The sequence below is a fragment of the Leucopleurus acutus genome, assembly GCF_964270905.1.
Source record: "Leucopleurus acutus genome assembly, chromosome: 12".
Taxonomy (NCBI): domain Eukaryota; kingdom Metazoa; phylum Chordata; class Mammalia; order Artiodactyla; family Delphinidae; genus Leucopleurus; species Leucopleurus acutus.
In genome coordinates this window covers 34800786-34917173 of record NC_139154.1, presented here as the reverse complement: position 1 = coordinate 34917173, position 116388 = coordinate 34800786, and the positions used below count along the sequence as shown (strand labels likewise).

The following is a 116388-nucleotide window of genomic DNA, read 5'->3' as shown; positions in this document are numbered from 1 at the left end:
TTGGGCACCTTCTGGACTATTTCTCTCCCTTCCACGCTGCATCTCCAGGGATGTAGGATTGGGGGGTTAAAGGGGTGGTGAGGCAGGAACCAGACAAGGAGGCGCTTCCACAATGGGCAGGCTGGGCAAACCCAGATCTTAACTGACCAACCTTGAGATTGGAGCTAGCTTCACAACGACTTCAGAAGAACCCCTTTCTTTATAAAATAAGGAGGGGAGAGGGAAGGTAAGGGGGCTATTAGAGTCGTTTTTCCACAGGACTAGGTGTCTACTCTGCAGAGGTGGGTAACGCGCTGGGTCCGGCTGGGAGTTTCTGTCCAGCGTCTAAAGTCGATTAGCTCTGCTCATTCAAACGTGTACACACTCACACCTTTCTCCCCTCGGCCTGTTTCTCCCTTCCATCGCCTCCCAAAACGTCTCCGGGTGGCTACGAACAAACCAGGATAATAGCCAGAGACCCATCGTGCAAGCTCTTCTTGTTGGCCCCCGTCTCACCCCCTCCAAGACGATCTTAGCCCCTCCCAACACTGCGCACGCCGAACGCAGCTCCTTTCGCACTTGACCGCTGATGGCCTGGGGACAAACTGGCCCTGCGCAGAACCTGGGGAGATGCCACCTGCCCGGCCCCTAGGAGGGCGCAGCAGAGACGCCGGTTCCCCGGTTCCCACGGACAAGGCTCGGCCCTGGACGGCGCCCCTGGGCCGAGGCAAAGCGGGGACCAAAGCGACGCGGGCGGCTCGAGCTGGGCCCCCGGTTGCGACGCGCGACCTCTCCCCACGCCGCCTCGGGCCCCCGACCCGCCGCGCGTCCTTACCGGGAGCCCGCGGGCCTCGCGGGCTAGGAGCGGACTGGCGCCGGGCCGGAGCGCACGGCCGGCTCCGGAGAAGCAGCGGCTTCTGCGCGACGCCCCGCCCCGAGCTTTTATCCGAGCCGGAGGCGGCCGCCCCGCTGGACATTTGCATACCGGGCCGCCCGCCTCCAGCCGCCGCCGGGCAGGGGGCGCCCGCCGGGCCCCTGCGGCCGCAGTGCCACGCGAGAGGCAGGGGGATCCAGCCCTTCGCGACTTGGCCAAGATCCCCGAGCCCCGAGCGGCTGGGCTGGGTCCCGGCGGGATTCTGGGGAGCATCGGACGGGGTCCCCAACCCCATGACGGAGCAGAGCGGACGACCGAGAGAAGCAGGGTAGGCGAAGCACTCGGCACCCGGACACCGCCGCCTCGAGTCTCTCCACCTCCACCCCATCCCCGGACAGTGACAGGGAACAGGGTCTCAAGGGGAACCACCGAGAGACAGAACTGACCTGTGGAAAGTGACGCAACAGGTTCACATAGGTTTTGGAACACACACCTGGGCAGAGGAATAATCTTCCTGTTGACGTGGGCGTGAGCTTGCCCTTGGTTGCCAAGGAAACTCTCCACTGCAGGATACGCCCACCTCACCTTACCTCCTTCCTAATCGCCTTGACTTACTATATAGCACCACGGCGTGAGTTTATGATCCGTGCTGTTTGGAAGAGAGGGAAACCCCAGAAATTAACATGTGAGTGTTTTAAAAACAAAAACAAAAAACAAACCTCTAAGAATTCATTTTCTCTGGAGTCAAGGAGGAAACTTTAGTGCATCCTTCTCCGTGGATGGTATTTTCAGTGATTTATGGGAAAGATTAAAATCTCAGAATTATTCTTCAGGGGGCAGGGGGTGTTGAAGAAGTTTTGGTTGCTACCCTGAGAATGGGGTCCCCCTTACTGTATGAAAGTAGCCAGATGGGCAACCTATTATCAGGAATGCTTTTAGATCTTTGGAAAGAGGTGTAAGGTGCCCTGTGCTGGGATGGGAGGCCCCAGATGCAGGACAGAAAGGTGACTTTTAAGGTCACAGCAGGATCGCACTGCAGTCCTACTGTGGATTTGGGATTGGCAGATTGGAACTCCCTGCACCTGCATTCTGCCTCATCACGCTTGGGCCACTCAAGTGCATTAGTCAGTCCTTGCAATATCTTCCTGAGGGAGGACACCTGAAACCGAGGGATGAGGAAATCCTGTGTGTACAGGAAGGTTAAGTGGCAATTCCAGGGAAGGAGCGGCCCAGTCAGACATTGACGTGGGGTCTCCAATTTTGGACTTTATCTGGGAATGCCATTCTTTCCAGCCAGGGAAAACAGAATCCTAGAGCCGGGAGCAGACCTCTTTTGTGAACAAGTGTAGCGATGCCCACAGATGTTGCTTGAATTGTCAGGTGTCACGCAACTATAAATGGCAGAGCTATGAGTGGAACTCAGGCCTCTGATCCAAATCCTGTGTCCTTCCCACTGCTCCCAGCAAGCCTGCAGGCCTGGGTCCTAACTCTAAGAACCAGTGCTTTCCATTTCAGTGCACGTTTTTCTAGCCTTCCTTGTTCAGATACCTGGCTTCCCAGAGACTGGGCAACACATTTAGAAGTGTCCCCAACTTTGCTTATGAAACCTCTTCTTTCTGTAAATATGGTTTCCTCCAACAAGCTTTTTTCATGAAATAAGAGTCCAACACAAAATAACTCCTGGCCATCTGATTAAGAAAAGAATAAGAACTATAGTGTTCCTTGTCTTGCTTAAAAATCTACAGTCTTTCTATTCTTTTCACATCTTAAGTTTCTTCTTAAGTATTGGAATTTACAGTAGTTGATATCTACCGCTTTAGGGGTAGATATCAGCTATTCTACCCTTAAGTCTGCTTGACTTTTTTTCAAATAACTTCTTTTTTTCCCACTTATAAGTAATTCTACACATCTTATAAAAATTTGCAGAACATAGAAAAGCATAAAGAAGAAAGTAAAAATCACCTGTACTTCCACGATCTGAAAATAACCACTGTTAACATTCAAATTCCCTTTGTTATTTTTTAATGTATATTCATATGTACAAATACGGACTTCTGGCATGACTGTACGTGGTATACATAGAGTTTGGCATCCTGCTATGGATTGTTTTTTGGGTTTTTTTTTTTGTTTTTTTTTGGCTGCATTGAGTCTGTTGCTGCACGCGGGCTTTTGCTAGTTGCGGCGAGCGGGGGCTACTCTTCATTGCGTGGGCTTCTCATTAAGGTGGATTCTCTTGTTACGGGGCACGGGCTCTAGGCACATGGGCTTCAGTGGTTGTGGCATGCGGGCTCAGTAGTTGTGGCTCGCGGGCTCTAGAGCTCAGGCTCAGTAGTTGTGGTGCACGGGCTTAGCTGCTCTGTGGCCTGTGGGATCTTCCTGGACCAGGGCTCGAACCCGTGTCTCCTGCATTGGCAGGCGGATTCTTAACCACTGTACCACCAGGGAAGCCCCTGGATTGCTTTTTAAAGATCAAAAAAAATTATCATTCTATATTATCAGTAAAGGATAACCCAATGTCATCAGCAATTTGCCACAGCTCAGAACTTGAGTCAGAAACATTTGATTTCAAAGGCAAATAAAGAGATCTTGTTGGACAACTTACACCTTGAAGAAAAAAAGAGAGAGAGGGAGAGACAAAAACAACACTGTCTTGCCCCAGGGCTTTTTGACTTGCAGTTTTCAAAGAGAGTATATGTACTTACCAGTTTTGAACTGATGTGTTATTCTCTTTATTTCCCTTTAAAGTGAGACCAATTTTTAAAACAAAGAAAGAAGGAGACATCAACCAAAAGTTGTGGAGCTCGATCCTTTAGGCTATTAGGAGAAAATAAAGCAGCATTCCCACCCCAAATAGAACAAAAACGGTCTGAAGCAGCCTTTAAGGCCCATATTCAGTGTCTCCACCCCACCCAGAGTCTCTGCAAGCTGCAGCTAAGTTTAAGTGCCTTGACCACCACTTATAAAATACCCCCAGGTTATGAAAAACACGTTCAAGGACACAATCCTGAAAGAACCCAGGTCAGAAAGAATGCTATTTCTTCCTGGAAATAGAGGCTGAGGAGGAAATGCCATCAGCCCTGAATCATCTCTAGCTTATTATGAATTTGGCTTCAGCTAGATATTCCAGAAATATTTCTGCAGCCGGCACTGGTTGTGCACTGAGCCAGCTGAAGTCTGTGCGAGGTGGTACCGTCCCATCAGGTTTGGGAACCAGAAGGACGAGGCTGGCCTAGTTGGTCTGTTGTCCACCGGCCTCTCCCGGGTGGTACCCTTTTAGACCTCTTCATTACTTCATGGAGACAGCCCTTTCCAAAGATGCTGTCCCCAGATTAGCGCAGACACATAATTCCACCTACGATCAGCTCAGGTGGATTTTTCTAGGCTTTGCTGAGAAGGACCCAAGGAAGTTTTTCTGGAGGGACAGGTCTCTAGTAGAGAAAAGCGGAAGCCGAATTGCCCCTGGAGTGTCCACCTGGTGTTGTAGAAACAGATTAGGCTTTAGAATCAGATAATCGGACTAGCTGCTTAACTTTGCTGAGCTGCAGGGTTCCCATCTGAAGAAAGGAGGGCAATTCTGCTCAACTTTCAGGCCTGTTCTGAGGATAAGAGAAAAGAGCATCCGAGGCACCAAAGTCAGAGCCTGGGAACCAGTTGTGCTCAGTAAATGTTCCTTTCCCCTCTCACGCCCTCTCCTTTCTTAGAAGGTCTTTATGGTTTTACGCTTTACGTTTGGTACATTATTATAATCCCTTGTTATTGCCCGGCATCTTTCTCCAAGGGCCCAAAGTCCTCTGATCTACATTTTGTCATCTGGCCAATACCCTTTTGATTTAAGGAGTGTTCTGATGGTGTTCATTTTTTTCTTGGAGAAAATAAGACGGAGGAGGAATTCTCATGATTCATTTGCTCAAGTGCATCGAGATAAGGAGAAGGCTTCTCTGTTCATTTCATTTAACAAGTTTTTTTGTTTGTTTTCTTTTTTTTTTTTTCCAGTATCTTCCAGCCTCTGGAGTTTGCAAAAATAGATCAGAGTTTTCAGACTCGTGGTACAGCAAAGCAAATATGGTAAACAGAATTATGAGCAGTCCCAACTCACGAAGGTTTGAACATAAAACACTGAGTGGGATGTGACACACGCATAAAAATTAGACATAAATATTCAAGAGATGCCATGATCCTCATTTCACAGATGAGGAAACAAGCCCATTAAGTGAGCTGATTTAGAGCACAGTTAATGGTAGGCCTCAGATTTGAAATTCATTCTTCTGAATATTGCACAACAATATCTAAACTACTGCTCTACTACCTGGTCCAAAGAACCAGCTACTGGGACACTACGTGGAGTTAAATTCCTGGCTTTCCCACCATCAGCCAAGTGAACTTGCACAGCTACTTGGGTTCAGAGGGCTGTAAAATGGGGATAGTAATAGTTCCTGTATAATAAGGTTCCTGTTTAATAAGGGCTTCCCTGGTGGCGCAGTGGTTAAGAATCCACCTGCCAATGCATGAGACACGGGTTCGATCCCTGGTCTGGGAAGATCCCACATGCCGCGGAGCAGCTAAGCCCGTGAGCCACAACTACTGAGCCCGCGCGCCTAGAGCCCGTGCTCCACAACAGGAGAAGCCACCGCGATGAGAAGCCCACGCACCGCAACAAAGAGCAGCTCCCGCCTGCATCAGCTGGAGAAAGTCTGCGCGCAGCCATGAAGACCCAATGCAGCCAAAAATAAAAAAATAAAGTAAGGTTTTTCTGGGGATTAAATGATCTGGCACAATGGCCGGTCCCTATTAAGTCATCAGAGTAGGCTCTGAGTATCAGCCACCTTAAAAAGCTTCACGCCTCTCTGCTTCTTTTTCTCCTTTTGTTCCTCATTTCTAAGTTCCTTTTTCCCCTCCCAGGGTTCTTTTGGAAGATACTGATCCTGCCCAGTTATAAACACGTGACCCGTCTGTCACTCATGCATTCAATTCTTCAAACATGTCTTTGATGTAGTTAAGCTGGAAAGAAGGCGAGGGCAGCAAGTGCTTGGGGAGGAGTCTCCAGCTAAGAGAACCCGCAGGCGCTTTGAGCTCTGCTTTGGAGTTGAGAGGATCTGACCCCCAGGCTCAAGTTCTGTCGTGTATCAGCTGCGCCCTTTCCAAATACAAGCTCCCCATAGCCCAGTTTCCTCACCTATAAAATGGGGAAGTCAAGGTCTTGTTAGAGAATTACAGTAAAAGTGGCATGAGATAGGGCATGCAAAATGTCCAAACGTGCCTGATGCTCGCGTATGCTCGTCTTTTCACCCTAGATTACAGCCTTCGGGAAGGCAGGGACCACACCTGCTTCGTTCACTGTCAAGTTCTTAGCGCTGAATACTTTTTGGATCACCTGAAGCAAGGAACCTAAAAGCTGGAGACTGCCTGGCAGATCCTGGGAAGCTGAGTGAGAATTCTTTCGCTCTTCTAGATCTATTCTGTTTTAGAAGTTTTAAGCAGTTTCAAAGGTTCATGGAGATATAAGACTGTATGTAAGGATTGGCTATATATGTTAAACGTGTGTGACCCCCATGGTCATTCAATTTTGTTTATAAGGCTGAAGATTGGAGACAATATCTATGCCAGACAAAAGGGATTGGACAAGTTACTAATGGTATAATCATGCTGTTGTTAAAAATGTTTTAGAGGAATATTAAATGACGTATGAAATAATCATAAAATTTTCAGTGGAAAATCCAAAATTAAGGTGCCAGTGTTGTAAGAAATCATGTATAAATAGAATAAGTACATAGTATACATCTATTTTAAAAGGGAACACAAATACATCAAGATGTTGCTGGAAAGTGGGATTACAGATGTTCTCTTTTCCTTTGACCTTTACAGTTTCAACTTTTTCGTAATACAAGGGACTCTTAAAGTAAAAACAGGGGCTTCCCTGGTGGCACAGTGGTTAAGAATCCACCTGCCAATGCAGGGGACAGGGGTTCGAGCCCTGGTTTGGGAAGATCCTACCCCATTTACCAGGTGAATTATTTTTGCCCCAACACGACCACTCCCATTTTTCCTCCTCATTTCCCTAGTACCCACTGGGACCAAAATCCATCGACCCTGCCATTGTCTATCTGTCTGTCACACCGTCATGCCCTCACTTCCCTCCTTAAACTTCATGGCCCATCATTTTGTCCACCTCCTTGCCCCTCCCTTCAGCCCGCTTGTCCTTCACTTGCTTGGTTTTACTTGATGGGCAAAAATCCAACCCTCCACCTGCCTCACCTGGGTCATGCACCCACCGGCTGGAGGAAAACATAAGACTATACTGATTGGTCTATACTGATTGAAGGAAACTAGAATATTTCATCCCCAAATAGGCCACTTTGGCATATTGATTATTTTGAGTTAAAGGCGCTCAAGAAACACATGGGCAAGGAGGACATTGACCCTGTTTTTCTTCCTAAAAGCAGGAGATAAAGCTCCCAGGTATCTGCTCTGTCCTGGGAAGAAGGAAGACATTCTTATCACCAGAGACGGGAGATTGGAAGCTGAGAAATCTGTACCAACAAGCTTATTAAACTAACCTTTATCTTCCTAGTTACTTCTTCACCACTTACCACCCCACGTCCAAACCCCTTTGTCTTGTCAATTTGTCACAAATTCATTGTGTCTTTGTCTGAAAGATACAAAAGCTTCCTGCTCTGGTCAAAAAAATTATACGCTCTTCTGTTAATTTGTTCCGTGTCAGTTTAATTCCTAGGCCTGGCCAGAGACCCAGATAGGGTGGAGGAGAGTTTTTCCTCCCCTGCAATTCTGCTTTAAATTTATGACCAGGAACCTAAGTTGAGCCCTTGGTAGAGTCCAGTACTTTATGTTATTTCCCCAATTCATTCTCTCTCCCACTCTCCCAGACAAGTATTTTAAACTCTCTTCTCTCCTGTATGTCTATTTCGTCTTATTCCATCTCTACCCTCAGCAGAGGACTTTGCTAATTCTCTAAGAAAACTAAAACAATCCAAAGAAAACCCCCACAAGCCCCCATCATCATATACAAAAAATAACTCGACATGGGTCACAGACTTAAATGAAAGAGCTGAAACTATAACATTCTTAGAAGAAAACAAAGGAGTAAAGCTTTGTGATTGAGTTGGGAAAAAATCCATTTCTCAGATATGATACCAAAATCGCAAACAACAAAAGAAAAATAAATTGAACTTCATCAAAACAAAAACTTTTGCATTTCAAAGGACATCATCAAGAAGGTGAAAAGACAGCTCACAGACTGGGAGAAAAATATTTGCAAATCGTATATCTGCTAAGGGACCTGTATCCAGCATTTATAAAGAACACTTACTACTCAGTGATAAAAAGAGAGATAACCTAATGAAAGAATGAGCAGTGGATCTGAACAGACATTCTCCAAAGAAGATATACAGATGGCCAATAAGTATATGAAAAGGTGCTCAATATCATTAGTCATTAGAGAAATGCACATAAAAACCACAATGAGTTGCCACTTCACACTCACCAACATAGCTATCATTTTAAAAAGGACAAGTGTTGATGAGGATGTAGGCAAGTTGGAACCCTCATACATTGTCGGTGGGAATAGAAAATGGTGCAGCCTCTTTGGAAAACAGTTCGGCAATTTCTTTCTTTCTTTCTTTTCTTCATTTATTTATTTATTCATTCATTCATTCATTCATTTATGGCTGCGTTGGGTCTTCGTTGCTGCACACGGGCTTTCTTTAGTTGCGGCGAGCAGGGGCTACTCTTCATTGCGGTGCGCGGGCTTCTCATTGCGGTGGCTTCTCTTGTTGCGGAGCACAGGCTCTAGGTGCGTGGGCTTCAGTAGTTGTGGTGCCTGGGCTTCAATAGTTGTGGCACATGGGCTTAGTTGCTCCACGGCATGTGGGATATTCCTGGACCAGGGCTCAAACCTGTGTCCCCTGCATTGGCAGGTGGATTCTTAACGATTGTGCCACCAGGGAAGCCCCGGCAATTTCTTAAATGTTAAACAGAGTTCCCAGGTGACACAGCAATTCCACTTCCGGGTATATACTGAAGAAATTAAAACTATATACACACAAAAACTTGGACGCAAATGTGAATAGCAGCATTATTCATAATAGCCAAAATGTGGAAACCACCCAAATGTCCTTCAGCTGATGAGTAGATAAATAAAATGAGGCATATTATTTGCAATGAAAAGGAGTGGGGGGAGTTCCCTGGTGGCCTAGTGCGTAGGATTCTGGGCTTTCACTGCCACGGCCTGGGTTCAATCTCGGGTCAGGGAACTGAGATCCCGCAAGCTACCCAGCATGGCCAAAAAAAAAAAATAGAAAACTAAACAAACAAACAAAAAGAAGTGGGGCAGTGACGCAGGCTTCAATATGCATGAACCTTGCAAACATCGAAGCCAGTCACTGAAGACCATACATTATATGATTCACTTTATGTGAAATACCCAGAACAGGCCAGTCCAAGGCAGAAAGCAGATTAGGAGTTTCCTAGGGTTTGGGAGAGAGCAGGGAATGGGGAAGAATCGGAGGAGAATAGAAAGTGGTTACTAGCGGGTATGGAGTTTCTCTGAGGGATGATGAAAGTGTAAGATTGACCGTGGGGATGGCCGTACAACTCTATGAATATACCACACAACAGGGAATTGTACTTTAATGAGTGAATTGTATGGTATGTGAACTATTTCTCAATAAAGTTGTTAAAAAATAGAAATCAACCACAAATACCTTTTACCAAAAAGGTGACCGAGAACAAACAAGGCTGCTCAAGCGTGACCTGCTGCTGAAACCTTTCCAGATCCTTGTTTGGTTTCCCACACGGCCTGGCGACTCCCATCCCTCTCTCACGGCTTTCAGTGTGGGAGCCTGCAGTCCATCTGTCCTCATCGCTGGGCTGGGGCTACTGGAGGCCAAGGGTCATACTTCACTCTTCTCTGCATCACCACGTGCCCGGCACAAGGAAGGTTGCCGGTACATGTTTGTTTCATGAGTGAATTCTCATAATCATCTTGATAAATATTGTGACATTTAATAACTATGTCAATTAGATATTTAATTGTTTGATAAATATTCATAGGCATGAACCTTTGATGCATCAACATCTGATAAACATTGTTGAATCTGTGGTTCTGAGAACCGGGCTGTACTTAATAACTTCAGAGGTCAAGTATGTCAGATTCTCCGAATACTTGAACTCTATTTTGATCTCAGCGCTGGGCAGCCAGCATTTTAGGGAGCAAGCCACTGGGTAGGTGGCTGGAGTGGCCGGGCATTTCCCTGAGCCCACCAGCCCAGCTGCCCATCCCCTCTCTCATCCTCAGCCTGCAGCCGGCTCTGGAGATGATACAGGCCCTCTAGACCCTGACTCTGAATCATCTCTGGGCCCCTGTTGCAGACATAGTGCCCCACACGGACGGGGTCCTCAGGAAGCCTTGCTCTGCGGGCTATCCTACCTGAACTGGTCCTAGAGATCTGCGCTTAGCCAACAGGCCAGCGGGAAGAAGTTTGCAGGCAGAGACAGGAGAGCACAGGTGACAGTGGTGGAGGAAGTGGCCCATCCTGTCCTCCTTGTCCTTTCATTCCACTGAGAGCCTGAGGCCAGCCAGGGGAAAGTCCACGCCCCTTGGAGGACAGCGTAGGTGGTTCCCTGGCTGCAAATGAGGCTCCTGCCCAGCATTTTCTTAAAGAGCCTTTAAAATTCCCTTTTAGAACTGCTGGTAGCCCCTGTGAAAATGTACACTGATCTGTACTACATCCTTCTCTCTCCGGATATATTTGGCGAGAGTGACGGAATGATGGTACCCATTTGGAAAATGAGTGCTGCAATCCTAGGGAATTTTGACTAAGAATGTTTAAAGGAACAATGGTTCTCAACACACATAACTGCCACGAGGAGCAGCACGAATTTTCAGCAAGTCTCTGCTTTCCGGAAGCCTGCTGACGTACTAAGCAGGGCTTTCCAGGTGTTAGTGAACTCGGGGCCGAAATCTCTCGGGAGAGGGCTGTGGGTCCAGGTTGGGTGTGAGCCTGAGCCGTGCGTCTGTGAGTTTGGGAGGCCCTTGGGGACCATCATTTCTTTGACCAGCTCATCCGTCACACCTGAGCACTTCCTGCTTTCCTCACTCCTGTTCTTCCCAGGGTGCTCTGAGGCCTTGCCCGATCTCCTCGGGGCTCCCTGGAGACACCATCCAGGGCAAACACCCTTGTTGTATGTCAACCTGCCTCCTTCCTGCTGAGCCCTTCCCTGAGGACATCCATGGGGAAACCGATGCTGCCAGGCCAGATGCCTCCGTGTCCGCGAAGAAACCCCTCCTGCCAAGGGTCCAGCAGACTGACTTTGGTGCAGTATTTCTCTCCAGCTCAAATGGAATGGCTTGAGTGTTCCTATGGACAACGTCCATCCCGGCCTCTAAGCTCCTCCACTCCAAGGCCCTTCCCTTTGGTCCTCTCAGCTGCCCACTCCTGTGGACGCACCCTGCACCTTGTCATCACGTGAAACTGCCCCACCTCTGAAAGCTTAGATAGCAATATCCCACTCTCATGCCCAACTCCCACTGCGCTGCCCTCAGCGTGCCCACACACGTACACACACACACACACACACACACACACATGCACACACGCATGCCTCTGCCTTCCCCTGCTCTGTCACCTCCTCCCAATCTGGCTTCTTTTCCTGCCAGGCCTGACTGTCTGAACTTCCCTCTCATCAGCACCTTTGATTCTCTCGTGCCCTACTCCTCCCGTGAATCACCCTCAGCTCATTTCAGCAAAACCCTTGATGCTGAGTCTTCCCCACCTACATCTGGGCAGCTCAGCAGTGCCAGAGAGGCCCCACAGTGCTGCCCAGCACCGCTCTTGTCCTGCTTTCCCAGCTGTCCCTTCCCTTTGGTCACTCACCCCTTCATGCTTCCAGTGAATACGCTTTGATCTCCAACACGGGCCAGGGCTGTTCAAGGTTCCTGGGGCTCAGCGGTCAAAGCCAGATCAGGTGCCTGCCCTCAGAGACTTCCCCTGCTGCTGGGGGGACACAGTAAATAGATAAATGACCATCACGGTGATCCAGCGGGGTCAGCCTCACCGTTCTACTGCAGTTACTACCTAGGGCTTTGCAGCCTTCATTCTGAAGATCACCTTGCCCCCTACTTCAAGAAAAGTGATACCCTCGGATGTCATATCATTTCTAATTCTGCCAAGCTATGAATTTACCACCCTACGTATCTCTAACCCCACAGCTGCTTTGTTCTTCTTGTTTAGAGAATGCGACAGGTCCTCCTCTTCAAGGCCAGTGTCCCCCACCCCCGTGCTCATCACCGAGGACCCCCTCTACTTCCCCTATCGGTTATCTCCTGGCTATCCTTCATCGTCGCACCGTCATTCCGCGATCCTTCCCCTCGGCATGCAAACATCAATTGTCTTGTTTTTTTTTTTTTTTTTTTTTTAATTTTGTCCCCGCCATGCGGCTTGCAGGATCTTAGTTCCCTGACTAGGAATTAAACCGGGCCACCACAGTGAACGCGCTCAGTCCTAACCACTGGACCGCCAAGGAACTCCCTCCATCATCTTCTGTCTTTAAACTACCCTCCTTAGGCCCTGAGCCTCACTCTACACACCCCCCTCCCCAATCTCCCTCCTTCCTTCTAAACGTCCAGCACTGTGTTCGCATCCTGACTGCCAGGCACGGCCGAGTTCCCCTGCTGTTGAAGGACCTACTGTGACCTTGAACCCATGCTCTTTGCTGGGGTGACCATGGGAGCCATGACAGGCAAGGCCCTGGCCTCAGGCAGCTTACATTCTGGTGTGGAAGGCAGGTCACATGCAAGTAAACAGGTAAATGAGAAATTGACATTTTTTTTTAAAGTTCTATGAGGAAGATTAAAAGGGGTAGTGAGGTTGAGAGTAACGCGGAAAAGCCACCTCAGATAGGGTTCTCCCTGGAGAAATGACAGGGCCTGAGAGTTTAGAATCACCCAGATTCGTGAGGGGTGGGGACAGGAAGAGCCTTGCCTGGTGGGAGGAGACTCCCGGCTCTGCTGGGGACAGTGTGTGGAGGTGGGAACCATTCCCACCTCAAGCCGCTACCATCTGTCCTCGCCGCTTCCTCGAAAACAATCCTCCCTCCATTTTTAAGCCCCGCTTAACGCTCTCCTCTGGAATCGCCCCTTGCTGGGACTTGCGCGACTCCATCCTCTCCTGTGGCCACTCATTTCCTGACTCTCTCCTGCGTGTCCTTTCTCTGACCTCCCTTTACTTTTGTTGTCCCCAAAACTCCATTCTTTGCCCGCCCCTTTCTCTCCCTGCACCGGAGGTTTGTGACTTTGGGGGATCACAGATCCCTTTGATTCTCTGTTGACCTCTCCTCCCAGAAAAAATAACTGCACATTACACAATACATAGGATTCTTTTCATATGATATTATCAAGGAGTTTGTGGGCCCCTCTAGACTCTCGGACTCCAGATCTAGAAGCCTCATCTATACACTTTCCCAGAGAGATTTCAAACATTCCCGCAGGACCATCTATTCTTTACAACTTTTAAACATTGAAGCATAGTGGAAAGTGAGGGGCGAATAGGCAGAACACAGAAGGTTTTTAGGATAGAGAAACTACTTTGTATAATATTATTATGATGATGGATACATGTCATTATACATTTTGTCCAGACCCACAGAATACCAAGAATGAGCACCAAGGCTGAAACCTAATGTAAACTACAAGCTAGGTGGTAATGATGTGTCAGTGTAGGTTCACGGATTATAACAAATATAACACTCCGGTGGGGGACTTGATAATGGGGGCGGCTGTGCACGTGGGAATTCTGTACTTTCCATTCAATTTGGTCACGAACCTAAAACTGCTCTAAAAATTAATGTCCATTATTTTAAAAGAGGAACTATAATGTATACAGGAAAGAGAACAAATTACAGGGGTACAGCTCACTGAATCACAGGTAGGAACACCCATGGAACCAAATCAAGAAGTAGAGCATTAGTTGAAAAAAAAAAGAAAGAAAAGAAAAAAGAGTATTAGTAATGCACCAGAAGCCCCCTTGGCCCTCTGCCGTTTGGTATTTCCTCGCACCCTCCAAAGGAAACTACCAGCCTGACCTCTAAAGCCATTGAGTAGCTTTGCCTGTTATAAATAGAATCGTACACGATCTACTCTTCGGTGCCTGGCTTCTTGATTCCTACGTTATGCTTTTGAGGTTCGATGTTCTTGGGTGTTCATTTTAACAGGTGTGCAGTATTCACTGCCGGGTGTCCCATGGTGTATCTTGGTGGACTTCTGTTTCAAGTTTGGGGCTTTTAGCAATCATGCCGCTGTGAACATTCTTGTACATGTCTTTCGGTGAACACGTTGTATGTACTCCTGTTGAATATATATCTGGGAGTGAAATTGTTGGGTCCTGGAGTTTACCTATATTTAACTGATGTAGATAATTCTAGTTTTCCAAAGTGATCGCACTAAGCCAAACACCCCACCAGCAATGTGTGAAAGTTCCTGTCGTTCCAAATCTTCATCAATACTTGGTGTTTTCAGAATTTAAAATTTTAGCCATCCAGATGCGTGTGTAATGACAGCTCATTGTGGTTTTAACTCGCATTTCCCTGATGACTAATTATGTAGAGGACACTTTCATGTGTTTGTTGGTCATTAATATACTCATATATTTTGTATTGGGTTGTTGTTTTTTCACTGTTGAGTTGTAGGAGTTCTTCATACATCCTGGATACCAGGCCACCATCTCATATACGTTTTGCGAATATTTTCTACCAGCCTGTATCTTGCTTATTCATCTTCTTAACTGTCTTTTTTTTTAATTAATTAATTTATTTATTTTTGGCTGCATTGGGTCTTCGTTGCTGCGCACGGGCTTTCTCTAGCTGCGGTGAGCAGGGGCTACTCTTCGTTGTGTGTGTGGGCTTCTCATTGCGGTGGCTTCTCTTGTTGCGGAGCACGGGCTCTAGGTGTGCAGGCCTCAGTAGCTGTGACGTGTGGGCTCAGTAGTTGTGGCGCATCGGCTTAGTTGCTCCACGGCATGTGGCAATCTTCCCGGACCAGGGCTCTACCCATGTCCCCTGTATTGGCAGGCAGATTCCTAATCACTGTGCCACCAGGGAAGTCCCTTAACTGTGTCTTCTGATGATCAGAAATTTCTAATTTTGATTCTAACTTATCAATTTTCTTTTATAATTATGGATTTTTGTGACCTAAGAAACCTTTGCTTATCCCCCAAGTCACAAGATATTCTCCTATGTTTCCTTTTTAAATCTTTATTGTTTTAACTTTGGTGTTTAGGTCTATGATCTATTTTGAATTCATATTTTTTGTATGGTATGAGGTTGAATTCAGGGTCTATTTTTCCCTATATGGATATCCAGTTATTCCAGCACCATTTGTTTTATATTTTATTTATTTATTTAACATCTTTATTGGAGTATAATTGCTTTACAATGGTGTGTTAGTTTCTGCTGTATAACAAAGGAATCAGCTATACTTATACATATATCCAGCACCATTTGTTGAACAGAATTTCCTCTCCTCATTGGATTGCTTTGGTGCCTTTGTTGAAAATCAAATGATTACATAAATTAGAGTCTATTTCTGGGCTCTCTATTCTTTTCCATGATGTGTTTGTTGATTCTTCCTCCAGAAGCATATTCTCTTAATTACTGTAACTTTACAGTAGGCTTTGAAATCACGTAGTGTACATCATCTAACTCTGGGGGTTTTTTCAAATGTTTTGAAGAAACCTTTTGTATTGCTGCACATTTTAGAATCAGCTTGTCAATTTCTACCAAAAAATAAAGAAAAGCCTGTTGAAATTTTGATTGGGATTGCGTTGAATCTATAGATTAATGTGGTGAGAATGGACATCTTTTTTTTTTAATGTGATTTTTCAGTTTTTATTTATTTATTTATTTATTTATTATTTTGGGGGGACTATGTTGGGTCTTCATTACTGCACGCAGGCTTTCTCTAGTTGCAGCAAGTGGGGGTCTGCCCTTCGTTGCGGTGCGAGGGCTTCTCATTGTGGTGGCTTCTCTTGCCGCGGAGCATGGGCTCTAGGCACGTGGGCTCAGTAGTTGTGGCTCGTGGGCTTAGTGGCTCTGTGGCATGTGGGATCTTCCCGGACCAGGGCTCGAACCCATGTCCCCTGCATTGGCAGGTGGATTCTTAACCACTGTGCCACAAGGGAAGCCCGAGAATGGACTTTTTTGTGTGTGTGTGTGTGTGGTACGCGGGTCTCTCACCGTTGTGGCCTCTCCCGTTGCGGAGCACAGGCTCCGGACACACGGGCTCAGCGGCCATGGCTCACGGGCCCAGCCGCTCCGCGGCATGTGGGATCTTCCCGGACCGGGGCACGAACCCATGTCCCCTGCATCGGCTGGCGGACTCTCAACCACTGCGCCACCAGGGAAGCCAAGAGAATGGACATCTTAATGACAAGTCTCATCTTGAATTATTTATGTATCTCCCCATCCTCCCACTCCCCCCCACCACACCAAGATCTGCTCTTGTGTTATCTACTGTCATACCTGACCCTGAAGCTGGGAGGCACCCGTAACTTTGCCCTCTCCTTTAGCCCTGACAGCAATCATGAAGGCCTGCTGATTTTTCTCCTTTGTCCCTAGTGCTACCGTGCTAGTGCAGGCCTTCCTCATTACTCACCCGGATAATTGCAATCTCTGATTAATTACCTGGCCCCTGCAAATGTAGCTCATGCACCAGCCTGAGAGGGACTGTTTTTGCACATCTGACCCCACTACTCTGGCTTGAAACCCATTAGTTCCAGGATCAGTCCCAGTTGCCTTAACTTGAAATGTACCAGTTCATGACCTGGCTCTTTCTCACCTTTTCAGCTACATTTCCTGACATTCGCTGTCCCTTCCTTTTTCTGAAAGCCTCCCCCGCCAACATGAGTTGGGACCCCTCCTTGATGTATCAGTCATGCCCTGTACACAGGACTGGGCACATAACGCAGGGTCCCTTGCTCAAAAATTATTAAGAATTTCAAGATGACAACAGCAGAGTTTTAAACCAGGTGTGAGTGAGGGTCTCATGAGCATGGGGCCCTGTGTGACTGCACAGGGCCTTTGCACTTCCCACTCTTGTCATTGCCTCTGTTTGTGTGGAGCAGGAAGCCCTAGAACTCTGAAGGACCCAGGCAAGTCATCCATGAAGTGAGCTGCCTTCTTCCAAAATCAATGGCTTTTGTCTTTTGTTATAACCTGATCACTTTGAATGCCCTTAGAAGGTAGAACCTTGACTACTATTATAGTCCAGCTGCTCAGTTCTGAAAACTGAGTCAACAAATGATTATGTTCCGTGAGGCCCGCTGTGATCAAGGCACTGAGAGCCTGATGGAATGAATTCGCTTGTGGTTGTGATGTCAGCCAGTAGTCCCACCACAAAGGTGGAGCTTGTGATAAACTTTCAAGCACAGACGTCACCAGTTTCCGTGTAGTATAATTAGCCTGTGTTCATTCTCAGTAAATATCTGTTCTTATTCAAAGGATTCTATACATTAAACTCTCCAAAATAGCTCCTTCAAATAGACTGGAAATGCACGCCCATGTGTATTTGGTATCATTTATGCAAAGTATTAGTGTGTGATTGAAGGAGAAAACGTGCAGTGAGGTAGCATCCCACTGCCTGGGGTGAGGTGTGGGGTGTTTATTGCAATCTGGTTTGGGGCCCAGGTCCTAGTGAGGGTCTTCATGGTCAAGTATAAGAGGTCTTCCAGTCTATCTTACTGCCAACTTCCCTGGCTTGATTTCTCCCACTCTAGAACTCCTTGGCAATGTGGACTACATCCTATGCAGACTTTTATTCCTAATATGCACAAGGTCTGGCGATAGGTCCAGTAAATGTTTGGCTACTAAATGGAAGATAAAGGGAGAAAAAAAGAGGGAAGGAAACAGAAGGGGGATTTCAGCGTTGGATTATATTATCTTGTGGAAGTAAGTTAACTTATATTATCCCTACCACCACCACCCAGAGCAGACAAGCAAAGAAAACACAGCTTTACTTAATCTAAAGTTCAGCTTAACTTTGTCCATAATGTAGATAATAACTCATTCTGGTGCATTTAAGACAGTTAAGTGTCCCTATTAATAATACTAATGAAAACAATAATACATTTATATTAATAACATTTATGAAAGTTATTTTCTTAATAACATGCATATAGCTTTAACCATTTTTTAATTTAGCTATTCATTTATTTATTTATTCAACAGGCATTGAGTGCCTATCATGTGTTATAACTAGGGAGTAGATTTTCACGATCAAACATTCTATAGTTTATTTCACCATTGGCCATTTGTGGACTTAACATAATAAAAAAGTAAATCTTTTTTTAAATCAATTTTTTTATTTTATTTATTTTTGGCTGAGTCGGATCTTCTTTTTTCTGTGCAGGCTTTCTCTAGTGTGGCAAGCAGGGGCTACTCTTCGTTGCGGTGCGTGGGCTTCTCATCGCGGTGGCTTCTCTTGTTGCCGAGCACGGGCTCTAGGCGCACGGGCTCAGTAGCTGTGGCGCATGAACTTAGTTGCTCCACAGCATGTGGGATCTTCCCGGACCACAGCTCGAACCCGTGTCCCCTGCATTGGCAGGCGGTTTCGTAACCACTGCGCCACCAGGGAAGCCCAAAAGTAAATCTTTTTAACAGTAAAACTATTAACTGTCTATTCCTTTCTCTTTTTTGCTCAAGTCACATAAAATGGACAAAAGGCATAACACAAGGCTGTGTAAAAATACAGGGCAGCACTGTATTTCAGGTATGCAAACTGCATCTGCATGTTAACATTATCTCATACATTCTGGAATCTGTGTGTCAATTCAGCCCACAGAGAAAGATTTACATGGTATTGTCTTACTTTTATATAATAATGTCATCTACAAAGCATTTTCACGTGTGTAAGTTCACTTGAAATCTGCCTTCTAAAAACTTACAGCCTAAGGCAGACATATTGACAAATGTCTGAACACATAGTAGTAACTCAATAGATATTCTCTGAATGAGTGTATGAATGAATAGTGTTACAGGACACATGATTAAGAGTTAATTATTAAAATAACACAAAAACTTTATAGTAAGTCCTAAAGGCATTTCAATTCAATTCAAACATGGCATTTACACATGGTAGTAGCTGAATACATGTGTGCTTAACTAAATTTAATTTCTCACATCTTTGCTATACTCCAGGAGTCTATCACATGGAGGGAGGAGTGGTTCTCTTTTTCCCTCGGTGGGAAAGACAACCTGTACATGATGATGGTGATGATGATGATGATGTTGATGGTGACGACGATGCAAGTCACATGTAGTTAGGCAGAATTCTAAGATGACCCAACGTCCTTCACCTTTGCATAGCTCCCTCCTCTGTAACTATGATAGGCTATTATGTTACATCACATGGCAAAAAAGATTTGGCAGATATAATTAAGGTTACTAATCAGTTGATCTTAAGATAGGGCCACCTACTCACATGAGCCCTTTAGAAGAGTCTTCTCTGCTGGATGCAGAGGGGAAGTCCCTGAGACCCACTGTGGCCACCTTGAAAGACCACAAGCATGTATACTGTGAGCTGCCCATGGGGGTCACGGAGGAAGGACCTGAGAACGGCTTCTGGGAGCTGGGAATGGCCCCCGGCTGACAGCCAGCAAGGAAACAAGGGATTTCAGCCCTACAACTGAAGAAAACTGAATTCTGCCAACAACAAGAATGATCTGGGGAGCTGATTTCTCCCCAGAGCCTCCAGACCAGCCAGCCTGGCCGACACCTTAGTTTCTGCCAGAGAACCAGCCATGCCAATGCCATAATTCTGACCTACGGAACTGTGGGTCAATATTTACGCTCTTTTAAGCCACCAAGTTTGTGGTAATTTGCTATTAGCAATAGAAAACGAATCCAGTTGTTAATGGTATTTTTAAGGTGTGGAAAATTCCTCTGCAGGTTATGCGGAACCTGAAGCAATGATTCAGAGTAACAGGGAAATGGGTGAGCTAGGCATCCTGGGCTGGGAAGGGCGTGGCTAGCTATCAGGCATTTCAGTATTCTGAAATGGGGTCTGACAGGCGAGAAGAAGACCACGCGACCAGCAAGCGTCTGGAAGAGAGAAACGTTATCTTTGGGGATCACTTATAGTAACATCTTCCTCTTTCCTTCATTCAACAAATACTTAACATTTGCTCTCTTCTCAGTGTTGCATATAATTACATACATGTATAGCAGTCAGATGGATAAGGTCCCTGTTCTCACGGGGCTTACATGCTAGTGAGCATGGAGGAACCAGAGTATAAAACACTTCGAGTGTTAAAGAGTAAAGTCATTTCAGGTAATAAATGCAAGAAAGACAATAAAGCACATGGATGTGATGGGCGCAGCTGGGCGGGGGCAGGGCTGCTATGGGTCGGAGAAGGCATTTGGGGGTGGGGGTGACATTTGAAATGAGATCCGGATGCTGCAAAGTGGCAGCCGTGGAAATGCTGAGGACAGAGCGTTCTGGACAGAGAGAACAGCAAGTGCAAAGACCCTGAGGCCAGAAAAGCAAGAAAACAGTGTGGCCAAGTCACTGGGGAGAGAGAGGTAGGCTGAGCACAGGTGGTGGAGGATCTTGTTAGGCATCAGGAAGGAGTTTGGATTTAAATGTGAGTGATTCTAAGCAAGGGAGCGAAACCATCTGATGCACTATTTTAAAAAGGTTGCCCTGAGGGCTGAGGGTCAGGGGACGAATGAAAACAGGGAGACCAGCTGGCAGCTTGGGGAGCCAGGCAGTGGGTGGCAGTGGCAGTGTAGAAATCCAGAAAATCTTCTTTGGAGATAAAGCAGATAGACTTCCCGGTGGATTTGACTTGGAGAGTGAACCACTTGGTGAATATAATCCTGTTTATCGGGAGGGGGAAGGCCAGGGGTGACGGGTATCAAGAGTTCTGGTTCTGGTGGATGGTTGGGAAATCTATCCACAGCCTATTGTAGTGCCTCATGGAGAGAAAACGAAGAAGGAGTTTCCAGAAGAAACAGAGACGCTCCATGGGCTTAGCAGGAGGACTCTCAACACTGGCTTCATCGTAACAAAACAAAACAAAACAAAACAACTTTATTTTGAAATAATTTTAGATGTACAGAAAAGTTGTAAATATACTACAGAGAGTTCCCATATACACTTCACTCAGCTCCCCCATTCTACCCATCTTACATAACTATGGCGTATTTATCAATACTAAGAAATTAACATTGGTGCAACGCTATTAACTAAACTACAGATTTTATTCAGATTTTACCAACGTTTTTGCTAATATCATCTTTCTGTTCCAGGATCCAATCCAGGACACCACCATGTTGTATTTAGGACTTAATTCTTTTTAGTGTTTTATTTAAAGATGCACAAATGTAAACCTAGTATAAGTTTATTATGCTTTTAGCTCTCGTATTACTGTACACCAAAACAAATTGATACATTATTTTCACGTAAAACTTCAAACCAATAGAATTCAAATTAATTTACTATGATAATTCATATATAGATATTTTTGATGAAAACCAGTTGCTGCTTTGCTAGATGAATATATAGCACTGCTATGACATGAGATCTGTTGCATTCTCTATCCCCACCTGATTTAATTCTTCCCACCACCGTCCTCTACATGATCAATTGCAAAACCTTCTTTCACATAATAGGCCATGACATCATTGGGCTTTCACTTGGCTCAGACGTGTCCCTATCATATTATTTCATGCCATCCTCTCTCCTTCTAATCACTGAACCGAGACAATAAAAGTAGTGGCACGTGGAGCCAGTGAACTGTAAACTTAAATACAAACTTGACGCTGATATGAGCCGTAGTACTTTTCAGAAGACGCCAACCAGATAATCAGATATGCTTATATCAGTTGGTTAAAAACTTATTTTTGAAATAGAAAAAAAACACAACGAAATGTTATTTTGCAAATACAACTGTAAGTCCCAGTTTAAGAGACACTGCAGTGAGATTAAATACAATGTATGATGAGAATCTAGGTATTTACGGCCCCCTGGAGGTGAAGGAGGATGAACTGGAGTTACTGAGGTACAGAGGGTGGGATTAATAGTAGTCCGAAGAGCAGGTGCAAAGACTCGAAGGAGGTGTGAGAGAGGGTCTTGTATTTTTCACGCTGTGAGTAATTCAGCTTGGAGAGTCTAGGGAGTGAGCGGGGGTGAGAGACGAGCTGGGGAGGGGGCAGCATCAGGTACAGTGGCTGGGAAAGTTGGAAGGGGCCAGCAAAGGTGTTCTTCTAGGCTTGGGGAGAACTAAAGAGTTTCGAGTTAGACTGTTGATGTGATCAGGTTTGCCCATTAGAGACATGACTTTGTCTCCTGTGAGAGACAGATTTGGGGCAGGAAGACCAGAATAAAAGGATTGTGATGGCCAGGTGGGAGAGGATGAAATTTGAATTCCTCTGGCAGTGGGAACAGAGAAGAATGAATTTGACATCTGAAAGGGAGACTCTAAAGGATTTGGAGTTGGATTGGCTGTGGACGTAAAGAATTGGGAGAGGAATCTTGAATGTTTACTTGAAGGTCTCTGGAATGGCAACTAATAACACAGCAGTTAAGGTTATTTGGAGTCTACAACTTTATTTTTTTTCTTAGACAGTTTTTAATGTTTTTGTTCCCAGGAGTAAATAATAATAACTAATAAATAGTGCTTACTATGTTAGGAACAGTTCTAAGAGTTTCATATGTGCTGTATTTTATTGAATCTAAAAGCCCATTAACTATAAGATGCACCATTATCCCATGTACCATTAGAAGAAAAATACTGTCAATTAAATATGCATGACATACAAGACACACCTGATTTCAGGGATGATAAAAATAGGTATCCTGGACTCAGTGAATTATAACACACACTCATTTTATCTCTATAACAGCCCTCTGAGGTAGGTTCTATTATTATCCTCATTGTTCAAATGAGGAAACAGAAGCAGAGAGATTACATGAACTTGTTCTATCCAGCCTCTATCCAGGTAGCCAGGATTTGGCCCCGTGCAGTCTGGCTTTGAAGACTGTACTCTTAGCTCCAAGAACGGGCATTGGATAAAGCACCACATTCAAGTTCATCACAGTCTAGGGACTGAATATTCGTGTTAGAGATGAAACTAGAAACACCCAAGAAGCAGCACCTGCTTTGTAGTTCCACCCTCAGTGGAAAACAACCCTAGAACGCAGAGGATTGAACCCTCAGGGCAGTGACTGCGGGAGGGGCACCATCCTGGCACCGAGGACCAAGTACACCTTGTTCTACCTGGCAGAAAACACCATGTTCCTTGCAGTGTGGTTCCTGACTCTCTGACATTTCTTGTTGGAGAAGGAAGATGTATAAATGGGCATGTTTGAAACAATCATTTGGCAGAGAGCTGTGCTGTTTCCAATATTCCAAAGGCCAAAATGTACGGGACAAAGAATTAGGACTTTGGGTCAGGATGTGGAGTGAGTAATTGATTCATTTTTATCAAGAAATATTTACTGAGAGTGTGCTATTCACCAGGCAGTGGGTTAGGCCCAGGGAACCCAGAGATGAAGTAAGGCCCAGACTGTCATCAAGTCTAGGTGCAAAGGGTGGTCAGACAAGTACCTTACAAACCACAAAGGTAATTGCCATGGATTTACTTCAAATCTTTCAGAATAAACCAAGGATGAGGAAGTGGTGCGGGTATAGCTGAAACATAAATGGTTCATGTGTGAATTGTTGAAGCTGGGTTTTATGTACATGAGTTCAATACACTATTATACTTCTAAATATGTTAAAAAATTTCCTAGAGTAATGAAAATGAGGGAGAAAGAAAATAACAGGGTGAAGAACATGTTCAAAAGGAGTCCATCCCCCATGGAAACAACTAAGTGTCCATTAACAGATGAATGGATAAAGAAACTGTGGTATATGTATAGGATGGAATATTACTCAGCCATAAAAAAGAATGAAATTTTGCCATTTGTGGCAACATGGATGGATTTGGAGGTCATAATGCTAAGTGAAACAAGTCAGACAGAGAAAGATACTGTATGATATCACTTATATGTATTATTTGTGTTCTAAAAAAGACAACAAACTTCTGAAGGTAAAAAAAGAAGCAGATTCACCGATATAGAGAACAAACTAGTGGTTATCAGTTGTGGGGGGCAATACAGGGGTGGAGGAGTGGGAGGTACAAACTGTTGGGTGTAAGATAGGCACAAGGATGTACTGTACAACCCGGGGGAATACAGCCAATATTTTGTAATAACTGTAAATGGAAAGTAACCTTTAAAAATTGTATAGAAATCAAAAACTTTTTAAATTTTAAAAAAGGAGCCCATCCCAAATTTAACAAAAAAGGAAGCTTTATGGGCTCTATTTTAAAAATGATATTTTAATTAGGCTTGAGAGGTTGTGACTTAAGGAAACCAGAGTGCCTGCAGGAAACCGCCAAGAACAGGCATCTAGTATCGCATGGCATCCGTGTTCCTTATTATTGCCTGTAGGATGTGTTAAATTACTGTGCATTTTAATAATAAAAATCTGCAAAAAAATAAAGGTATTTATTCAGTACAGTGAAAGCATGGGAGAATGAGAAAAATATTCAGAAGGTGAGTTTTGAGGAGATGGTGGCCTCTGGATATAAGGACAAGGGGAGGGCTTCAAATGACCATCAGCCAAGATTCAAAAGCAGAGAAATGAAATTGACGTTCATGGGGTAGATGGCAAATCCAGGGGTCAGTCAGTGGGAAATTGGATTGAATAAGGTCAAGTGAAATGGTCTAGGACTCTTTATCATCAAAGTTAGGAGTAGGCTATATCTAGATATATTATACCTAACACATGTCACTTAATAAGTGACAGACATGCTTGTGGTTTACACTCAATGGGTCTTTACAATACGTTCTTGAAAATAATAAAGGTAGGGACTTCCCTGGTGGCGCAGTGGTTAAGAATCCGCCTGCCAGTGCATGGGACACAGGTTCGAGCCCTGGTCCGGGAAGATCCCACATGTGGCGGAGCAACTAAGCCCATGCGCCACAACTACTGAGCCTGTGCTCTAGAGCCGGCAAGCCACAACTGCTGAGCCCGAGTGCCACAACTACAGAAGTCCACGCGCCTAGAGCCCGTGCTCTGCAACAAGAGAAGCCACCCAATGAGAAGCCCGGGAACCACAACGAAGAGTAGCCCCCGCTCACTGCAACGAGAGAAAAGCCTGCGCACAGCAACAAAGACCCAAGGCAGACAAAAATAAAAATAAATAAATAAAAATTTATTTTAAAAAATAATAAAGGTAGTATTTTTTTGTGTATGAAAGTATTCAAAGTGTCTTGGAAATCATCCTGCATATTTTGGAAAATAAGCATTTTCCATTTTTTTTTAAATTGAGGTATAGCTGAGTACAATATTAGTTTCAGGTGTACAACATAGTGATTCAATATTTTTATAATTATACTCCATTTAAAGTTATTATAAAATATTGGCTATATTCACTGTGCTGTACAATGTATCCTTGTAGCTTGTTTATTTTATACACAATAGTTTGTACCTCTGAATCCCCTACCCCTATCGTGTCCCTTCCCCCTTCCATCTCCCCACCGGTAACCACTAGTTTGTTCTCTAGATCTGTCAGTCTGTTTCTGTTAACGTTTTCTATTTTTACAACTTGCTTAAAAGGCCTATTTTATTACCACTCTGAAGCCCATGATCTTTCTCTCCCTTGGGACACCGCCTCCCCAAGGAGGATGGCAGTCCTATGTATTTTCTCAAAAAAAGTCTCAGGCAGAAGGTAGAATTTGGACTGGAACTTTAAGGTAGAATAAGGACAGTTACAATAGGAACAAAATTGTTGAGCTCAGAAGTCCTTACTCTGCCATGAACAATATAGCTTGTGCTCAAAGTGACCCACCTCAGTTATATGAAAGTGGAGTGAGTACTACTCTCCAGTTTCAAAAGGACCCTTTTGCACAGTTAACCGACACTTTCTGCTGAAGTTTCATCTAACCACACCAAGAATTCTTAAGTCCTCAGATCTAGGCAACAGTCTCTAAGTAACTGGACGATCAACAGAGAAAGTTTGTGAACTTTTCTGAAAACGATACTTAAGTGAGGGTCTGTCTGTCAATATTGTCACACACCCATCTCAAAAAACATCAGGTTCAAATCCATTTCTTCCCTGATCACCTCTTCTTTTACCTTTTTTCCCCCCTTCTTACTATGCTTTTTCTTTTCTTTCCTTATTTAGTGAGATTGCCAGGAAGAAAATTTTCTCTACCTTTCTAGGTTCTTTTGGCTGGTCTAAGAATTAAATTGACATCAGATTAATATGTGAAAATCAAACAAAAGTGTAATAACATGTATACATGGGAGGGACCCAGGAAAACTGAGTAATGCACCAAAATGCTGGAAACCCTCATCTTATATACCATCTTCAGCTAAAGACAAAAAAGATTGTTTCTGGCACTGGTTTGAGACTTCAAAGGCGAAGAAGGCAACTGACATGGAGATTAAAAAGCAAGTGTTTGGTAAACAAATGCTTGCTGGGTATCACAGACACAATGGGACAGAGGGGAATTTTAACAGACTTTGCTAGGTTCCTCCCTGTCTACCACACCCAGTTCACACTCTAGTTATCCATGGCGACAGCGCCCTTGCTAGAACAGGTCCTCTATCTACATTCTTCTAGACAGTGAAGGGGAAGGTCAAAGTTTTTTCCTGTGTCTTTTGGGCCTTGATTGGTTTCAGCTAGAAATAATACGCACGCCAAAGAGACATTTTGGGATGGCAAATTTTGCTCCCCTGCAGGATGAATGTCAATTCCAGATGAAAATTTTTTCTAAATATAATTTTAAAAAAGCTTTTATTTCTAATGGAATACTGCAGGAACACTGGTGAGAAAAAAACTCACTTCCACTTTGAATTCGCTCCCAGGTCGCATTCTCTCCCTGGATTCCCTGACCGGGCCCCCCAAAGCCTCAGTCAGCCCAGACAGCCTCGCCCTCCCGGGTACCTAGACCCTTCGGCCTGAGCAGAGACCCTAAGAGCTTCCTGCTCCTCCCTGCTGAGAAAAGGGAAAGCAGTTCTTCGCCCTCCCTATATTAAGGTCGCTCCCAGCCCCGCCGCCTCCAGGACCCCACTAATTAGCATTCCCTAACTCCGCCACTTTCCCACTTCCGGGACCGGCGCTTTTTCCGGCGCCCGGAAGTGCGTCATCACCCAGCGCCCGCGCCCCGGGCCCCACGCCGCCCAGGCGCTCCAGGAGGCCCTGAGATTACGGTGCTTGCGTGCACTGCAGCGTCCTGGACGGGAACGGGGGTGGCTGCTCCTCGGCGCCGCGATGCAGGTCTCCAGCCTCAATGAAGTGAAGATTTACAGTCTCAGCTGCGGCAAGTCCCTTCCCGAGGTGAGTCACGTCGGGTCCTCCTCTTCGCGGGGCAGCCGCCCCTCTCCTCCCTGTTCCTGGTAGTTTCATCTGGGCCCGGGCCGGCCCCAGACTAGGGGAGGCCCAGAGTCCGGGGACGGTGCCTGGGGGAGCTGGTCGGTGCTGGGAGACGAGGACAGTGCTGTTACCGCGCCAGAGCCTGGGCCGAGGGGTGATCGGGATTGATGAGTTGGCTTGAACTTTTTGCGGGTAAAGTTCTCTAGAACAGAGGAGCTGTCCCTTTGGGCTTGTATAATGTTCACAGCCGCTGCCACACCGAGGAGGAAAACGCGGACAGATTGGTTGACAGGTATTTCTCCCCCACTTTAATGCCCGCTCATCAGCTCTTCGTTGAATTCCTGTTATATGCCAAGTTCTAGAAATACAGCAGTGAAGAGAAATGCAGACTTTGCGTCAGCAGCATTTATGATGTGGACGGCAGTATTTTTGAACCTTGCTGAACTTAACTTGATTTCGTTGAGTCTTAGGACATCAGAATTGGAAGGCGTTTGGAAAGTCAGCCATTCTCTTCCAATCTTTTCATGTTGAAAATATGCAAGAGATCCAGCGAGGGGAAGGGTGACTTGTCCAGAGTCATCCACCTAGGCTCTGTAGCTTGTATGTTATTTCTCGTAAGTGCTGGTCAGGCTGCTGTCGAAGCACTGCCAGTGAGAAGAAACTTTTGGCAGAAGCTCTTCCATTTTGAGACTGCTTGTTAGACAGTTGTTTTAAAACACGCCCCCTTTCTACATGCCGCAGTTGCTCTGAGTCCTGCCCTTGGAAATCAGAATAAGTGTAACTCTTCCTTGTGTCTGACCCTAAAAGATTTGGAGCCAGTGATTAGACTCTTCTCAGAATTCAGGTTAAATAACTCCTTGTTCTCCAGCTGTTTGTCACACAGCATGATCCTTCTCATTTTGTTCTTTGGTTCTGCACATTTGCTGAGACGTGAGTACCCGCAGGCAGCCCTGTTCTAAGTGTTGGGATACGTGATGAACCGGTCAGATAAGGTTCCCTGTTGGGGAAAAGGATAATAAGTAAGCAAATAGGACAACTTCAGATACTGAAAAGTGCTTTGAGGGTCTATAAGAGAGCACTTGTGGATGAATTGTTTAGAGAAAGTGGTTTGGACTCAAGCCCTCAGGGAAGGCCCCTCTACAAGGGGGTAACATTTGAACAGAAACTTGGTTGATGAAAAGGGTTGAGTCTTTTGAAGATGGGAGAAAGGAAGAGTTTTCCGTACTGAGGGAACAGAAAGTGTCAGTGACCCACAATGGAAGGCACTTGGCACGTTGGAGAAACAGGAGAAGCACGGTTGTGGCTGTGGAATGCTCAGTGGGGCAAGAGGGTGGGGACAGCTGAGGCTGGAGAGGTGGGCCTTGTAGACCAAGGCAGGAAATTAGGGTTTTATTCTTAGTGCTGTTGGAAGCTGTTGCTGGGTTTCAGACTGGCTGCTCTCTGGTAAATTACTGCAGCTGGGGAGGGTGTGAGTGGGGATGAGTTAGGTGGTCCAACTGAGAGACGGGTAGCTCGGGCTAGGATGGTAGCAGAGGAGATGCTAAGACTGGGTGGGGTAAAGGAGGTGTTTTGGAGGTAGGCTAATGGGACTTGCTAATGAGTTGGATAGTCGTAGGAAGTTGAGGTGAAGGAAGGAATCAAGAGAGAACTCTTAGGGTGTGGATCTGAATAACTGGGTACACGGTGTTGCTGATAACTGAAATGGAGAATTGAGCACATTGGGGGTCGGGGGAAGGTAGTGAGCAAAAGGCATGAAAAGTTTTATTTTTGATACTGAAGGTTTGATGTTCTAATAAACATCAGGTGGAAATGTTGAGTAAACAGGTATGTGTATCCTGTTAGGGAATCTCTCTAAATCTTCTTTTAAAGTAATTCTGACTTATCAACAAATTGCCTATTTTGCTTTACCTACTTCAAATGTAAGATCAAGCAGGGTTTTGGTTTTTTTTCTTCTTTTCTTTTCTTTTGTTTTTTTTCAACAATGGCGGGATGCCTGTCCAGTGAGAGAATGAGGTCATCAGCATTTCCAGAGCTCTTTTGCTGGGTTTCTGGTTAAATTCTTTGGCGTTGGTAAAGTGACGTTCTCTATCAGCTGTGATTTTGTAGAACACAAAGAGGATGCCTGATATCAGCGACAACTTTCAGTTCTTTGTTGAACTTTTAAAACTTAGACTGGTTCATTCCTGCCCCGTGCTGACTCTGTCTGGTGTGCTCTCCTGTAGTGCTGTCAGTGTGTACAGAAACTCCAGAGTGAACTGTTTTTTCATCATTTTTCAACTCTTTTCCATCGTCACCGTTGTAAGGAATTTCTGGCTCTTTTAGGTCCCAGGCTCCCATTTAGAAGGCAATTTCAGTCCCCTCTCCTTTGCCCCAAGCTCCTGATGTGTGAGACCAGCTATTGAATGAACTGCCCCCTTCTTTAGCATAACTCCCTGAGAAGAGGAAATCGAATCCCCTATGAAAGGACAAGCCCTTTGTTTTGCTTCTGTTAAGTTGATGTAGAAGAATGTATCGAGTGTCCAGAAATATAGTTTAACGTCACCTTTAATTGAAACATTTCTGCCTAAAATGAAATCAGAGCAGTGTAATCACAAAGACTAACACAGACCTGTAAACCAATGCCCTAAACACAAGGCAGGAGGAGAGCTCTGGCTCAGACTGCGGCCCTTCAAAGAGTGACACCTGTTCCAGCGTCCACACTGCCTCAGGCGTCACACTTAGGGTCTTCAGGAGTGGGACTACATGACCAGAGAGCCCTAAAGATTATAATGTCCTGTGTCTGACATGGGCTGTACATTGGGTTTGTGCTTTTAGAAATGACATCTGTTAATTTTTCTCTTGCTTTTCTTTGATTTCCTGAGGGTATGTTTTCTTAGCCTCGTCATTATTGACATTTGGGGCTGGACGGTGCTTGTTGTACAGGCTGTCCTGTGCATTGTAGGAGGCTTGGCAGCGTCCCTGACCTCTACCCACTAGTTGCCAGGAGTGCCCACCCCTTCCCATTGTGGCAACCAAGTACACTTTAAGAATTGCCAGATGCCCTTCGGAGGCAAAGTTGCCCCTGGTTGTGAACCACTGCTTTAAGGTAATCGTAACTGATTAGTGCTTCATCATTGGCACCTGTTCATGCAATGGACTTATGCTGCAAGCTAAAATAAGGTACAGGAATTACAGAACAAAATCTGGTGTCAGCGAATGTGACTTTTAAAAGTATCATTTCTTTATTATCAAGTGTCAGCTGTTTGGTCAGGTTTATTTATCTAGGTTTATGTTTTGTAAAAAATATATTTCTTTAAGAAACTTTCTCCATTTAATGTTTGCTTTTTAAAATTTCACTTAAATAAAGTTCCATATATTAGGTATAACCCATAATATTTGAGGCTTACTCCTTTCCCTTAGGTTGATTAGATGAACTAGTTTTCTCTTGTATAAAATATGGTAGTTCTAAAAATTTATTGTCTAGTATATGTAAATGTATACCAGAAAAAAATCCATGTAACAGGATGTTAACAGTAGGGTTAGGATTACAGAGTATTTTCATTTTCTATGTTATATATTCCTATAAAGTTTCAATTTTTTAATATGAGCATGTATTATTTTTGTAAGCAGAGAAACAATTCAAGTAAATATGTTTTAAAATAAAGTCTCTTTGTTTTCTTTAAGTGGCTTTCTGACAGAAAAAAGAGAGCACTTCAGAAGAAAGATATTGGTGAGTATTATTTTTTTCATTTCAGCTACATTTGTGATCCACGTTATAATGCTTTTCTCATTTATTGTTATCATATTTAAGTGAAGGTTTACAAAAACACAGTGGAATTCAGGCAGTGGAAAATAAACTTTCTGCCTTTTTCCTTCCTTTTTCTTAAAAATTTTAATTAATTTATTTATTGATTTATGGCTCTGTTGGGTTTTTTTGTTGCTGTGCACGGGCTTTCTCTAGTTGCAGCGAGCGGGGGCTACTCTTCCTTGCCCTGCACGGGTTTCTCATTGCAGTGGCTTCTCTTGTTGCGGAGCACGGGCTCTAGGCGTGTGGGCTTCAGTAGTTGTGGCACACGGGCTCAGTAGTTGTGGCGCACGGGCTTAGTTGCTCCACGGCAGGTGGGATCTTCCCGGACCAGGGCTTGAACCCGTGTCCCCTGCCTTGGCAGGTGGATTCTTAACCACTGTGCCACCAGGGAAGCCCCCTTTTCCTTCTTAAGAAAACCTTTGTTGTGCTTGATACAGTCCCGTGGGTATGGGGTTTGATTGTACCTTCTTAAGCACTAGTAAGTTAGCTTGTTACTGTTTCATGGATGATAGCAGAAGACGTAAGACTCCTGGGTCAGAGACAAGGGCTGCATTACTCAGGCGGCACAGCAGATAGCATGATCACCAGCATGCTCTGTCACCCCCCTGCCCAAGTTCCACAGGGGCACTCAGTGTGGCCCAGATGGGCGCACTGCGTGCAGTGGCTTTGTGTTGCAGCTGAGGAACACTGAACTTGAGAAGTCCACTGCCTTTACAGCAAGCAGTAAACAAACCTGCTCTCTGTCTAGAGGAGACTTACCTGTGGAGGTTCCCAGCTGCATAAATAATGCTGAGAAATGGCTCAGGTAAAGGAGTGGCCAGGGCCTTACAGTCTTGCCGTACCCAGCAAGACCAATAGGAATGCAAGCAGTCCTAGAAGGACTGGCTCTCCTAACAGTTCCATAATCACTTTGTTTTCCAGTGTATCATATCTTTTTCCATTTGTTAAATCCATTTGTCAGTTTTTGAGCGATAGAGACAATGAACATTTTCTTTCTGAACAAAGTAATTTTACGTACAGGACATATGAACATGAACATATGGTCATTGTAGAAGATTTTGATTCTTTAAGTTATGACAGCAGGGAAGATAGGTTTGTAAGATCAGTTTTTAACTTAAATCATTTTGGACAAATTTTCATTAAATTTTCTCTGTTACAACTTGTCATAGTTGAAAGATGATTAAGTTCCCACATATTTTGTTCAAGTTATTTTCTGAAAATCAGAGACCTAAGATATTGAAACGGTTTCTGGATGTGAGATAAATACATCAAAGCAAGCATCTTGGAGAAGAAGTAGGCTTTATAGAAAATTAGAAAATTACAACTTTAAATCAAAGGAAAAGAATAATTGCTGCTTTCACAGTGCTTACTGATTTTGATTTCTTCTGATTCTCTCATTCCACTCCAGTGTTCTAGTGTGTAAGAAAACAGGTTCAGATTACTTAGAGGAAAATCTTGTTCATTGACTCCTTTCCAGCCCATCTCAAGAGTATCGTGTGTCTTCCGAATTTAGTGGGCCATTCCTGCTCAGTTGGTTGGTTTAGTGAACAGGGCAATAATGTGCCAGAGAGTCATACACAGTCCTTACAGTGGGCGCATTGTTACAGTAGCAGCCAGCAAGAATCCACACTTTCTTGTTGCAGGGAACCAGTTTTTGTGAGAGTACGTTTAAGTGTTTAGACCCAGAGATTGCTCTAAGGCTTCCTCTAGCCTGGATCTTCTTGGCCGCAGTTCAGTGCTGCCACAAAGAGGCAAAAGTCGGCTTGGTAGCAGCTTCTTATATAAAGTTAAGATTTTAAAGGTTTAGACTTGTTATTATTTAGGAGAAAAAATGGTAAAGATTTTTGTCTTAGCCATGATCCATGATTGAATAACAATAGTGGTTTAATGTTTATTCTGTTGCCTCTTTATCCCGGGCTTGAAACTGGATGTTTGATGCACTATTATGGACATTTTTTTTTCCCGAATTAACGATGACACTTTTTCCTTTTTGAAAAATAAAAATAAAATACTTAGTTTAGAAAAATAAGGTATGAGCTAAGAGAAAAGCTTGCTGTGTCATGGGCGGGGCTGTGTCCGTGCGCCTTCCCGATGCTGGGAGGCACTGGGACATTGCCGTTGGTAGTGACCCCGCTCTGAATACTGTCTTCCTGGACACAAGAGTAAGCACGTGGCGGTTAAACCAGTTATTTATCTTCTTTCTTTGTAGATGTCCGCAGGAGAATTGAACTTATTCAGGATTTTGAAATGCCTACTGTTTGTACCACTATTAAGGTGTCAAAAGATGGACAGTATATTTTAGCAACCGGTAAGCATCTTTTTGGTTATGATTTACATATACTTCGTAGCAGGAAATGTTATGATGGGAAAGGTCACTTTTTAAAAATTACCCTGACATTTTATTATTAAAAAATTTCAAACATATAGAAATATTGAAAAAACTGTACAGTGAACAGCCTGTCACCTAGATTCTTCAGTAGTTTACTGTATTTGCTTTATCACATATCTGTCTACCCATCTTTCTGCCATCCATCAATCCATCCTGTTTTTTGATACATTTCAGAGTAAGTTGCAGGTATTAGTATACTTCACCCCTAAATACCTCAGTGTGTACATCATTAACTAGAGTTCAGTATTCGTTTATTGCTTTTTTTTAAAAGATAAATTTGTATAAGTACATTGATGAGCTTGGACAAATGCCTGTGTAGCCCAAACCCCTACCAAGATACAAAACATTCTTTCATCCAGAGCATTCCGTCATGCCCCCCGCAGTCGGTCCCTGCTCCCACTCGTGTAGCCAGCCGCTGCTGTGATTGATTTTTCCGCCACAGACAAGTGTAGCCTGTTTTAAATGGACTTCATGTAAATGCAGTCATACACTGTGTATTTTTTTTGTGTAAGACTTATTTCATCTAGGACTTCATATTTCAGATTCATTCATGTCATTATATGTGTTCTTTCTTTATTAGCAAATGGTATTTCCTTGTAGGAATATGCCACACTTTGTTAATTTATTCTTCATTTGGTGGACACCTGGGCTATTTTCATTCTTCGACTGTTATTGGTAAAGCATTATGAACCGTCTTGTCCAAGTCTGTTTTGAGGACATTGCTGGGTCAGAGGGTAGGTATATATTTGGTTTGATGAGAAACTGCCAGATGGTTTTCCAGAGCAGTCACATCATTTTGCGCTCCTACCAGCAGTGAATGATGGTTCCAGGAAAGGTCATTTTTATCGTAATGATTTTCTCTATCATGTACTAGTATTTTTTATGTCACTAAGATTTTATGTTAGCAGTATTCATCAGTATCAAAAAGTCAACAAATATAGGGAACTTTTAATATATTGTAAGTTAGAACAGCATTACCCAGCCTTTTTATGGTTGTGATTTGCTACATCTATCCTGGGTATTGTCCACTTAAATTGTTTTGTTGGCTAACATTATCCATCTATATCTCTTTTCCAACCACTTTCTTATTTGACAACTTTTCTACATCCACGTGCTAGTCTCTTTTGTTCTGTGTCAATGGTTGTCTCATTACTAACACTATCCACATTTTTTAGCGTCCAGTTTTATGGTCAGAATCTAAATTATATGTATATATATATATATATGTAACATATATATTGTATATAGAGTATGTGTGTGTATATATACTATACTATATACTGTTTTTAAATGAGATCTTGGGCTTTGATCCATGCCAGAAAACATAGGACTACTTCATTCCTTTCTTTTAAAAATATCCTTAGTGGTTTTAAAAGTCAGTCTTTTTCTTTTCATGATAAACTTATAAAAAATGCAAACATTATAGAAATACATAAGATAAAATGTGAAAGGCCCTAAGGTTGCACTAAAATACACAAGATATCACTGTGCTTATTCCTCCATCTTCTTTCTGTACAGAGTACTGACACTGTCATTGTTGAGTTTTACAAAAGCCAGATCACAGTATAAGCGCCACTCTGCAGCCCTCACTGCACCCGCTGTACTCACTCTCCCTTTCACTTTGTAGTATGTTTTGGCAGCTTTCCATGTCAGGAGTTACAGGTCTGCGTCATCCTCTTTATAACCTCTATAATGATTTACCATCATTTATTGAATCGTTTCCCTATCTGTGGACATTTAATTTGCTTTCAATTTTTGGCCATCAGTAAATAATGCTGCGATGAACATTCTTCATGTCTTTGGTACACTTATGGGTGTGTTTCTGTAGAATAAATTTGTATAAGTTGAAATACAGATATAAGGTGTATGAGCATCACATGTTTTACAGATATTGCCAGATTGTCCTCCAAAGAATTTCTAATAATTTATACTTATCACCAAAGCATGAGAGAACTTTTTTTGAACATCAACCTCAATGCAGATACTAACCAGTTTTTCATCTTTGCCATCTGATACACAAAAACTAATTTTTTTGAATTTTTGAATTTTATTTTTTATACAGCAGGTTCTTATTATTTATCTATTTTATAAATATTGACAAAAACTAATTTTTAAAAAATCTACTTTGTTAGATTATTTGTGAAGTTGATTAGTTAGTTGTATTTCATACACAGGTGTATACATTTTCCATGACTTGCTTGTTTATATCCTTTGTTCATTTTTCCCTTGGGATGTGGGAGAGGGCTTTTTTTTTTTTTTGAATATCTTTATTGGCGTATAATTGCTTTACAGTGTTGTGTTAGTTTCTGCTGTACAACAAAGTGAATCAGCTATATGTATTCATATATCCCCACATCCCCTCCCTCTTGAGCCTCCCTCCCACCCTCTCTATCCCAGGCCTCTAGATCGTCACAAAGCATCGAGCTGATCTCCCTGTGCTATGCAGCAGCTTCCCACTAGCCGTCCATTTTAGGAGAGGGCTGCTTTTAAATTGTTTTTGTTTGATATGCTTATAATGAATCTTGCTTACCTCTAAACAAAAAGTATACTCAACATATCTGCAGGATATTGATAATGAAAAGTATGTCCTTTAGGTTTTACATCACGTTAAATTTTTTTATAGGAACATACAAACCTCGAGTTCGGTGTTATGACACCTATCAATTATCCTTGAAGTTTGAAAGGTGTTTAGATTCAGAAGGTAAGTAAGAGGTTATACTTGAAATCACTAAAATAGTTGTTATTTTTGGCTGCTCTTCTGCTTTTTAAGATGGGCATGGGTTGGGTATCAGTTTTCTGTGCTGTGTAACAAATTGCAATAAACGCGGCAGCTTAAAAAAGATTCATTTATTAGCTCATAGCTCTGTAGGTAAAGTCCGTCCAGGCTTTTCTGTGTTCTGTGCTCAGGGCTGACCTCTAGGTGTCAGCCAGGTGGGACTCTTCCAGAGGCCCTGGGCAAGACCCCTTTTCAAACTTACAGGATGTTGGCAGAATGCAGTTTGTTTTGGTTGTAGGGCTAGGGACCCCTCTGCTGCTGGCTGTCAGCCTGGGGGCATGCTCAGCTTCTAGAGACCCCTGCATTCCTCCTCACTTGGTCCCCTCCTCCTTCAAGCCAGCAGCAGCTCATTGGATCCTTCTCGTGCTCTGAATCTCTCTGACTACCCCTTCTGCCGCCAGCTGGAGAAAACTCTGCTTTGAAAGGGCTCGTGTGATTATAAATCTTTCCTTTGCCATAGAACGTGATGTAATCACAAGAGCGGTGTCTCCTCACATTGATAGCGTCCACCCACACTCTCCAGAGGAGGGGACTGCCCTGGGGGGAAGGTCAGCGGGGTCATTCTTAGAATTCTGCCTGGCACAGGGCGCAGGTTGAAATGGGAGAGTTCAGGTATTTTTGTCAGGTGGCCTCATGTTTGAGATTGAGGGAAAAGAAGTTAATGGGATATGTATTCTCTTAACTTGTTTCACTGTCTTCTTTTTAAAACACAGTACAAACTCCATGTGCTGCTAATAATAACTGTTTTCATTCTTTATTTTCATTTAGCAGGTATACTATGAATGAGTAAAAAGTTACTGTTACCTTTTTTAAAGCAAAAAGTTTTGAGTTTTTAATGTTTGTTGTTTTACTTTGAATATCTCAGAAAAACTGTGACAAAATTTAGAAGTCATTATGTTTTGTAAATTTATTATTTAATTTGCTTCAGTTCTGTAGAAAATCTAGCTGATCTGTATAAAGAAACTATAAAGCTTTTAATTTTCCATTTGGTGTTTTGGGGGGGCAATATAGCATGGAAACTTTGTTCTTGTGTTATGTAGGTGCAAAAAGGGAAGAAAAACCCAGCACTTGTATATAGTATTTGTGTTGAGTTAGAATCTTTGCATCAAATTTGTATTTTTATTAAAAAAGTGGACTGATAATTGTATTTTTCCTATTATTTTTCAGTTGTCACCTTTGAAACTTTGTCTGATGACTATTCAAAGGTATGCTTTGTAGCATTGGTTTATCCTGCCTGTCCTCAGGAAATGAATGAGTGGGATTTGTTTTTATGATAAGTGTTTTTATGATGTTTCCATTGTTAAATTTAAAATGGCTGTATAGTAAAATAAAACCTATTGTTTTCTATTAATATATACTTAGTTTGTCACATGTATGTGACAACTGGGATAGAGATAGCCTTTGGCCAGTCTAATATCGAAATAAGTTTGCCATAGCATGTATGAATGAAACCTTATCTATATTTTTAAGAATTGGTAGCAGTCATCTTTTTAGACCATCCTGTGTTCTAGATGTGTGATTTTCATTATTGCATTTATTATTTTCGTTTCCTTATTCATATGTGAAAAGTACAGCAGCAGTGTTGTATGCTTAATTTTCTTAACCCTGCAAATAAGTGGTTGTGCATATACTGAAACGGCTCGAGACACAGCTAATATATTTATGTTTCCTTTTCTTTCTTTTTTGGTGCCATTAGTGCATCTTTCAACTCTTGTGGTAATTTTCAACAGTTACAAGATTGTCAGTAAAAGTGCCTTATTCAGTTTAAAATGAAAAACTTTTAGAGATGTCATCATGAAGGAAAATTGAATTTTCAGAGCTGACATGCTTTCTGTGTTGTCTTCAGTTCTGGAAACTATGGGGTACAGTTTATCCTTCTGCCTGTGGTAGCCGTTTATCGTACATTTTGGGACTTGTAATTTTATAGTATATTTTCTCTAGATCTTGATAAATTTGCTTTTCAATACCATCTGCAGATTTTTAAGGTACCTTTGTAATACGTTAAAGTTAAATTTATACAAGGAGCCTATCAAACTCCGTGTGATAATAGTGAGATTACTAAAACGTGTTCTTAAGTGAAATAGGAAATGACTCACTGAGGTTACTGAGCAGTGCTCTACATTACAGAGTGCTGGTGCCAGATAGATGAAGGGCATTCGTATTAAGTCTTTCAGTTAGAAGGTAAAGTTTGCCAAAAACCTATCTAAGATGCAGGAACGCATTAAGTAACTAATGGAGAGGTTTGTTTCTCAAACACATTTCTTAACCATCCTGGCGAGTTGTGTTTATACACATGCGTTTACAGAGAGCAAGGAGGAGGATGAGAGATCAGAGATTTTCTTGCTTTGCCGGTTTCAGTGATGATGATGAAATAAATACTTTAACCTAAGCAAACTAATTTTCTTGTTTCATTTTCAGATTGTCTTCCTGCACAATGATAGATACATTGAATTTCATTCACAATCAGGTTTCTACTACAAAACCAGAATACCAAAGTTCGGGAGAGATTTTTCTTACCATTATCCATCCTGTGACTTGTACTTTGTTGGCGCAAGGTATTGGGGTCTAATCACCCTTTGTTTTCTCCTTTCCACCTCCCCAAGCAACTTCTGTTCTTAAAATTGAGGAGAGGGATTAAAAGAAGGATAAGACATTATCCCTGCCTTATGGTTGCTCCAAGAGTGTAGTTCCAAAGTGACTGGCTCATTTAGGAATTACATCCTTGACTTCTATTAGCGTGGTGCTCTAAATCTAGAGAGACATGGTGACCCAGTAGTGTAGCAGTGGTGTGGAGTCAGTATCTTAGCCCCATTGCATGCATTTTAAAACTTTTATTCTTAAATGCTACCTTCTTTATGATTATAAAAATAAGTCATATCCATTTTAGAAAATTGGGGAAATATAAAAAAGAATAAAGAAGAAAAAAAATCACCCATAATTATGCCACTCAGAGGAAACCCTTATTAGTATTTTATTGTTATTTCATTGTAGTCTTATATACATACACTTATAGATACATTTTGGATCTTGTATTCTCCGTGTTATTTGTAAATAATATCCTACTTAATGACTTCATAATATTTCCTTGGCACATGGGTCGTTTAAATCACTTTTATGCATGAACAAACTTACAGGTAAGGTGGTTATCTTTTAGGGTTAGAATGCATTTTTGTGTCAGTTTTACAAAGGGAAGTGATGCTTTGTGACAGATCCATGTTTCTAAAAATTATATTTACTTGAAGAAACGTTCATTGTAGTTTCCTGGATTTTTCACTTTATTCATTGTTTGGCAGCTCTGAAGTTTACAGATTGAACTTGGAACAAGGACGGTTCCTGAATCCTCTACAGACTGATGCTGCGTGAGTGTTTTGTTATAAGAATCCTGCTGTATTTATTTTGGCCAGGAGATGAAGCCAGACGCCCAGTTTGTTGTCAAATGACAGGTGTTGCCTGTAAGCAGAGCTCTGGGCAGCTTAGGTAAAAGAGTAACATTAAATTTTTTCCCACACAAAAAATTCACTAGAAGACCTGGGGATGTTGTAAAATTAAAAAAAAAATTTTTTTAAATATATGTGAAGAGTTTTTAACTCACTCCAGAAATTCAGTTGCTGTTTTTTTCTGTGTTCTTTAAATTTTCATTCGTGATTTAGTTTTGTGGTATTTTCTTTTATAGAGAAATTTTGAAGTAACTTGGAGTACTGTTTTTTTATTTTATTTTGTTATGCTTTTGCTGGCAGACATTTAAGAGTTTTTCACGTTTTCTTTTCATCATGTTATGGTCTGTACTTTTGTTTTATTCATAGAGAGATGCTTTAGGAATGCATGTGTCATAATAGTATTAATACTGAGTAATAGTAACAGCAGCAGTGAAAGCACTTACTGTGCGCCAGGCATTACTCAGGATTTTATATATACTCACTCATTTGAAACTTCTAACATATTTTTACAGTCTAGGTACTATTGTTATCTCCATTTTACAGCTAGGGCAGCTGAGACTCAGAGAGGGTAAGTAGCTTGTTTAAGTCCACACAGCTAGCATAGAGTGGAAGCTGGATTACTTCTCACCTATGTATATAATGAGCTTGTTGGATTTTCCTTATTGCTTTGAAGGGGATTTTTAAAGGTTGGAAGAACAGGTAGCGATAAAAACCAGGTAAACTCTGGGTTTCTTTTCCACATTGATTTGAAATACTCTTATTTTCTTTACAAAGAAATTATAGTAATGTCATGATGCATCCTTGAATAATAAAAAGTTATATGCTCTTTAGTTGCAGAATTTCCTGTTTATAATAACAACTTTTATTTATTGTCTTGTAAACGCTAGACGTTGTGCTGAACATGTAGTTAGTTTTTTCTTTTAATCCTCACAACAACCATCTGAGATTGGTGAATACCATTTTTCAGAAAAAGAGAACGAGCCTAGATCAGTGTACTCAACAAGCTGGTCAAGTCTCAGGATTGGCGTAGTGATAGCCTGCGTTCTTTTTGCTTTGGGAGAAAATATATGGGGAAATGTGTTCTCGCGATGGTGGAATAGTGTTTTTGAAGAAAGCCCTTCCTTGTCTCGTCCCCCGGCAGATAGAGTGTCACCCTGGGGTCTGACACTGTGGGGACTGTGTACGATGCACCGGCCCCTTCGATGCCTCGGTGCCTCGCCTACGCAGATGAGCGCGAGAATCTGCTGCCACCTTACGCACAGCATTGCGTTTACTGTTTGTTTAGAAAGTTTATTGAGTGTCTGTCGTCCCCGCCCCCTGCAAAAGTAGATGCTAAAACTCCCTTATCGCTTTACTATTTTAGGGAGAATAATGTTTGTGACGTAAATTCAGTGCATGGCTTATTTGCCGCAGGAACAATAGAGGTAAGCGTACGTTGACTTTATTTTTTAGAACATTTGCTCTATATTTGATAACGAATGGAGTTTTATTTAAAGACAGCGTTGCTTGGTTCCTAAGAGCAGGGTGCTGATGAAGCCACAGGCCACTGGTTTGCTTTTCGTATGGACCGTGGGTCACGTTCCACAGAGATACAGCTGTGCCGTTGCTGCAGACTGTGCCCCTTGTGCATTGATTTGGTCTGCGAGGGCCATCATCGTCGGGGGTGAGACCTGAAGTCGCTGCTGGATTGCCAGCTCCAGTATGATTGCCACCCTTGTTCTTAACAGGAGGCAGTCCCAGCTGTCTGCTGCTTGATAGTTTTATGACTGACTTTCCCTGAGGCTTGTTTTTCTCATCAGTGAAATGGAGGTGATAATACTTACCTTGGCAACTGTATAGAGGTGCTGTGCTGGTGAGAATCACATGAAAGAACTATTCGAAAACATTATAAACTGGAAAGGTATATGGGGTTGTGATTTGGACATCCTCTATAGTAGCATTCGATAAATGCACAACATTTTCATTTTAAACTACAGCACCTTTCAATCAGTGTCCTTCATGCTTACCAGTAGTTTTTCTAGATTTGCATTTTTTAATTACAATATTGTTAAATACTCATAATAAAAAAAGGTAAAAATGTCAAAAACGTATTATTAAAAAAGTACCCTTCTGTGCTTTCCAGTTACCAAATCCTCGTACACCCGAGGTAACTCTAATGGCTTGCAGTATTCTCCTTTCTTTTCTGTTTCTCTGTGTGTGTGCAGGTATGCATATGTGTTAGTAATATGGTTTTAAAAGTTTTTCACAAAATTGAAATTATACCATGGTTCTTCATTTGCTTTTTTTTAATGTAATGGTATATAATGTACGTCTTTATACATTGGTACTTGTAATTACTTATAAAGCTAAAGTAATTTTAAAAAAGTTTATTTATTTATTTTTGTCTGCATTGGGTCTTTGTTGCTGCGCGCGGGCTTTCTCTAGTTGCGGCGAGCGGGAGCTACTCTTCATTGCGGTGCACGGGCTTCTCATTTCAGTGGCTTCTTTTGTTGTGAAGCACGGGCTCTAGGCGCATGGGCTTCAGTAGTTGTGGCGCACGGGCTCTAGAGCGCAGGCTCAGTAGTTGTGGCACACGGGCTCTAGAGCGCAGGCTCAGTAGTTGTGGCTCACGGGCTCTAGAGCGCAGGCTCAGTAGTTGTGGCTCACGGGCTCTAGAGCGCAGGCTCAGTAGTTGTGGCTCACGGGCTCTAGAGCGCAGGCTCAGTAGTTGTGGCTCACGGGCTCTAGAGCGCAGGCTCAGTAGTTGTGGCTCACGGGCTCTAGAGCGCAGGCTCAGTAGTTGTGGCTCACGGGCTCTAGAGCGCAGGCTCAGTAGTTGTGGCTCACGGGCTCTAGAGCGCAGGCTCAGTAGTTGTGGCTCACGGGCTCTAGAGCGCAGGCTCAGTAGTTGTGGCTCACGGGCTCTAGAGCGCAGGCTCAGTAGTTGTGGCTCACGGGCTCTAGAGTGCAGGCTCAGTAGTTGTGGCTCACGGGCTCCAGAGCGCAGGCTCAGTAGTTGTGGCGCACGGGCTTGGTTGCTCCGTGGCATGTGGGATCTTCCTCGACCAGGGCTCGAACCCGAGTCTCCTGCATTGGCAGGTGGATTCTTAACCACTGCGTGACCAGGGAAGCCCCTAAAGTAATTTTTTTAAACTGATGGATAGGATTCCATTGTTTGAATGTACTGTAGTTTTTTAAACCAATCCATCTGGATGAAATTTAGGTTTCTTTACTCAAATTATTTTTATGTTGAAAGATTAAACTTTGAAATGGAACACATGAGGTTGATTTAATGGAAACATATAAAACTATGTTGACAGTGTTATAACACTGTTAAGCCTAAGTCAGGCCAGTGAAGCATTATCTTGCTAATTACTTTTCTTGAGATTACCAAGGGGAAGTTTTCAAATAATTTTCTTGAAAAAATTGTTTATTTGAATAGAGTCCTTACAGAGCAAGTTAGGCTAGAAATCAGGAAGCGTGCTCTGTAAGAGAAGTTATGTATTAGAGCAGGTTGCTCTTTCACCAGCTGTTTTTTTGTTTGTTTGTTTGTTTTTGTTTTTTTGCGGTACGCGGGCCTCTCACTGTTGTGGCCTCTCCCATTGCGGAGCACAGGCTCCGGATGCACAGGCTCAGCGGCCATGGTTCACGGGCCCAGCCGCTCCGCGGCATGTGGGATCTTCCCGGACCAGGGCACGAACCCGTGTCCCCTGCATCAGCAGGTGGACTCTCAACCACTGTGCCACCGGGGAAGCCCTCACCAGCTGTTTTAAGACCAGCCCTGAGACTTGTTGAAGGGAGAGCAGAACCCCCCAGACCAAAGGCTGGGTTCCTGAAATTCCTTTGGTACCTTGATTACTGGGGGCTTGAAATTTGATATGCATAGTCAGACCAGACTTTAAAATTCATTTTACATTAATTTTTTTTAAAATAAATTTATTTCTGTATGTAGTTTTGGCTGCATTGAGTCTTTGTTGCTGTATGCGGGCTTTCTCTAGCTGCAAGAGTAGCGGGGGCTACTCTTCATTGCGGTGAGCAGGCTTCTTATCACAGTGGCTTCTCTTTGTTGCGGAGCACAGGCTCTAGGCGCTTGGGCTTCAGTAGTTGTGGCGTGGGTTCAGTAGTTGTGGCTCGCGGGCTCTAGAGTGCAGGCTCAGGAGTTGTGGCCCACAGGCTTAGTTGCTCCGCGGCACGTGTGATCTTTCCGGACCAGGGCTCGAACTCGTGTGCCCTGCATTGGCAGGCGGATTCTTAATCACTGCGCCACCAGGGAAGTCCTAATTTTTACATTATATGTTGGATTTTGATTTCTTCTGTGATAGTTATTGTAGTACCTATATTAAACTTTTATCATTGATACAATCATATTTACAAATTTATATTTTCCCAGTTATACCAAAATATCTTTCATAACTCCTCTCCCCGCTACCACACCAACCAAATCAAGGTCCATTCAAGGGTCATGCATCACATTTTGCACTTGTTTTTCTTAACCATCCTTCTTCTCTTCTTTTAAGTTATAAAAGAAACGCAGCTAATGATAAAACATTTAACAGTACTAAAAATGATATAGGTAAAAAGTTTGAAAAAGTTAAATTCTTTTTTTTTTAACATCTTTATTGGAGTATAATTGCTTTACAAGGGTGTGTTAGTTTCTGCTTTATAACAAAGTGAATCAGTTATACATATACATATGTTCCCATATCTCTTCCTTCTTGCATCTACCTCCCTCCCACCCTCCCTATCCCACCCTTCTAGCTGGTCACAAAGCACCAAACTGATCTCCCTGTGCTATGCGGCTGCTTCCCACTAGCTATCTATTTTACGTTTGGTAGTGTATATATGTCCATGCCACTCTCTCACTTTGTCACAGCTTACCCTTCCCCCTCCCCATATCCTCAAATCCATTCTCTAGTAGGTCTGTGTCTTTATTCCTATCTTACCCCTAGGTTCTTCATGACATTTTTTTTTCTTAAATTCCATGTATATGTGTTAGCATATGGTATTTGTCTTTCTCTTTCTGACTTACTTCACTCTGTATGACAGATTCTAGGTCCATCCACCTCATTCCAAATAGCTCAATTTCGTTTCTTTTTATGGCTGAGTAATATTCCATTGTATATATGTGCCACATCTTCCTTATCCATTCATCTGTTGATGGGCACTTAGGTTGCTTCCATGTCCTGGCTATTGTAAATAGAGCTGCAATGAACATTGTGGTACATGACTCTTTTTGAATTATGGTTTTCTCAGGGTATATGCCCAGTAGTGGGATTGCTGGGTCATATGGTAGTTCTATTTGTAGTTTTTTAAGGAACCTCCATACTGTTCTCCATAGTGGCTGTACCAATTCACATTCCCACCAGGAGTGCAAGAGTGTTCCCTTTTCTCCACACCCTCTCCAGCATTTATTGTTTCTAGATTTTTTGATGATTGCCCTTCTGACTGGTGTGAGATGATATCTCATTGTAGTTTTGATTTGTATTTCCCTAATGATTAATGATGTTGAGCATTCTTTCATGTGTTTGTTGGCAGTCTGTATATCTTCTTTGGAGAAATGTCTATTTAGATCTTCTGCCCATTTTTGGATTGGGTTTTTTGTTTTTTTGTTATTGAGCTGCATGACCTGCTTATAAATTTTGGAGATTAATCCTTTGTCAGTTGCTTCATTTGCAAATATTTTCTCCCATTCTGAGGGTTGTCTTTTGGTCTTGTTTATGGTTTCCTTGGCTGTGCAAAAGCTTTGCAGTTTCATTAGGTCCCATTTGTTTCTTTTTGTTTTTATTTCCATTTCTCTAGGAGGTGGGTCAAAAAGGATCTTGCTGTGATTTATGTCAGAGTGTTCTGCCTATGTTTTCCTCGAAGAGTTTGATAGTTTCTGGCCTTACATTTAGGTCTTTAATCCATTTTGAGCTTATTTTTATGTATGGTGTTAGGGAGTGATCTCATACATTTACATACTCATACTTTTACATGTACCTGTCCAGTTTTCCCAGCACCACTTATTGAAGAGGCTGTCCTTTCTCCACTGTACATTCCTGCCTCCTTTATCAAAGATAAGGTGACCATATGTGCGTGGCTTTATCTCTGGGCTTTCTATCCTGTTCCATTGATCTGTATTTCTGTTTTTGTGCCAGTACCATACTGTCTTGATTACTGTAGCTTTGTAGTATAGTCTGAAGTCAGGGAGCCTGATTCCTCCAGCTCCGTTTTTCATTCTCAAGATTGCTTTGGCTATTCGGGGTCTTTGGTGTTTCCATATAAATTGTGAAATTTTTCGTTCTAGTTCTGTGAAAAATGCCAGTGGTAGTTTGATAGGGATTGCATTGAATCTGTAGATTGCTTTGGGTAGTAGAGTCATTTTCACAATGTTGATTCTTCCAATCTAAGAACATGGTATATCTCTCCATCTATTTGTATCATCTTTAATTTCTTTTATCAGTGTCTTATAATTTTCTGCATACAGAAAAAGGTAAATTCTTATTCCCCACGAGGTAATCAGTGTTAATGAGGCTTTTTTTTTTGGTATTTGTCTAAAAATTATCTAGTATTTAAAATGACTGTGTTTTATTTGTTTAGGGCCGAGTGGAGTGCTGGGACCCAAGGACGCGTGGCAGAGTTGGCCTGTTAGATTGCGCCTTAAGTAGTGTCACAGCTGATTCAGAGTAAGTGAGAGTGAAGTCGCAGTTTAAATTCTCATCAGCTTCTGATTTAAACAAACGTATCAACACTAAATTAAAATCAGTTGCTAAAGGATGACACTCTTAAAACACGTTTATCTGAGGTTGTGGTTTTGTGATTGTTTTATGTAGAAACCCTTTCCTGTGAAAGGTCACTAAGTGGGGAAGCCAGATGGAATTCTTTGTTTATATAGTTGCTGTGGAATTTTGTTAAAACAAATACACTGCAGGAATTTGTATTTCCCATTCTGTAGGATATGGTGATGGAACCAGGAGTCTACCACTCCATTTAACAAACAAAAATATGTGCTTTGAATTCTAATGTAGAGGGAAGCAATGTTTTTGATATTTTCTTGTTCCTATTTGGCCATTCCTACACTTAAAATAATTGGAAAAGTAGATCACAGTTGGGGGATGAAAACCTCTAAAGCTTGAATTAAGTAATACCTATAAGCCCCCTGTCCTTTTCCCACTCACAAGAGTACTTACTGTTATACTGCTTGGTACATATGTTTTCAGACATTTTTTTTTTTTGGCCTTGACGCATGGCTTGCGGGATCTTACTGCACCCACCAGGGATCGAACCCGGGCCCCCGGCAGTGAACGTTCCGAGTCCTAACCACTGGACCGCCAGGGAATTCCCTTCAGACATTTTTCTGTGCTCATATTAACACATGCAGATTATCACTCTCTTTGTCAGATCCTTGATATGGGATTAGTTGCTATAATCAGCTTGGGAATGCCCTTTCTCTGGGGTCTTGTTATTCATGGAAATGTCATTTTACTTTGTCTTTCAGTTGATGAGACATTTATCTACAGTCATGTCACATAGGAGGTGGAGTGTTAGATGGGTGGGCTGAGAGAGACTAACTCTAAATTTATTGTAGAATTTTGTGTGATTTGCATTTTTCTGGGGGAGAGAAGAAATATAGTTCTTTCTTTTGAAAAAATCAGCTTTGTAAAAAAGCATTCTTGACCTAGAAAAAAAAGCTAAGAATCACTGAATGGAAAGATGTCTGTTTCTAATGTATACATTTTTCCCTCTGTCATAAGTAAAGAAAAAATTTTTTCCATCTTTTAATTATGACATTGAAAGTGAGTATAGGAAATTTTTTTCCTGAGTATTGTTACTGAGTTTTATTAAAGTAATGAATAACTTCATTAGTCATGGTATGGAGTATAGTGTATTAAACAATCTAAAAATGGAAAACGCATTCTACATTTGATTTTTCATTTTGTTTTGGAATTACTTAGACATTTTTATTGTGAAATGTACACATACAGAAAAACTCATAAAACATTAATGTGCATATTACTGAATTATGAGTCTCTACATTTGTTAATAGAATAAAGCAACAGAAAATGCTTATTAGTATTCATCAAATAGGTATGAAAGAAAATGAATCAGAAACTTGTTTATTTTTAGAAAGTAGAAAATCAGGTTTAAGTGAAAGATATTTACTCACTCTATAGGAAGCAAAGAGGTTAATTTTCTCTTACCCTTAAGCATTAACTTGTGTTTGAATTAGAATAAAGAGACTTGTGTACAAACTCTGTCATTAATTGTTTAATCTTGAAAAGTCATTTAAGAAAACAGGCCAGCAGGAGTTATTTGCAGTATGTCTTAAGGTTATTTCTACTTCAATGACTACAATAGAAGTACCATTATATAAAATTTAAGGAAGGGATGTTAAAAAATAATCTTAACTGTGGTCTCTAGAAACATGGGAGTAGTTTTTCTTTTTTTGTTAGAATATTGATTCACAAATATTTTTGGTGGCCTCTTTTGTCCTTAGGGGTGAGGCATTTTTCAGCTGTCATGATGGAGGTTATTTTATTTATTAAATTTTTTTTTTTATTTTGTAAAGATGATTTGTACTTAATGTAAAAAGATACTAAGCAGTTTCAAAAATGCACAGAAGAAAGTAAAAATGACTTCTGCATATATACAGTACAGGTAGGTCTAATTTAAGTAACAGACCACTCTTGGTTCGTGAAGGATGCTTATAGTTTTTCACTAGTACACATCTATTTACAGTTTGATTATTTCCTGGGAAAATATCAAGAGCTTGAACAGCATACATATTCTTAAGGCTTTTGGTACCCATTGCTAAATTGCCTGACAGGAAAAGGTAACATCAATTTAAAGGTCTACCTACGTGTACAGAGTGCACATTCTCCCACCTTCCATAGCCCAAGGTGTTAATCCCATTATAATAATACTAAGATGTCAGAAAGAGCCCGGGATATCGAATCAAAATACAGCTTGGTAGAAATAATAGCTAACAGTACTTTCTATTTGCCAGGTAGTGTTCTAAGTTCTCTACATATATTAACTTATTTAATAAAACAACAACAGTCTTTGATGCAGGTACTGTTTTGTATTTATTTTACAGATGAGGAAGTATTGACCAATAGCCTACGTAAGGCTTTAAGAATTATGTGGCAGAAGCATATTTATTTCTAGGGAAAGATGTTCCAAATATGCTGTTAAGTGGAAAAGCAAATCATACAGTTTCCTATAGAGTTTTATCACATTTTCATAAGGAAAACAATGAACTTATGTGTCCAGTCATAGGGACGAAATCTGCATATGTTACAAAGTGTTAAAAGTAGCTCTGCCTGCTGATTCAGCTTCAGGTGATTTTTTTTTTTTTTTTTTTTTTTTTTGCGGAACGCGGGCCTCTCACTGCTGTGGCCTCTCCTGTTGTGGAGCGCAGGCTCAGCGGCCATGGCTCACGGGCTCAGACACTCCACGGCATGTGGGATCTTCCCAGACCGGGGCACGAACCCGCGTCCCCTGCATCGGCAGGCGGACTCTCAACAACTGCGCCACCAGGGAAGCCCCAGGTGATTTTATTTATTAATTTTTTTATGCTTAGCTTTATTTTTTTCCTACACAAACATTATAAGCCGTCACCTCTGTATTTGACATAGGTAGAGTTCTGGAAGGTGGAGCCAATACAGTCAGAGAAAGAAATACGTGTTAAATTTTGGCTAGCGGAGGACAGGCTTTTGTTCTTTACAGATGATGTGATTGTCTGCCTAAGAAACCCAGTAGAACTAACTGAAAAACTATAAACACTAATATGAGAGTTAAGTAAATTGGTTACAAAATAAATGTACAAAATCAGTGGCGTTGATGTTTATCAGCAATATCCAGTTAGAAAGGTACAATGAAAAGCAGTTCTCATAACAAAATAATTTACAACAAAACAATTGTAAAATACTGAGGGATAAGCTTAATAAGTGACTATCTGAAGAAAGGGACAAAATTTTATTAAGAAACAAAAAAGTTTGACTAGGGCTTCCCTGGTGGCACAGTGGTTAAGAATCCGCCTGTCAATGCAGGGGACACAGGTTCAAGCCCTGTTCCAGGAAGATCCCACATGCAGCGGAGCAACTCAGCCTGTGCACCACAAATACTGAAGCCCGCGCGCCTAGAACCCGTACTCCACAACAAGAGAAGCCACTGCAGTGAGAAGCCTGTGCACTGCAATGAAGAGTAGCCCCCGCTAGCCACAACTAGAGAAAGCCCGCGTGCAACAATGAAGACCCAACACAGCCAAAAATAAATAAATAAAATAAATTTATAAAAAACAACAAACAAAGAGTTTGAATAAATGAGGAAAAATAATGTCACCACACTGAGGAATGATTCCAGAGTTTATTTTGAAGAGTAGATGACTGAAAGTGATGCAGACGAGAGACCTCCAGGTTCCCGTGGATGCTTCAGTGTAGTTGCAGACTGAGGCTTTAGGTGGCATAAGAGACCTGAGGATGCCACGAGTCAGCAGCCTGGACTGAAGATCTTGGTCCAAGGTCATGGAGACAATAGGTATTGAAGTCAGGACTGTGGCCCGCTTCTGGCTCATCTTCTAGGACCCTTTCCCCCTCAGAGCGTTATTCTTGCTTACTGAGTGAGAAGCATACTCCAGATTCAGAGCCATAAACATCCATCATTTTGTTACCTTTACAGGTTCTGGGTCCCCGTTTGGGGACTAGTCTTTATTTTAGCTTGACATCACTAACGTTAAAAATGAAAATGGAGGGCTTTCCTGGTGGCGCAGTGGTTGAGAGTCTGCCTGCCGATGCAGGGGACACGGGTTCGTGCCCCGGTCTGGGAAGATCCCACATGCCGCGGAGCGGCTGGGCCCGTGAGCTATGGCCGCGGAGCCTGCGCGTCCAGAGCCTGTGCTCCGCAACGGGAGAGACCACAACAGTGAGAGGCCCGCGTACTGCAAAAAAAAAAAAGAAAGAAAGAAAATGGGTATACCCATGCCCGAATATAAAACTGTTTTCTCTTAAGCAAAAAAGGGCATGTTTCTGTAAATACCTTATCCTGGCTTAATCAAAATGAAAGATATTGTCATACTGATCTTTTTCAATTGGTTTTATATTTTCAGAAACTTTTTTTGCTTGTAGCTACTTTGAAAATATTTCTTACAGTTTTTAAAGAACATAATCTACAGATTTTTAAAGGTAGATTACATTTATAAGTAAAGGTTATTTTTCATTTTGATTAAGAAAGTTTGGCTACAATTACCTTTTAAACAGAAGGCTAAGAAACGTGATTGTCCCCATTAGAATTGAAGTGAAGATTAATAATGAATTTGTTAATTTGGAAGGAGATTTGGCCATATATACACGAAATACAAATGTTTTGCCTTTCAGGATAAACAGTTTACCAACGATCTCTGCTTTGAAATTTAATGGTGCCTTGACCATGGCAGTTGGAACATCCACGGGGCAGGTAAATATGTTTAAGTTGGAAACTTCACACTTCAGTTACTACTTCAGGGGCGTGTATGTGTCACAGGAAACATCCACATGTCTGTTCACTGTGGGAACAGAAAATGAAGCATTATTGTTTTGGCCAGAGTGGAGAGGGTACTCAGAATGCTGTGTTCCTTTAGTACCTTGAGAAATTCTGGTCCTGGCTTGAATGGTTGGTGTGAGAGGCTCTCGAGCTGAAGCTGCAGCGGGGTATGCCCCAGGTGTCCTGACTGTGGTTTAGAGCAGCCTTTTCTAGAGAGTGTGGAGCGGAGTTCCGTGGTCATACAGGTTTGGAATTCTCCACATTTCTACTCTGTGAGGTTTATAGTGCATTTAAATATCTATTGAAAGCTCGGAGAATTCCTGCAGACAAAAAATGTGTTGAGTCAGTATTTCCGAAACGTATTTGCCCAAGGAACCTTTTTGTTCAGCCAGCACTATCACCCACATCCGGTGCAGTGCGTGGTCAGTGGGACATACCTCAGCAAACGCTAGTCTGAGGAGTACAAATGAAATAGCTTCAGGGATTTAATTTCATCTTTTCTCTCTTTCCTTCAAGGCAGAGCCCACACACTTGTAAGTCTGTTCTGACCTCAGCACAGGTGTGAGCCCTGCTTCCAGTAGAGTTACTGCCTCTGTCATCTGTCACCTGGGACTGAGATCCAGCTTCACCAGGCCCCTTGCCTATCAAGACAGGGCTCAGAAGAGACCCCCCTCCCCCCGAAAGTCATAACCCTGCAACCGCCATATGTCTTGGTAGAAGACATCTACCAGGACTGTCTTCATTATGCTTCTTGTTCTTGTTTCTGTCAGCCGCTGTGACAGTGCCTGGTACACAGTAGGCCCTCAGTGTATATATTTGTTGAATTCATAAATGACACAGATTCTTGTGGACTTCCCTTCTGGTTCCTTCCTTAATATAGCTAAATAGTTCTCAATCTTCGTGTGCCTAAAAACTACTCTCAGGGTTGCATTCATAAAACCATATACTGGAAGGGTAATTTAAGAGATTTTTCTGGAGTATTTTTTGCTGGCTGACTTTAGAATCTTTGTACCCTGAGTGAAGGGTGTTCATTGTGTTGATAAAAAGTAATGAAGCAAATGGCAGCCGTTTTTCTAAGTTTTAAAAGTTTCAAGATAAAATATTTAGTTCGTTTAAACAGAAATAACTTTTTTTCTTTCTAGGTTCTGTTGTATGATCTTCGGTCTGATAAGCCGTTGCTAGTTAAGGATCACCAGTACGGGCTGCCCGTTAAATCAGTTCATTTCCAGGATGCATTAGATTTGATTTTGTCTGCTGACTCTCGAATTATCAAAATGTGGAATAAGAACTCAGTACGTATTTTTTGTTGTTAACATTACTTACTATTACTAACTATTACTAACTATAACTAACTATAACTAACTATTACTAACTATTACTATTACTAACTATTACTTACTGTTACTTACTATTACTTACTATTTTATTTTCCGTGTAATGTTTCTTTCCTTTCTGCTGCCTTTTTTGAGCAATGTGCGTTCTTGAGAAAGAAATATCAATGCTAAGCGTCCGTTTGGGCTTAGTGTTGGAAGTCAGTTACTTCGGGATAGATAATATTCATATTCAAAGTAGTCAAGATTGTTTTCTTCCTGTTAAGAAGTTTTCCTCATTTGCTAGAACGGACATGCATTTTTACATGTCCAGTTAGGTAGAGAGTAAATCATTGTTTAAAAAAAAGATTGATCCGTGAGAAACTCCCTAGATTTTGAGGCTGTCTTACAACCCTTGGAAGGTTTTTATGAGCTACTACTAATCTTTCCATATCAGTATTATTATACATCTTAATTTCATACCCTCTCCCCATGTCAAACAATTGGATTTTAGATATGATACCTTCACTATCATTTCCTATAGTGTTTTTCTTAAAAACAATATTTTCGTCAGAATATTTGATGTTCCCTGCCCTTCTGAGTGTCATTTAAAAGGTAACAAAACCCTGTGTTGCTGGTTTTATTCTGCTTTCTGTTTTTGCTTTTTCATTTTAAAACCTAAGTATTTTGAGAGAGTAGTAAAAGGTTAGTTCACCAGCTGGGAAAAAATTCATTCAGTGTAGCAGTTGCTTTTAAGAGTCTTTGCGTTTATTGATTTCAAACATAGCATCTTTAGTCAAAAAGTGTTATTTTAAAAAAAAAAAATTCATTTTTGAGATGGATGTGGGTGGAGGGCCCAGCAGCCCCAGCATTAGTTACCGGAGGGCAAGCGCCAGTCTCTCCTGTGAGGGCTGCCCGCGTTTAGGGCAGAGATGCCACCAGCAGCTCCGTCATGGTTCAGCTACTGAGCAGAATCCCTGCCTGCTTGGACCATTACTTCTGTTTTTCATTTTCATTTTGTCAACTCTCAAAGTATTGACCTTACTTAGCTCCCTTTCTTTTTTTCTCTGGATGTGCTGTGGAGGTTCAGAGTTATCCTTGGGGTGTGTCCCGTCTCTCAAGCCCCGTTACCTTTGCAGCTCCTGAGACTCTGTTAGGGAGAAGAGGAAGGGCTTCCGGCTTTTCTCAGTTCCTGGAAGAATTACCCTGACGATTGCCCGGGAACCGACTATGCTGCTTTGAGTTGGAGGGTTTTGAGGGCTTTCTTAGGAAGATACGTGGTGTCTTAGGCTGGAATTTTCTCTGCTCTTTTCTGATAATCCAAACTAGTTTACTTTGAAACAGTATTTCTTTTTAATACTACAAATGCAGACATTTTATTTTTGAAAGGTCATAGCATACTGGGAAAGTAGAAGTTTCCCTTGACCTGGCTTCCATCCTACCTAGTGGTAAACTTACCAATTTGGATGCATCCTCCCAGGCCCTCTAACTGCTGCATAGTTTTCCCCAACATGGATTTCTATGAACTGTGGCCCCTTTTCTTTTTTGTTCCATGCTATTATTCCCATTTCACCTGCCTTGTTCCTTCCGTCTTTCCGTTTTTTGTTTCGGGGGCGCTTGAGACGAAGGGGAGGGAGGTAGCCGTGCGAGTCCCATCGTCTGTCTCCAGTTAGAACCTGGCTGCTGTTTTTCTCTGGATGCAAAATTAGTTTTTTAACTGCTGCCCCCCCTTTGCCGCGGAGCCTCTAATAATGGGTTAATAAATGTAAGAGCTGGCAGACATTTTCAACAGCAGTTCTTGAAATCACGTTGTAGTTGCTACAGTAAGTTTTATTTTGGTGTTGTTGCAGTGACTAAATACGTCCTCTTGACCAACACCCAGATTACTTGGTTCTGCTTGCTTGCTTTCCTTGTTTATCTTTCTCATCACCTTTTCCCACTCCCATCTACTTACTTTCTGTCTTTTTTCTTTTACTTCTTTTAATTTTTAAAACTATATTTCCCCCCGCATTAAAAAAAATTTACCCTTTGCTATGTAATAACTAACACTTTCTGTATTTATAGGATTTTTTTTTTGTAAGTTATTTTATATTCATCATCTTACTCAATCCCCCTCAAGTCCTCGTGACGCAGGTGTGGCAGATACCATCCTTATTCTGCCTTGTTGACCGTCTCTTCATCTTTGGTTTCTTTGAGGACAAGTTTACCGAGGGTGTGTTTTCCAGGTTATGAGAATTTTTTAAAGTTGATGTACAACTTTATTTTAGACTTTACCCTTTCCTGTTTAGACATTATCTTTAAAAGTTTATACTCATTTTCCTAAGAAAGTCACCTCTCCCCCCGAGCCTCAGTTTCTTCCTCTCTAAAATGAGAGGATTTGATAAATTGATAAAACAAATTCTCTAAGATTTTTTGAACTTAAATTCTGTGATTTCAATCAGGTGATTTTGTTTTTTCACATCAGCAGAGTGTAGTGGAGTTATGTCTCCCGGTTATTTTCTGTGTATCACATTGCCAAAAGTTGTCTTCCTTTATTTTAATAATTGCTTTTTGCTTCTTTTAGGGAAAAATATTTACTTCCTTGGAGCCAGAACATGACATTAACGATGTTTGCCTCTATCCCAACTCAGGTATGCAGTATGTAGCAACGGGCCATTCTGCGAGATGAATCTAGGTTATGCTTTATAGGGTTTTAAACTCATTTTATTTCTTAAGACAGGGTTTGGCTTGGTTGGGACAGTTCTTGGATATTGTATTTACTTGAAAAATTAAGAGCAGGAAGTGGCGTGGACGATGGAGAAGGTGACCCTATCAGTGACTTAGGCCTCAGCCAGCCTAGCTACTAGTAGAAACTGGTAGCAGTCCATAGGTCGGTGGCAGGGGAGGTGCTGTGTAGTGTGCGCTTTAGCTGTTTTATGTGACTGGTAATCGTGTGTAGGGATTTGGAGGAGGCTGGAGCTCCCTGATGATGATACACAGGCTCATAAAGCCGTGGGTTTCGTATATTCTGTGTTGCAGGCTGTTCAGTAAATTACCTGGCAGATTTTAAGGTTTAACAATCCCTTCAAGGCAAATCTGTGAAGAATTCTGGAAAATGAGAACACCACTCTCAAGCAGGGTCGTATTCTGAGGACGGACGTACACAGATAATTTTGACGGAGGGATACAAGGCAAAGCAGGAAGAGTTCTGTTATGTATGTACAGATGTCAGGAGAGAGACAGAGAGACAGAGACAGAGAGAGAGAGAGAGAGATGCAGCTGAAGCAGTGAGAGGAGAACGTAGAGGAGATCTTTGTCTGCATTGAGCCTGGGGTGCTGGGTGGAGTTGGGAGGTGAGGTGATCCCCATGAGGGGACAGTGTAAGAAGGGCAGGAAGGATGGGCGGGGGCACAGCACGGTGCACGGAGGAGCTCTGGGAGGAATGGAGTGGGAAGCAGGTGGTGCCCGTGTGGTGCGGACCCAGGAGTGAGCTGCTGAGTGGCTGGGTGCTGTTTGTGGTCAGGACCTACTCAGACCCTGCTTCCAGAGGTGGTTCTGTCCACCAGGTAAAAGGTAGATCAGTTTTGAACTAAGATGAGTAGGAAGTGATACTCAGAGCCGAGATTGGGAGCACAGGAGAGAGAGCAAATTTGGAGAGAAAGATTATGTTTTCTTCTTTGAGCCTTTGAATATGAGGAGGTAGGGGGCGGTGGCAGCATCTGGCAGAGGGTCTCCAGCCTGGCCACCCCTAGGATCGCCTGGGAGCGTCTTAGAAGTACGGCTTGCTTGGCCCTACACACATCAGGGGTACTGACTTGGCGTCTGGGGTAGAGCCCCGAAATGAGTTACTTTTCACATGCTTCCCAAGTGGCTGTGAAGCCCTGCCCTGATCCACAGCCTCACCCTGGGAGCCACGTCCCATGCACAGTGAATAGTGTGGTCTCGAGAAAAGCAGGTCTGCAGATGCTAAATTCTTTATTTTTTTAATTGATTAATTAATTTATTTTTGGCTGCGTTGGGTCTTTGTTGCTGCACACGGGCTTTCTCTAGTTGCAGCGAGCGGAGGCTACTCTTCGTTACGGTGCACGGGTTTGTCATTGCGGTGGTTTCTCTTGTTGCGGAGCACGGTCTCTAGGCACACGGGCTTCAGTAGTTGCAGCACGTGGGCTTAGTAGTTGGGGCACGGGGGCACTAGAGCGCGCAGGCTTCAGTAGTTGCGGCGCTTGGGCTCAGTAGTTGCAATGCGCAAGCTCTAGGGTGCGTGGGCTTAGTTGCTCTGCGCATGTGGGATCTTCCCGGACCAGGGCTTGAACCCGTGTCCCCTGCATTGGCAGGCGGATTCTTAACCACTGCGCCACCAGGGAAGTCCCAGGCTGTTGGATTCTGTATGGGTCTTTTCTAGTGTAGCTACACATAGCATTCCCTGTAAGCCATTTTGTTTTCTGTTAAGGTGTAAAGTTTAATTCAAACATTAGGAACTACTTTGCTGTGCCATTTGGTGGGAAATACTTTACCTTGGTTCTTTGATTCCTGATTAACAGAGGGAAACCTTTCTTCTTGACTTCCTTATTATATTATAATAAATAGTGCATCAAAACTACATTTTATCTATGTGTCTGAAGCTTAAAACTTTCCCCCTTAAAAATGATGGCGAACTTTGTATAGACCTGAGCATTTCATGGTGGGAACTGCTCAGTCACTTAGCTAGTACAGACAGCCTAAGTATTTTGCAGATGGGGAGGCTGGTCTTTCTGATACTTAAGGTGCCCCGTCTGGGAGGGTCAGGGACCACAGGCCACAAGCTGACTCCGAGGGTGCCTGGCTGCTGGTCTGGCTCTTCTGCCGTTCTCCGTGTTCTGAGCACCTCACCCGTTTCAAAACGTAAAACAAGTAGAAAAGGGAGCTTTTCTTTTCCCCATGTGTTTACCTCTTTCTTTGTGTTTATTTTTAGGAATGCTTCTTACTGCCAATGAAACCCCCAAGATGGGCATCTATTACATTCCGGTAAGTGATACAGAAAGGAGTTATGATAAAAATAGGACAAGAAAAGATACTGTATTTTTTAAGCTGGCTGTGTCGAGGGACTTTGGGTCTGCATGTGGCTGTGTAAATTAGACACAGTGGCTCACTTGTCAATTCCCTGTGCTTCCTGGAACCGGTAAAATAATGCTTAACCATTGTTCATGGGAAACTACTTAATATCCCATTAAAATAGTAGAAATTCTTCTTTATTCTTCAGATCTACATTTGTTTTTTGTTTCAAAGCGTTCCAGAATCTTAAACTTTCAGCTATTAGTGATCAGGAGATCTAATCCTCTAAAATAAAAGTCTAGTTCTCTTCCAGTCATCTCTTTGTAGTTTGTGTCTTTTAAAAATGAGTTTATATAAAAGAAACTATCTTAGATTGTCATGATCAGTGATGACATGCAGTTTGCAATCTTGTGCCGTTTTTTCTTTCTTAAAGAATTCTTCTGTTACGTTTGCCAGAAGCTTCTCTACCTTTACCTAAACAGAAAAGCATATATTACAAAGTTGGCATTAGATTACGGTTAGCAGACATCTCCTTTTCTGAGATTTGGGGAGGAGCGTGAGGGGTGTTGAAGATCACATCTTTAGGGCAGTGAACTCTCTATAGTCGCTGTTAGCCTCCAGTTATGAAGGTTCTTTATATTGATGATGGTTTTTTGAAATATCTCAACCATGTGTGTATTTCAAAAAAACAAAGTATTCTGTTGATGTTGACTTTCTGTGGTTTCAGGAACCTGATGTGTTGTTGAAAGCACTTTGAGATGTTTCTTTTGATTGATAGTGAAATGAAGACTATTCAAACAGCAGCTTTTCCGTTTTCCTAAATTGTCATTTGTTCCTTTTCTCCCCGGAGTCTCACAGATACTGCTTCCATATTCCTGTTAGTTTATATGTCTTTATCTTCATCTGATCAGTAAGTGATTGTATCAACTGTGTGGCAGACGCAGTGCTATAGGTTGGCAGTGTAACAGTGTATCGGGTCCTGCCCCTTTCTTCAAGGAGTTCATTATTAGGGAATAAAACAAGAAAGTAGACAGTTTCCAGTCAGTGTGATGAATGCTGTAACAGAAGTAAGGAACCCATCATGGGGCTGGAAACTGGTGGGAAATGTGGAGGATACTCGGAGAAACCTTCCCAGAGGAATTGATTTCCAGGGAGAGACCAGAAGGCTGGTTCTGTCTCCTGGATGAAGAGGGTGGGGTGCAGAATGGGAGAAGGGTCTTGGAAGTAAAGGGAACGTTGTGTGCTAAGATCAGGGAGAAGATCACACACGTAGCCGAGCATTAGCACTTGAGGATTGGCGGTAGCTCAGGCTGAAAAGGTTCTCTGCAGCCAGGCTCTGATGGTCGTGTAGGCCAGGTGTGACGGTGCAGGGCAGGCACTCCTGGAAAAGCTGTAAGCGGGAGAGTGCTGTGGTCAGATCTGCAGTTTTTTTGAAGCATTATTTGGGCTGCCATCAGGAGAATGGATTAGGTAGGGTCCAATCCGGAAGCAGCAAGAACAGGCTGTAGCAATCTACAGGAGAGGTGGTGGTCCCTGTGTTACCTTGGCCAGGCCTCCCTCTTTAGTATTTGGAGCTTTGGGGGTCCTGGGGTAATTTGAAAGAAGTCTGATCTGGTGGGCAGTGATTTCAGAGGCTTGTTATCCACGAATAGCCAGGTGGTGTGTCCGGAGGTGTCCACTGATGAAGACTTGCGTTGATCACGAGAAGAGCCTTCCCTCGGTCCAGTGTTAATAGTCTTCTCGCAGCGTCGGCCCCTCTGGGAACGTCAGGAGAGGCAGAATAAATCAGCTTGCCCCTCCCTTTACTTCTCCTGGCGGAGGTCTCTTTCCGTCTTCCTCTCAGGAGCGCTTACTGTGTTTCGATTGTCAGCAGCTGCCTATAAGGCGTCGATGTCTTGAATGGAAGAGCCCTTCCTCCCGTCAGAAGTGTGTAGAATCTGCCAGAATCTGAGATGGAGCGTGGAGGCCGCGTGGGGGGTCTGCTCAGCTGGTCAGCAGTCATGGGCTGAGAGCCCCTTGGTGTGGAGCCCTGGAGGGCAGTTCTGAGTACTTCTTCGGGAAGGCTGTGTTACCAGCTTGTGCTAAGATGGTGGCAGTGGGGGCACAATTGGAAAGATTGTCAAGGTTGTAAGACAGGCTTGGTCATTGATTGGATGTGAGGAGGAAAGGAGAGGAAAGAACCAAAGATGACAGCTGCTTTCTGCTTGGTAAACATGCAGACGAGGAGGTCCCTCGCTGAATCCAGGAGGAGAAACGGATGATAGACTCTTAGAACTGGAGGAGACCCTTATTCCCTTCTGCTTCTCTGGGTCTATTTCTCAGAGTGGGCTTTTTTGTTCCAAGTTCTGGGAACTTTAATTTGCACATGTGAGAGGGTCTAGATGCTGGCCAGGTGGTCAGAAACTGCTTTCTTGACAAACGTTAGCTTATCTTATAAGGTCTTTTTAGTTTCAACTCTGTAGCTCAGATTTAACTTGAGCGCTGAAAAGGAATCCAGAGGCTGCTCCCAGGTGACTGTGCATGTGCGGACAGTGAGAGCAGAGTTGTTCTCGTGCAGTTAAGCCTTGTGCTGCAGCTGGTACGTAAGTGGTCCTTCCTGACCTGCTTCCTGCCCTGCTGCCTTGCGCGGAGTGAGGTTTCCGAGTGCCGCTTGTCTTTACTTGGAACCTATTCTTTGTGACACTCCTTCAAAGCAGAGAGAGCCCAGGGGTCTGAAAGCCTGCCATCTTTCATAAGATTTTATCAAACTCACCAAGCTGATTTGGCACAAAGGTTTATTTGAGGCCTATAGAAACAGAGAAGTGTGTGTTTAATATATAATTCATGCCCAATATGGGAGGTTGGGACTGTGATTTGTATCAACATCTTATAAACCAGGTCTGAAAACTCTTTTTCCCTGCTTTGGGGCTGTGCTAAAAATGAAGACAGCTTAATGTTCTTTTAGCTTATTAAGTTTTGCCTTTCTACGTGATACCATCTTTCTTGAATACTTGAAGTCTTTTTAGATTAAATGCAAATACTGATTTATATACTCTGTGCTACTTACATATCCCAATAACTAACTAGTCTTTTATGACCAAATGGATTTTCTCCAGCCCTTTCCCCATTTTCTCAATACTCTCTTTTTTTTCCCTCTCGGCGACCAGGATCTGTTATTTTGTTTGTTTGTTTTTTAAATTCCAGGGCCTAATTCAACGGCAGCTTTCAGGACTAATGCCAGAAGTAGTTTTTCAAGTTTGGATTCCTCTGAAATGTAATTTAATCGTAGGTTAGTTCTTCATAATTAACACCTTTGGCAACTGTATAGACTCCAGAGGGAATCCAGGTCCTGTGGCACCCAGCCCCAAACCTGCCAGTGTGCTGCGTACTGTTTCTGTTGGAAATGCTCCTTGGGCTCCAAGGCCCCGTGGGTCAGTGAGCTCCAGAGACCACTCGTGACGGGATAGTTGATGGCTTGCGTGTTTGATAATGTGTATGGATGCGTAAACTTGGGAAAAAGAGAATTATTATTTGTTTAGGAAGCTATTTGAATGAGAAGAATAAAGGTCAGCTGATTAAGGATCTATGGTTTGTTTTTGTTTTTTTTTCCGAACATGTAAATTTAAGCCACTATAATGATTATATGCAATGTCACTGAACCCATCTTTCAGTATTGGCAGTTGGGTGTTTTATTTTAAAACATTTTCTTAGGGGAAAAAAACACTTGTTTTTACTTACTTATTTATTTATTTATTTATTTTTGGCTGTGTTGGGTCTTTGTTTCTGTGCGAGGGCTTTCTCTAGTTGTGGCGAGCGGGGGCCACTCTTCATTGCGGTGCATGGGTCTCTCACTATCGCGGCCTCTCTTGTTGTGGAGCACAGGCTCCAGACGCGCAGGCTCAGTAGTTGTGGCTCACGGGCCTAGTTGCTCCGCGGCATGTGGGATCTTCCCATACCAGGGTTTGAACCTATGTCCCCTGCATTGGCAGGCAGATTCTCAACCACTGTGCCACCAGGGAAGCCCAAAATACTTGTTTTTATTGAGATGTTTTTATTCTTTATAATGAATCAAAAAACTGTATTAAATATTTTAACATTTACTATTTAATTTAAAATTATATTTTAAATTTGGAAAGTACTTTTGGAGCCAGAGTACCTGCAAATAGGGCAGAGTTAAAAGCATAAAGGGTTATATTTAACTTGCACCAGTGCTTCTGTTTCTTTTAAGAAAATAGCACTTGAACTTATCCAGCATAATGCATGAAACCTCCGGAACTCTGTCTTTGCAAAGAGAGATGACTACGTATTAGGAAGCATAAAATCTCAAGAGCGCTTGCTTCACTTAGTTGTGACACACACGCACATATCCTCCCAAAGGCACGTAAAGCCAGAGGAAGTGCAAAACAAATTAGTGAAGTTTAGTCAAATTTTGTGAAATGTAATAAAAGATTCAGTCTGGTGAATGTCTTTAAGTCTCTTCACTTCAGTGAGTTATCACTCACCAACCCAAAAGGTCTTCAGAAGAGCCATGGCCTCCAGATACCATCGCTGGGTTCACTTGCTCCTGTTCAGAGGGGTTTAGTCTGATTTAGATCAAACACCTGTGCTTCAGCCCTGCAGGAGACAAGAGGTCAGCGAGTGCCGCCTGGTTTGGGGGTGGTCAGAGAGGTGCTTTTGAAATACCTTTGTAGTGTTTGGAAGTCAGTTTTAGAGAAGTGCGATGAAAAATTTTGTAGTAGATATATGGATATTTGCATTTGGGCACATTTTGTTTTTGTTGCTCAGTAAAGAGTTAAAAATGCGTATCATAACCTTTTCACTGGTGTTTTTTTCTCTAAGGGCTTTTGTGACTGAAACAAAGAAATTTAGATATGAACAATTTTGACTGTTCTGTCTGTGGTGAATTGAACTTGTCAGCCTACTTCTAAACTCAGCCACTATATTAGATTGTCCATTATCGAGGTATTTCTGTGGCCTCCCTCAGAGATGGCCTCTTTTTTTCAAGGCCAGTATTTCAAATATTACTGCTTGGGTATGTTTTGGCATAATTTTCCAGAAGGCTTAAGAACATAGTTATATAGTGCTTTCTAACAATTATTCCTTACCTTCACCATAGATAACATATTTTTATCAGCTGTCCAAATTGTAAATATGTTATTTTAGCTTAATGTTAGATTTGACAGTGTCTTACAGATATTTTATGTCTCCTTTTTATATAGCTATTATCTTCTCCATTTTAGTTTTAAAGTTTAGGGGTAGAGACTTGGTGTGTTTTTTTTGTTTTTTTGTTTTTTTTGTTTTTTTTTTGGTGGTACGCGGGCCTCTCACTGTTGCGGCCTCTCCCGTTGCGGAGCACAGGCTCCGGACACGCAGGCTCAGCGGCCATGGCTCACGGGCCCAGCCACTCGGCGTCACGTGGGATCTTCCCGGACCGGGGCACGAACCCACGTCCCCCGCATCGGCAGGCAGACTCTTAACCACTGTGCCACCAGGGAAGCCCTTCTTCTTCTTTTTTTTTTTTTTTTTTAAAATGTTTATTTATTTATTTATTTTGGTGGCCCAGGGTCTTAGTTGCGGCACATGAGATCTTTAATTGTGGCATGTTGCCTTCTTAGTTGCAGCATGCGAACTCTTGGTTGTGGCACGCGTGCGGGATCTAATTCCTCGACCAGGGATTCAACCCCGACCCCCTGCATTGGGAGTGTGGAGCCTTACCCACTGGACCACCAGGGAAGTCCCTTGGTCTTCTTTTTGTCTGATGATCACATCACACACCTGGGGGCAAAATGGTGAATGACAAGTTTGTCCCACAATCTCTAGAAACAACGCAAACAGCAGAGAGAATTTTGGCCAACAGAGAAGGTTCTGCTTTTCCTGGAGAGTTGGACGCGCTTTCTCCTTTAAAGTACATCTCGTATGCAGATCACTTAACTTTATCTCCAGTTAACGTTGGACACAGTTGACCAGGCTGTGCCTAGCTTCTAGAACACCACATTCTCTTGGTTCTCCTCCCGTCGCCCAGTTGGCCTTTCCAGTTGGTCTTCTTTGGTGGCTTCTGCTTGGGCCTCAGCTCTCTCCCCTTGACCCAAATGTTAGTGAGCCCTGGGGCTTAGTGCTTGTCTCTTTGTGTATTCTCCCCCAGGGAGCTCATCTGTCCCTAGGCTCTGTAAGGCACCTGCGTGCTGCTGACTTGCAAACTTCTGTCTCCAGCCTTTCCTTCCTCTCGGAGCTGCAGAGGTACATATCCACTGGGCTACTGGGCTTCTCCACCTGGACGTCTACTTGGTGCCCTGTATTAAGGTGCCTGCAGCAGAAGTCTTGATCCCAGCTCTCCACCCACCCCACCCCTGCCTGTCTCCCGTTCCCGCAGAGGCACCGTTGTCTCCTCAGTTTCTAGGCCCAGAGCGCAGGCACCACCATGTTTCCTCCCCCTCTCTTCACGCCTCCTCGTCCAGTCCATCCGAATGTCACATCAACTCTTTTTCCAATATTGGTTCAAATCCAACCATTTTTCAGTACTTCCGCTCCTACCACTCATCTGGATTACCTTAGTGGCCTCTTAACTGATCTTTCTTCTTTCACTTTTGCATTCTATTTTCCGTACAACAGCCAGGTTGATTTAAAATATAAAAATAAAAACAAAAATCAGAGTCTGTCATTCTTCCTAAACCTTCCAAAGGCTTATCATTTTGCATAGCGTAACATCTTAACTCCTATCGTAACTTAAAATGTCCCACAAACAGGAAGAGGCTAAAACACCAGAGTCTCCATTTTCTCTCACCCATTAGAGACTAGATCTCTGTAAACCATTTATCCATTTACAGGGATCACCAGATGGTTAGAGCATAAGACCAAATCCCCAGTCATTGCTGCCAGCAAGGGGGAATAACTTATAGGCCATAAATTAACCAAAACCCAAGCACAGAATTAGTAGAGAGGAAAATTAAAGTTAGAGAAACAGAGTTACCGAAGTCCTGCCGCCCCTTTGGATTCATATGGAGCCAAGCAGAAAAGCTGCGCTTGGCTGTGCTGCTCTGGTGATGGAGTTTCCCTGACACTGTCAGGTGAATCCACTGTGCATCTTGGTGAGATCTCTAAAACTGTTAAAGGATGATTTTCAGAAAAATGTGAAGTCATGACTTTCACATAGATATCAAATGAATACGTGTTGAAAATTTCATTTAACTTATTAAATAAGGGAATCAGGTACATGTCATCAAAGGTGAAGTCTAAAATAGCACAGATTTACGTGGAATAAAGTGATATTAGATTGGGAATGTGCAAATAAATAGATAGGCCTTTCCGAAGTTATGGAGGGTTATCTGTCCAGGACAGAATGCATTTACGTGACTGTAGACAATTATCTTGCATTGCTGTCAGTTACTTGCAATTTACAGAGTTGTAAAATATATCCCATGGAATCAGAATCAGATAATCTCTAGACCAGGAGTTTGGCAAACTAAACACGTAAGCACCAGCTGCCTGTTTTTGTAAATAAAGTTTTACTGGAACACAGTGCACGCATTCATTTATCACGTATTGTCTATGGCAGCTTTCTGACTAAAAAGGCATAGTTGTGTAGTTACGACAGAAAGACCCTGTGGTCTGCAAGCCCTAAAATCTCTACCTGGTCGTTTAAGGAAAAGTTTGTGGCCCCCACTCTAGAGTATGCATAGCTTTCCATTGAACACAAAATCTTCCTATATTTATTTACTTATTTGTAAATTTATATAAATAATAAATATATGAATACATTTATAAATAATAAATGACTATCTTTCCTCATTATAATGTAAAACATGGACACAGGGATATTGTTGTGCTCTTTTCCCTGTTATATTCCCAGCACCTAAAGCAGTGTCTACTATACTGTAGACATTGAATTAATATGTGCTGAAGATTAATAAAACAAATACATATGAGAGTAATATGATGACCGTAATTTGAAGAATCTTGGATAATGTTTGCATGTTTTGACAATGGCTGGTTTGCAATGATTTTTAGCTGTTATACCAAATTCAAATTTACCATCTGCCCTTTTCTCCTACCATTAGTGAAATTAAAAAGTGGAGAACATGACTCATAAGTGTTAGACATAATTTTTATACAGTAGGGTAAGGATCAGTTCCTTCGCTCTGACAGTTTGTTCTAATCAGCAGAATCAGAGAATCTTGGGACGATGCAATCATTGTGTTTGGGAATGCTGTCAGATTTCTAAAAGAAATGCCTTGTCCAAAGGATTTAATGGTGCTGTTAAGATGAACTCTTTCTTAGAAAAATACGAAAGGAGAATGTGAAAGTAAGGGCATTTAGCTTTTGTTGTACCTTTTTTGAAATCGGTGGAAAAGTTGGCTTTAGGATGGACTTACGTGTTTTAAAGATTGGAAGCAATGCCGTTGTTTTTCTTCCTGTGCTTTAGCTGGAGCTGGTGGAAGTCCTGTGCGTGCTGCTCCCTAAGATTTGGCTTTGAATCCGGGCCGTTGATCCATTTCGATTTGAAGCCAAGGCTGAAGGCACTTATGTTTACTAATTTGATACCAGAGATTCCCCAGATGTGAGATCTCTTCAGACCACTAGTGTATGTTGAAGTGGCCCTGAATATATTAGTGTCCGTGTAGAGTCCTAAAAGTGATGGATCACGTTTTCCTCTAAGATGCTTATTTAAGCAGAGAGCTGTTAGATGTAGTGACAGAAGTAATTTTGTTAGAAATTCCTTTTTTGTTGTTGTTTTGGTTTTTTTAGTTTTTTTAGATTTAGAAATTTCTATTTTCTAGTGCCAGTTGCAACATATTCTCTTGGTTTAGGGAGGTAGTACCAGATGCAAAGAAAACTGTGCTCGGGGGAGTTTGCCAACATACAATGAAATGTATGTACATGGGATGTACAAAACAGAACATAGGGCTTCCCTGGTGGCGCAGTGGTTGAGAGTCTGCCTGCCGATGCAGGGGACACAGGTTCATGCCCCGGTCTGGGAAGATCCCACATGCCGCGGAGCGGCTGGGCCCGTGAGCCATGGCTGCTGAGCCTGTGCGTCCAGAGCCTGTGCTCCGCAACGGGAGAGGCCACAACAGTGAGAGGCCCGCGTACCGAAAAAACAAAACAAAACAAAACAGAACATAAACTGGACAAATGGTTGCTGAAATGGCTTTCCACAATAAAGGGTTTTCCAATGTGCTGCGAAGGAACAGGGGAAGCTTTTGAAGTACAGAACACTAGAACAGGAAGGGAACTTTGAGGTCATCTAGTCTAGCCCCTTAATATATAGGCGGAATCAAGTCATTTGTTCAAGGTCAAATGACAAGTTGGTCACAGAGCTGGATCTAGAAGGCATTTCTTTTTTTTTTTTTTTAAACATCTTTATTGGAGTATAATTGCTTTACAATGGTGTGTTAGTTTCTGCTTTATAACAAAGTGAATCATAGAAGGCATTTCTTCATTCCATATTACTTATGGAAGGAATTTCAAAATTAGTCTGACCTGAGCTTGAATAGCAGCTTTGCTACTTGTAAATATGGTGGCTTTGAATAAGTTACTTACCTTGTCTCAGCCTTGGTTACTTGAGCTACAAAGGAAGAATGATGTTGTAAGGCAGCTGTGTACGGTAGATACTTAGTCATTTATCATGGTGCTTGGTGCCTGGTAGATAGATGTTCAGCTGATTGTTACTGTTATACTTTTTTTGCAATGAGTAAAATTTGATGTATCCAGTGTCAAAGAGTATTTATATTTAGCATTATATGGACATGGGCTTTTATGTAGCTTTTAGGAGGAATGTGATACTGAGCACAATAAAGATACACTGAAAAGGTCCTGACAGAATCATAGGTGTGAGTGAGGAAAATGACTTCAGAAATATGATTTGAGATTGTTCGGTCTGTTACAGATCATGTAAAATAGAGGTTGAGAAAGAACTATTGAATGCCATTGGTTTTGCCGTTAGCTATTGAAACAGAAAGCAGTGATGAAATCTGGTTGCTCACATTAAAAATCTGATTTTTAAAAGTGAAGTCCGGGCTTCCCTGGTGGCGCAGTGGTTGAGAGTCCGCCTGCCGATGCAGGGGACACGGGTTCGTGCCCCGGTCTGGGAGGATCCCACATGCCGCGGAGCGGCTGGGCCCGTGAGCCATGGCCACTGAGCCTGCGCGTCCGGAGCCTGTGCTCTGCAACGGGAGAGGCCACAGCAGTGGGAGGCCCGCACACCACAAAAAAAAAAAAAAAAAAAAAAAAAAGTGAAGTCCATTTCCCCACATTATATAAACAGAGCACACTCTTTATAGAAAACATCAAATAAAGACAAGTAGAAACGTCACTCTTCCACCATCCAAAGGCAAACACACTTGGCTCTATTTTTTCCATTGTTTTCATCTGAAACGTTGATATGGTTTAATATCTTGCCTTTTTCCCACTTAATTAATGTTTCCCCAAATTATCATAAGCTCTTGGAGATCATTAAAAAGTGGGTTTTGTGTGTGAATATAAAAATAATATATAGTTTTAAAAAAATGTTCAAACAGATGAAAAAACCAACTGTAGTCTCGCCAAGTCAGAGGCACTCTTGCTGATGCTTCTGTTACAGTTTCCTTGCGTTTGGGAACATCTTGGTGGCTATTGGTTACATTCTCACCTAAATCCTATAATTACGCTCACTTAGCTTACGTAGATTTAAATAGAAGTCCTTCAAGGTGTGGGTGCTGGGGGGCAATGTGGCTCCATCCATCTCACGCTGCAGGCCGGTGTGTAGGACTGAATTTAAGGTGGAAGATCGTTTCTCAACTAACAGAAATCAGCCCTAATTCTCTAAAGCATCCACCAAGTGTAGTCGGTCACCTTCTCATCTATGCATTTAGGAAGGTGCTAGTTACGTATCATTCTTGGGAGACTTGAGAAAAGAGTCGTTTCCTGTGTTATGTGGTTGAGATGAGGAACGCCATTCAAAAAAAGGCTGCTTGAATGTTTTCTTCAAAAGATTTTTGTTCCCACTACCTCTCATAGCATTGCCACACTGAGTGTGGTTCGGGTAATTTAAGGTAAGGGGTTTTTGGTATGACAAGGCTCCTGGCTGTAAGGTCACTGTATCTGGTCCTGGTCCAACACCTGAGGCATAGGTGCTCTTTTAGACATACTGAAGGACATCCCAAAGGGATTTTTCAAGTTTGATTACACTTTATTTAGTCTTAGCTGCTTGACTTTAGAACCTGGTCTCTATGTAAGAGGTTAAACCAATGAAATTCAGAAATTTTAATTGCAGTGAACAGAGTAGGAGAAAGGGAAAGATTTAAAAAACAGGGCTTCCCTGGTGGCTCAGTGGTTGAGAGTCCGCCTGCCGATGCAGGGGACACGGGTTCGTGCCCCGGTCCGGGAGGATCCCACATGCCGCGGAGCGGCTGGGCCCGTGAGCCATGGCCGCTGAGCCTGCGCGTCCGGAGCCTGTGCTCCGCAACGGGAGAGGCCACAACAGTGAGAGGCCCGCGTACCGCAAATTAAATAAATAAATAAATAAATAAAAAGTATAGTTAGCAAGTTCAGAATGAGTGAGATAGGGCTTAGCAGCAGCATTTGTGAAAAAGGGATCCAGGGGTTTTGTTCACCTCTAAATCAAAGGAATAAATTAAGCAGAATGTTGGCAGTGATTCCACATGTGAATGGGGGTGGGGAAGGACGGGGGGTACAATTGAAAGGGCCATCTTGGGGCTGTTAAGGTGAATGTTCACTGAGAAATATTTCACAGATTGAGGATTAGAGAAAGATCAGAAAAGAGTTCAGGAATTGTGTTATCAGGCAGCATCTAGAGAAGGCATGTTTTTAGGGTTTAGGAAAAGAATAAGTTCATAAAAGAAAGTCACCCTTTGTGAGGTAAAAGAAAACAAACAACTGATGGGGCATTAGACTAAGGAAGAAAATTTTCATTATTGAGCACCTAAAGTCAGAGCAGCAAGTGAGTGGAAAAGTTAGATCCCAAACTCCTTGTATTTTCATTACCTTCTTCTAATTAACGAAAAAGGGGAGGGACGAAAAGCAGGTGCATTTCTTTTTAGTGAGCTTCCTTTCTAACCCAATTCACAGCAGATCTACTGTAACTGAATTTTATCTTATGCATGAAATCGCTTTATAAGGTGTTGTGTTCTGTTTGTAATTTTTCAGTTATATATTCATAATTGTAAAATGGGAGGTAGGACATAAATGTCAGGTGGCTAATAAAGTATTCTGATCTAATACAAACAAGTTGTTTGTGTCTTTACAAAGGGGAAATGTGGACTTCCTATTTTAATCTAAACACTTTCAGGCAGTAACATAGTATCTGTGGCATTTTTCTCAACAAAGGAAATCCTCCATTTCCCATCACATTTTATTGGGTCACAAGAATAGCAGACATACAGAAAGCATTAATGTGTGACACTCAGGAAGTAATTTTCTGAGCATCCTGTCACATTTTCAAAAGTTAATTTCAGTTCCAGCGAGGTAAAAATGAATGTAATTTCCATATGGAAATATTTGACGCACATATGACATTTATTTTATTATGTTAATATGTTAGGTGATATTGATTTTTTACACAAATGTTTACACATCTGGCATGCCCGTTTTCTTGAAAGTAAATAACAACTTCCTATTCAGATGCTAGGTTTTCAGTTCTGAATCAAATATTGACCAAAGATCTTATCTCCCAGCCCTGGTGATTGCGTGCTTACCAGGCTGATCTCTTTCCCATTCTTGTTTTGGACAAGGTAGAGTTGGAAGTAAATCTCGTATTCTTTCGTCCTGTTGGTGTGGTCGCCTCGCTGGCGGCGGTAGGATGTAGCGCTCACAACCGGGGATTGATTTTAGTCTCTGCGTTTACCTGACCGCTTGAACCCTCTGGCACTTTCTTTGATTAATATGCCCATTACCTATTGTGGGGTTTTTTTGTTGTGTTTTGGTTTTTTTTTCCTTAAAAATAGAAGGCAAGTTATACAAATAGGCAAGAAATTTGGGCTACATTCTTTTAAAAGGCCCAGCTAATACAGAAAATAAGAAGAAAGTTCTAAGACTTAGACTTTTCTTTACTTTGATTTAGTGTTCTCTCAAATCCCAGGCAAGTTTGTCTTCTAATGCACATGTGCTCAAGATGTAAGCACCCTGAGGGCAGGACTTTTGTGTATTTTACTTTTTGCTGTGTCCCTGGTGCCCAGAACAGTGTCTGGTACTTCATGGGCTCTTGCTGAATACGTGCCAATTTGAAGGAATGAATATTACTGACATTTCATTTAAAAAATTTTATTCTGGGGCTTCCCTGGTGGTGCAGTGGTTGAAAGTCCGCCTGCCGATGCAGGGGACACAGGTTCGTGCCCCGGTCCGGGAGGATCCCACATGCCGCGGAGCGGCTGGGCCCGTGAGCCATGGCCGCTGGGCCTGCGCGTCCAGAGCCTGTGCTCCGCAGCGGGAGAGGCCACAACAGTGAGAGGCCCGCGTACTGCAAAAAAAAAAAAAAAAATTATTCTGGAAATATTTCAAATATATGTAAAGAGCCCCCATCTATCCATCTCCTTGCTTCAGTATCATGTGCTTTCCCACCATGCTTTTTTGGGGGGCGGTGGTGGGATTGACTCGTATTATTAGCAGTTTAAATTGCTGTAGAAAGAAGTTGTTGAAAATTGTTAAATGGAAACGAATAATTGATCTGCACATTGGCACAAATCTTTAGTTAGGCTGTGTTTACCTTCTTGAGGAACAGAACGTTATTCTTGGTTGGAAAGAAATAATGTGTAAATGATAATAGTGAGACATATTGAAAGGAAGTTTAGGTCTGTTTATGTTTCTCTCATATTTGCACATGGTTGTGTCATTCATTCATTCAGTCATTTATTTGTATGACTTTATTTTTTTTAGAGCAGTTTTCAAAATGTTCACAGCAAAATCATGTGGAAAGTACAGAGTTTCCACATACCCCCTCTCTCTCACACACTCACATACCCCCCACACACACACAGTGTACAACACCTTCTCCACTGTCAGCATCCTGCACCCGAGGGTACATTTGTTGTAGTTGATGAACTGACATTGACACATCATTATCACCCAGAGTCATTAGGGCTCACCCTTGGTGTCCATTCTGTGGGTTTTGACAAATGTATAATGACGTGTATCCACCATTATATATCATACAGAATGGTTTCACTGCCCGAAAAATCCTGTGTTCTCCACCCATTCATCCCTCCCTCTTCCCCCAAGCCCCTGCCAACCACTCATCTTTTTACTATCTATGTGGTTTTGCCTTTTCCAGATGTCACATAGTTGGAATCATACAGTATTTAGCCTTTTTCGATTGGCTTCTTTCACTTAGTAATATGCCTTTAAGATCCCTCCATGTCTTTTTGTGGCTTGATAGCTCATTTCTTTTTATTGCTGAATGCTCTTCCATTGCATGGATGTACCACAGTCTGTTTATTCATTCACCTGTTGAACTCGTTGCTTCAAGTTTTGGCAGTTATAAGTAAAGCTGCTCTAAGCATTCATGTGCATGTTTTTGTGTGGACATAAGTTTTCAACTCTGCTGGGTAAATAGCAAGGAGTGTGATTGCTGCATTGTCTGCTAAAAGTATGTTTAGTTTTGTAAGAAACGCCAGACTATTCCAAAGTGTCTGTACCATTTTGCATTCCCACCAGCAATGAAAGAGAATTGCTGTTGCTGCATATCCTTGTCAGCTTTTGGTGCTATCAGTGTTTTGGATTTTAGCTATTCTAATGATGTGTAATGGTATCTCATTGTTTTAATTTGTAAGTACATTTATTTTTATATTGGTCACTGAAGGAAATCCAGCCCTTTGTTTTTTGTCCTTGTGGGCTTGACTAGATAGTCTATGTTGACTAGTTTCTACTTTGAGTTTTGGGGGGAGTAAGGGTCATTGGACTAATCCTTAGTAGGCACCTTTCATGCACCTGCACTAAGGCCTGGGATATCAAAGACATTTTATTTGTTGCCTTGGAGCTTATAGTTTTGTAAAGGAACAAACATTACAGTCGTAGGAGCACGCTAGGAAGCCATCTTTCCATTGGTGGGATAGTCAGGGGGAGTACAGACATTTGAATTGAATCTTGAAGGACACGTAGGAGTTAACCAACAAAGAGGTAGAAAGAAAGGTGGTGGAATCAGGGAGATCTTTCTACACACAGGGAGTTGAAACTAGATGCTAGAGCCTCAGATCTGTTCTGTGTGCTCCTTAGGTTTTCCAGGGGCAGGGAGGGGCAAGAAATAAATAAAACTGGAGAGATGTAAGGGCCTTAAATCTAAACCTTTGTACTATGTTAGCATTTTTGCTTTTGATTTAAAGTGGAGCGGCATGCCTTTGAAGGGTTTTATTCAGGGGAGTGCGATCAGATATGGGTGTAGGATTATTCTGCCTATAGGGATTGGGTGGCTTTGGAAGCAGGGGCTAGGACAGATCATAATTGACCAGGAAAGGTCCTGAGAGCACCCTCTGAGGTAGTGGCAGTGGCTGGTGAAGGAGGAGACAGATAGAAGAGGCGGTCAGGAGGTAATGCCTCCTTAGGGCTTGGTGATCGTTGGGAGTGGGGACTAAGAGGCAGATGGGGCTGAATGAGTGATGATGCCGTTGACAAAGGTAAAAGCTACAGGTGGTGGAGCAGGTGCTCAGTTGAGTTTTGGAAGTGTTGAGATGACTTGAAGTTTTCTCTCCCAGGTATATGATTTAAAACTCAGAAGCTTCAGATAATGGCAAGCTACTTCCTGGGAGGGCGTTTTGATCTTTTGGTTTATCTCTATGGAAAGGATCAAAAGTTGTGAGTGAGTTAAGTTCTTGAATTTTCTGGAGAGAAAAAGGATCTTTTGTCTTTCTTAAAGGTCTCTTCTCAGTCAATATCACAAATACCAATCCAGATGTTCACTAAGGGTCTCAATCCTGAATTACAGGCTCTGAAACAATTGATGTTTCAGTTTGATATTGTAGGGGGCTTGTTAATCATTTGGTAACTCTGTCTGTTTCTGTGCCTCTGTCCCTTTGGAGATGTTGTTTATTACTTTAGGAAAAATGCTCTATTTTTTTTTTAATCAAACATTGTAAAAATATATAACCAAGGAAGAAAAAGTCCTTCATAACCGCCCCTCCCACTACCATTCTTAACAGGTCGGTGCATACTCTTTGCAGAGTCAAGTCAGTTCTGTCTCCCTCCATGCCCCCCCAAACCCCCCAAACACTAGCATGTGCATTTTAGCAGAATTGGGGTCTCATGATGCATACAATTTCGAAAGGGGTTTTTGTCACTTAACGATATGTTGTTCTGATCAGGTCAGATAAATATAAAGCAAACCCATTCTTTTTAATAGTTGCACAATATTTCATTTTATAGATATGTCATAATTTATTTGTCTAGTTTCCTGTTAATGGATATTCACCACTCATTTCTTTCAGTTCTCTAGACCAGTGCTGTTTAGTAGAACTTCTCTGATGGAAATATTCTAAGATCTTCTCTGTCCAACATGGCAGCCACTAGCCATGTGTGATTATTAAACACTTGAAATGTGCTTGGTGTGCCGAAAGAACCGAATTTTAAATTTTACTCCATCTTAGTTAATCTAAGTAGCCACATGTGGCCAGTGGCTGCTGTATTGGACAGCGCAGCTCTCAACTATGTCAGAGTCAAGTTAGGTCATCAAGGTGCTTGCTTGGATCACGTTACTTGGGCCTTCATCAATTACAGTTTAATGGTGTTTCTTTGATGTTTAACAGTCATATAAAGTTTCTCTTGTAAACCTCTTTTAAAGAAGTATTGTTCAGTGTTAGAGTTCCTTAGGGGGAGATCTATGAAATGCTTCTCGAGTTTAGTTCCAAAAGAGAGTTTCTCTTTCCAAACATATCAGTATGCTTCCTTTATCAAGTAAATGATCTCTGTCTACCTCATTATGCATCTCTTTTGCCATGGTTGCCATGGAGTCCAAAGTTCAATTTTTGGTTCTGCTACAGCAGGTGATCTTTTCCCTTTCATCACTCCTCCCACCAAACTATATAGCTTTCCTTTCAGTCTGAGTTTAAATATTTCATTATGTGTATGGTTTTCCTTGTAAAGCACTTCTCTTTTTGAAAATCATTAGATTTACGTGAAGTTTTTGGAATTTATCCTAAGACTTCACTAAAAAAAGATAAATACAATATACGCACTACTTCCCTCCCACAACCCTGCACACACATACATCATGTATCTTAATAGGGCCATTAATATTGTCATGTGTATGAATCCTGTTTACCATCACAGTGGGAAATATATGTATTTAAAATCTGAAATAGACATTCTACCTGGGTTGTAGAAAATTACTTACGTGCTTTATGGTTGGTTACATTTTATTCAATTATGAGTCAGAATTGGGTTCTTTCACCCTCTTGTTTTGCCGGTATAATGCTCTACTTTGGCTTTCTTTGGGAATATATGGAAATCTCCTTTTGCTTGAATTTAAAATGTATTCTTCAGGATTTCCTAGTTCCATGTGTGGCACCCTGTAGATAAACACTAACTGCTAAATGGCGGCAAAATATTTTTTGACCCTCCTAGAGTAGCAGTGTTGAAGTGTGTAACCTTCATTTAAAAACATTTTACTCTTCCTTTGTTTCTGCCAAGTTTCCACCCCTAGATATTTTTAAATATTAGGATGCCCTTAGTTTTTACATAGACTTAAGAATTGGAAAGCGTAAGAATATGCCGAAAAATTATTAATAAATTTCTTTGCCTGTGAGGAAGTAGGAGAGAACCAGGAAACTGCTGATGTGGTAACCAGGATAACACACTAAAACCATCTGTGTAACTCTTGGCAGGAATAAAATGACAAAACAAGATCTTGGAGAGTGCACATTACCAGGTGTGTGATCAAAAAGATAAATACATTCTCAAATGATAAAATTGGCCTGGTGCCTTTAGCACCCATGGGACTGTTGTGTGTACACTTATGTGCAGACATAGCTGTCAAGGTTGAGCATTTTTAGTGTAGTTAGGAAACTGGGACAGGAAAAGGCTGGAAGTAGAGGACTTAAGCACTGCTTGGAGTCGTTGGAACTGTTAACTCTGGATGTGAACTTGGGGAAACTGCATGGGATTTCAAGTGTAACATGATGATAAACATCCAGTGGTGATTTGCAGCAGAGGTGCAGAGCCAGGCTCTTCAGGAAAGAATAAAGGGGAGACCTTAAAAGAACCATGTTTGTCCTGTTTAACTAACAGTGGACTTTGAAAAAGACAGGGACCATAATAAGATATTTTTTTCTTTTTTCTTGAGAATTGAAGGAAGATGGAAGCTGAGGACTTTTTCATGCTGTTTAATGCACTGTTTGTAATTTTCAGGAAAAGCTTTTCATTCTAACTCAAATTAGAATTACTTAGGTTAAGTATAATACAGTTTTGAATACTTACAAGAGAACTTTAAGAGATTTGGTTTATGAAGGAATTTCATGGTTTTGAACAAGATTTTTGCTCTCTTAAATTGCAGTGGTTTGAGAGTAATTCTCTTTCCCCTTTTCCTCAATTTAGCAGGACTATTTGATGTAAGCTTGCATGTTCTGAATGTTGCCAAGCTCACAGTCAGTAGATCTCCAGTGGATGTATGTGTTCAGTTTTCAGTACATTGTTACTTCAGTTTCCCAGAAGCTTTCTTGACATTACAATACCTCAAATTCAAAAGTTTAAAACAGGAAAGGAGTGGGATGAATATCTGTTTTCAGGTACATTTGTCTTTTCACAGTTTGACAGTGATTGTCTAGGTGTGGATCTCTTTGAATTTGTCCTACTTGGAGTTGAGCTTCTTGGATGTGCAGTTTAATAGTTTTTACCAAATTTGAGAAGTTTTTGGCCATTATTTCTAAAGATACTCTTTCTGCCCCTTTGTTTTCTTTTCTTCTGGGACTCCCATTTTGTGTATGTTGGTCTGTTTGACGTCCCACAGGTGTCTGAGGCTCTGTTCAGTTTTCTTTCTATTTCTCCAACTGGATAATCTCAACTTACCTGTCTTCAAATTGGCTGATTCTTCCTTCTGCTGATTTATATCTGTTGAGCCCCTCTAGTGAATTTTTTATTTCAATCATTGTATTATTCAACTCCAAGACTTTTATTTCGTTCTTTTCTATAATTTCCCTCTCCTTGTTGATATTCTCTATTTCATGAGACATGTGTTCTCATACATTTCATTAGTTCTTAGGCACGGGTTTGTTTGTTTAGTTCTTTGTGCATATCTGTAATAGCTGATTTAAAGTCTTTGTCTGGTAAGTCTAAAGTATGAACTTCCTCAAAAGATAGGTTCTATTGACTGCTTTTTATCCCCTGTATATGGGCCGTGCTTTCTCTGCACGTCTTGTAATTTTTTGTTGAAAACTAGATGTTTTAGATAATATAATTTGGGAGTTATGGAACTCAGATGACCCCCACCCTGAATTCACTGTTGTTGCCATTTTGTTTGTTCAGAGACTCTGCTGGATTAAGTCTGTAAAATCTGATAGCTTTGTTCTGTGTGGCCACCAAAGTCTCTGCTTAGTTGACTTAATTCAGCTGATGACAGAGCTTTCCTGGAACCAGTAAGTCTCCCATCCTTTTAAAAGGGATCCTTGTAAACATAAGTCAGATCATGTCACGCCTCTGCTCAGAACCCTCCAGTGACTTCTGTCTCACTCAAGGAAAAGGAAGTCCTGCAGTGGCCTGCAAGACCCTACCTGATCTAGCCCTTTCCTGTCTCCCTCTGTTCACACCATACTGGGTTGGTCTCTTTGCTGATCCCCAAACCTGCCAAGCAGTTCTGATCTCAGGACCTTTGCATATGCCAGATATTCTCATGGTTTATTCTCTCCTCTCCTCTAGGTCTGTATTCAGTTGTCACTTCAACATGGGCTTCCCTCTCCACCCCTGCTCCCCCTCCCCTGTGTTCTCCATAACCCTTCACTGCTTTATTTTCCCCATAGCTCTTATCACTGTCTGTCATACTCTATACTCTTTCCTTTGTTTATTGTTTCCCTTTCCAGAATGAAAACTCTTTAAAGGTAGAGATTCTTGATTGTTTTGTTCACTGCTGTATCTACAGTGAAGAGAAAAATGCTTGACAATAACTATTTATTGAGTAAATGAATGGTGATCTTTGGCAATCTAATTTAAGAATGAGACACTAGGGACTTCCCTGGTGGCACAGTGGTTAAGAATCTGCCTGCCAATGCAGGGGACTCGGGTTTGATCCCTGGTCCGGGAAGATCCCTCATGCTGCAGAGCAGCTAAGCCTGTGCACCACAACTACTGAGCCTGCGCTCTAGAGCCTGTGAGCCACAGCTACTGAAGCCCACGCGCCCTAGAGCCCGTGCGCAGCAACTACTGAAGCCTGCGTGCTCTAGGGTGCCCGCATGCCGCAACTCCTGAGCCCGCATGCCACAGCTGCTGAAGCCCGTGCACCTAGAGCCCGTGCTCCACAACAAAAGAAGCCACTGCAATGAGAAGCCCGCGCACTGCAATGAAGAGTAGCCCCCGCTCGCCGCAACTAGAGAAAGCCCATGTGCAGCAATAAAGACCCCACGCAGCCAAAAAAAAAAAAAAAGAATGAAATACTAAATGCTGATTGGAAGCTCTTTGTATGCCGTGGTCTTGTCTTCTGGTAATTTTCATGCTAACTCTTCAGCTAATGACCAAAGGCATACCTTGGAGAAATCACGCGTTTGGCTCCAGACCACTACAATAAAGCAAATGTCGCAATAAAGTTAGTCACATATTTTTTGGTTTCCCAGTGCATATAAAAGTTATGTTGATAGTATACTGTAGGCTATTAAGTGTGCAATCACATTATGTCTATAAAACTATGTACATATCTTAATTTAAAAATACCTTATTGCTAAAAAATGCTAACCGTCATCCATCTGACAACACAGGGTTGCCTCACACCTTCAGTTTGTAAGGAACACAATATCTGCAAAGGGCAATAAAATGAGGTCTGTGCCTATATTGGAGGATTCCCAGATATCAACATCTGGAAGTCTGTCTTTGGGGATCTTTCGTTTTCTATAGAGAATCCCCCGGTTCCTCACCAGGAGTGTTAGGGGTTTAGGCTGGCAGGAATGGAAGCACAGCAACCTGTGTTTGGCTTCTGGCATTCTGGGAGCTGCAGAAGGAGCTGAGGGTCACACACTGATGTGGAGGCTGCCAGTTAGTTTGCTGATTTCAGCCCCCGCAGCTCAAGTCACCTGTGCCAGGTATCCACCCACGCGGAGCAGCTTTCCTTCACTTTCTCCAAAACATCATCCTCTGGTTTCCTAAGGGGTGGTGGGACTCTAGATATTCATCAACTCCATCATCTCCCCTCTGTGTGGGCCCATCTTCCCAGATGCATGGAGTCTGGAAGTGCTGGGTCTCAAGGACTCTAAGAATCTAGTCTCCTCTTTGATACTTACCTCTGTAAGCACCCAACTTTTTTTTTTTTTTTTTTCTTTTGGGCTGCGTTGGGTCTTCATTGCTGTGCCCGGGCTTTCTCTAGTTGCGGCGAGCGGGGGCTACTCTTCATTGTGGTGCGTGGGCTTCTCATTGCGGTGGCTTCTTTTGTTGTGGAGCATGAGCTTCAGTAGTTGTGGAGCATGAGCTTCAGTAGTTGTGGCACATGGGCTCAGTAGCTGTGGCTCGCAGGCTCTAGCGTGCAGGCTCAGTAGTTGTGGCACATGGGCTCAGTAGTTGTGGCGCATGGGCTTAGTCGCCCTGCGGCATGTGGGATCTTCCCGGACCAGGAAGCCGTGTCCTGGTCCATGTCGAACCCGTGTCCCCTGCATTAGCAGGCGGATTCTTAACCACTGCACCACCACGGAAGCCTGTACCCAACATTTATACTGTGTTAAATCCTTTAACTGCTATATTTTCTTCTTTTGTTCTTTTTGTCCTTGAAGGTAATACCTTTTATACTGGCTTACTATCATTTTAAGTAGGCTTGGGAGGGAAAGGAGATAAAAATATATAGTTCGTGCGCCATTGAATTGTTTGCTTGGGGCGTCCTGTCCTCCCTAACCCTTGAGTATAGATGCTCCGTCGCATGCTTATTTGTACTCATAGGGCATTGCATAGATTAACTCTTGGTTTGTCAGCTGATACGGACAGAATGGCATAGGTGATCTTTTTCTTTATCACCTGGCCTTATTTTATTATCATTTTATTTCAGTGCCTAAACTGCTTTTCAAAAAGTGAATTGAAATCATGGCAGATAATAATTTTTCTCCTTTTTAAAATATTTTAAAATGTTGAAACTAAATTGCTCTTTTGCTGATCTGATTTTTAGGAATGAGAGAACAAAGTACTACAAGTAGAGTACCTTTAAATGACTCATAATTACTCACACAAATACATGTAAACTTGGATACGCAATTAGGCAGCTCATTATGTTGCAAATGCAGTTACATGCTTAAATTCGTGGCCACTCCCTTGGCTCACCCAGCTGTCTCTCCTCTTTTAGGCTTATTTATGACCGGTTATTAATAAGCCCCAGCTGTCAGAATTTAAAAATACATGCTGGTACTAGTGGTGCTGTTCAACTAATAATAGAGGGAAAGTTTGAAAAGGACGTTTGCCTTTGAGTTTGTGTATTGCAGAGTTGGTCATCTTAGTTGGCAAAATCCCGTTCTCCTTCTGGAGATACAGGCTATACATTTAGAAAAATTATAATTAATCGTAATAGTGGTTAATGATAGTTACATTATAGTATACCCGCATCATCTCTGATCTGCAATTCTGAAATCCAAAAAGCCCTGAATTTTTTTTTTTTATAACTGATCAGTGGCAAAACCTGAATCGCTTCATTAGGACTCAAATCTGACATGTAATGAGGCGGCTCTTTCTAGCCTATTTATCCACATCACCGGTATGAAGATGTGTAGATTTTGCCGCAGAGAACTATTAATGTGTTTGATTATGGATCACTGACCCAGACCCCACTGAAGATTTTACATAAAAGCACTCTACGTACTGTGTTACCTTTTGAAAATGCAGAAGATTCTAAGGTTTCAAATGCTTTTTGGCCCCAGTAGTTTCTTCTTCTTCTTCCTCTTCTTTTAATATTTATTTATTTATTTGGCTGCGTTGGGTCTTAGTTGCGGCACCGCGGGATCTTCATTGCGGCGTGCGGGATCTTTCGTTGCAGCACACAGGCTTCTCTCTAGTTGTGGAGCACCGGGTTCCAGCGCGTGTGGGCTCAGTAGCTGCGGTGCTTAGGCTTAGTTGCCCCATGGCATGTGGGATCTTAGTTCCCCGATCAGGGATCAAACCCGCATCCCCTGCACTGGAAGGTGGATTCTTAACCACTGGACAACCAGGGAAGTCCCTGGCCCCAGTTATTTCTGATAAAGAGTTATGGCCTTATAATGAGAGCAACAGATTTCAGATTAGATGTGGGTTAAAATTCTAATGGGGAAACTTTAACTGATACATGTTAGAACACTTGGATATATTACATACAGTTAAAGTTTCCCATTTTTGTTCGAAGTTATTGTGAAAAAAGAAAAAAGAAGTTATTTATTGTGTGTTGATACAGTACTACCAAATGGAGTAATTAAGAATTTTCTTAGTTACTAAGGTTTTTAGAATTGTTTTTAAATCATTAGTTTAAAAGTGAAGGGACTTCCCTGGTGGCGCGGTGGTTGAGAATCCACCTGCCAGTGCAGGGGACATGGGTTCGATCCCTGGTCCGGGAAGATCCCATGTGCCACGGGGCAACTAAGCCCGTGTGATGCAACTACTGAGCCTGCACTGTAGTGCCCACGAGCCACAACTACTGAGCCCATGTGGCACAACTACTGAAGCCCGTGCACCTAGAGCCCGTGCTCCACAACAAGAGAGAAGCCACCGCAATGAGAAGCCCGCGCACCGCAACGAAGAGCAGCCCCCGCTCGTCGCAAATAGAGAAAGCCTGTGAACAGCAACGAGGACCCAACGCAGCCAAAAAATAATTTATTTTTAAAAGTCAGGGTAACAATTTCATATTTAATTGCTGTGCTATATTATCAGTGATTTTCATATAAATAGGAAATACTAAGTAGCATTATAAGTAAATGGGAAAAATTATGGCATCTATATTGAATTAGTACAGTTTGGTTCTTTGTCTCTAATGATATTAATAATACTTTGTTGTTATTTTAATCACCCTTGATCTGTTAAAACCATCCATCCAGTAATCCTCAGTCCTTATTTCTGCCTTAACCCAGCTTTAGGATGTGGCACAGTGGTTTTTCAAAAGAATGGGGGAAGGGGTACCCTCTTCTGTCAACTCCCTAAGAATCTTAATATTCATCGTCTGTCTCCCCACTCTTAGTCATTTTTGTCCATTACCAGAATATATGAGAATTTTGAGGTTTTAAATTAAGCATATGTAATTAACATCTTAAAGGTAGATTATAATCATACAGGCAGATGAGCTTGGGCACATGGCATGTATTTTCATGTACCTTAAAATTGGTTCTTTTGCCCAAACGGATTAGAGCAAGTAGGTACTCGGCTGCGTTTCAGTCAAGGCTTTCCCAAAGCACACTGATAAAGATTCTTTCCTATTTTGGAGGACCAAGTGTTTCTGTTTAAATTGATTGATATGACTGTCATTAAAGTTGCTGAGGGACCCACAGTATCCCTTTATAGCAGTTTGATGAGTCCGTGTCCAATTCTCTACTTTTACTGACCTGTGACTTTAGGAAATTCTTATAAAAAGTGGAAAGTCATTAACAGATAACTGAAGTTTAAAATAGAACAGTCTTTACCAAATTTCTGAAACAAAACTCTTCTGGTGCATAAAAATGTAGGTAATCAAGCAATAATCAGTTTTGACTGCAGTATAGAATATAGCAATGTAATGACACTACAGAAAACCTAGAAACTTCTGACGTAGTAGTGATAGTACACCAATTGTTAAAAAAGATGTTTTGAAAGAATAAACTAGAAATTGGAATAATTAAAAAAAAAAGATGTTTTCTTCAAGTTGTAAAGCCTGAAATTTAAGAATAAATTAATATATTTTTACATATTCGTTGAAGGATTAACATATTTTATGAATAAAGACCGAGGAATTTTTACACATGAATTAATATTGTGGTCATTATAAGTACATCAGAGTTGTGCACGTGGTTAAACCCTCCTTATTAGTTAAGCCAACCACTGTTTTTGCAACTTAGTGGTAGACCTTTGAGGAAAGCTCTGATGCGGATAAAACCTTCAGTGAATACCAGTTAAATCAGTAATTTGAACTTTGTTATGGTTATTCTGATTTTTTTCTCTGAGTAGGAAGTAGGGAAACGTGATTAATAATCAACCCATTAGACTTAGTTTTGTTTTTGATGGAAATATTTCCTCCTGTAAAATTTAATGGCCGTGAATTTGATTGCAGAGATCATTTTCCATAACCAGAGCTGTCCCTGGGGAGGCAATTTGAAACAGTTTCATTAGAATCCAGGTAACTATCAAAAAGAGTGTTGTGGAACATTATAAAAAAGGGCCGTGTGAAAGTAAGTTCAGATCTGGTCTGATATTTTAGTATTCCTACCCCTCATCCCCCAAGAAAAGTCAGTAAACACAGTGTAATCTTTTCATTGTCTTTGAAGCCCATGTTTATGACTGATTTAAGGTTTAAAGGTAAAACTACTTTATTATGAGGTCCTTTGGTACCAGTACCCCCTTGCATAGGAGGCAAAATAAATCTGACTCACTGAAAAGGGCTCTTATATCCAGTAATTTTATGGTGAGGTATTTGAATGTTTTTATCTGAGTAAGGACAACTAGACAATTTAAAAAATACTTTTGCCAAAGTAAACCCGTTAAGTCTTCATGCCTTGTGCAGTGGAATTCATGAATGCATTCATACATGTTTTATGTGTGACTAGATTTATTTGTGAAACACTTATTGAACACCTACTACTTGGCAGGCAATGTTCTAGGTACTGGAAATTAAGCACTTAAAACAGATGAAGTTTAAACCCTCCCATGAGAACAATTTCTTGAGGATTTTACATTCTAGAAAAGTGCTAAGCGTTAGTGTACTTTCTTCCTCTCTAAACGAGGAGGCGATTGCTGTCCTAGGTCACACACCAGTACATGGTCGAGCTTTGCTTTTGCGTATTTGTGACTGATGGGAAGCAGATACCCTGTAGTTGCAGGTGCCTAAACTCTCACTCTCAGAAGGTGCCCCGCGTGGTTTTCCTAGCTTGCTCACGTGTTCATTCTAACCGGAAGTCCTTTCAAATATACTTACTGAGAGTCCCAACCCGGCCTGTTTCATCTAGCCCTCGCCCGTCGTCCACGTGGATTCAGCACAATCTCAGTTCATTGCTTTAAACGGCTGAGTGTGTGCTCATGTGTGTGCATGCACAAACCGTCTGCTGCAGTTAGGTTTCTAACTCCTTGGGGACCTTGGTTTAGCACCGTGCTTTATGTGTAGTAGCAATTAATATCGATACTTGTCGACTTCAAGCTACTGTCCTAAAATTGCTTAAAATCACAGCAGTTTCTTTAAAGTGGTCTACATTGAATTTTTTAAAAAATACCTTTCATTTCTTGAAGGTTTGTCTTTTATGGTTAGTCTAACCACTTAGCATATCAAGACCTTTACCTCTGTTTTAAAAATTGTACAGATTATGCAAGTAAGAAGATTCTCCATGGGACTTTTTAATGCTCATTAAGAGTTGTTTTTCATGTTCCTGAGCCCCTAGCCTTTGGCAGGAGTGGTGGGATCACCCTCTCTAATCAGGCAAAATAATAGAATTAATTAGTACGGCTGTATCTTACATTTAGTTTTTTTTTTTTTTTAATGGTTGAAGAGGGTGTTGGGGGCTGTCTTCCTTTGTTATAACTCTCTTCCTCCTACCTTCCCTTCTCCAAAAAGTTTAAGCTAGATTTAATAATTTCCATTATGAGTTTTGTTTTTTTTCCTCTGTATGATTGATTACTGTCAAAATACACAGGCAAGAAGTCATTGGAAGTTCCGTTTTGTAAGAGCCCAGAATTCTCTCTTCTGAAAGCCTCCACCGTGAGAGAGGGTTTCATTTTCAGTAGCTTGGCTCTCCCGCTGAGTGTTATTTCTTTTGGGATAAGCGTTGACCTCAATGCGTGAGGCATCTGCTGGGAAAGATTTGTACCAAGGGCAAAAGCGTAAGAAGCAATCACGGTATTTTATGGAAGTGATTGGGTTACAAATTGAAGTATTCATATTTTATTACTTGGTTATAAATTCTGTTCAATCCTTTGTTCCTCAGCCTTTTATTGGGACTGATTGTGGATCCTTGGCAGCCCATTTTAGGTTAAATCTAAAGAATTCTGTATACAGAACTTTAATTTTTAATCAGTTAAATGAAGTGGACCATACAAGATACAATGTAATTATCAAGTGATTAGTTGAAAACCCTTAAAAAGGGTAATTCTCATTTTGGACTTCCGTCATGAGGGGCAAACAAAAGGTCTCATATGCCAAGTGTGCTTTTATAGATTCTAGTACTGTTTTGAATGAAAGAGATAATAAATTATAGATGGATGTTACTATTACTACCTGAATTATTGTTTATATTTTCATAGTTCTCATGTAAGAATATTCATTAATATTGTTGTGTCCCAGACTGAGATTTTTCCCTTATAGGACTAAGTTCTCCCTACTCTTGTTTTTTCTCTTCCATTATAGACTTGATTATGCATATTGCAGTTGTTTCTCAGTACTTCTGATAGAATCAAGGATTTTTAAATTATATAAATATAACACGAAATCTGGTTGTAAAAGAACTCTTAGTTCACATGATTAGAATGTACATTTGCTAACCTTCTAATCAACGCCGGCAGGTTTTGGGTCCTGCTCCCAGGTGGTGTTCCTTCTTAGACAACTTGACAGAAGAACTGGAAGAGAATCCAGAAAGCACAGTTTATGATGATTACAAATTTGTCACCAAGAAAGACCTTGAAAATTTAGGTAAAAAAAATTATGATGAAATGTTTATAAGATTATTTCTACGTGTTTTCGTTTTGAGTTTTGAACATTAGAAGCGATGGAGTCACATTTATCTGATTTTCCAAATCTCTTTCTGACAAATCAGACATTAAACTTAGTATATATAATCTCTGCTTAGAAAAAGATTCAGATAAATTCAACCTACTGAGGCTTTTTTGTATCTTAAATGAGGAATAATTTTTTTAACCTACCACCTATGTATAGGAAAAGTATCAGTCAAGGGAGCAGTGACTTTCAAGTACTATTTGAATATAATAAGATTTTGAGAAATCTCAGAGACTGCACGGAAATGATTTTTGTCCCCCTGTAGGTTTACTTACTAAAAGACCTAATCCAAAACTTAGAATCCATAGATTGAATCCTCAGATATGTAGAACCTTAACAGTTACTTAGGTTTAAAGAATACAAACCAAGAAATGCTTCTTAATAATGGCCAACATTTAAAATAGGGCTTACATGTGCCAGGCTGAATGTTTTATATACAACTCATTTAATCCTCACAGCTATGGAGTGGATACTATTATGATTTCATTTTATAGGTAAAGAAACTGAGGCACAGAAAGATTTTTTTTTTTTCCCAGAAAGATTAAAGCAACTTGCCAAAGGCTTCAGTGGTTGGTAAATGTGAGGGTTAGAGTTTTAAACTTAGAGTCCATGCTCTTAACCTCAGCCATACTGACCCCTCTGAAGACATATTTATCTTAGTTGACTAGTACTGGTTTGTAGGATAACAAGACTAGGTTTTGCTAATCTTGTTCTATTGTTGGGAAAAGGCTACATAGCAAATTAGTGAGAATGGGAAAACTTAGAGGATCCGTTCTCCACAAGCCTAGATAGCTTAGTTGTCTTTAGAACAAATAGAGGTACTATAGCAGTTAAATGCTAAAAGAAAATAGAATCACATAACAAATAGATTAGAAGAGAGATTCTTAAATTCTATTTTTAAACTATATCTTTTAGCACAGTTAATCCAGGCAGAATTATTTTCTACCAGCTACCACCAAAATAATTCTTTAAATTTTAATGTGTTTAAAAAGAAAAGAGTTGTATTTAGCCTTTTAAAAATATGACTTATGGATGAAATAGGGTGAACTAAGTCTTCCTACTGAAGGGCCTCCTTACATACCCCCAGTGTGATTTTTGCAGTCTGCTTGCATCACACTCACCCGCCTTCTTAAACTGGAGACTAGAAAGTCATTGCTATTTTGTGGATTTTTTAAAACTACTGTGTTTAGTATATTTTGGGTGTTTTTTCAGTCTCTTCACTGTGTTTATTTTGGGTGAGGAAGGTAGTGATAAAAGTTTAGATACGTTTTGTTAAAATGCATTCATACTGCCTATTTTTAAAACTATGGAAATAGATATAATATTCAACAAAATAAGTTATACTAGAAATCATCTTCATGTAAATTAGTAATATCTTTTACTATTAAATGAGCCATTGGTTATAATTTTTCAACAGATTTTACGATCATATATAAAACCTTTTTAAATAATTTATGTTAAAGTAAAAATAAGGCCATGTAACTAACTTGCCTTATTTCTTAAGATTATAGCATTGAATACTTGCAAGTTCTGACGTTTCCCAATTGTGGCCTTTAGCAGGTCCTATACCGTGTTTCATGGGCCACTGTGTATGCAGTGCTGGATGGGTAGCATTGTGGCTGATATCATGGGCATTAGAGATGGGCTGACATGGGCTCACATCCCATGACTGATAGCTCTATGACTTGGCCAATTTACTTAGCCTCATGGTGCCTTGGTTTCCTCATCTATAAAATGGCAATCGTAATGGTACCTACCCATAGGGTTGCTTGGAGAATGAATCAGCTAATGCTTGAAAAGTACTCAGCACAGTTTTGAAACGTAATACATAAATGTTGCCTATCATTTTAAGAGTTTTGTGGCAAGTAAGTTTGAGAAATGCTGGGTTAAGCCAAGATAAATCCGTTTCTCCGCTTACGGACTTCTTTGAGCCTTTAATGCCGCCACACACTAAACCTCCAGGAGCGGGAGAATACGAAACAGTTCCCAACCGTAACCTATCATAGAGCCTCTTCTTCCCCAAAGATCTCTTGGGACTAGTGTTCTGTGGAGCTAATGACGAGAAAAGCTGCTGCTCCTGCCAGATTCTCTGTGTAGAATTGTTTGAATATGAAAAGCTTTCTCCTGGAATGGGAGTAATGCTGGGCCATAAATATAAATTTTATATACCTAACAGAGGAAACGAAAAATTAGGAGCACACATGTGCAGGCACCTAAATGCAGATTGTTATGCACTGGACATTTCATTAAGGTTCAGCCCTCCCTCCCCCCGACCCCCCTACCACCTTTTAAGTTCCTCCTGTGCAAATCCAAACCCTGTGGTTTTATTAACCTAATGAATTCTAGGAAAGTATTTTTCTGACCAAGTCTTATTACTTTATGAGATTATCCTAAATTTAATTGTGCCTTTTGATGTTATTCTGTAATGTGTACTGTTCTGTACATCTGTGTGATTTTCCTAGGAAGTGATTTTTAGGTCTGGAGCGATGTTTATTTCTAAAATTTGGAAATCAGGGTAATGTTTTCCTTGGAAACGTAGTCACTTAGTATTATACCAACTAAAGCTGCCTTTTATGTGAGTATATCATAGGTGGTCTTATTCTGAAGATAAATATTCTCATAACCTTTCTCTGTGTACATATTTGCAATTAATAAACAATTGCTGTGACATAGGCAGAGCGTCCTTATGTGACCACCAGCACCACTAATTGTAAATGAAATCTAAATCTAGGAAACCCTGTGAAAGATACTGTTTAAAGCTTCCAAACACTGATTGGCATTGAACTTTTAATTCATCCATGATGAAGTATGTCTGTATATAATATGTATGTTGGTATAAATTTGCCAAAAGCTGTTCTTTGGGGGGAAAAACATGCCCTATCTACATTACTGTTGTGACAGTGTCCTTTGTTTTTGGAAATTATGGGCCATAACAGTGGTCTCCCCCCAACCCCAGCACTGTCCCTACTTGGCAGTTTGAAAGTTGACAACCTAGCGTTGATCTCAGCATTTTTTGTTTGTTTGGGCTTTTTTTTTTTGGCCGCACTGCACGGCATGCGGGATCTTAGTTCCCCGATCGGGGATCGAACCTGTGCCCCTGCCGTGGAAGCGTGGAGTCTTAACCACTGGACCGCCCGGGAAGTGCCCTCAGTGTTACTTTTAAAGTTAAACTATAGCTCATGGAACCCAAAATTCTGAGAACCACTTGTATAGGGAACCCTTCGTTACTTACCTGTCATAGTTCATAAAGACCTTGCCATCATTTTTATGCTTAGTATTGCATTAAAAAGAAGTAAGGATGATATTGCTGAAGCAGAGTAAAATTTTCTTTGCAATTATTGAAGAAGATCAGTAATTCTGATCCTTAAATTTTTACTCAGAAGTGAACTTACAATCAAATTGTTGTCATGAAAGATCGTTGAGTTCTAATCAAGATTTCATAAAGATCTGCTCTCTTTTGATTAACTTTGCCCAGGGCTCACCCATCTCATTGGATCACCTTTTCTCCGGGCATATATGCATGGATTTTTCATGGATATAAGACTCTACCACAGGGTAAGTACAGAACTACAGTTATTTTGGGTGATAAATAAAAGCACTCTGTAGCCATTTCTTCTCTACTTACTTTCATTTTTATAAAACATACTTAAGATTTGTAAGCGATCTGTCTGTTCTTTGGCCTGATAGTCATGCTGTCTATGAGACATGCTGCTAAATACAATTCTCTTATTTTTAACTTTTTTCCACTTTGAAAAGGTGAAATTGATGGTAAATCCATTTGCTTTTGAAGAATATAGGAAAGATAAGATCCGACAGAAGATAGAAGAAACACGAGCACAGAGAGTCCAATTAAAGGTAACTATTGTAGTCAGCACTGAATCTACTAGAGAAAGGTACTTCATTTGTATTTTATTTATTATTCGAAGAAACCTGCCATCCATTTCTTAGTTGTTCCATCCTGAGTTTACATCTTTTACTAATATTTCTGGTATATTTTATTTGTTGTGAGGGTGGACACTCTTTACAGTTTTATCATTATAGACTCTATGGTAATGGTATTGTGGGAAAATAATGCCAGGTGAGCTGAGAGTGTCAGTCCTACCAGGAAAACATGATGCTATTTTCAAATAGGGATATAGATTTTGGAGTGTTGGTGCTTTCCTAATCCCCATTTCTTTCTGACATTTGGGAGTGTCTTAGGCTAGCTGCTTGGATCATGGGAAATGGTCATTAGACTGTGCCAGGGCCCAGACAGGAATCAGGCCACACTAATTCTATTAACAGAGGGAATTTAATGTAAAGAATTGTTACCCAGGTATTAGAGAACTGAAAAGGCAAAAATACTGAGGTATTGATAAGAGAGGCCGTGGCTTCAGGGAGCAGCTAACACGCCAGGGCTGGGCGGCAGGAGAGAGGCAGGCCTGAGAGCTGGGACTCAGACCTCCGTGGAGGGCTGACAGCTGGCGCTGGGGTTCCCGAGGTAGGATGAGGCTGTTCCGGGAGCGTGGGAGAACCACAAAATGGACTCCCTGCTCTGCTGGAGCCACCTGTTGTTGCCAGGACAACGAAGCGTTGATGGGTGACGTCGCGCCAACGGCAAGCAGAGGGGAAGCGCAAACCCCATCTCCTTCTGCCTTCCGACTGAGGTCAGCCACCAAGTGATACAATCATTTCTAACTGGACATTGTTTAAAACACATGCACACACTCTCAGTGCAAAAGACAAGTGACAGGTTTTTCCTTTTTCCAGATTATTTGTTAAGTTTTTAAAAGCAGTGAGTGTGTGTATATTGGCCACAGGTCAGGCTAGGATGTGGAGTCCTCCTGTCCCTGCTTTTCGCTTTAACCTTTAAAGCTAAATTGTAGGTGTTTCAGTACAGTTTTTTTTTTCACCTCTACTAGAAATTGCCAAAAGTTAACAAAGAGCTGGCACTTAAATTAATTGAGGAAGAGGAGGAAAAGCAAAGATCTACATGGAAAAAGAAGGTTAAGGTAAGATTTTATAAGGCAGAGAAAATACTGATAAATTGTTTCTCCACTTTCTTGACAGTAACTTGTATCTTTTTTCTTTTTACTTTAAAAATGCATTTGGTTTTCTGTTTTCCTTGCTTTTAAGGTAGTATGTGCTCAATATGGGAATTTTGTAGAAAAGAATATAAAGAAAGTCACCCATATAATTCTATCCAAAGGCATCATTAATATTTTAGTGAATTTCCTTCCTGTCTTATTTATCTTAAAATTATAAACTATAATAGCAGGATACTACTGTATATATAAAATATTTATCCTGGTTCTATAAAATAACACACATAGCTTCCCATTTTTATTAAAAATTCTTTCGTAAATATTTTTGAGAGCTGCGTATTTTATCTTGTGCATGTATTTTAAGTAATCCTTTTATTGTTCGATATTGAGTTTGTTTATTGTTTTTCTCTGTACTAACTAGGTTTGTTTATAACTTCACAAGTAACCAGTTTTCATTTAGACTTGGCATCATTGGGACTGTGCACTCCTATGAATACTGCTCTCTACATTCCGTTCCTAATGTAAAATAGAGAAAGATCGGCTGTAAACTAAATAAGGGTCAGTGCTTCATTTAGCTGATGTTGTCAAGACAGGAGGAGATTTTTCTGATTTTCCCGGATATGCGAAGGCTTCCTCGTTCCTCCCCAGTGCTGTTTTCTCACGTGCTTAGATCAGGCAGGCAGATGACCAAGATGGGCTGTTCTCTGGAATGAGTTGTAAAGATCCGATCTCTCCTGCAAGCCTGCAGGACCTGCCTGAATAGATAGATGGCCGAACCTCGTATCTGGGCCAGCTGTGTTGAGCTCTCAGGAGGGGATTGTTTGCTTGTTTATTCTTTCTCGGTTCTCTCTCTAGTTTTTAGCCAGGTAAGTGAACAGGAGATAAGTGAGCTCTTCATGTGTTAGTTTTTGTACCATTCTCTTCAGTGACGTCAAGGGACTGCAACTAAAGGGTCTTGAGTCTGGCCCCCTTGCTAACTAGTTGTGTCATCATGGGTGATCCTCAGCTTCACTGAGTCATAGCTTGTTCTTCTCTAAGATGCAGGAATAGGACCAGCGAGGGGCGTTCCCAGTGCCATGAACGGGTTCACTCTCACTGTTCCCTCCGTCATCCTTGGCCTCCTCATTCTTTCTGCATCCTCTTATCCTGGTCTGTTCGCTTCTTTTAATATGCTGTTTTTTTCCCTTCTTTTTCCAGTTCTTTTAAATTTATTTTTTATTGGGGTATAGTTGTTTTACAGCGTTGTGTTAGTTTCTGCTGTACATGGAAATGGAGTTCCCTGTGCTATACAGCAGGTTCTCATTAGTTATCTATTTTATACATATTAGTGTACATGAATCAATCCCAATCTCCCAGTTCATCCCACCCCCACACACACAAGTAAGTACATAGATGACTTTTACATTTCTACTTTGATTACATGAGTAGTATACCAATGTTGAAACAATGACTTAAACTTGTTATATGAATTTATACATCTATATGCTATGGCTGTGCACCTTCCTGCTTTACATCAGTGTATTAAGTATATATGTGTATCTTAAAATGTTTAAAATGTAAGTGCTTCCTGCACCTTGACTTTCTCCTCAGAGTATTCACATTGATTTATTTTCTTTCTTCCTTTCTTTCTTCCTTTCTTTCTCCTTTCTTCCTTCCTTCCGTCCTTCCTTTCTTTCTCTTTCTTTCTTTAATAAATTTATTTATATTTATTTATATATGTGTTGGATCTTCGTTGCTGCACACGGGCTTTCTCTAGTCGTGGTGAGCGGGGGCTACTCTTCATTGCAGCGTGTGGGCTTCTCATTGCAGTGGCTTCTCTTGTTGCGGAGCATGGGCTCTAGGCACGCGGGCTTCAGTAGTTGCGGCACACAAGCTCAGTAGTTGTGGCTCACGGGCTCTAGAGCACAGGCTCAGTAGTTGTGGTGCATGGGCTTAGTTGCCCTGCGGCATGTGGGATCTTCCCGGACCAGGGATCGAACCCGTGTCCCCTGTACTGACAGGTGGATTCTTAACCACTGCGCCACCAGGGAAGTCCCCACATTGATTGTCTTGGTAGCCCAGCCTGAGGATGGTTAGGGAGGTAACCTTTCAGCTTTATATGTCCTTCTGCAAGCTTAATGGAAGTGATCTTTGGATTTACATGCCCTAAAGTTTCAGTAGGGAGGGAGTGAAGCTAATTTAGGCTGCAGATGTATTCTGTGTTTTATGCTTATGAGTCTTTATTACATTTAATGTTATAGAGAGTAGGGCACTTAAAATTTAATTTGATACTTTGTGCAGCACGGCATACACAGTTCAGGATCCTTTTTAAAGGCCTTATGATTGTGGAGATGTGGGGGAAGCGCCCTTTTCTCACCATCCCCCCATCTGCCTCACAGACTTGCGTTGAGGTTAGGGACGGCCGGAAGAGATGGAGAACACAGGCGGCCCTTGCTGTGCACGTCAGTGCAGGATGGTAACAACGACCCTGGGAGCTGAAAACATGCAAAGTGATCTGTAGAGTCAATGGGAAAATCATGGTTGTCTGTGCCTTTAAAACAGTTTTAGTCAAAACATTTATAGGGTTATCCTGTAAAGAATCATCAGACCATGTGCTATTTCTACTGCAAGTGCAAAGAGGAAGAACCTTGGAAATTCTTATCTTCTTCCATCAAGCAGTTTCCCTTCAGCTGTTGGAAGCTGGAAGCACGGTGTCTGTAGCTGTGTGAACTGTAGAACCCTGCCAGAGAGCGGCGTTTGTACAGTGTGCTCATCTGCTCTTAGTGGCTTGCTGACCCAAGTCAGGCTCCATTACCAGAGCTCAGTTTCTTTCCAGAAATACTTAAATATAGTCATCTAAAAATCTGAGTCTGTTATTAGACAGTTTGTATGATTTGTTTAACAGTTTTATCTAATTAAAATGACCTGGGGAATTCCCTGGCGGTCCAGTGGTTAGGACTTCGCACTTTCACTGCCAGGGCCTGGGTTCGACCCCTGGTCGGGGAACTAAGATCCCACAGGCCGCGTGGGAAGCGCCAAGCGGCAGCATCTCTCTGCCTTTCTCTCCGCCGCTCCGAGTCTCCTGACTGGAGGGTGGTGGCCTGGCTGCCAACGTTCTGAGGACTGAGAGCTACCATCGGGAGGGCTTGGGGTGTCGGGGTGGGTGGCGCCTCAGCCCCTCGCCTACACCCCCTTGGTGCCAGGTGCTCCCCTTACCTCCCCATGCTGTGGCCCCAGCTGGCCACGTCCTCCCCTCCAGAGAAGCCTCCCTCCAGCTGGAGACCGCGAGTGCTGGACCTTCCTTTCTTGCTTCTGCCACCTCGTCGCTCCTGTTTCCTTTCCTGTCCTTCTCATCCTTAAGGATGTGTGTCTTTTTAAAGCCCCCTTTCTATGGTGTTAGTGGGGTTTTAGCAGAGATTAGAAGATGCTCATGTTCAAACCACCATCTTTACTCAGAAGTCTGCATCACCTTAGTTTCATAGATATCATAGCATTGAAAGAATTAATCTGTTTTAAATGTTAAGTATTTCTCATATATGTCACTGTGTTGGGACAAAGTATTGATAATAAGCATGCTACTCAGATCTGCACATAATATACCTCTTTGAGGCAGGGCTGTGGTATGAGCAATACTTTAAGATGTTTCCTAAATTCCAGGGGCAAGTGTTCGGCGTGTGTACATGTGTATTTATGGGGCAGATCGCTGGCCAGACGCTCGTGAGCTACTACAGAACATCACTAACTACATCTCATCCTACTTCTTTTTTTTTTTTTTTTTAAGACAGCTGTGAAAACAAACAGACTAGGAAACTCTGATGGAACTATTTTTACAGCTGGGTTAGAAGAGTTTGTATTTTATATTTGCTCTTCTAAGGCATACTTGTCTTTAGGCAATGCAACTTATTTGTTTTAAATTAAGGGAAAAAAGAATACTAGCCAACATATCCTTTTTTAACACATTTCTCAGTTATTTGTTAAATGTGATTATTTAATAATACAGTAAGATGAAAAAGAAAAGATTTCCCTTGGGATTTACATATATATACATGAAACCTGAAAATGTGTAACAGGCCAATAGCTATTCATGTGGTCTTTGGCAGTATTATGTATCCTGTGTTTACAGGTAACTCTAAAATTTATCCAGAGTATCCCCCTCTTCTCTCCTGAGTCCTGGTGCCTTGATATTAGGCACCTAATGGTGTCCGTCAGAATCCAGATGATGTTCTCCTTGAGCCATTGACTGAGTTAACCAGTCTTAAATGCAACGTAATTTCTTTTTTTGATCTTCAAACAGTTGGACTTATTTATTTTTTTAACATCTTTATTGGAGTATAATTGCTTTGCAATGTTGTGTTAGTTTCTGCTTTATAACAAAGTGAATCAGTTATACATATACATATGGAACATAATTTCTTTAACTTTTCTCATGCACTGGATATTTTTTTAAGACAGTTTTTACTTTAGAACAGTTTTACGTTCACAGCGAAATCAAGAGGAGGGTACAGAGATTTCCCACATACCCCTGCCCGGACACGTGCGTAATCCCCCCTCCCCCCATTACTATCTCCCCCCAGAGGGAACATTTGTTACCATCGATGGACCTACATTGATACATCGTAATCCCCGGAGGCCCACAGTTTACGTTAGGGTTTACTCTTGGGGTTGTTCACTCCACGGTTTTGGACAAATGTATAATGACATGTATCCACTGTTAGAACATGAGAATATTTTCACATCCCCTCAGGTCCTCTGAGCTCCACCGTCCACCCCTTCCTCCTGAGCCCTGGCAACCGCTGATCTTTTTACCGTCTCCGTTGTTTTACCTTTTCTACAGGGTCATATAGTTGGGATCGTAGCCTTTTCCTGTTGGCTTCTTTCTGCTTAGTAATATGCATTTAGGGTCCCTCCATGTGTTTTTGTGGCTGAAAACCTTACTTCTTTTTAGCGCTAAATAGTACTCAGTTGCTTGAATGTACCACGGTGTACTTACTATTTAGCTACTGGGGGATGTCTTGGTTTCTTGGTACATAATTTCTTGTCCTTTATTCCACCCTATGCCTCTTTTTCTGATCATCTCCAGTGATGGATCCTGACTTACTGTATCACCAGCTTTCTAGTGACTTAAGCTAGACCCTTGAGAAAAATTTTTAACCCTCTTTTTCAGTCTTCCTCCTCCCATCTCATCTGTAGCCGTATCTATCAGTTCGAACTTAGAAGTGTATCTCACTATCATCCTTTCCTAAAACACCCTTAGATTCCAGTTGCCCTAATTCAGGCCCTGTCTCTTTTCCCAGTTGCCTCAAGAGGCCTCTTCGTCTTCCTCATGACTCAGGTTTCTCCCTCAACAGCCCATCATGTAGCACGCCGCTGCAGAATCGCAAAGCAGGCTTCTTTTTGTCATCTGAGATTCTTTTTTTTTTTAATTAATTTATTTATTTATTATTTTGGGCTGCATTTGGTCTTCGTTGCTGCGTGCGGGCTTTCTCTAGTTGCGGCGAGCAGGGGCTACTCTTTGTTGCAGTGCGTGGGCTTCTCATTGCGGTAGCTTCTCTTGTTGTGGAGCACGGGCTCTAGGTGCATGGGCTTTGGTAGTTGTGGTGCGCGGGCTCAGTAGTTGTGGCTCGTGGGCTCTAGAGCACAGGCTCAGTAGTTGTGGCGCACGGGCTTAGTTGCTCCGCGGCATTTGGGACCTTCCCAGACCAGGGCTCGAACCCGTGTCCCCTGCATTGGCAGGCGGATTCTTAACCACTGTGCCACCAGGGAAGCCCTGTCATCTGAGATTCTTGACGCACTTTTCTGTCTGTATCTTTCCTCCTTATCCTCTTCTTCCCTAATAGTTTCCCCTTACCTGCAGAATAACGTCACGGTATTTAAAATCCTTTACCATCTGGCCTGGTCAAAAATTGCTTTTTCAAATTTTGCCATTATCCTTGCATTATCAGACTGTTCACCACTCCTCAGCTGTCTGGAAATGTTCTTCCCAAATTTCTATCTGTTGAAAACTACCCGTCTTTTAAGCTTCCTCCCCGATGCATATCCCCTGTGAACCCTTCTGAGGTGTACCTCATTGGAATTACTTTTTACCTCTCTGCTCCTAGAGCACTTTCAACTCTGCCTGGCATCCTTGTTAAGGTGCCTTGTAGCATAGAGGTTGGTTTGTGCTTTGCTCATTAGGTTGTGAATGCCTTGGGATCAGGAACTAGAACTTACCTATCTTTGTTTCTTCCTTGAACCTAAATCTGTCTTGGAAATGATACCTAGGGAAGACTTCGCTATATCTCAAGTATATATTCAGTATATCATAGAATTTTAGTAAGAGTTTGTCAGGTTTTAGGTACATACAGGTAATAAGCAGCCCAAGTTCCTTAATGTCTCATGGTTTACCGATTCTTTGTGTAGCTCAGTTATACAACATTCTGAGCTCAACTACTTACAACCTTATTTACTCCCAATAGTGGAGAAGCAGCCAGTAAAATAAAGTCTGTTAAGTAGAGCCATAGTTTACCACAAACAGGTTCATTTTTTCCAGCCTGTGCTTAGGCTGTTTACTTTACAAACCATGTTAAGCAGGTTAATTTATCTTGTTTCCAAGCCTATTGCAGATAAGGAACAATAGGAGAACCCTGAGTGTATAAGATTATCATCTGTTTAAGTGAACAGATAAATTTACAGTACATTCTGGAAAACGTTTCTGTTCAGAGTGGTATAAATAAAAGGGAATACAGTGTCAAGTCCTGAGCTATCCCAAATGGGTCTCAATAGTAAAGTTTTATTATGTCAAAATCGTAGAGTCTCACATTATATCCTTTGAGAACAATTAAATGGCCTAGGAGAAAAAGATCGACGAGGCTGTCCTATGAGGGAAGGAAATATCCCTCAGGTTTCCGAATAACTCAGAGTCCGTAAACTTACACCACCAGCTCCCCACCTTGTTCATTCTGGACTTACGATGGACGCAACTTCCTCTACCAGTTTTAGAATATGAAGTTGAAAGTCTCACTAATTTTCATTCAGTATAGTAGCTATGCTTAAAAAGCCATGTTTCAAAAACATCTATTTTCTTGAAAAATGTTTTTGCATCAAAAAATGTTAATTGAAGAAGATTCTTTCTAATGTGTTAAGCATAAAGTTAGGCCAGAAGGCGCAGTCTCAGCTCACTGTGTGCATCGGCCAACTAATACATATTTTCTGTGAAATGGGTGAATCGAATTTGATTGTGGGTAAGAGCTAAGCAGTTAGAAAGTTCTGGAAACTGATTCTTTTAACAATTTCATAATTTAATAAGTTGTGCTTTATGTAGCTTATTAATTTATTATTGAGTAAAATGTGTTTAAGCCATCTTTCTGGTCAGATTTTATTCCAGTATTAACTTTAAATTTGGACATTCTTTTTCTTATAGAGCCTTCCTAATATTCTCACCGATGATCGATTTAAAGTTATGTTTGAGAACCCTGACTTCCAAGTTGACGAAGAGAGTGAAGAATTTAGGCTTTTGAATCCACTTGTTTCCAAAATTAGTGAAAAAAGGAAGAAGAAACTAAGACTCTTAGAGCAACAGGAACTTCATGAAAAAGTAACGTACTCTTTATCATTTAGAATTTGCTCCTGTTTGTTTAAAATAAAGTTTTCTGTGTAGGTTGAAAGAGTCTTTGAACAAACTTGAGCTGTAATTTGTTTGACCTTCAGCTTAGGAATATATCTTATTTAATTAAAGATGTTTTTTCCGATGCATGGAAGGTCACGTACTCTGATGGGCTAATGCTATTTAAAAGAAAATAGTGGGTCAGTGTTTTGGGTTGGGGGAGAGGAGCTGCTTCTTACTATTTTTATTTTCAGGAAGAGGAGGAAGAACCGGAAGGAAAACCAAGTGATGCAGAAAGTTCTGAGAGTTCGGATGATGACAAAGACTGGGTTGCAGAGGTCAGGAAACAGCGCCGACTTCTCCAACAGGAGGAAAAAGTGAAGCGGCAGGAACGGCTCAGGGAGGACCGGCAGACAGTCCTCAAGCCCCAGTTTTATGAGATCAAAGCAGGCGAAGAATTCAGAAGCTTCAGAGATTCTGCCACAAAGCAGAAGCTGATGAAGTGAGTAGAACAGCCTTCAGTGAAGGTTCATCGAGTTGTCCCAGCCTTGCTTTTCTCCTTGCCCTAAAGGTGGCGTTTGGATCTTTGGAGTTAATGTGAGGGAAGCACCACAAGGCCTGAGGGGAAATACACTGGTCTTTACTGTGACTATTTTTAACAATTTTTTGAGGTATAGTTTACATACAATAAGGTGCAGGGTGTGGCCCCATGAGTATTGGTAAATATATACGTTGGAGCACTTTCATACTGCAGAAGCCACACTCTTAAATTACGGTGGTAATTAAGAGGTAACAACTTCTTTAACAGAAAGTTATTTTTAAAAGTTAGAATTTCACTTATGTTTACCCTCATCGTAGTTTACCTGATTATTAAAAAGGTCACTTGGAAAATTTGCCAGGAATTTTAAGCCTTTTGTAGGAAAACTGAGAGATCAGAAAGAGTGGTATTCTAGGATAGTCGAATACATAGAGACAGAAAGTAGAATGGTGGTTGCCAGCGGTTGAGGGGTGGGGAGACATTGCTTAATGAGATTCAGAGTTTCAATTTAGAATGATAAGAAAGTTCTAGAAATGGTCAGTGGTAATGGTTGCACAATAGTTTGAATATCCACTGAACTGTTCACTGAAAAATGGTTAACATGGTGATTTTTATGTTATATATATTTTACCACAGTAAAAAAATCAACCTTAAAAGAAATGGTATTATTTAAACAGTTTCAGTTTTCAAGTGTCTAAGTAAGGAACTAGCTGGGTATGTAAGCCCAAAACGTGTATGAGCTCTAAGTCACCCAAGTCTCTGCTTTGAGAATTTCTAGGCTGAGTATTGATATACAGGACTTGGATCGATAGCCAATCAGAGTAGATGACCTTGTAAGAAGAGCCTGAAGGCCTGGGGAGCCAAGGAAAGCGGGGGGGGGGGGGGGGGGGGGCCGAGCAAGACAGATGAGGCATTAGGTCAGGGGCGGTACCAGCTCTGCACCCTGTACTTCTCTAGCCCCCACCTTCCCGTTTTGAAAAATGTGGTTTTTCAGACGGAAGAAGGGGGAAAAGGTGGGGAAGATATTGATAGACAGGCTGACTTGTTTCTGGAATGGAGATGTGCCTGTTCGTCTTTATTTCAGCAGTTTCTCGCAAATATCTGGGAAACCAAATGATGAGCAAACCCTTCAACTTAGATCCAGGAGCACCTAGAAATTCTGGTTCTGACTAACAAAAGAGACGTTGGTAGACAAAGAATCTAGTAATAGGCTTACTATCTTTTGAAGAAATTTTCTTTACCTACCAACCTCACTTTTTTTTTTCATAACAACTTTCTTGAAATGTAGGTTGTATAACATACAGGTCACTTACTTAAAGTGTGTAAGTCGTTGGTTTTTAGCCTATTCACAGGGTTCTGCGACCACCACCACAGTCAGTTTTAAAACATTTTCATTGCCCCCAAACAAAATTCCTTACCCCGTTGGTATTCACCCCCATTTACCCCATCCCATCCGCGGGCATCCACTAATCTATTCTCTACCTCTATAGATTTGCCTATTCTATTTCTTTTTTCCCTTAATGTTTGTTTATTTATTATTTGGCTGCGTCTGGTCTTAGTTGGGGCACGCGGGCTTCTCTCCAGTCGAGGTGCATGGGCTCCAGAGCATGGGGGCTCAGTAGTTGTGGCGCACAGGCTTAGTTGCCCCGCGGCATGTGGTATCTTAGTTCCCCGACCGGGGATCGAACCCATGTCCCCTGCGTTGGAAGGCAGATTCTTAACCACTGGACCACCAGGGAAGTCCCTGACATTTCATACAAATGGAATCATATAGTATGTGGTGTTTTGTCCAACGGCTTTTACTTGGCATAATGTTTTACATGTTCACCCATGTTGTAGTATGTGTCAGTACTTCATTAGTTTTTATTGCCAAATAATATTCCAGGATATGGATATACCACATTTTATTTATCCATTTATCAGTTGAAGGATATTTATGTTGTTTCCAGTTTTTGCCTATCACAGGTAATGGTACTGTGAACATTTGTGTATGTGTTTGCATGGACATATGTTTTCATTTCTCCCGGCTGCGTACCTAGGAGTGGGATTGTTGGTCCCATGGTATCGTTGTGTCTAACCTTCTGAGAAACTGCCGCACTGTTTTCCAAAGAGGCTTCTTCATTTTACCTTCCATCAGCAATACGTGCAACCTCGCTTTTTATGCAGCTGTCATTCTTAGATTTTTATCTGGAGTCCTACTCAGAAGCAGAGGGAAGACTGCTTGTTTTCAGTATTCTGATTCTGTGGAGTGAATTTCTTTTTAGATTATCTGCTGTTTTTGTCTTGCATTATTTACCCCTAGCTCCTGGATCAGTACCTAGACCCGAGTAGGCACTTGATAAATCCTTGTGAGAGTGTGAATCTTCTATGCCTTGCCTACATGTCAGGCAACTCTGGAAGTTACCCTTTCAAGATCTGCTGAAAAAGAACTCATTTACCTGAAACCCAGGAAAATCTGGGAGCAGTTGTTTTCAGGGTAACCATGGTAACAGGAAGCCACAATTTGGGGGCGGGAGTCATGACTAAACCACTGACATTCTTGCTTTGCCTGTGGGTTGTAGTAGGATATTAATGTAAAAAACAAAAGGGATGAAAATTTAGTATTTAATGATAAATAATAGCTAAGTTAATGCGCTGCAGTTAAACATTCTTACTAAGTTAAACTTCAATAAGTTAAACAGTTTTTTTGAGAAGAGGAGCTATATGAGTGATGATACTTACACAAGCTTAAAAGCCAAATCCAGTTGCTTAAAGTAATGACCCTTTGGTGTGAACAGCCTGCAGTTGGCTGGCGTTTTGGCACATACTGCTTACTGAACTCTGGTCTTGACCGGATTATTCTGGCAAATTCTGAACTTGTAATATTTTAATGTTATTTAATGAAGCATTGAACCATTTATCCTTCAGACAGCTGTAGTGATTCCTTATGTTTATTCTGTGAGTTACCACAAGGCGACCAACAAAACACAACATCAGAAGCAAGTGTATTATGTTTAAAAGTTCACTTGGACTTGCCCAACCGTAAAACCATCTCTATAAAGGGAAAAGTGAAGAGTGACTCCTGACCGGGTGCTTGAGTGAGTCCTTTGCTTGACGTAGTAACAAGGCTTTAGGTAAATGCACATGTCTGTCAGCACCTTTTCATATGCCTTCCAGTATGCTGCGCTTTGTTTGTGTGTCTGCTCATCCACCTGTCAGCCTCCCCACCCACCCATTCATCCGTCAGTCATTCATCGGGTGCCTCATGTGAGCAAAGTGCTATTCTAGGCCCGGGGGATGGAAAGGAAAAGCACAGCTCACATGCCCGTTGCATTCCCATTCTCGCTGACACTGTGAGCTGTTCAGAGGCCTGGGGAACGTGTACAAGGAAGAAAGAGGGTCAGTTTTTAGAGATTTGAGGGCGTCTTTAGTAGAGGTCCTATTAAAACTGGTCTCTTGAAAGAAAAAGATGAGCACGGAAAGCAGGGTGGGAAAGCTGGCATTCTAGGCTGAGGGAGCGGCGTGGAGGGAGGACTGCTGTGTGGAAGTGAGGGAAGCGCTCTCGTTGTGCAGCGAGAGCGCAGAGTGAGTGGCAGGGGCACAGCTGATGAGCCGGAGAGGCGTGTTAGGCCCCGACCCAGGTCCTGGCGGGCCAGGGAAGGGTTTGGGCTAAGATGAATGTGATCAGATCTGCTCAGCCCCTCCTCCCAACGATGGAAATACTTACACAGTAAAAGCAGTACATGTTTGTTGTAGAAAATAAAAAACATAAGCGAAAAAGTCCCTATTTCCCAGAGACTGTTATGAAATACCGCAGTTTTAGAGAGAATGCAGGGAGAGACTGGGCCTGTGAGGTCAGCTCACACACTGCACAGCAGTCCTGGCGGGAAGTGACGAAAGCCTGAAGTGTGGGGTGGAGAGGAGCCTGAGTATTCATAAGTACGTCTAAGAATAAGACACACACACTACAGCACTGTTTGGTCACTAATTTAATGTCACAGGAGTCAGGGGTGACGTTGAAATGTCTAGCAATGTTGCCACCGAGATAAGGGATACAGAATGAAAAAACAAGTTTAAGGCTAAAGGATTGAGCCGGGTGTTCAGCACATTAAGTCTGCAAGACCCAAATGTCTTCTTGGTAATGTCCAGCTGACAAATGGAAATGTAGGAGGTGGGCCAGAGACATTGGTATAAGAGATACCAGCTTCATTGTGGGACTGAAACTGTGGCATAAAAAAGACTTCCCACCATTATGTAGAGGGAGATGAGGGCTAAGAGTGGAGCCCTTGGGAACAAGTATTTTTCTTGTGTCTATGATGAAAACCGTACACCTCTCTGACAGCATACAAGTGCATGCAAAGTAACACACATGATTTTAGAGGTGTTGGGAATATATCGCTAGGCTGGGGCTGAGAATTCTGATTTCGAGGGCTGGTAAAGGAGAGTGTGGGCAGTAAACATTACTAAGGAGCTGCCCAAGAGGCGGGAGAAAAACGAAAGAGCCAAGCATGGAGAGACTTTCACCGAGAGGGGCGTGGCTCGAATGTCAGGCGGAGCACGGGGGGGCCCCGGAATGGAGATTGGAAAAAGGCCGTAGGAAGAGTGTCTTATTGCGATGAATTTCTCAGGATTGATGAATGAATGGGAGATAAAAGAATCTTGTAAACAATTAGCATAGATGGTTCTCTCAAGACATTGGCAGTGAAAGGAAGGTATTCAGAGCCAGTAACTTGATAGGAAAGGGTTTTTAGGCTTGAGAGATGTGACTGATCAGTACGCAGAGAGGAGGGGAGAGTGAAGAAGTGAGAGACTGGACTGAATTGGCAGAGCTAATTAGGTGAGCAGTCCGGAGTGAATGGGGCCAGGAGCACCAGTACATCTTCAGAGACAAGGGAGAGAAGTCAGGATGGGTGGAGATGATTGTGTTTCTAGGTAGAAAGATTGGGAGTTCACGCCAGCTGGCCGCCGGCAGGAATCTGGGCACATCAGCCTCTTCAGTTACCTGGGGCAGGCTCGGTCTGCAGCGCGTGATGTAAATATTGGAGGTGTCTGTTGGTAAACCCCAGAGAAAGAGTCCTTGGGATAACTTTCTAAATTTCAGTAGTTGAGGGTAGCTCCTCTTCTTGGGTAATAAATACTACATGCTAGGTGGCCCTTTCAGCCCAATTCATGAAAGCATTCTTTGAAGCACCCTCTGGTAGGTCCTGGAAATTCAAAGATTTTTAAGACATTGTTTGCCTTTGACGACCTCATCTTCTTCACCAGCTACTTTAGTAGCTCTTGGTGAGCTGCTTATCATGTCTGCAAACTTATCCACTTTAAATAACTATGGCCAGTTTTTACTCTTCAGCTAATTTTCTTCACTGACTGTGGATAAGAACTAAAAGAACGCAGTCTCGTTTTTAATACAAACATTTTTAAAATCTAATTTTGAAAGCAGTTTAATTCCAGACTTTCACTTTAAAAAAAAGAGAATCTTTTATTACTCCAGTAATATGTGCTCCAGTAATACACGAGCATATTATCATTGTAATACTTAGGAACACAGGATGGAAGGTGAAAGTCTCTTCTTATCCACACTCCCTTCCTGAGGTCCTGCGCCGGGCGCCTTCTTAGGTTTCAGTCACTCCTGTATATGCACACACTCACGTGTACAGTTCTAGCTTTTCTGCCTTTGACATGAAAGGATTGCACTAACCTTGTTGCTGTTTCATGTGCTCTTTTCACTGAACAATTAAGTTTTGAAATTTTTTCCTGGTAAATACATGGAGGTCTGCCTTATGGCTGCATAAATATTTCATGAAGGGCTTCCCTGGTGGCACAGTGGTTGGGAGTCCGCCTGCTGATGCAGGGGACACGGGTTCGTGCCCCGGTCCGGGAAGATCCCACGTGCCGCGGAGCGGCTGGGCCCGTGAGCCGTGGCCGCTGAGCCTGCGCGTCCAGAGCCTGTGCTCCGCAACGGGAGAGGCCACAACAGTGAGAGGCCCGCGTACCGCCAAAAAAAAAAAAAAAATTTTCATGAGGTGGATGGGCCATGCTATCTAATTTTCGATGTTTAGATTGTTTCTTGTTTTTCTCTTCCTTTCTCACAGTTATAAATGTATACACATGCGCAAGAATTTCTTTAGACTGCCTTACCTAGTGATGGAATTTGCTGGACCGAAAGAGGTGTGTGATCAATTTGGCCAGATCGGCCTCCAGAAGGGCTTTGGGCCCTTTGCCCTCTTGCCAGGGTGCCTGTTTCCCCACACTTGCAACAACAGTGGATATCAGGGATCTTCTAAAATTTTAACTGAGCTGCACACTGAGATAACCGATCTCGTGGTTGCTTGAACTTGTATCTGCTGAGATAGAGGCTTTGAAGCCACGAGTGCAAACTGAAAGCACTGAAATAGTTTCTAGTAACCTTGACAGTGTATGTAAATATTTGTCAAAGTTACGTATTTAAAACGAAGTACTTAAATTTTAAGTACTTGTGTTTCTCCATTCTCTTCTTACTCCCTTTGATGTAGACGGTGTGGGGTGATTCCTTTCTGTTAAGCTCATTTCGCTCTTCTCAACACTGTACTAAAGCAGGTGCCTTTAGGTATGTCTTCCAATCCCCTACCTCCCTTTCCTCACAGAGTGATTTAAAAACGCTGTGAAGGAGCATTATTTTTAATTAATTAAGGAAATAGATACTAGTGTGTGTGTTATAAAGCCTCAAAGAAGTAAATCATTCAGCTGTCTTGGGGCATCTAATAAATATCTAATTTGATTTTTTTCCCCTCGTAGTGTATGCCCGTCTTTCTTCATGCTTTTAATGCAGCCGCACTGATCGTGTAGGTTCTTCCCCCCATACCCTCTCCATCCCATACTGAGTCATTCCTGTCACTTTCCACCTTCTGCAGCCCATGTCTGTCTTCTCAGCAGTCCCCGCAGATGTGGGGGAGTTTTGATCGTCTTGTGACCGGCAGGGGGGTACTTTCTCCCTAAACCTCTTAACTTCACCGTCAGTTACAAAGCAGCCAGAGGCCTGCGACCTGAAGCCTAGACAGGAGGAGGAGCAGGACGGAGGGCCGGCCAGCGCTGGGCGAACGGGAGCAGGACGGGCGGGGGCGCGGGGGTTCTGCCTTTTCCTCTAAGGTTACAGTAGACAGTTTTCAGGGCCTGACTGCGTCTTCAGTCCCCTCTGAGCGAATTCACACTTCGGGAATTCAGGCTTCGGCACTGGTGGTTCCCAGCCGCTTTCCACACGCCGCCTTTAAAGGGAGGGCAGCGGGGCCTGCTTTACTGCGGGAGCCTCTGCCCTCGGCCCCCGCGTCTGATCCTGTGCCACGGCTCCTCCTAAAGCTCAGGGCTCTCCAAGCAGCCGAGGCAGAACAAGTTTCTGCAGGTGCCCGGCCAGGTACACGGAGAGGAGACCAGAGCTTCTCTGCCCTACCTGCAGGAAATAGGTCACCCTGAAAAGAGGAGTCATTTCCCACAGTTTACTTGAAAAGTCTTTTTCTTCCCAAATTAGTGTTCTCTGTGTACCACCTTGTCTCAGTGGCTCCATACTTACTCAGAATTCCTGTTACCTTTAAAATCTCAGCACTTGTAGCTCTGAAAGGAAAGAACAAAAGTGCAATGAAGGGTTGGAGGAATTTGCAGAGCTGACGTGAGTCACAGGCGCGCCGGAGTCAGTTTACACGTCACCCTTGAGTTCTGCTCAAGTGAAAAAAAGGCGAAACCAAACCTTAATTTCTCATTCAGTTTGTCATGTGGAAGCTTGTCATTTAGAATACTTAGTGGACACATTTCCTGAGCAAACCTTTATAAATCAGGCATGGTCTGACACACGCCTGGAAACCAGGAATTCTTCAGGTGGAGTCCTGGTTTTAGGCTTGAATCCTTCTGTGGCCTGGGGCAAGTCAGAGAACATCGTGCCTCCCTTTGTGCCGTCTATAGAGGGTAAACGCTTCCGTCTCAGGGATGTTGAAAGAATTAGTTAGTCTGTTAAGAACCTTGAAGATGAAAAGTACTTTAAAAGTGCTTCTTAATAACATTATTGCTTAGAAAACAGTGCCGCTTTTATGCTAACCACGTTTACGTCTCAAATCATGTAAAGAAGGTATGTTTAGTACTAACTAGTAGTCATAAACTAGAGGTAGGGCTTTCAAAGGTGTAAACATCAAACATTGGCTTCAGAATTTCAAAGGAGCATCGTTTTGTCTAATGGATCATTTAGGAGCTGTGTTCTACTCAGTAATTAGTTACGAAGATCATATTTCAGGAAAAAGAAGACCCTTTCACACAGTGCACACACCCCCTTTTAAATTCAACCAAGTGTTTTCATATTAACTTTTAAAAAGGGTGCACAGTTTTAAGTTGGTGCAAGGAGGATTGGAAAGGGAAGTATATTTACTTTTTTTTGAGGAAGGAACCGAATAGAAGAGAAAACCATATTCTTGTTTTTTGTTCCCTCTCTTCTCCCCTCCTAGTTTCATCCCAGGGATATGAGGGTGTTGCTTTTAGCCTTTTCTAGAAGGGCTAGAGCTAACTTTAAAACTTACTCAAAATGTCTATCTTTAAGCTTAATTCTGTTTTTTCGCTCTAAACCAGCTTAACAATGATCTGATTTTATAATAATCCATTGTTATAAGAACATTCAATGAAGTGTTGTATAACTGGTACAAAATTCAAATTTAACGTCTTGATTGTTGTAGCTGGCAGTCAGTTGCCGGGCACAGCAAACCATAACAGTGACAAAGATTATAAAAAGAGACCTTAGAAACATGATCAAGAAATAAAATGAAATTGAAATTTGGGCAAATTGTGTCAGAAAGGGTAATTCAGGTAAGAAATTGAAAGGAAAACACCGGGAGAAGTAGCGGTGAATAGGGCTGGATCAGATAGAATTTACCCTCAGTGTAACTGCTCTTGTTCTCTCTGTGTAATCAGACGAGTATTCACGTTTCACGTTGGTCATACGGTGGTGATGAGTGTGGCCCATGAGCTAAGACCGAGTGAAGGACAAATCAGAATTCTCATAGCACTTCTCTGTGGCTCGACCTGGAGAGCTGCCTTTGTGTTGAGGCCTTTGTAGAAGGTGAATGAGTTGCCGAGCTGCTCACATACCTAACTCATGCGTGGATTACATATAAAATGCTTTAGCAGCGTAAGTGCAGCTATTACGGTAAATTACAGGCTTCAGAAATATTGCTCCTTTGCCTTTTGGCTTCAGAAATGTGATTTAGTAAGATAAGTAGCAACCATTGAAATATGTGGAACCCCCACTTAAAATATTAAATTAGTGGGTGTTTGGGGCAGCCATTGTTTCTACTAGGGATCTGCTGAGTCTGAATAATGACGGTTTGAGTGCCCGCGATTCTCTCCATTGATTGTATTAAACGAACACCATTTTCTGTCTTTACTAAATTTGTGAAAGATCATTCTTCGTGTGATCAATTCTAATTAAAACTTGTTTCAAATGATAAATCAAAACAAAATGCTAATTAATATGTCATTCTCTTAAATTTCCTGCAGTAAAACCCTTGAAGACCGGTTGAAACTCGAAGCGAAAAATGGGACATTGAGTGTATCGGACACCACGGTTGGCAGCAAACAGTTGACATTTACATTAAAGAAGGTAAGTTGCTTTTTAATGTTCTTTTTTAATTTACAGAAGCAAAATAGGCCTCCAGTAGTGGTGTGTGTGACCTCAGAACTGCCTTCCCAGGCTTTTCCCCTGTTGAGGAGCTGTGTTCTCTTCAGGCATTTTTCCTGCAGCCAGGACGCATCCTGGGCCGCAAGCACACGGCTTGGCCTCGGCAGAGCTGGCGTGTTCCTGGTGTCCTGAGGGAGACAGGGCCTCAGTGACCCCAGGCTTGGTACTGTTGGTGAGGAGCTGCCGTGTGGTTTCTGGGTGGCTGGACCACCTGAATAGGGCCTTCTGAAGCACAAGTCGTGGCCTCCTGTGGTATAATGGAATAGTTCAGGCTCACATGGACTTAAAGGAGATCAAGAACTGGTGAGTTCTGATGTGTTCATGGCAGTAAGATCAGCTTGTCCAGGGTAGGTAGTTTCTGTCGGTAGTAGGTTATTCTAAACTGACTTACAACAGTCATCTCTTCAGCCGGCTTTGGTGATGCCTGGCACCGATTGAAGGAGGAATAAGCTGCTTTAAATATTTGCTGGGAACTCATGGGTGAAGCTCCTGCCAAGTCTTGGCTCCCTGTGCCCCGATGCCGAATACAAATACAGAGATTTGGAAGATAAGAAGTGAAGAGGCTTTTTATTTTCTGTGCCAGGCGAAGGGAAGACACAATAGGCCAGCGCCTCAAGAACTGTGCCCCCGCTTCCCGGGGAGTTACAGGGGTTCTTATAGGGGAGTTCGCAGTCCGAAGTGAGTGATAAGGGTCAAAATGATGAAGGTCTTACATTCTTCTTCTTCTTGCATTATTTCAAGACAGTCCCCACTGGAGTCAGGCAACCAGATAATTGGGTCCAGCAGCCCGGTAATTGGGTCTGTTAGTCTCTGGGTTATCGGTCTGTGACCTCCTTTCTGAAGTGCAAACGGCTACAAGGGGTGATTTGCTACAAGAGATTACAGGGGGAGCAAATACCAGGTGTAGAATGTAAATTACACAGGATTAGGGGTGACAGGTTAGCTTTGTGAAGGACAGAGCTAACTACAGACACTACAGATTAGTAACAGTTCAAATGAAACTAGGAGTGATGGACTCTTCCAGGCCAGGTTATGTTTCTTCTCTGGCCTGCCCACTGTGCCCTTTATTTTTCTTTGTTCTCAGGAGAGGGAAAACGTCATTCCTATTTTTGCTACATGATTTTATTTGTCAAATTTTTTTTCTCATTTAGTCAGTCTTCCTTAATATACATTGTCTCCAAGGGGGAAAGAGTGACAAAGACTCCGCCTCTGATTCTTTTTTAAAATTGAGTTCTAATTCACATATCATAAAATTCATCCTTTTAAAGTGTACATACAGTTCAGAGGTCTTAGTGTATTCACCAAGCTGGGTGTTCATTACCACTGTCTAAATCTGGAACGTCCTCATCGCCCCAGAAGGAAACCCCTTGTGCAATCACCCCGTACTCACATCTCCCCTGCCTAGGGGTTTGCCTGTTCTAGACACTGTATATAAATAGAATCATACAACATGTTTTCCTTTGCGACCAGCTTCTTTCGCCTTAGCATGTTTTAAAGATCAATCCATGTTGTAGCATGTGTAAGAACTTTATTCCTTTTTATGACTGATGTTTCATTGTGTGGATATACCACATTTTGCTTATCCTTTAATCTGTTGATGGACATTTGGGTTGGGTTTTTTGTTGTTGTTATTATGAATAATGCTGTTGTGAAAATTCAGGCCTGTGTTTCTTTACGGACTCATGTTTTTATTGCTCTTGGGTGTATGCCTAGGAATGGAGCTGCTGGGCCATATGATAACTGTTTAACCTTTTGAGGAACGGCTAGACTGTTGACCAAAGCGGCGGCACCATTCTACACTCCCACCCGCAGTGTATGACGGTTCCACTTTATCCCCTTCCTTGCCAACACTTGTTATTGTTCGTCTTTTTTATTGTTGCCATCCTAGTGGGTGTGAAGTGGTATCTCATTATGGTTTTGATTTACATTTTCCTGGTGACTAATGAGGGTAGAGCATCTTTTCATGGGCTTATTGGCCATTTGTATATTTTCTTTGGAGAACTGTCTGTTCACATCCTCTCCCATTCATCTCTGATTCTTTGACAGTTCTCTTGGTGTCATCAGGAGGCTTGGCAAATGATAAGGACACTTTTTTTCTTAGTTACCATCCATTATCCATTGTATTAGATACAATAAAAAGAAAAAGCAAAAAAAAAGAAGAAAAGTTGTTTTTTCCTTGTGATGAGAACTCTTAGGATTTACTGTCTTAACAGCTTTCATGTGTGTAATATAATACAGCAGTGTTAGCTAACTGGAAGTTTGTATCTTTTGACCACCTTTCTCCAAGTCCCCCCTCCTCCCACCCCGCCTCAGAACATCTTTATTATAAGCGTAAGAAGCGTTTCAGTTAAATCTGCCTCCATTTAGAGCAAATTTGCACTCTTACACTTCTCATTTAAATAAGCCAAAACTGGCTCTGTGTTCAGATGAACTAACTGTGCCTGTACCTAGTTTCTTAGAAATTCTCTGTGTACCGTCAAACATTCCCCGATCCCCCGAAGTCCAAGAGGCCGAGGGGGCGGCAGGCGCACGACAGCTGTGGGAGGACCTCAGGCTCGCGGCTGCCCTGGCCCTGCGCTCCCTCTGTGGCACGGAGTGAGCTTCAAGGAGGACGCATGCACACTCCTTTCCCACTTTTTCCCCTTAATTGGAAGGTACTGAGTTGAATATCAGGTTGTAATTCGTGGTAAAGTGAAAATAAGATGGTTCTGATTTTCTTGGGTGTTTTTCCCCCTGAAAACAAAAGCAACACTGAGTAAAACGTACTTAACACAGCCTCGTGGTTGGGTCCAGCAGAGGCTTGGGAACTGTTCGGGGGATGCATCAGTTGGTGTTTGGCTTGTGCCTGTTTTATCACTTGGCTAACAGAAGTTTAACTATTAAGTCTTAGTTTTACTTAAGAATATTTAGGGAATTGTTTGTATATTTGTTTATACAGATCGTTTCATACTAGGGGTACAATATAGTCAGGTAAGATCTCGAGTTTTCCCAGTATTTTCATATGTGAATCAAATTGAGGGAGAAAACCTACGCTTTAATATTATTTAAAATTGTGAGGCGGCAGAACTGGGAGTAGGTCCCAGATCCTGTTTCAGACGCCCTGCAGTTCAGTCCCTCAGGGGCCCTGGGCCGCTGCTAGTGCGAGGGTGTGGGTTTGTGTTCATCCTCCCCTGTCTCTGTGACAGGGCTGCTGTGGCTGTAGGGGAGGGAGTCGGGACAGGAACAAGGAGGGGAGTGAGCTAGTTGGCTCTTCGGTCGTAGCAAACGGGTCACATGGTGGTCGCGTCTTCCAAATACAGCCTCTTTTCAGAAGGGGGCTGATGAGAGGTTTTTCTGGACAGGGGTTTGTCTGCAGGACGATCGCTCTTGCATACGAGCTCCTGCGTAGGCTCCTGCCTTGTGGGAACCCGTGGGCAGGGCCTCATGGAAAGGGGCTTTGCCACCGGGCACATAAGGGAAATCTACCACTGATGTCTGTATTAGAGACGCATAACAGCACCTGACCTAGAAGCCCCACCCAGAACACCTTGTTCATCTTTATTTTATTTTCCCAAAGTTATTTGGACAAGAAGCACTTTTTTTAGGGATACTTTTTTAAAAAAATAAATAAATTTATTTGTTTTTGGCTGCGTTGGGTCTTTGTTGCTGCGCGCGGGCTTTCTCTAGTTGCAGCGAGCGGGGGCTACTCTTTGTTGCAGTGTGCGGGCTTCTCGTTGCAGTGTGCGGGCTTCTCATCGCGGTGGCTTCTCTTGTGCGGAGCCGGGCTCTAGGTGCACGGGCTTCAGTAGTTGTGGCACGCAGGCTCACTAGTTGTGACTCGCGGGCTCTAGAGCTCAGGCTCAGTAGTCGTGGCGCACGGGCTTAGTTGTTCCGCGGCACGTGGGATCTTCCTGGACCAGGGCTCGAACCTGTGTCCCCTGCACTGTCAGGTGGATTCTTAACCACTGTGCCATCAGGGAAGCCCCAGGGATACTTTTCAACATGCAAAACCAAATTCACTGACTTCACAGGGGTCTTGATGACGCCGTTATTTGGTCTGCTAGGGAGTATGCAGTTTCCCTCGGGGTTTCTGACTTTTCCATTAACAAATGTGTATCAGATACCTGCTCTGTGCCACATTCTGGGGATGCACAGAACAAGGCAGACTTGATCTTTGCCACCGCAGTCCTCAGGCTATAGAGGGGGATACACATACAGTCACATCACTGTAATGTGGGACGTGCTCCCAGGGAGGCCCGGGGCTGTGAGTGTCGGGCCTGGCCTGGACCATGGAGTGCGGGGCAGATGAGTGAGGGACAGGCTGGATCTTAGAGTCAAGTCAGAGCCTGGGTGGGGCAGGCAGGGTTCCAGGCGCGCTCGGGGGTCTGAAGGCGCCTATACGTGCGAAACAGCCATCTTGGGGAGGGGAACTGTGGCTTTGGGTGTAACTAGAAAGACGTGTAGAGTTGTCCTGTGGGGCCTGGTGAGTAGGTCATGTTCAATTTTAACCTCAATCCTAGGAGCCGTGGAAAGTTATTGAGAAGCTCTAGTTAGCAGAAGACTACATACTGTTTTTATTTTTAAAAAGTCCTGTGGCTGCAGGCTCCTCCCCTGCAGTGAGGGGCCCGTGGGGTGCGGACAGCACCCTGGCCTGGGACGGGGCCAAGGTAGAGCTAAGGGGAGGAGTACACAGGGCAGGCTTTATTGTGAAAAGGCTTTGCAAAAATGGTAATAGTCAGAAAAAGAAGTTAAATAATTATTGGGAATCTCTAAGAGTCTCCTAGAATAGGGGCGATTCATCTCTTTTTGGTCTTATAAATTGCTTTCCTTTCTCACGATTCCCTCACCTTCCACCTCTTTAAAATATTGAATGATAGCAGCTGGAAGTGAACACAGGGACTTTCTCTTCAAGACTAAAATACAAATAGTATTTTCAGGTGCATGGAAAATACAGGTCACAGGCAGGCAGGCTGCGTACGTAGGTGTCCATAAGGCAGTGCTTTTCAACCTTTAAAAATTTGTCCCTGCCACTGCTTTCACAGTTACCTTCTGTCAGTTCCACCGGCTAAGATTTTTTTTCCTGAGCTTCATGGTTAGGAGTTTGTATTGTCCAAATCACCAAAAATGTTTTTAAAACTCTATAGCTCTTACCTTCATTGCGGATTCTGCGTTGAAACTCCTCTCTTTTAAGAATTTCTGCTAAACGTAGTGAAACTGTTTGGAGGAGGTCTGGCTCTCGCCTGAGTGTTGAGAACGGTTCCTTTCAAGCAGCCCGCCTAGCACCCACGCGACTGTTCCAGCCATGAACTTGTGACTGATGTGTCTGCCGAGCCTTTATCAGCATTTACTGGTAGATCTCTGCCTTTCAAGGGGAGTTTGACTTTCTGGAAATAGCCAAAAACTCTTTGGAACCAGCTCTGGAGACTGAACGCTTACTCATGGGTGGGTTATTATACGCTTTCAGGACACAGAAGTACTTTTGTGTCTTTAAGACACTCTGAGTAAACTAATGAATGTCTCAGGCTTGTAAACGAAAGACAGTTCTACATGAGAAGTCGTGGACATCTTGAAAGCAATAGCATCCTCTTAAAATGGGCTCTCCTGGGAGGGGCCGTGTTGTGTGGGGAGTTGGAAAGCCAGCCTCAGACTGTGTGGTTTAGACCCGTGTGTCAAGGCCGTTCTCTTACCCAGGGGTTTAGGATTTCAGGTTTTACAGTGACCGTAAAGGTTGGCCCTCGTCCTGCTGTCCCTGCCGGAGCAGGGCAGTGATTGGTGGTTGTGCTGTTGGCGTTCTGATGGTCACGAAAAAGCGGTGTTGGCCTTCCCTTTCTCTTTCTCTCTCCTCATTTAATCTTCTCTTTTAGTCGGAACAGCAGAAGAAGCAGCAGGAGGCTGCGAAACTGCACCGACAAGAGAGGAAGACCCTCCGCCGTTCAGCCGGCCACCTGAAGTCCAGGCCCAGGAGAGGACGGCCGTTCCACTGAGTCTGGAACCGATCCCGCGTGTGGTTTGGAGGACCTTGCCTCCCCTACTTGACCATCGTTAGAGGGTGTTGTCTGCGCCGGGGACGCACGCTCCCGGAGCCCCGCGGAAACCCTCGCTGCGTCCGCAGGGGTCGACATCTGGCAGCCGGTCCCAGGCCTCTGGTCAGACTGCGGGGCTGCGCCCGCTGGCCATGCGGTGCCCCCAGGGCTCCCCGAGAACATTGTCCCTTTCCCCGGTTTTAATCAAGTAAACGAGGTGGTGGTTTTTGAATATTGTGAAACGTGCACCGTGACATGAGAGGTTCTCTTGTGCTGAAAACCAGGACTGACGGTCTTCCAGAAACTTTCTTGCACTGCCTGCCACCATCCATGAATCAACCACCCCGAGATGCCGTTCCTGTCTTGCCCGACTTGGGAGCGTCGGGCGTGTTTATGTTTATGAGGATATGCTGGTAGCTGTGTTGCTTGTTTATGTGTTAGTTTGGGATTTTTTTAAATATATTTTTATACCAAGAGAATATAAAGTAATGGTAATAACAGTCTAAAACAAGAAGTGGAAGCTACTGGTTATTCTTTTAACTTGGCACAAGATTAAATACAGATTTTTTTTTTATTATTCTGTTTCTTAAGTGTAATTAGAGACATACTGGCTGGAGAAAATGTTTATAAAAATAAATGCTTTCATTTGAACAGCTTCTTGGAGAGGACCCATTCCTTGAGTTAATTTGAAAAATAACTTTGGTTTCCTTAGCTTTTTGTGTATGAATGTGATTTTGGAGATGCGTTTCTTTATGTACAACTGGGATAGTGACTCTTTGGATTGTGAATGATAGAATCTAACTCGAAATGCTGTGAGCCAAGAGGCAAAGGCGTTAGTTAACACAGCCAGGCTGTCGAGCCTTAGCTGCCTCGGGACACCTGGATCCAGGCCTTCCAAACTCAGGCCCGTCTGCCCTCCTTTCTTTTCTCCCTCCTGTTTCAACATTACTCCTGTTTGCTCAGGTCTCCCCTCTTCTCTTCCTACACCCCCTCCCCGTTATATCTCCGCTTCTGTGCAGACTGGCCTGCTCCCCCAGGCAGGGAACGGCATGGGTCACACCGTTACCTCTGTGGTCTGAGAGAGAGTAGGCACGCGCGCGTGTGTGTGTGTGTCTCTGTGTGTGTCTCTGTGTGTGTGTCTGTGTGTCTGTGTGTGTCTGTGTCTGTGTGTGTGTGTACGTACAGACACAGTCACCAGAAAGAGACTCTGTTACATGGGCAGCCAACCCAACTTGTGTTGTGATACCAGAGGGTCCCGCACCTGTTTGGTACTTTCCTTTCTCAGCTCATCCCCCAAGCTGTTCATGGGGCTTCAGCTCTCTGTGGCTCGCTTTTCTGTCTCCCACGCTGCTGTCTTCAGGAGCTGGGAGTTTGAGAAGAACTTAAAGAAGGACACTGCCAGCTGGAGTTTTTCCCCAGGGGTTGAGAGTTGTGCTCCAGACCTGTTTCCTGGGGTCAGGCTCTTCCATACATACACCTGGCCTTCCCGGGCCCCCCTTTTCCTTCTTCGGGGCCCTCCGTGTGACGTGGGGAGCCAGTACACCATGTGCCAGATTCCAGAAGCAGTGCCGCAGCTGGCAGAGGGGCCTCGTTCGCCCTGTGAAGCTAGGGCTCATCTGAGTCCGGATGAGGATGGTGTGGACCCATCCTGGACGCTTGGGACGCTGGCAGCGGGGCCGGCCTGACCCAGGGTGGGGTCCCAGGCCTGTTGCTACCAGTTCCGTACCCACTGACCGTAACTTCTCTGAGTCTTGTTTCCTCCTGTAAGCGGGCCTGACGCTTCATTTCGGTGAGGAGCGAATGCGGCCCGTATGTGCACGAGCACCTCGCGCGGGTTCAGGAGTGCTGGAGGAAGTGCTCGCTCAGCAGCCACGCCCCTCCCCTCTGCACACGCGCCCCTCTGAACTCAACACATTCTTTTTTTTTTTTTACTTTTTTTTAAAATTCATTCATTTATTTATTTATTTTTGGCTGTGTCGGGTCTTAGTCGTGGCGTGCGGGCTTCTCTCTAGTTGTGGCGTGCGTGGGCTCCAGAGCGCGTGGGCTCCGTGGTTGTGGCACGCGGGCTTAGTTGCTCCGTGGCATGTGGGATCTTAGTTCCCTGGCCAGGGATTGAACCCGCGTCCCCTGCATTGGAAGGTGGATTC

General features: G+C 42.4%; 1 protein-coding gene across 5 annotated transcripts; it reads left to right on the top strand.

Annotated features, from left to right (window-relative positions):
• Window positions 1-27120: 27120 nt before the first annotated feature.
• Window positions 27121-114973, top strand: NOL10 (nucleolar protein 10). Of its 5 annotated transcripts, none has more exons than XM_082851601.1 (21): window positions 27121-27250; window positions 30950-30995; window positions 33283-33381; window positions 36086-36163; window positions 37406-37443; window positions 38657-38793; window positions 39532-39597; window positions 41039-41099; window positions 46234-46319; window positions 51009-51087; window positions 52296-52445; window positions 55027-55093; window positions 57394-57446; window positions 85239-85365; window positions 88925-89004; window positions 89206-89304; window positions 90351-90440; window positions 97852-98025; window positions 98289-98536; window positions 108059-108161; window positions 114083-114973. In XM_082851601.1, exons 1-21 carry the CDS (start codon window positions 27185-27187, stop codon window positions 114200-114202), a joined length of 2067 nt encoding a protein of 688 aa, XP_082707727.1. In that variant the 5' UTR covers window positions 27121-27184; the 3' UTR covers window positions 114203-114973. The 5 variants fall into 5 exon arrangements, with proteins under 5 accessions (XP_082707727.1, XP_082707728.1, XP_082707730.1 ...); XM_082851602.1 differs by lacking the exon at window positions 27121-27250 and adding an exon at window positions 27355-27578 and having other exon boundaries at window positions 114083-114971; XM_082851604.1 differs by lacking the exon at window positions 27121-27250 and adding an exon at window positions 27587-28216 and having other exon boundaries at window positions 114083-114971.
• The last annotated feature ends 1415 nt before the right edge of the window (window positions 114974-116388 follow it).

Bases quoted from the DNA above. Each gene is read 5' to 3' on its own strand.
- NOL10 (XM_082851601.1), top strand. From the start codon at position 27,185: ATGCAGGTCTCCAGCCTCAATGAAGTGAAGATTTACAGTCTCAGCTGC. The intron at 37,444-38,656 runs GTATGCTTTGTA...TTTCATTTTCAG, and splicing joins TGTCTGATGACTATTCAAAG to ATTGTCTTCCTGCACAATGA. The intron at 39,598-41,038 runs GTGAGTGTTTTG...TTACTATTTTAG, and splicing joins CCTCTACAGACTGATGCTGC to GGAGAATAATGTTTGTGACG.